The 144,179-nt window shown below is 38.3% G+C and overlaps 1 protein-coding gene across 1 annotated transcript; it reads left to right on the top strand.

Annotated features, from left to right (window-relative positions):
• Positions 1–42,126: 42,126 nt before the first annotated feature.
• Positions 42,127–117,899, top strand: LOC128864250 (uncharacterized). Its single transcript, XM_054103823.1, has 7 exons — positions 42,127–43,351; positions 50,313–50,548; positions 77,381–78,211; positions 87,862–88,355; positions 105,368–105,540; positions 106,532–106,655; positions 117,631–117,899. The coding sequence occupies exons 1-7, from the start codon at positions 42,657–42,659 to the stop codon at positions 117,757–117,759; spliced, it is 2,682 nt and encodes an 893-aa protein (XP_053959798.1). The 5' UTR covers positions 42,127–42,656; the 3' UTR covers positions 117,760–117,899.
• The last annotated feature ends 26,280 nt before the right edge of the window (positions 117,900–144,179 follow it).

The raw sequence follows: 144,179 nt of genomic DNA, 5'->3' as shown, positions 1-144,179 counted from the left end.
CTAATGCCAATTACTTTTTCAGTGGCTATGTGACTGACTGCATTCCCCAACGTTCCACGTTCTTATTCGCAACGCGCGCGTTGGAAAAAGGCTGCGTCCCGGTATGCACTTGTTGGGTGTACGCTTTGGGCTGTATTAAAATTTACTTCACCGAAGTTCCTACACTACCAAATAGCAACGTCTTTTGATAGCCTAGCCGTCCATCTGCCGCGTGTTTTGTTTCTTCAGCGGTCTTGCCATAGCCTTAGCGTTTCATTCTTTACTTCGCGTGCTACAAGTTTACTTCCTTTTTCTTCCATCCTCTCGCTCTTTAATGCGCACAACTTTCTCCTCTCAAAGGCTAGTAAATCTATAGGTATTGAACCACTTATCACTTGAACAGCTGGCCCTGATACTGTGCGGTTGGTAGACACAACTCTCAGAGCTGCCGTTCGTTGTATCGATGCCAGGGGTTTGCACCTCTGATTTGTCTTTAGCACAATTTGCCAACAGATCAGCTCCGTGTAAGAGAACGGTGAGCCTCCCTCTCGTGAGAGTCAGGAGGACCTTATCGAGACTACAACGCACAGTGGTCATCTGTGGCGTCGGAGCTTTTCCGACTATTTCAGGCCCGGCATTAGATGCTCTGATTAGTCTACCACCACTTGATGCTTTCATGAAAGGAGAGGCCTTGAAGTCCGACTGTAGGCTGAAAAACAATAGGAATTGGTGCGGCCCTGTGCGGCATTGGACAACAGAGTAGGTATGGTCCTCGATCCAACCATCTACACAGAGTTTTTCGGAGGTCGAGCAGATTTAACGAAAATTAAAAAGGGATCCCGAGTGTAGTACAGTTAGTCTTGGGTCCAGTCATATGCCTAGGTACTTTATAGCCTTTTTTGTGGTTAACGTATTGGAGCAAATTTGCGTGCTAATTTCTAACGGGACATGCTTCTTGGTTAGAAGTATTAGCTTCGCTTTCTCTGTGGCTAATTTGAGACCACGTGAATATAACCTCGTTTTGAGTCCGCATCACGACTTGGTTAAGTTTTCTACGAGCTTCTTCAAAGCTTCAAACACTCAAAAGTTTTGGCGAAAGGTAATGCTCCAGAGTAACTTGTGTGATACGCCTCTGAGGAGGTCACACATCCGAAAATATTTTCTTTACATCCAATTAAAAAAAAGCATTTTTCTAAATTTGTGTTTTTGTTTAAATTCAAAATCCTACGGTTCGTAATAATTCTCATTTTGCAATGGAAGCACCTGAAGTATCTGTGTGTGTCTTATTATTTCATAAGGGTGACAGATTTTTGAAAAAGTACGAAAGGGGTAATGTTAAACTGCGGCGCACAGAATTTAGGTCAGTTCAAAATCAGAGAAAAAGGAGGAAAATTCCACCAGTTAACTCACGCAATGTTGAACCAAAGGGCATAAATGTAAAACATAAAAACTTAGCAACTAAACGCAATTCATGCTTCTTCATGCATTTTTGAAACCAAAAACACATTCACTACTGTTTTCAAGTAACAGCAAAAAACCTGTGTTCACAAACCCCAAAGTAGGCAGATCCGCTTTTCTTATTGTTGCTGAGTGTTGCAACATACTGATAAAAAGGCGCGAAGAGAAAAGTACAGCAAAAACTAACTTCTTCTCGACTTCCTACATTTCTGCACTCGACCCGACGCTTTTCACACATCTTGCCTTTCATAACACTTTCCTTTCATAAGCGTAATTCAATTTAGTGCACCGGCGGATGGAGGTGCAAGATGCGGCGTCCAAAAGCGCCTGAGTATGCCTGCCACATGCAACTGCCCATGCATATTTTTAGAGAACGAGCTTATGTGTCTGGCCGCGGGGCGTATGCGGAAATATGGACAGCAGGAAAAGGGGCGCCGTCAAGAGGGCGTTGTATAAGTGCGGTTTAAGTTTAGCAAGTGTGTGCTCTACCTACTTTGCTTAGGGCACAACGCCTGCAGGCCGTTGCACGAACATATGGTGAAGCACGTGCTCCAACATGCTAATGAAAGCTTATGAAAAATGTAAACAAAATCAACAATGAGGCGCGAATGCAAGCACAGATGCCGAAAGAAGCAACTAACGGAAGCGGCAGGTTTGGAGATGGCGAGGATACAGCGTGAAAACATTGCAACGCGCAAAGTGAGAAGAAGCAGAAAAGCCGGCTACACAAAACATAGCATTTTATCCGCGCAGACGCAGAGCTAAGAGAGAAGCCTAGAGAGAGAGAAAGTCACTGGAAAATTAGTGCGCTCCTTACCAGCGCGAATGCTATAAAAGCGTGAAGAGCTGCTGTTCAATCAGCAGTAGACCATTTGGCGCGCGTGTTGATAGTTTCGGAGAGGCGAGAGAGAAAAGCGCTAAGCAGCGTCCAGTGAAACGCAACAATTGTCAGTGTCAATAAGGATACTAAATATTTTGTGAGAAAAAATTAACTGAAATACAATAACATAAATATGTACGTAGGTAAATGGTGTATTTACTCAATTGCGGTTGCATGCCGGTCGTGTGATTGTCTGGGAATTCGGGCAACAAACCGCAAAGGAGATATGCGTTCAAAGCGTTTAAGGCGTCCGACCATTTAGTTTGATATTTTTTAAGGCAATTTTTTGTCATACGCAATTCGTGTATTTCAACGCTCTTACATTGAAACTCTATACAAATGCACGCCGCTTTGTGCATGGAGTGGTAATTTTGCGGTTAATTACAATTAATTTGTGTGGCAGTGAAGTAAAAAGGCACAGCCAGTAAGCGCACGCAGAATTTGCAACTTGTGCGAATGTTTCAGTTAACTGTGCATATGTATGTGTATCATACCGGGCCTTGTGATTGCATAAAATTTAATTTTGATTGCGGTCCGTAAACACCATTTAGAAGCGTGAAACTCATTTGAGGATAAAATAAAACATTAAAAAAAAAATTCGAAAATTTGACTTTCTCTGCTGAAAAAATGTGACTTTATGAGAAAAGTGTGGTTTAAAAAAAGCAGCTACTGCAAGTGCTCATGAGCGATATATGAAACAGTAAAAATATACCAGTTGTGAAAGTTTGTTGTTGTTTTGTGTGCATGCAACTTGAAGCCTCCAAAACGTTTATTCGATTGCAATAGAATTCTAATGACTTATTGCGTATACGTTTGGGAATACCAGCCAGTTTGTTTGGACCCGCTAGATGGTGTTGAGGCGGAGATGTTCCGAAAAGTCGTATTAAAAGTCCTCAAATCATATTCGGAATGCAGGGAAATCCCGCATAACCAATCAGGCACACCGGCGTAGTGTGTTCGCCGGGTTAAGGGAGATGCCGCTGATGGGGGGGGGGGGGGGGCACAAGTTTTGTGCACCAGCAGATACAGACGTCCAGCACTCATGACAGCGTTATGGCGGTCTTCCATTAAATTTGGGCGTCTAATGTTATCTTCGCCAAGCGTTCGTGTTTGACGGTCTGCGGACGTGGTCTCTCCGTGCCTTGCTTCGAGTTCGGACGCATATCGTTATTTCGGTTTTTCGGTCGTACTTGGCTTTTTTTTTCCTTGTCCACTCTTCTCGGGAGCATAGGACCACGGCAAGACTCAGTCTTGCGTTGGTTTCTTTAATCACTTTTTTTTCGGTCCTATTTGGTGTATCCAGCTATTGTGCGTAGGGTTTGCATTTCAACCGTTGCCATGTCTTTTTTCGTTACAGCCGTGCCCGCCCTTGTTTCCGCAGGACAAGTGGGCATAGATTCTTACTTTGCTTTTGGTCGTCGTTTACTTTTTTCTCCATACAGAAGTTTTCAGGCCGCCGGAAAGCGTTGCTGCTTTGTTTGCCACTTGCTTTACTTCTATCCTTACATCTCGATTGTTGGTAATTCTTGAGCCGGAATAGCTAAATTCAAGGGCCTACTCTATCGGCTTGTTGCTGACTACCAATTTACAACTTATGGGTACTTTGAACATAATCAAACATTTGGTATTTTTCAGCACATATTTACATACTGTACACTTCGGCAGCTACAGCCTACTTTGAATGAAACAATTTTGTAATGATTGATTGTATAAACATCGATTGTTTTCATTCTTAGTGTTCATTTCCAAAATGACTCCCGATATTTTTGAAGTGTTGAAAAGCTACAAAGTAATTTTTGGCAAATCGTTTCAAATATGCAACAAGGTTTAACGCCTCATCATAAGATGTTATAGGCTCACTTATTGCTTCATTCGATTCTTCTCTTGCATTATTCATGTCCATAAATTCGCTTTGTTACTCAAATTCAATTTCTTCAATGCAAATTTTTTGATTAACTTGGTGAAAACCCTCAAAGTCATTCACCAAATCGGGCCCGTCCTAAAAATTAGCATAGCTTGCTGGTGGAATGTCTTCTTCGGCATCAAAATAGGCGAAACTTATCAATTTCCAATTTGTATCAAAATGGTTTCAAAAATAGCGTCCGTGTCCGGTTTTTGGCATGATATTTCTAGCCCCCATTCGGCTAGTGCACGACTACCATTCGGAAGAGCGTAGGTTCGAATATCTGCACATGAAACAGCAAAGTGATAGAAAAATTCGGACAATGGCAAACCTTCGCGTGTATTTCGGGCATGAAAAAGCTTCTCATAAAAAATATCTGTCGTTCGGAGTCGGCTTAAAACTGTAGGTCCCTTATATTATATTAATTTGTATGCCAATCGGTTGAACGGGGCAGAAGTTGCTACTCTGCAGCGCCACCTGGTGGAGAGTAGGATCAATGAGCATATTCTACAAACCTTCTCCGTGGAAAAATACATAATATATATATACCAATTTTTATAATAATCGGTCCAGTAGTTTTTGAGTTCATCGATGACATACAGACAAACACTCATTTTTATATAATATATAGAAGATGTATTTAGGAAATCCAAATATTAATTTTGATAAAATTTTTGGCTGCGACAGGTTCCCCATACACTGCACTTTTAACCTTTTGGAAATATGCCCACTGAAATAGTACTACAATAAAAATACAGTGTTTTTAAACAGTAACAAGAAATCAAGAATTAAAATATTAATGAAATAATGAAAAAAAAACATAATAAAGTGTCAAAGTGATGCGGCCAACGGTGAACTAGCAACAATAATTGTGAACAAAAGTGGTGACACTCGGTCTGCCATAAAAGCACACCTATAAACACATGAAGCGTGTAATTTGCGAAGGCTTAGAGGACTAAAATTCAGCTGAATTTCGGTAAGTAGCAGCAAAAATAATAATTGAAAAGTAAGGAAGTAAAAATAAAAATTCCGCTTGCAAAAGAAAATTTCCAAATTCCAAGTCTTTGAGCGACTCTAGACGCCTTTATTACAGCTTTTTGTTGTTGCTAAATGGAGCTCTACAAATGACATGCATTGCTTATTTTTGTATCTTGCACGAAATAATATCTACACCGAGCAGTGCAGAGGAACCCCCTACGCCCACGCCAGTCAAGGCTAGTTGCCATGCCATATAAACAGTCAAATGTTTTTGTTTTGATTTTGGTAATCGATCTCGTTTCCCACTTTTTCAGCTCTTAAGTACCTTCCACAAAACGCTCATATGTATGTAGATACCTAAGATATGTTAAGTGTCTATGTATTGGGATGTTTCTAGTTATATTCGCTGATTAAACTTCATATTGACTTTTTTTTTTTTACTAAAACAAACAGAAAGCAAGTAAAAGTATTACAACGCGAGTGGATGGATTAAACCCACGCACATAAACACATAAAATGAATAGAATCAATAATCAGGGTGCAAGTGGCAATTCGAAGTACCGGGTGTTTTTTTGTTGCATGAGAATCACAGCATGAGATCGCTAACTATGGCTTGACAGCTGAGAATGACATGCGCTGACATTTCTTTTTAACACGATTTTTCCAATAGGGGATGCCCCTCGTCAGGTAATGGCACGCTTCCGAAGGTATTTCTGCCATTGAAAAGCTCAACATAAGAAAACATCGGTCATTCGGAGGCGGCTTAAAACTGAGGGTCCATCCATTTACCGAAGAACATCAAGACGCACGTCACAAATAGAAGGAGGAGCTGAGCCAAACATTAAGTAAAGGTTATTAAATATAATAAAGAAATCTATTACTTTCTCGATAGATGGGTGTAGTGATCGATATCTCGTAGAGTACCAACCAAACAATTTAAAATTTATGCTCGCTGTCAAAGTAACATTTCATACTAAAAAACTACTTTTGCTGTTTTTTGTTTGTCCCATTCAGTTGTGAGTTACAGGGTGTTAACAATGGAAGTTAACAGAGAAAAAATTCGGTACATTTTCCAGTTTTTCTTTGATAAAAGCGAAATCTCAAGCCAGACCGCTGAAATAGTGAGTGGTGTTTATGGTGCCGAACTTTAACAGTTAATTACGTGCAATTTCAAATTTCGATTCCATTCAAACATTTTTGATGTTAAAGAAACGATAGATAATTTCGCTCACCGAAATAATCGAAGATGTCTGGCATGTTAGTAGTCGTAGCATCGCCCGGGAGCTACCATAAAAGATTTTCAAACCATTTGCACAAAAATACAATATTACGCAAAAATAGTGGATTTCTGAAAATCTGCAGAATTATGTGGCAATACTTTTTCTATAACACGATGTTTCAATGGAGCCTCACCTATAGAATTCAATTTTGTACATTCAAAAGAAAAGTAAATAAAAATACAATAATTCATTGATGAATCGCTTTTCCAAGTGCCCCTTCGGAGACATTTATCAAACTTAACGATGCTCTTAGGTGCAGTTAATCATTTAGTGTTGCCATAGAGGAAGTCCGAAAACAATTAAGGTGGTTTAGAGCGCGAAAATTTAGGGTATCTTCAGGATTTTTTTTTTTTCAATAAAAAAATGAAAAACGATATTTAAATTTGTTAGGCTTTTTATTTAACTTCTTTTACATAGAAAAATGAATTTTTTTTTAATTTTAATTGTTGTCCATTTTGGCTCTTCTATTTTTCTGAAACACAAAAACCAAAAAATTATTAATCAGTATAACTGTAGCTATGCCCCGTATTACAATAAAAAACAACGGTTTTGAATTTGACACTCTAAACCTCGGATTTTTTTCTTCAGTTTTTTAATAAAAAAAAAAACGAAATAATTGAAATAATAATCTGATTCTAGTACGGGCGATAGTCATTGATGTTATGAACAACATATTATATTTAAATTTTAGACGATTCGGTTGAACAGTTTTTTTTTTTGACAGCACCAGGCCTAACAGGGCATTGTCTGATTGGCAGGCACACCAGTAGACTAGGAGCACCCTATAACGACTATTGCAGAAGTTGTAACGACATTGAAGCAGAAGAGACTATAGAACACTTCCTATGCGGGTGCATGGCTCTGGATAGAAGAAGGCTCAATATTTTAGGGAAAAGTTCCGTGAATAACTTGTCAGAAGTAGCCAAAATAAAAATAACAAGCCTTGTTAGATATGTATATTAAAGCCACAGGTTGCTTCAATGAGGACAAAGTGAGGAGAGGGGACAGCCCTGGTGGTGGTATCACAATGGTGATGGATGAGGAGGGTTCCAAATGCCTTCGCACTTATGGTGTAGTCACTAAAACAATCCTTCCTCCTCTTCTGGAGAGACTCCCTTCCCGGAACTACCTTGCATTACTTCGGGAAGGCCCAGAACGGTGTCCATTAAATAGGCCAATATTCAGCCACATCTGGGTCCACCTTATTTGTAACCAGTTTCATGCTATAGGCTCGTCTTCTAATGTCTCTGTGCCATCATACCAGTGGTATGTGTGGCATGCTTTCAGATTCCTCTCACATGGCCGTATAGAGGTTTCTTTGGCATCTGCGGCAAAACAGAAATATCGGAAGGTGTTGCGATAATATTATACCGTCATATGCCATGGTGAGCACATGACTCGACCGTCTGTGATTTGTCGCCAGATCGTAGACAGTCCACCTCCTATCGAGGGCTGATTTGTTTTTCTCTGCGTTTTGTGTTGCCACACCGCGCGTTGCAGTATAAAATTTTTAGAGTAGATAATGCGACCATTGATGCCGCCGCGTGTCTATTGTGACTCTACCTGCTAAAACGGCTGTAGAATCGAAAATACTGGGAATGCCCTTCCAAAAATTTGGTAGTATATTCTTAAAAGGCAGTACTTTCGAAATATCAAAAAAAGGAATCGATTTTTTGAAAATTCTAGACAACTGGGACCCCTTGAATCAGCATCAACTGCTTCTTTGCATGGTGGAATAAGATACCTCACTTAACGTAGAAAGAGCCAAGACTGAGGCCAACTAAAACAGAGACGGCGCAAATCGTGTAGTAAAACTCGCTAACGATATTTGCCATGCTATAAATTAATTGGTTTTAATAGGAATCCATATTTTCTGTTCTACACCTGGCCTTTATATCCTATGATCAAAAAGTAACGGGAAGGTGTTGTTGACTATTTTCTTCGATTGCCAAGGCGTAGTGCACCATGAGTACCTCCCATAGGGTCAGATAGTCAATAAAGAATATTATTTATCAGTTTTGAAGCGTTTGAGCGATGGTGTACGTCGCAAACAGCCAGAAATGTGGGCAAACAATTCTTTGGTTTTGCATGATGATAATGCGCCATCGCACCGAGCCCAAATTGTGCTGGATTATTTGAACAAACATCAAGTAAATACCATCGTGCAAGCACTGTATTCACCTGATATGGCCCCGTGCGACTTCTTTCTTTCTTGTTTACCAAGTTGAAGTTACCACTTCGTGGATGGAGACTTCAGTCGATTAAGGAGATCAAAGAGAATGCGACGAATGAACTGAAGGCCATCCCTTCGTCGGCCTACCAGCAGTGCATGGAGCTCTGGGTTAAACGTTGGCTTATGTGTGTCTTGGTTCAGACGGGTCATATTTTGAGGTTTTGTTTTATTTAAACATTACCGGTACTTTGGGATCATAGGGTACGTTCTGGTTTTCTTGGTTAGTTTTGCTAGTACTACCTCGACTACTACTACTACTACTGGAGTTCATTTCCCCTTCTGGGCCATAGGGCCGCTACGATGTTCCTGTATTTAACTTTGTTCGGCGCCTCTCTGCATATATCGTTCCATGTGTACCGCGCTTCGGCTAGCACCTTTCGATTGCCTTACACAATTTGAATTCGGCTGGCTGCTTTTTGCATTCGTTTTTTTTCTTGTTTTTGTTTAGAGTGTTTAGTTTGTATGTTAGACGCATCCAAGTATTCGCCTAAATGGAGTAATTAACTAATTGAGCGTAATTATATACTCAACCTGTATATGTCAACCTGCTGATAAGAATAAAAGTGTTTCTGCATTAGTTGTTTTTGTCTCTATGGAGACTAGCGCACACTAATTAACGCATTTGTTTCTTGGGCGCCAATAAACCGAAAGAAGTGCCCTGAAGCCGCATAGATTTTGCTATTAATTAAAAGATAGACACTTTGCACACATATAATATACAATTGCCCAAATACACACATAGGTAAAGGTATGGATGTAAGAGTGCACTGTATATGCGTATGTCTGAAGTGATATGTCTTTGTTGCACAATGACTGTCAGTCATTCTCATACACCCACACCCATACGAGCAAGCAAATCAACACTCAAATTATTCCTCAACGACTGACTCTGAGAATTTCGGTAGAGCGCACAAAGATGTAAAATGACGAGATTATAATGGCTGTGCCATAATTTCCAGCAATTCGTAATTATTATACACGACAAGATAATGTTAATAAATTATGTGCGCAGAACTATCAAAAAAAGCAATGCAACGAATGGGAAGAGAAAGGCAGCAAAATGGTATAATAATTGCACAAATTTCGAGGATTCCGTGGAGCTGCATCAAGCAGGCACTCTGTGTCTATGAGCACTCGGCGCGAAATTGGCAAGTAGCGAAATGTCAAAATGTGGAACGGGCAACCAGGCTAAAGGCAAACAAAGTGAAAAAGTCATTAGCTTAATGTGTACACGGGGAATATATACGACTTCAAGGGAAACAGGCAAAAAATATACTGGAAGATGGATGAGTCGCGTTATGTAGGCGCACAAGTGAGGCACTAACAAGCTTTTGAAGGGTGCTTAGTATTTTAGGCAACGGTTTAATTTCACAAGAAACTGGATTTAAACAATGTGAACCTACTTTTATGGCAATTCTCTTTTGTAGTAAGCGTAAAGTTTTTGAAGGCTAGTTTAACTGTGGGGAATTTTTAAACTAAGCCGCATAATCTGGCGTTTGATCTATAACTTGAGTTTACCTGGAAAAGAGAGTTGAAGTTGCACAAAAAAACTGTCAAAAATAAGATATTATTAAATTAATTTCATTGAAATATTTTTTTTTATATTTACTTTTTTTGTTTTTATTTTTTTTTTTTGTCTTATTCTATTTTATTTGAATTCCTATTTTTATCATGCTTAATAATATATCTGAAGAAATAATAATATTTCAGAAGTGTTTTTGTTTGTCAATAATATTTATGAAATATTTTTTTGTCGCATTTTTTATTTAATTTCCCTTTGTCTAATCTCCAATTTTTTAATTTTTTGTAAATTTGTTTTTCCTATTTTAAAGTTTTTTTAAATTTATTTCTTAAAGTTATTAAGATTGTTTTTAAATTTTTTTTTTTAATTTTTTTTCAACTTCTGTTTTAATGTTTTTTTTAATTTTTTTTTTTCTTTTAATTTTTCTATTAATTTTTTTAATACTTGTTTTAATAGCTTTTTAATTTTTCTATACATTTTTTTAATTGTTTTTTTTTTAAATAAAAAAAAAATGTTGAAAAAAAGTTGAAAAAAAAAATTAAAAAGCTATTAAAAAAATGTATAGAAAAATTAAAAAAAAAAAAATTAAAAAAAAAAACAATTTTTTTAATTTTTTTTCAACTTTTTTTTTAATTTTTTGTTTTTAATTATTAATGCTTAGCAATTTATCTTTCATTTTTCGTGTTCACCAAATAACAAATAAATATTTCCACTTTTTCGAATAATTCCTTAATGAACCGCATCTAAGCCTGCATAATCGGGTGTTTGATCTTAGTTTAACTGGAAAAGAGAGTTGAAGTTGCACGAAAAACTGTCAAAAAGAAGATATTTTTAAATTAATTTAATTGAAATGTTTTAATATCAAAATTTAATTTAATTGAAGTATTATATTTTTTAATTCATTTTTTTAGTTTTTATTTTGTCTTATTCTATTTTATTTGAGTTCCTATATTATTTTTGTCATGATTAATAATATATCTGAAAAAAAATAATATTTTTGAAGTATTTGTGTTTGTCAATAATATTTATGAAATATTTTTTTTGTCTCATTTTTTATTTAATTTTACTTTGTCTAATCTCCATTTTTTTTAATTAAAATTTTTTAATTTTTTTTTTAATTTTTTTTTCAACTTTTTTTTAATTTATTTTTATTTTTTTCAACTTTTTTTATTTATTTTAAATTTAAAAAAATTTTTTATTTTTATTTTTTTTCAACTTTTTAAAATTTTTTTAAATAGACAATATATTAATAATATATCCGAGAAAATAAAAATGTTTCTGAAGTACTTTTGTTTGTCAATAATATCTATTAAATTGTTTTTGGTCTCATAGTTTTTTCATTTTACTTTGTCTATTCTTCATTTTTTTTTTTAATATTTTTATTATTAAATTTTTGTTTTAAATTTTTTTTTAATTAAAAAAAATTTTTTTTTCATTTTTCAACTGTTTTAAATTTTTTTTTAATATTTAATGCTTAGCAATTTTTCGTTCTTTTTTCGATTTTTTTGAATTCACCAAATAAAACCTAAATATTCGAATTCTTTCATAATAAACCGCATCTATTGCTTCAGTGGCAGTCCTAACACATTCAGCTACTCCAGAAATCTTTTTAAATAACTCAGACATTTTTAGGGCTTAAAATAGGATTAAAACTGTAAATTAATTGTGCCCATATAATCCTGCAAATACCTAAGCATTTCTTTACTGATTATGTGAGTAGGTAAATAGGCGAACATTCTAGCAAGCAGACTTTCACGCTTTTCTAGCAAATGTATAAATCTCAAATTAAAAGTTTTATTGCCCAATAAATTTAATTTTGCCGAGACGAGTTGTAAGGAATTTAACCTCTGCGCCAAGGCCGGTAATCTACGTATCGCATATATGTATATAGTTACTCGTAGAATATATATGTATGTACATATGTATGTATGTGTACATATGTACACAGTTAAATTTAAACATTTGTTTGTTAAATTCACACAAATACTCATCTTTATACCATCCATATCAAACAAAAGGGCAGTAAAATATTTCAAGCCAAGTGATTTGGTTTTGTTGAGCGCAGAAAAGTCCACCTCGCAGATTTTTGTGACTTTTCATTTTCGCGACTATAGCACAAATGTAAATGTCAATTACTGCAAGAAGGAAAAAATGACACTGGCAGCGCTTATTTGAATGTATGTATGAATATTGCAAGGACCGGCACAATGGAGCATCAGTAGCACAGAGTCCAGCAAAGACATCAGCATTAGCAGTTGTTGTTGTTGGCTAACTAATATTTTTATTTAATTTTCACTTCCCATTACTCTCACATTTTACGCTTCGGTGAAATGACAAAGAGGGGGGTGGTTTATTGTATTCGAAGTTCATTGCTGTTTGCTAGCAAATGGTGCCACACGTCGTATACGTAATCTCGTTGGAGACGAATTCCTTTTTGGTCACGTGATGCTATTCAAACGCTTGAGTAATGTTGTTGGAATAAAAAAAGTTGCACACTATACTTCAATTATAGAGATAATATAGGAGACACGGTCGATTAAATATGGTTTAGGTACGCAATATTAGTTGGAGGAAAAAATAATCAATTATATTTGCGTGAAATTTTAGCGCAAATGGTTTATGGCCGATACTTAACTCCTGAGCATTGCTATGACTACTAATTTGGTCAACTTTGATTATTTCTTCATTTTCTTTAACATCAAAAATGCCTCGACGAAACCTAAATTGCACGCAATCGGACATGGCCCCCATATATGACTAACTGCATAACGTAGATAAAATTTCACTATGTCTGCTCAGAAAAAAATATTTTATTTATAAAAGAAAAGCTTCTTCGAACTAAAATTTTAAAGAAATGTGCTCTCTATTATTCTCTTATTGTTAATAATTAAATGCATGCAGTCCTTAAAACTATTATTGCCTGCTGCTTTATTGCTATTTTCTTCATTATCAACGTAAATTTGGTACGCGTATGTTGGATTTCATTAAAAGTTCAACACCTCTTAAGTGGAATGACTTAGAATCTTAGAATTAGCTTTATTTATATACAGAGGCGAGCATAGTTTTGGCCTAATAGCGCTCCATTTCAAATTAAATTTACTCCTTTTATTTGCCGTTTGACAATTTTCCGTTCCATTTCATTTACTGATGAAAACAAAATTGTGCCTTATTTGATTACACTTTAATTCCCTGTATTCTAAAGGTAGACTCACAAAGCATTTCGTATTATTTTTGGATAATTGAAAGTTCACTATTTAAGTGCGAAACCATTTAGAGGAGGATTTCCACAAATACTTTCTCATGCGTAACATATATGCGCATATGTAGGCATATGCACGCATATGTGCTTGGCTTTCGATTGGATATGAGTGCCAGCGTCTGTGCTACAGACAGGATATAATAATCAGCACAAATATGCCACAAAGCGCCTACAACAACAATATCATCGAAACACAAGATAATGACTATGTTTCCCCAAGGAGGCGTAAATGAGAATCCGAAAGATTTTCGTTTTATTGCTATGCGAGATACCGAACACAAACTCACGCTTACACACATATATGTGTGTGTATGTGTATATATACCCAGTAAACATATTCAGTCGTCGAGGATTCTTCAACTGACATTGATTTCAACAGATTGCAATGATTCTACCAGTGGATCAACCATCGATTCGTCATAAAGAGCCTTTCGCTGCTATTCCAGAAGATTCGTCTGAACAAATAACTCGGATGTTACTTTTTAAGAGCTAATAACCCGACTGAAAGTAAACCCTTTTAGAAACCAAAAGGGTCTTAAGCTATTTGGAAACTCCAAAACATATATTTCTTTATTTTTTTTTGAGTTCTATGAAGAGCCATAAATTTTCTTTCTGTGTTAACCTCGTATCTACAAAATCATAATTTTCAGTAAATCGATAAAAATGTTTAGAGTTACTTAACTTCTATGAAAAGTTATAACTTATTTGATACGCTGCTTATAGTAGATATACGGTTTTTAATTCGAACATGTAGATACGAGAAAAATTGAAACGCTCTGAAAAAAATTGTATAATCATTATGAACATTGTATGTTTTGTTTTATATAACGTAGCACTCCGGAGGAGTGTTTTTCACTAAAAATCTCAATTTCGAAACAAAATGAAGTTACGAGGTTAACACAGAAAGGGGACGATATGGAGTATATTCCCTGCCATATAAGCTCCTTAGAAAAACTATTTGCCGGTCGGAGTCGGCTCAAAACTGTAGGTCCCTCCATTTGTGGAACAACATCAAGACACACACCCCTAATAGGAGGAGGAGCTCCGCAAAACACGCAATAAATCCTTGCTTAACGCTTAAGCATAAAGACACAAATCCATGAAAAGCCTGTAATTGGTCATTTCAGATATATTTTAATCACCGCTAAATCTGCGTCCTAACCGTCTGAAACGAACTGTATAATAAAAGGTGGCTAAGTTTTAAGGGCCGGTATTGATTTTGAATAAAGTACAATTTTTTCAGAAATTATTGTCATTTCTCTTTGTTATATATATATTAAAATACTGGTATGACTCAATTACGAATAAATCAAAATAACGGCCAAATGGCCGCCGCCGTCTCGGCGGCACACCTCCATCCGATGTTCCAAATTTTCGAAAACGCTGAGGCATAATTGAGGTTCTATGCCGTTAATGTGCCGAATTATCTCACCCTTTGGCTCTTGAATTGTAGCAGGCTTATTCATTGTACACCTTTTCTTTCAAATAACCCCAAAGAAAGAAGGGCAACGGTGTCAAATCCCATGATCTTGGCGCCCATTATTGGCGGAGATTATGCGGCCATCAAATTTTTCGCGCAAAAGAGCCATTGTTTCGTTAGCTGTGTGGCAAGTGGCACCGTCATGTTGAAACCACATATCGTCCCCATCCATATCTTCCAATTCGGGCCATAAAAAGTTCGTGATCATCTCACGATAGCGCACATTATTCACAGTAACTGCCTGACCGGTCTCATTTTGGAAAAACTACGGCCCAATGATGCCGCCGGCCCATAAACCGCACCAAACAGTCACTCTTTGTGGGTGCATTGGTTTTTCGGCAATCACTCTTGGATTATCATTCGCCCAAATGCGGCAATTCTGCTTATTGACGAATCCGCGGAGGTGAAAATGTGTCTCATCACTGAAGATGAAGTGCGCGATATGCATTTTGATTTGAACGCCCGTTTTCATAATAAGCCTGAATAACTTTAACACGTTGATTGATTGTGTATCTTTCCACGATTCAAATTCAAGTTTGAAGTTGAAACATGTCAAATGCAATGTAGAAAAAACCTTGACGTTTAGGTGTGGTTTACATTCAACATCGGTCCTTGAAATTTAACTCCCTTTATAAGAAAGGCATTTTAAAGCCTTAACAAATTTGTTATAGTGACCACTAATCTTTATTTATCATGAATTGTTTGCAAAATAAAAAAAATAATAATTAAACCGGGCATTTTTGTTAACATAGACATTTTCATAGAATGGAAAAGGACGTTAATAAATTCTAAATGGTTTTCAAGAAATAATGATGATTTTTCAAACTTTATACTTTTTGAGTAACTCTAAACGTTTTATGGTATGACTTCCTGAGGCCATCCAAAAAATGTGGCAGCTACCATAGTCAAGTGTGCTTGAGCGTGATAACCATTGCGGGGGCCAGTTTCAAAGTTCACTGTAGACCTGGAACATCACTTCTTCTTCTTCTTCTTCTTAGCGTCACAATCCTTGGTGAACCAATATTTCCTTCTCAGCTTCTTGCCATCGTTTTCGATTTACAGCTACTTCCCTCCAACATTGCTCGCGCTTTTTCCTAAGATCATCTTCCACATCTTCTAGCCACATTTTCCTCGGACCTTCCCTTTTTCTATCTCCAATTGGGCGAAGATCTAGTGCCTTTCTTGCTGATCACTCCCTTGGCATTCTAGCCACATGTTCCAGCCATTTAAGTCGTTGAGTCTTAATAAATCTTATTATAGTTTCTTTCTTAACTATGACTTCCAGTTCGGCATTGTGCCTAATGCGATAAGTGCCATCTGCCAGTCTAAGCGGACCATAGATCTTTCGGAGCGCTCTTCTTTCAAAGCACATTAGCTGCTTTGTCTGTACGAAGTCCAAAAGCCAAAATGTGCCAAGAAAATTACAAAATTTATGTCTGCAACAAAGCAAAAATCACATTAGCGGAGCTACTTTGATACAAAATTTTGAAATCTTTGAATTATTTACTACTACACTCCCCATTAATCAAATTAATCAATTATTACATATTAATATTCAAGGTGAATCTATTAAAGGTAGTGCTGGTAAATCAGCTGGTTCGTTTGTTTTCTCTCGCTGTGTCCATGTGGCTGTCAGCACAGAATAAAACAAGGCGAATTAATACGGCAGCACTTTGCCGTGCCAATCAAATGAACAAAACATTGTTGTTGGTCTAGTGCCACCACCTTTAATAAATGCGCCTTGTTAGTATTAAAGTTTTTGAAACAGAAAGAAGACTTTTTACTTTTTATTTCCTTGTTACTTTTTATTTATTTATTTATTTATTTTCATAGGCTATGGCACAAAATCAAGCCAAATGTGGCACCTAAAATAAAAGCTATCGATTGATTTTTCCATATTAAGTAACTAAGTTTAAAATTCTCATGCAATTAGATCTAGATAAAGCGAAATCGAACAGGCTGGAATTGGATAGTGATCATTATTATTATTGATTGGCTGTTTGCGCATTGCGACCTGAAGAGATCTATTGTGCAGCCAAGTAGCCCACACAAACAATTTTAGGCTACTAATAAATCCTAAAACTGCTATAAGCTTAATTCCTACCAGGAGGTTTGGATCTATAGCCCCATTTCCCAGGTAATTTAGTCTGCGTCATGCCACTGCTAGGCAGTCGCATAGATCGTGTTCTGCTGTTTCTTGTGCGTCTTTGCAGAGTCTACAGGAATCGTTTTCTATCGCACCTATCCTTTGCATGTGATAATTAAGTTTACAGTGTCCTCTTAGTAGTTCAGTGTAAAGTTGTTTGTTCTTTCTGCTTAGGTTAAGGACTGCTTCTGCCCTTATCCGTTCTGGATCTATGAGTATTTTCGATTGCCGCATACCCGATTGGGCTCTCCAGTAGTCGATTAGGCCTCGTTGTTCCTGCTCACGTAGAAATGCACTCTTGAAGCTATTATTTACCCAGCAGAAAGTTCAGGACCTATGAAGAGAGTGTTTGCTCTCTTTTTCGCTAAAGCGTCCGCAATTCCATTCCCTTCCCATGTGTAGAGTGTTGAGGATTTTAAAACTTTCCTAGACCAACCTTGATTGGAATGAGAAGCTATTCAGCGATTTTAGAGCTACTTGACTGTCAGAGAGAATGTTAATGTTGGCACCGCGCGAGCCTCTCCGTGGACCTGCGCCTGGAAAATGGAAGAGGTTTTTCCCATTTTTATTGCTTTTTTAAAATGTGGTCCGACAATTCCAGCCCCGACACTACAGTCCTCTATTTTAGACCCATCAGTAAATCATACCTGTGCGCCCTGTTTTAAGGATATTTCATTGTTTCTCCACGATTAGCGGTCACTTATGACCACTTTGAATTTCTTGTAGAATTCTAGTACCCTTTCCTTCTTGTCGTGGACTGTCAGGCACGGAGAGTTCAGGATTGAACCCAGAATTCTTACATGTCCTGTAAGATTGCCTTCTTTGAGATGGAGTAGATTAGGAAGCCTTAGAGTTGCTATTAGATGGCTATATGATAGAGTGGAATAAGTCCATTCCTAAATCCGCTGTGAGGCAAGTTCGCATTGCTCCCGTTACGCTCAGGCAGACTATTCTCTATACCTTGTTAAGATATTGATTACCTGGATAGTCTCTAAGTGTGCGAGTAATGGCTACATTACTCGGAAATTTAGTCCTAAAGTTTTCCCCATAAAAAGAGTAAACATTGCGAAGACTTTTTTGTTCCAAGTTTGAATCTTAGCCCCTCTAGTATAGAACTTGATAGTCGACGATGCCATTAACAACACTAAAAATAAACGAAAGTGAAAGAACCAGTCTTCTCTTGCCTAGAGATTCTAAAATAATTAGCTTTATCCGAGAATTATAGATTGAAACAGTGGTCTCAAATCGTAGGAAACGTAATGCCAGCTTAAAAAATATTTTTTGGACGAGCTCTATTCTATCTATCGAAATTTGGTCGTAAAGTCTCCAAATGATACAGCGAACTCTAAGTGAGAACAAACAAGAGCCTTAACAGCAATTTATTCCTATAGATATAAGGATCCGAGAACTCAGATGCATTGCGACGAATGAAGCCCGACTGAGTACGATTGTGTGGCCATATTCGCTATGTGCAAAGCTCCACTAAGGGAAATAATGGAAATGGTTGTACGGGTTAGGCTAATGCCTTTATGCACTGCGACCAGATTGATCTATTGTGCGCCCCTCATTACTTAATTATCATTATTTAGTATACCGAGGAAACGAACCAGCTCCTTACCGGGAGTAAGCTGAAGTAAGGCAAAGATGAAAAATATATGCCCACCGACTTCTATATCTGCTTTTTCATTCTTCATTGTTTTGCTCAATACTCTTACGTATATGAAGAGCCTTTTTCAAGACATGGCTTTAAGTTGTTTAAAATCAAACTTGTAAAAACTTAGATCCTTTAAGGTTTCACTACTTTTGTTCAAAAATTGGCTCTTATATATGAAAAATTACGTAATTTAAATGTCCACCATGAACACGTTCACAGGCCGTCATACGAGAATACAAATGTTCAAGGACTCCCTCACACATTATCGCACTGAGTTCTGCAATCTCGAACGGAATGTTATGTTTAAGCTCTTGAATCGTTGGTGGCTTATTCACATAGACCTAGCTTTCTAAAACAAAAAACCCAATGTGATCTACCAGTCCTTCTTCTATCCTCGAAAGGCCCAGTTTCTTGGCATTATTTCATCAACTTTCGAAATTTCGACTCATTTGAATGATTATTTCCACCAAAAAAAAAAAAGAATTTCACGATATGTTGTTCTTAGAGATCAACCACTTTTATAATAAGTTTCAGTAATTTAAATGCATTATTCTATCATTTAAAAAGGGTACATCTGTCTACTTGAAAAATGTCAAAGATGTCAAAAAGTGCAGAAGTTCGACACAGCGGCGGGTGAAGATGGCATACCACCAGAAATAATAACACCCGACCCGCAAATATCAGCGGGCATTCTTCATACCCACATCACCGCCGTCTGGAGCAATGAAAAGCTGCCTCCGTCTTGGACAAAAGCCATCATAGTGAAGCTGCCCAAGAAAGACGACCTGCGTGACTGCGGCAACTGGCAAGGAATAAGCCTACTTAACACCATCTAAAAATTGTAGCTGTGGTCATACAAAGCAGGCTCAAAGATATCAAACGCTCCTTAAGAGACGAGCAAACTGGTTTTCGCCTTCACTGAAGCTGTGTTGACCAAGCCGACACACTTCGGATTATAGTAGAACAATCAGTTGAGTGGCGCTTCCCGCACTACATGCTGTTTGTAGACTTTAGGAAGGCGAGGGACACTATAAAACGGGACACAATATAGCTGACACTGAGTGGGAAGGAAGTTCCCGCCAAGGTAATCCGCCTCATTAAAGCCATCTACGAGAACTCCGAACTAGCGGTAGACAATATCAGATGGTCAGTCAGATGAAGAAGTCAACTGCTAAACAAAGCAAGGGCGGCATTCGGGCAAATGTATGCAGTATGGGGGAGTTCGCAAATCTCCAGGCGCCCTGAACTACGAATATTCGGGTCCTGCGTGAAGTCCGTACGGGTCTTGTTGTACGGAAGCGAAACATGGCCGTCACACAGAGGCTACAATCCTTCATCAACAAATGCCTCCGCATCATCTGAACAATATTCTGGCCAAACACCATCAGTAACGACGCACTGTGCAGATTAACGAACGAGGAACCCATCCTTAGACATATCAAACACAGAAAGTGGCGATGGATAGGTCACACCACCAGATAGCATCACGAGAATGGCACTGAACTGGAACCCGGAAGGGAACAGAGGTCCCAGTCGGTCGAAAAACACTTGGAGAAGGTCGATGTTGCGCGAACTGGCAGTTGTGCCGACATCTCATGGGACGGTGCAAAAAGAACAACACAGAACCATGAACTATGGAAGAGTCTTGTCGCGGCCTTACGCTCCCGAGAGGAATGAACAGGGGGAAAAAAATTGTTCACTGCTGACATCTCGGCATCACTTTTGAAAAACCCTTTATTTTACTTCAACGGCAAGCAGCGCATGCCGTGTATTTGCTTGTCGAATTATAAAAAAGGTAGAGAGGCAATGATAGACATCGGAATGCACTTCTGCCGTTTCTCATAAAAGCAATCTGCCGGTACAATCCGGAGGTGGTATAAAAATGTAGGTACCTTCGTTTTTGAAACGAAATCAAGCCGCACACCACAAACTAGTGGAAAAGCTTGGTCAACCCACTGACAAAAGATCTACAAATATTTTATGTGTCGAAAACCAATAGATATGTCAAGCAATAATGCTTTGCTTGAGCGAAGCAATGGTGGTACACTTAGCACTAGGAAGAGTACTTATTAGATAAACACCTATTGAGTTATGGAAAGTAAAAGCATAGAAAGCTATGAAAATCGAAATGTAACAGAAGTAGACTATGAAAACTAAAGCTTCTGATAAACTCTTTTTCCTAAGTGCAAGTTTTGCTGATTGAAAGAAGAGTGCGGCGAGTTAACGAAGCGAAGTGCGGAATAGTGCAGCCACATTTTTTGATATTTTTAAAGAGCTCAAGCTTAGATCGTTGCTAGTTCAGAAGAACCTAAGATTTAATCGAAGAACAAATGATTGAAAAATCCAAATATTCCCTGCTATTTCTTGGCAAGTATGCAGCTGAGACCAACGAAATGTTGGCTGGGTAAAAATCTCTAATTTAGGAGCTTAGCGACAAACACATAAATATTTTGGGAAACAAATACTTACACACACACACAAACATTCTTATATTGAAGCAGATCTCAAAGCTTTTCGTAAATACCACAAATACTTAAGGTACAAATTACATACTTTAAATCCCTTAAGCGCATGTGTGTGTGTGTTTTTTATATTTAAGGGCGCAGTCACATGGCCTGAGCGCACCGACAGTAATAAACTCTTAGCGCGCACATTCAATGCCTTGTATGTATGTATGTATGTATGTAGTTACAACAACAGGTTGTGCCGAACGGCCTAAAGCACATCGACTGCGAATCACACAGACATCCTTTTGGGAAATATTTAAGGGGCTTGTTTGTGCCAGTTATGGCGATTATGTAAAATGTTGTAGAAGTTATTTAATAAAATGTTATCTTTGCGCTGAAGAGATGAAAAAAGGTGTAGGCGGTTGGGACTGAGCTCAAAAAACCGCTACATGCGCCCTGACCTGCGTGGGGTGAATGCCCATTCGGCACTACAAATTTCAATTTACCGCGATTTACATAAAACACACTTATAAATTTGCCCCAAAACTTAAATTTTACAACATTTACGCACAGTTGACTTAATAAATTTCCGAAAACCCGAAATATGTCAAAGACAGCGACAACTACGCTTACCTCTATCCACTTACCGGCGAATCTGTTTTGCCATAATTTTCACGATGGTGACAAATTTTTGTCCATTTGCGCGATTGCTTTCTATTTTGGGTTGAATTTCGTTGGCATAATAAGCAGATAAAATAAATACGATTCTCACAAGGATATCCTTCATGGTTAAGAGGCAGTAGCGAAGAAAAAAGAACGGATGCCGAGTTCACTGCCTTCTACCTTCTACCAAATTACTAGCTGATGCAAAATACAGACCCACATGCATACAGACGTACACTGTGGAAACGGAAAAGTGCTTTTTGCTCATTTATCTTTTAAGACAGATTCGACTGCTTTTTATGCTTATAAATTGGGACCATCGGCAGGAGCCGCCGCAGCAGATACGAAATTAAACAGGAAGGGCAACTTATCCGATTGACTGGAAGAAAAAGTCAAATTCAATGCAGCTGCTTAAAGTTCTGTGTGCACGAAAATGCCATTGAGGCATTGGGAGCGTCAGCTCTGACGCCACTATGGCGCTGTCAGTGGCTGTGGCCGTTACTTGAAAAGAGAATACCAAAATGCGGGTCAATATGGAAATGAAGTGCTCAGCTTTCGCCATTACGCTTCCTTTTCTACTGCTTTCTCCACACACACACATTTTACTACTTCACCGATTTGCTCATATTTGGTTTTTATTTCTCGAACGGGTACCCATTGTTGCTTGAGCAAACCGTAAAAATTTTGGGAACATATTTTTGCATACATTTGGAATGCTGGCTCTTACGAAGCCAACCGTGTGTGTGCAGAGAAATGTCTATAGCTATATGATATAATAACATACGAGATGTGTTCAAAAAGTATTGCGAATTTTGAATTTTCGCAGGTTACGTATATTCGAATTTCGATTCTTTTGTGGCGATATGTTGGTACTCATATCTCTCATATCGCGCCGACGAGTTCGGCCATTTTGCATGTTTAGTTAATTGTTGACAGCTGATTTGCTTGCACGTGTTTCGGCTCGTCTTCGATTTGTACCTATTCAAAAAGATGGATCAAAGAACCTATATCAAATTTTGTGTGAAAAACGAAATTAAGTGCGCGGATGCATTCCAAATGTTGACTCAGTGCGGTGTCATACGGAGAATCTACTTTGGACCAAAGCAACGTTTTTCGGTGGTACAAAATGTTCGCAGAAGGCTGAGAAGATGTGAACGACGAAAAGCGTGCCGGCGTGCCGGATGCCCGAGCACTTCAACAACAGACGAAAAAATTGATGAAGTGAAGAAAATAGTATTGGCCAATCGTCGAATCACCGTTAGAGAAGTTGCTGAGAACCTAGACATATCGATTGGCTCGCGCTCTTCGATTTTTTCAATGATTTGGGCATGAGACGAGTCGCCACAAAATTCCTTCCAAAACTGCTCAGTTTTGACCAAAAGCAGCATCGCATGAACATAGCTAATAAGATGTTGGACTCTGTCCGCGACGACCCAAATTTGCTCCAGCGGGTCATAACTGGTGACGAGTCGTGGGTTTATGGTTATGACGTGGAAACCAAAGCTCTATCATCTCAATGGAAGCTGCCGCACGAACCAAGACTGCAAAAAAACGCGCCAAGTTCGGTCGAATGTAAAAGCTTTGCTTACCGTTTTCTTCGATTGCAGAGGCGTTGTGCATCATGAGTTCTTGCCACAGGGGATATTACCTCCAAGTTATGCGCAATTTGCGCAAAGCAATCCGCCAGAAATGCCCGGATTTGGGGAAGAACAAAAATTGGCTATTGCATCACGATAACGCCCAACGCCCCTGCTCACACATCGTTGCTTGTGCGCGACTTTTTGGCCAAAAACTACACACTAATGGTGCCACAGCCACGGTATTCCCCAGATCTGGCCCCCTGAGACTTTTTCTTGTTCCCGAAACTGAAGAGGCCCATGAAAGGACGACGCTACGCTGCGATTGACAAGATAAGGACGGCATCGAAGGAGGAGCTGAAGAAGATAAAAAAAATTATTTTTTGAAGTGCTTCGAAGATTGGATTCGTGCATAATATCTCATAGGGATTACTTTGAAGGGGAGAAAATAGATATTAATGAATAAATAAATGATTTTTGAAAAAACACAAAGTTCGCGATACGTTTTGAACACACCTCGTACATACATACATACATACATACGAGCTCACATCTACATTTATGCTAGATATTCCAAATTTGTGTCGCTTTGACTTTGAAGTGATTGATTTTTATGTTTTCCTCTGTCTGTTTAGTAACAACATTTGAATGGTCGAAAAACAAATTTCATAGAATTCAAACGATGTCACAAACATTCACGACACGCAACAAATTGGAATGGTAAAAACATGCAGACACACATATGCAAGTATGTATGTATTTGCAAGCTTAAAAAGAAAAAACAAGCAAAAAGCCATAAATTTTGATTTAAAATTTCGTTTTCGTTTCGAATTTAAAATTTCCATTTTACGGTGCTTTGGTTACTGTTACCGTTACTTCTCGCTCGCATCATACAAAAAACAAACACAAACACGAGCTGTGTATTAACTGAAAATGCTTAAAAATATAAAAACGCACATCCGCAAACAAATATCAACTTTTGCATTCATTTGTGCGTCACTAATGCGCCACAAAGCGCGCACTCAAATACTTGCAACGCAGGAAGAAATTATTTTAGGCTCAACGGCATTGCGTTCCACCCGCCGCCGATAGCCGGCTTGCTTATGCACATACACACACATACATATACACAAATAAAAACTAAAAGTGTAACAGGTGTAATCCGCGCATTTCCCCTTCCCCATCCGACGCGTTCTCTTGAGCGGTTAGTGTGCCACACTATGCATTTGCTGCCCCACCTTCCATCAAGTATATGGGCGTATGAGTCGCAAATGACGGTTGCCACACTACTGCTACGCCCCCAACCCGCGCACCTGATCTAAATGCTGCCTTAAATTAATGTGTGCAGCAACAGTAGCAACGCGTTAACAACAGCTACACAAAAGCGAAAAAGAAAAACAAACAACATCCCACTACACAGTTCATAGACAGCAAATCCACTTCACTTTCGATAGTCGCACGGAAATTGTGGCGCGAATGGGTTGCTACGGTGCTATTGCCGCCACTTGCGCGCTTAATTAGTGGCATCGCATTTGCCCATATTGCTGACACACACACACACATACACAAATCGGATACATGGCTGAGTATATTCCCCTGCACTAGTGATGACTATCATCCAGCAAGTAAAATTTGTCGTACAGGCAATGCGCAACTAACTGCATATGTGTGGGTAGATGAGTTGGTGAGCGGTAAGTGACAAGAGGTGTATGGCGCTGACACTTTAAATCGCTGCATATTTGCCTCATTAAGAAGTCGGCCAACATTTGTTCTCATAGCGTCTGCTCATTTCAAGCGAACCTGCGATGTTGCTGGTTTGAATATCTGTCGGTGGTAACCGAAACTAAATCTGCTGGAATTAAATTCGAAATCGTGCTCGCTGTGCCTATGACAGAGCTTTCTGATGCGAACTGGACTTGGTGCACATTTTTAATGAAGTGCGCTTTCTATAAAAGCGGGAAAGTAATAATGTACACATATGTGTGTATGTAGGTATGTATGTATGTATGTATGTATGTATGTATGTATGTATGTATGTCTGGATGTGTGGATGTGTCGATGCATGGATCTATGGATGTATAGATGTGTGAAAAGGTATGTCACGATAATGCAATTCAAGCTGTGTATCTTGGCCATTCACCATTTCAGCGATAGATGAAAGTAGTGGAGTAGATAAAGAGACGAAAGAGATGCAAATGAGTCAATCTTATTTTTTATATTATTATCTGAGTGATACGATCTTCATGCGTTCGGTTTTGTGCTAACGATTGGCATAACATAACACCTTTCAATGTATTCATTAAAATCGAGTGGAGAGGGTTAAAAAAATGTGTGTGTGTTTCGCACTACATTCAGTCAATTTCTCAGACCCGAAACCGTCATACGAATCCCACTGTCGTTTGATTAGTCTCTTTCCATTAAATGACAGAGGTATTTTTCAGGCAGTATAATTTATCCTTGATCTCATTAATGGCAAAATTGAATGCTCGGACCTTCTAGAAAGAATAAAGTTTAATGTTTCTTGTAGAAATTTTCGCCGTTGCAAAATTTTTCGCGTTGGTTTTCGTAGGACATTATAAAGGGTGGTTAAGTCTCAAGGGCCAGTTTTGATTTTGAATAAAATACAATTTTTTTAAGAAATTGAAATGTTATAAATTTTTATTTACATTCCATAAAGATTACACCTAGTATAAAAGTAATCAGTAATTTTCATTTCACAAATTGAAGTAACTTAAACAATATTGACAACTAAGTCTTGAGGTTTCTTTCTTTTTAATCTTCTTTTTATAGTTGCTTCATCGCTTAGTACGGAAGCTTCTGCGTTAATGTGTTTTTTTAACTTTTCAGCATGCTTAACTGCACAGAGATTGGCTGTATCTGAGACGGTTTTTAAGTTTAAATCCTTGTGCAGATCTTCATTACGCACGTAACAGGGAGCTTTAACGATTCCCCTGATTACTCTATTTTGGAGGCGCTGTATAATGTCGACGTTGGTCTTTGCCGTACATCCCCATAATTGAAGACCATAGGTCCACACCGGCTTTGGCACTTGGTTGTAAATGAGGAGTTTATTTTGAGTTGATAGCTCAGAGTTTCTGCCAATTAGCCATTGGAGTTTTTGCGCCTTTAGATTCAGTTCAGCAGCTTTGATTTTCACGTGCTCTTTCCACTTGAGCTTTACATCTAAAGTCATGCCTAGATACTTTGCACTATTAGCCTTTGGCACTATTGCTGACAAAATATGAACTGGTTTGTATATAATTTTTTTATTAGTAAAATCCACGTGAACTGATTTGGTTTCATTTAGCTTTATGTTCCAATTTTCAGTCCATGTGACTACTTCGTCAATGGACTTCTGCAGTTTCTGGATGGATTCGTTTTCAGTTGATCCAACAACTAAGATGCATGTATCGTCAGCGAATGTAGCTACTTTGCACATTTTCGGTACTGGCAGGTCTGCGGTATAGAGTAGGTACTGTACTGGGCCGAGTATGCTGCCTTGTGGTACTCCGGCCAATATTTGTTTTATTTCCGAATACGCCTGCTTTTGCTTTACTCTAAAGTACCTATTTGTTATATACGAATCCAAAATGTCAGTGAACTGCAACGTAAGAAGGGCTTTTAATTTACAAAGTAGTCCTTCGTGCCATACATTATCAAATGCCTGGGCAACGTCAAGGAATATTGCTGAGCAGACTTTATTACTCTCTAGCGCGTATTCTATTCTAAGTGTTATCCTGGGTATTTGTTCGACGGTAGAGTGTTTTTCCCGGAAGCCAAACTGATGTGAGGGTATGATGTTTCTACATGCAATTATAGATTTTAAGCGTTTGGAGAACAGCTTTTCGAATAGTTTACCCATTACTGGAAGCAGAGCGATTGCCCGGTAAGATGACACTTCATTCGGATTTTTGTCTGGTTTAGGTATCATTACTATTTGGGATACTTTCCATTGGAATGGTATATATTTCCAATCTAGGCATGCATTCATTATAAAAGTCAATTTCATTAGCGCCTTAGTTGATATATTTCTCAAAACTTCGGCGGTTATTAAGTCGAACCCTGGACTCTTCCTTAATTTTAAATTGGAAATTTCGGTAGCAACTTCATCTATACTGAAATGCTTTATTTTAACGAACTCTTGTACAGTTGATGGCGGAGTGAAATTTATTGTTTTTCGGTGCGGTTGAAAGATTTTCTGCAGGTGGTTGGCAAATACGTCAGCTTTTTCTGCATCGCTTTTAGCCCAAATGTGAATACCATTTTGCTGTTTTATTGGCGGATTATGTTGAATTGGTCGTTTGACATACGTCATCGCTTTCCAAAGCGAGAAATCACCTGTTTTTTCTGCTGATAAGTTTTTCAGAGTGTTTTTTATGATATTGTTTTTATGCTCCTGTATTTTTTCTCTGAGCAATTTTGTTAATCTGTTTAGTTCAGTTTTCTTGGAGGGCACCCTTGTTGATTGCCACTTTGTTCTTACTTTTCTTTTTTCTCCTAATATTTGTAATATTTCTTGTGGATATCTTTGTTGATGGTTATCTCGTGTTTGTTTACTTGCTGGTATGCTTATCCAAGCTGCTTTCTGAATATGTGTTGTAAGTTTAATTGTTTCGTCTTCAATACCTTCTTCGTTGGTAATTATGTCGGTATTTTCCATACACGTATCGAGTTTATACTTGAAAAAATTCCAGTCGGTCATTTTATTTGAGAGTACGGGACTTCGTTCGTTAAATTTTGATTTGCCACTAAGATACATAAAAATAGGTGAATGGTCTGAGTTCAGGTCTACTCCATTTTCTACTTGGATGATATGGTTTGGTATTTGTTTGACTACAAAGAAATCTATAACATCGGGGATTTTGTTAGGGTCTGAAGGCCAGTAGGTTGGACTTCCGGTTGAGATAATTTGGCAGCCAAGTTGTTTTGCCGCTTTCCATAGTTCACGACCTTTAGTTGTTGTTAGGCGAGAACCCCAGCTTACATGTTTCGCGTTGAAACCTCCACCAATTATGTATCTCCCATTGTAGTTTTCAAGAAGTTTTTTATTGTCTTCTGACTTTAGGTTATGCCTAGGTGGACTGTATATCGCTATTACTGTTAAATCAGATTCAGATAGTTTTATACATACCGCTACTGCTTGGAACTCTGTTAATCTTATTTTTTCATCCTCGAAGTGATGTATGGATGTCTTTATAGTAATGGCGCTGCCACCTCTTGCATTTTCTAGGGGATGATTTGAGCAGTACATATTGTAACCTTGAAATGTAATATACATTTGCTTAGTTAGGTGTGTTTCGGATATAAGGCAAATATTAATTTTTTCCTTGTGCAGCAGTAGTTCTAACTCATTGTGGTGCTGTATAATACCATTTGCATTCCAAGCCATTATTTTGACATTTTTCATGCTTTTCATGTCATACATTTGCTGTTTTCTCTATATTGGTAATTCGACTAAGCAAAAGTTGATTATAAGATGTTTGTTCATCCAATTTCTTCAGAATTTGAGCCAAGATATCTTCCTTTATTGGTGCAAGTTTATTCTCGGCCTCGGCGGCACACCTCCATCCGATGGTCCAAATTTTCGATGACGCTGAGGAATAATTGAGGTTCTATGCCGTTAATGTGCCGAATTATCTCATCCTTTAGCTGTTGAATTGTTGCTGGCTTATCGACGTACACCTTTTCTTTCAAATAACCCGATAGCCCAAATGCGGCAATTCTGCTTATTGACGAATCCACTGAGGGGAAAATGTGACTCATCTCTGAAGATGATTTTCTTCACGAAGTGCGCGATATGCATTTTTATTTGAACGCTCGTTTTCATAATAAGCCTGAGTAACTTTACCGCGTTACTCGATTGTGTATCTTTCCATGGATCAAATTGAGTTAGTCTGAAATTGAAAAAAGGCCATTGAAATCCAGAAAAAAATTTGACATTTAGGTGTGACCTTAATTATCTCTCAACATTTTTGGATTTGGACCTTTCTAGGGCCAAACAAGTATTTCAAATGCAAATAAGTATGTAAAAATCAAAATAATACCTTGTATATATATGCCCATAATTATGAAAGTGGTCTAAATTAAAATTTCAAAAAAATGAGCTTAACACTTATCCACATCCACATTCTCTTAAATTATATGTATTTAGTGTAATTTTCACGATATCGTCCAAAATGAACCTTTAGATAGTGGATGTAATTTCAACGTTATACGGAATTCATTTGGTGTTAATTATGAAAGTGGTCTAAGTCAAAAACTTAAATAGCGCGTGACCCTCCTCGATGCATTTCTGAGCTACATAGTAGGCTGGTTAAATAAAAGATAACAAATGCAAAAATCCAAACATGCAATAATGAGGGCGAAAATTTACATCTTAGAGAAAGTCGTGAGGTACATTTACAAAATGCCGAATAAGGGTGTGTTCGAGCCGCTAAATAATTACTGCAATATTGCAGCCCTATTACTTTACTGATGCTACGTAGCTGATACTCAGCTGATACTGTGCAGCAATACTGCAGTGTTTATTTTTTCGTCGAACGTGTTGCTTAAAAAAATGGCGATTTTAACTTATTTTACAGCAGATGAGATGATGGAAAGGAGTCGTGATAATTTTTTAATAAACATGGACAAAAACAGGAGGAGAAGACATATGATAAAAGGCTTATTGTTTAACCATTGTTCCAAACAAAGAAAAGTGAGGAAAATGAAAAACTTTTTTAAAATTATTGCACTATACCCTGAAGATATCTTTTTTACCCATTTTCGCATGACTCGACACACATTTCTTGTAAATAATCAATTTGGATTATATAAATATATGCATTTGGTATAATCGAATTATTTTATTTAGAAGTTAGTGAGGCTCTAGGCCCTTTCTGCCACAGCTGACACCACGTCTTCGTTGGAGCAGTTTATCTATCTCACTAATTTATCTAGAACTTCTCTGAGCTCCATCATTCTGGACACTTTTTCCTTTTCAATTTGGAGTTTTTCTTTTGCCAGCGTCATAACGTCGTTATGCCTCCCCTCTTCCTCTACAGCCTATTTTTTCAAAAGCTCCAGTAACTCGGTTGCTGGTATTTTACGTTTTTTATTACGAGATGGAGGAGAAATGGAATGTCTACTGCCATAAGCTTCGTCGAATTCAGTAAAAAATTCCCAAGTTTCGGCATCTCGTCCTGTACACTTGCTTCTCTTTTTAATTATTTAGTAGGTTGCGACCATATTTAAAAATTTCCTCTGTAATTGAGCTCTTGTAGGGTTGAGATCTGGAGCACCAGTTTCCATGTCATCCAGAACTTTGCCCCAAAGAACAGATTTCTTTTTCCTCTCACTTACAAACTCATCTTCCAGATCCAATCGACACCTGACCAACAACTTGGTTTCAGTCACGCTTAGTTTTATGCTAAAAAGAAATAATAAACAAATGTAGAACACAAAAATAACATATTTTGCAAAATTGACTTACTTTTCTTCCTCCATCTCAATTGCGCAATGAAAATGTTTATGTTGCGTATGATTTGCTAGTGATGAGCAACAGCTTGGCAACATTTTGTTTAACGAACGCGTGACGTTGCCAGTTTTGCCGAATTTTTTCCATCGAACGCGATGTTCTGTCCTAAAAAGCAACACTGCCGCAATATTCACAGCTCGAACACACCCAGAGCTACGAACTGTTTTGCAGAGGACCAGAAAAATGCCAAAGAATATTCCAGCGAATCTATGAATCCTCATTTGATTAACAAAAAGCACCTCCGTGCCCTAAACTGTCTGTTTCGTTAGTCTATTATAAGCGAAATATGTACGTTTATAACTCGGGCTTCCAAAATTTCCATAATGACAATGAACGACAATGTCAAGACGTATGGATAGGATAAAACTACAACATGAAGAGGTGCACAAGAAGGAGAAACCCCAGGTTTGTCCATTCCTCGTCGTTCTTTGGAATAAGGCATTCCACAAACGTCATTACACCGTATTTTGCATAAATATTTGGGTCTGAAGGCTTATAAAGTCCCGTTAACACAAGTACTCAAACCGGCCGATAATCAACAACGTCGTGTCTTTGCTGATTGGGTCGTTGAAATGCATGAAAATTATCCGAAATTCCATTGAAAAATCATCTTGATTGATGAAACCCATTTTCAACTCGGTGGCTTCATCAACAAGCAAAATTGTCCGATCTGGGGCTCAGAAAATCCAAAAGCTATTGTTGAAAAGCCTTTCTATCTTCAACATGTGACTGTTTGGTGCGGTTTATGGTCCGGCGGAGGACCTGGACCTTACTTTTATGAAAATGAGGCTGGAGCAACAGTTACGGAGAATGGATTGTGCTATCGAGAGATGATTAACGATTTGTTATGGCCGGAATTGCATGGTATTGATCTGGACAACGTTTATTTTCAACAAGACGGCGCTACGTGCCACACAAGCAACGAAACCATTGATCTTTTAGCAAAATAGCAAATATTATTGGAAAACTTTTAATAACCCTGAGCGTTATTATGAATTATTAGAAAAGCGTCGAAGGAAAAGAAGGAATGTCGCAGCCGGAATTTATATCGACGAAGTCACTAGAAGAATCCATATAAAAAAAGTAAAAAATATTGCGGGCGAACCTGTATCTTGGCTGAAAATTCAATGGATGCGTTTCCTGAAAAATGAACCTACTGAAATGTTCTACAAAACTTCATTAGATGATTCTAGATTCCACGTTTTGGATCGTTCACTTAAAAGAGGAAGACCAAAAATATATGAAAATTTAAATTTTTTCCCCTTATACACCCCCCCTAGACCAATAATGGAAGAGAAAAGTAAAGATATTATGCGTTTACCACCATAGGTACATCCCTCCAGTTTATCATTTTTAGAATCTTAAAAACTATCATACAAAAAATGATAAACATGGACAATTTTTTAAAATATACAATAATTAATAAATGTTCTTGAATTATTTTATTAAAATTATTGTTTCAAATAAAACTCATAGTTCCTTATTGCCCTAAGTCATACATTTAATTAATTTTGAAAATGGTCTAAGTCAATTAGAGCTTTAAAAACAACATTTTCGTATAAAATTCGTGAAAAATTTCATATCCATTGTTGACTTCTTCGTCCGTCTGTTAAGGGCGATGGGATTTATAGTTATTTTTGCGATTAAAGAGTTTGGGTGTGACTGCAATCGTGTGTTGCGAGATGTGGCAAACCTTTTTTTTTCTTCAGCTATTGTGAGAAATTTGAGAGCGCGATGTATTTGGGCATTTGTGATGTAATATGGTGCGTTTGTAATCGTTCTCAGAGATTTTAACTGGAATCTTTGGAGTATTTCGCTGTGAGAGTTAGCTGCAGTGCCCAGAGTTGTATGCCATAGATCCATATTGGTTTTAAGATAGCTGAGTAGAGTAAGAGCTTGCTTTTGGGGGAAACATGAGATTTTCAATTAAGTAACCAGTATGGGTGTCGGAGCTTAATTCCAAGTATCAGGCGTTTGGTGAAAATATGCGTTTTTCATGTAAGCTTGCTGTCGAGGATATTTTGTAACATTATTTTGGTGAATGATTACATTATTGAATTTAACGGGTAGGCAGGTGTTTCGTTTGAGCGTAAAGGTAAATTGATCAGATTTCGTCTCGTTACCTTTTATTTTCCAGTCTTTCAGCCATTGAGCTATTTCATCAAGTCATCTCTTGAGTTTGAGGGAAGCCACTTCGGGGTGGGAGTAGTGGATGCTATCTGCAAAAGTTTCATTTGTAAAGCATGTAAAGTGTTCGGCCATTTATACTGCCTTGGGTTGCGCCAGCTAAACTTTCATAGAGTTCAGACTGTTCTTAGTTTTGTTTAACAAAAAAATGCCGGTCTTTGAAGCAGGACTTGATAAAATCACGCCATGCCAAACGTGGACGAAGGCGCGAGATATGTCGAGAAATGCGACGTGCAATACTTCTTCTGCTTGAAAGCTTTCTGAATACTATTTACGAGTCTGTGTATTTGTTCGATGATACCATTTGTTCTCTTAAGCCGAATTGGAGATTTGTGATGGGCATCATTCTTTTGCGAAAAGCAATGGGCAAAAAGCTGATGAATTGATAAGATTCCGCTCTTTCAGCGCTTTTCCTTGATTTAAGGATCATTTTTATTTGTGCAACTTTCCATTGGTGAGGAACAAGACCAGTAAGTACGATGGCATTATAAATAAGTAAATACGTGAGAAAAATTGCTTCAAAAAATTAATCAGCTAAACATTAACGACATTTGGTTCCAAGAATATGGCTCAACTTGCCACTCAACGCGCTTAACAATCGATATATTTCCATTTTTAAGCCACCATTGATGCCATACGGCGAAAGTGGACTGATCAAATGGATCATATAACTCGTAGTCGCGGCGGATATATGCCAAAAATTATATTCCAAAAATAAATGCCATGAAATCATCTACCAGATTATAATAAAAAAATTCATTCCACCAACATTTTTGTTTTGCATTTTCATTTTAAGTTCTAAAGCTCTTAAAAAAATACCCAATATTATAAGTGTCTTAGAATTACTCACGGGCGTACCAACATGAAAACGAATACCCACACAAGGCTTTTCTCAACCTGTTGAGCCTGAAAGTTTTCGAACTTAGCATATTTTATTTACCAGGATTTCCATAGTTTGCTGCTTAACAGATGAGGCGGAGGAAAGTTGGCTAAATACTTGAAGTTAGTGGAGGCAAAAAGTCACTCGTCGCTGCGCGATTGCACCGATTCCTTAATTGCAATTTAGCTTTTGTTTCACAGCTTAATAGCCGGGAGTGTCACACCCCGCATACCAACAACGGCTTGCCGCACAACCCGTATTCATACGCGTATGTGTCATCCATGCATATAACTAAAGTAGTGCAACACTATCGTTACTCGAAGCTCGGCAGTTAAGCTGCAGTCTTTCAGGCTAAAACGGTTTGATTGGCTTCAGTGGGAAGTTATTGCATTGCATTCAGGCAGGTACTTTCATTCACCTTCACAGGCCTCCACAGTGATGAATTGAAAATAGGAACGAAATACTCACTGTGGAGAGGGTACAACACTACATCACCGGCAGGTATCTACCAGTCTGCCAATTGTGAGGTAAAAATGGCCCAAACTCAATGCTACTTCAAGGCTCTGTCGTATTTCCTAGTGCACCATGGGAAAGCACTAAAAATACTTACAAAACAAGTATAACGGGCAAAATCGCATTACACTCACAAAATTCGTGATTTTCTGGCATATCGCTCCCAAAACAATCACTGCAGCTCTTCAAAACTGTCATTGTTGTGCTGTTGTTGCTCAGATTGGGCAATAGGTAAGCCGGTTGATGATTGCCAAACGTCGATTGGCATTGGTGTTATTCGTGTTGTTGTGGCCTAAATATCAAATGAATGCAATCATTTTCTGTGTCGCCAACTCTTGAGTGTGTGTGTGCGTGTGTATGGGCGGGTGGGTGTTGTGCAATTGTATGAGTATATGATCTACTGCCACTCCATTTGCCGTACTCTTTATGCCCTTTTGAGTGAGAGTGGGTATGTGGGTCTGTGGGTCTGTGGGTCTGGTTGTAGTGGTAAGAGTCCTCTGCAGGATTAAATCAATTCTGTATAATGTCAATTGACATTTTGGTTTTCATTAGTATGTGTGTATATATGCATGTATGTGCAGTTGATTGTTTGCCAGTTTCATTGTCTGCGGCAATGTGATATGTGTGCCTCGAAGTGTTTGTAGGTGTGTGTGCATATTTGTATTTGTATTGGTATTTGATTGCGGTTAAACACTGTGGGTACTTCAGTGGCACTTTGCTGCTTCACAAACCTCTTCACCCGCAATAAAGTCACAATTTGTTAAGTATTTTGAATTTTCTGAGCTTTCCTTGCAGTGGCCATCAGATGGTTTTCTTGCTACTGGATTTTACTACACTTCACTTCTCCGCCTCGACCTGACTAACTTTTAGACTTAAACTGCAGTTGTTAACATTTTGTGTGCATTTTTATTGCTGCCACAATTTCGGTTGAACGCCAACTGCCGGCCACAGTTGGCCGCTTTTTCGGCGTATTTTCTTCATTGCTTTTGTAGTTTTATAGTTCTCGCTTTCAACTCCTTTCCCGTTTTTCGTCGTGAATGGATATTTAGTTGCAGTCCTTGACCAAGTCAGAAATCAACGCCGGCAAGTAAAATAATTTTATTTGAAGACCTCATTTTACGGTTACTTTTCTTGGCTTCCCTGCAACAGCAACGACGTACATAAGTTGAGACTGTTTTTGCATTTGAGCGCTTCTTTGCACTTGGTGGGCCACGAAATTGCCGTGCAATGGGAGAATAAAAGAAAGAAGAAGTACTGGTTGCATAGTGACGCCTTTTAATAGCGAGCCATTTTGCTGCTTCCCTTCCTATTGTTTGTTATGAATTTTTTAAAAGCTTTTCCTTAACAAAATGAAACGAATTCAGGAAGGAAGGAAGAAATGTAGCGAAGCGGAGCTATTAAAATTGTTTTCGCTTACGCACTCGCATTGAGATTGCATGAGCAGGAAGGGGTGTAGCAACGGCAATGCAAGTGGTCATATTTATTTAGTTAGATGTAACATATGTATGCTAGGCCAAAAAATACCACAAGCAAACCATCCAATTTCCATACAAGATCGGTCGCTGAATCTGAAAATCCATTTACTTCTTTTCTATAACGTCACTTTGCCGAATAACGGTTTTAAATTAAACAGCAAAAAAACGTCTAAATAATGGAGAATATAAAGGTTTTCCAATAAGAGGTGTTATTCCCGTAAAATATCAATGGATTCGTTGCTTGTGTGGCACGTAGCGTCGTCTTGTTGAATGTAAACGTTGTCCAGATCAATACCATCCAATTCTGGCCATAAAAAATTGTTAATCATCTCTCGATAGCGCAATCCATGCACCGTAACTGTTGCTCCAGCTCCATAAACCGCACCAAACAGTCTCACGTTGAGGATAGAGAGGCCTTTCAACAATAACTCTTGGATTTTCTCAACCGCAGATCCGACACTCATCACTCAAGATGATTTTTCGATGGAGTTTCGGATCATTTTCATGCATTTCAACAACCCAAACAGCAAAGACTCGACGTTGTTGATGATCGGCCGGCTTGAATTCTTGTGTTAAATGGACTTTGTAAGCCTTAAGACCAAAATCTTTATGCAAAATAAAGTGTAATGACGTTTGTGGAATTCCTATGTGCGACGTGCAGGGGTGTTGTTCTTCTCATCACTAACCTGTCCCAACAGCTCGAATTTTTTCACCAACTTCTGTATTGCGGTCCGACAAGGTGGTTCACGATCACCCAAAAATGTTCGAGTTTTACGAACCGTCTCTGCCAAATTTTCACCATTTTTATAGTGAATTTTAATAATTTCAATGCGTTGTTTAAGCGTGTATCGTTCCATTTTTATCCGGGCAGTCCATAAGTTCGCGCGTTTTTTAAAGGTGGTTTTAAAATTAATAAAAAGGATGTTTAAGGTATTTGTTAATCAATAATATAATTTCCTTCATTATTTACAATGTCTTCCCAACGTTTAGACAAATTCTTAATTCTCTGCTCAAAAAATTGTTTGTCCTTGAAGCCAAAATACGCTTCGATATCCCTTTTTATAGCTTCTTTTGAGGAGTAGTTCTTGTTACTCATATGGGATTGAAGTCCACGGAAAAGGTGATAATCACAAGGTGCAATATACGGAGAGTATGGTGGATGCGGCATTAGCTTCCTTCCGAGCTCGTTCAGCTTGCCTCATGTTTGCCTTGCGGTATGAGGTCTTGCGTTGTCATGGTGAAACAAAACTTTGCGTCTATTCACTAAAGACGGCCGATTTTTGTTAAATGCCCCATTCAGGTTTGATAGCTTATGGCAATAATAATCAGCAGTTATCGTTTGGTTTGGGTGTAGAAGTTCATAATAAACAATACCAGCCATATCCCACCAAATAGACAGTAGAACCTTCCTGGGGTGAAGGCCATCTCTAGGGGTCGGTTCTGGTGTTGCATCTTTATCTAACCATTGGCGTTTGCGAACAGGATTATTGTGAAGAACGCATTTTTCATCACCAGTATCGATTCGGTTCAAAAAACTTTCATTTTCAAGTCGTTGCAGCAGCTGAGAACACACATTCGCTCTCTGCTGAAGGTTGGCGACGGAAAGTATATGCGGAACCCATTTTCTCAGCTTTGAAACCTTTCCCAACTGAACCAGGTGCCTGTGAACTGTTCCATGCGATAAATTTAACCTCTGAGCTATCATATTGACTGTCAAATTTGGCTCAGCATCCACGAGTTTGAGCAAGGCGTCGGAGTTAAGGAATTCAGGACGACCAGCGCGCGGGGCATCCTTCACGTCGCAGTTACCACTTGAAAACCATTTTGAAAACCACTTTTGCGCAGTTCCTAGACTCACGGTATCTTCTCCATGAACAGTGTTTATTTTTGCAGCAGCGGTTGTGGCATTTTTACCACTTTTACCTGTGCTTCTATCCGCGATTAAAATCACTTGTTGAATGCACAATCTATCAGAGAAAATATAAATGGTTCTGTTATATTCCGCAAATAATTATTTGTATGCAAAAATCGTGCAAAAGTGAAATTATGGGTAAAATGGCGTAGTTTCTACTTGCTTTTCAAAAAACACCACAAAAAGTAGTCTAGCGGAGTTTGATCGCCTGGTACTGGTAGCCAGTCCATATTTGAGCTTACACCCTTTTCGGGTGTTTGGCCGAGCTCCTCCTCCTATTTGTGGTGTGCGTCTTGACACTTTTTCCACAAATGGAGGGACCGACAGTTTTGAGCCGATACCGAGCAACAAATGGTTATTATTATGATTTTGTTTTTTTTTTTTGAGGCGCAAAAATACACTCGGGGGTTTGCTATTGCCTGCCGAGGGGCGACCGCTATTAGAAAAAATGTTTTCTTCATTTTGGTGTTTCACCGAGATTCGAACCAACGTACTCCGAATTCCGAATGGTAGTCACGCACCAACCCATTCAGCTACGGCGACCGAATGTCATCATTGCATTAAATTAATCAACCGGAAAGCTGAGATCAGAATAATGCAATGTTTCCACTTGTTATGCGACTTATGGCTCTATCCAATTTAAAGATCGTCACGTCTATTCCTTCAAGCCCAGGCCACAAAAAGCCCTCAATAGCGATGCCATTGAAAGTAACAGCTCTTTGAATTTCATCTACGAAGAAAAACGAGCCAATTTTTGTAGCAGCCCAAAAGCTACACCAAACAGCACATTTCAGTTGATGTAATGGTTTTTCGGAAAATACTCAACAAATCGATCTAGTGTGAAGGTGGTATCTGGTCACGTACTCATTTTTTATAGATATTTTTTAGGAATTTTGTTTTTTTAAGAAAATAAAATGAGATCGTTTTGATTTTATAGCATGTTAAAACAAAAACAATTTTTCTTTTTTTGACATATTTTTTTGTAGTAGTGTGGCACCAAAGTGAGCGTCTTAAAAAAAGATAGGTGGCTTGTCAAGAGGGCTTAGGCTCTTCAGGACATCTGAAACGAAAAAGTTAAACTGATTATTATTCTGTAGGCTTGCCATTCTGGTATTCTCAAAAGTCCGCCATTTTGTTATTTTTCAAAAAAAATTTCCCATTGTGGCATCTAAAAAATATCTATAAAAAAATAGTATTTGCCCATACTACTACCTGAAATGAGCTTCACCACTAAAGATGATTTTGCGTGAAAAACCGGCATCATTTTCAAAAGCAAATTCTCGAAATAGGTGCGTTGACACCGATCTGCTAGCTTTAATACTTTTGTTAATTGGATTTTCTAAAGATGCAAAAGCAAATCCTTATGTAAAATCTGCCAAACAGTCGATTCATTAATGTCTAATTGTTGAGATCGGCGAGATACTAATATTGAAGGTTGTTCAGCAACACTTTGCGCTACGGCAGCAATATTCTCAACAGAACGTCCAGTTTTTGGTTTTTCAGTCTTCTTTCTATTCTCGATAGAACCAGTTTCCAGAAACTTTTTCTCCAACCTTATAATTGTCGACTCATTCGGACGATGATTTCCAACAAAAAATCACAAATTTTGCGTTATTTCGTTCTTAAAGAGCGGCCACTTTCAGCGTAAGTTTTAATATTTTTCTATCGGGTACAGGTTTCTATTGAGTAATTGTACGAATTTTTCCTTTTTTTTTAAGGCGCATTGATCTTATTGAGATTTCCATATCTTTTGATGCCTGCATTTTTTCGCCTTCGTTTCAGTGGAGTCAGCAACATTGAGCCAGTGCAGTACTTCGCAGATTTTAATGTATTCGAGTCTTATTGTAAGCTAAGTATGGAGAGAAAAATGTTAACTTTAATTATTAAAAAATTTAGCTAAAAGCAGCCAACCTGCTTTTATGTTTTCTGAGGGTGTGTCTCTATATATTGTTGCCTATTTGCTCTCGGGTAGTTGCCATGGTCGATCAAATTGAGGTAATAACAAGCCTCTTCTTATCGCCAAGCGTCAGCAAAGGGGCGAATAGATGAAGCAGCTGGTATAAATGAACATTTCTTGGCAACGCGGGAATAGTGCTGCCTAAAATTTCTTTTGTTTGTAAAATTGTGAGTTATACCAGTTTTATGAGGTATAATCGAACTCGCTAGCGGCGAGGTTGCTGGTTTCACATGCAAATTTTTCGTCAAGTGAGCCGAGTAGAGAAGTAACGAATAGAAGAGGCCTAATCATTGTTAGGCGGCCGCCGTAGGCGAATGGGTGCGTGACTACGCTTCGGAGTATGAAGGTTCGAATCTCCGTGCATAAAATACTAAAGGTAAGGAAATTGTGCTTTTCCGACTAACAGCACAAGAGTCGACGGCGACATAAACATTCTATTATTAAGCCTACCCCACAAGCCAACACAAAAATAACCAGATTGTACGGGATTTTTCAGTAGGTGCCTTTATAACGACGGTTCTAAAATGACTAGTGGAGTAGACGCTAGTATATACTGTCCAGAGCTGGCCCCACGAAGTCGTATAAGCTTCCAGGCTACTGCAGTGTATTCCAGGCTGAGGTGTTCACAGCAGAAAGACAGCAGACCTAACCTGTGTTACTACTGGGATCAACTCCATAGTTAACTTTTACATAGATAGTCAGGCAACCATTATAGTAGTTATAATAAGACCATCGCAGTCGTACTCCATTTGTACTTTCACTGGCATGAAGAGATTGAAAAACTATGATAGACCAGTAGCAGCGTCAACTTATGAGGTATGAATCGCGGACAGCGAGGAATGCAGGAAATGTAGGGAGCAGGGCTCAAAGAACACTGAAAAGCATCTCCTTTGCGGATGTACTGTGTTACTGAAAAGACGCTTACAATTATTGATGGCACCACAGTTTGACCGATTGGAAGGCATCTCCCTACATTTCCGGCATCTCCACCACTGGGACGCCTTCCACTCCGTCAAACTGTGGTACCCTGAGTAATTCTAAGAGTATTTTGAATGAAAGTGTCTCCCTAAATTCACAATAGAAACAGGCACCATGCGGGTGACCTATTTCAAAACGCATAACTAATGAATTCCATCTGGTATCGCTATGGATCGAATCTGGCTTTGCGTGACTGCAAAGCAACTTGGTCAACCTATTCTAACCCATACTGACAAACACACAGATGATTCACGCCCTGAAGGCCAACCTTTGCATTCTTCATTAAAATAAACTCCATTTATACGAAGATGTAATGAAAAAGTGCGCCGGCCAAAGCGGAGCCTGTGCGGTGATATGACGGAAATTATATTCTCCCAAAAATAACATTAAACTCAAAATAAAGTAAGGAAAACAAAACAATTGTGGCAATACCACTTAAACTTAACCACTTAAGCTTTATTTGATTTCTAAGTTCGGGCAAGACTAATGAGAATCCCTGTAGTCAGCTGAGTACAAATTGACTTTTTCTCCGTCATCAAGTAACCAGTTAGAAGTAAGTAAAAACATTAAAAGAAATAATTGGCGCGTACCCTTCTGTTAGGTGTTTGGCCGAGCTCCTACTCCTCTTTGTGGTGTGCGTCTTGATGTTGTTTCACAAATAGAGGGGCCTACAGTTTTAAGCCGATTCCGAAAGGCAGATATTTTTTATGAGGACAGAAATCCAATTGGAGGGTTGCCATTGCCTGCCGAGGGGCTACCGCTATTAGAAAAACTTTGGTGTTTCACGCACGGAGACGCGGACCTACGTACTCTGAATGGTAGTCTTGTACCAACACATTAGGCTACGGCGGCCGCTGTAAGTAGTGACAAAAAGCAGTGACAATTAGTTCAGAAATACTCCATTCAAAGTAAGCAGAATTCCCTACCGTGATCGGATTACTCCACACCTCATAATAATTTTTAGCATTTGTAGATTTATATATTTGGCTCAAATTTAAAAGTGAAATTTTTTCTTACATCACAACTCTCGTTACCCTACATCGAAACTTGTTAAGCTACATAAAAATATGTGCTTGATAGGAAGTGTGAAGAACCGAAACCAAAGCATCCATCAACACCCCATTGGTCGCAATGCTTCCTTTATGACTTCTTCGATTTAACGTGACATATTTTGTGTTCTTCCTCAAATTATTTTCTCACATTTATAATCATAACATCTTCTTTCTTTACAGATTTAGAGTGACAGCAGCAGAGGCTGAGCTCTTTCAATCTGCAGTGCCAAACCACTTGAAAAAGCAACAACACGAAACTCTGGAGAGCACTTTAAAAACAGCCAAAAAAATGGATTATGAAAATCAAACGTGACTTTTGCCCTGAAACCGAAATGCAAAGAATCCGGTAACTCGGTTTGTACAGCACACAAAGGTGGTCCAACACACTTACAGACAGCACAGTTGGCAAAAATCAACTAAAGCCTAGTGTTTTGCACATCACTTAACTGCAGCAACCCAGCCCCCAGTGCTCCCTTCACTCCTACATTTCCGTTTCTCGTTTGAAGCGCATAACAAGCGGAGTTTTTTTGTGTTGGCTAAAATACGGCAACAGCAACACTTTAAACAGCCTCTCGAAGTGTAAGTCTTGGCCATCTCAAAAACTTTACATCAACAACAAAGCGGAAAACACAAGAACAGCAAAAGTACAGCACTACAGAGCACACAAAACTCTAGCAAAAACGGAAAACTCGCAAGCAAGCAGGCCGTGCATAGAAAGGCGACAAAAATGTGCGTCAGCAGGCAGCCGTGGATGCTGCTTGTCGTCTGTGCTTTGCTATGCCCCGCGCTGCTCTTTTCGGGCACACACTCGACGCCCATTGCAGCAAGACGTGGCCGCGAGCCGACGCCCTGCGCCCACGACACCATCGCCGAACTCATCAGAAAGAGTCCGGTTATACTAAAGGCTCTGGGTGCACACATTTTCTCGGACGACGCCCACACCGTTGAATTACTGGATGGCACAGTCAGAGGAGACGCTGTCAGTGACGCACTGAAATGGCAGAATGCGCAAAATAATTTCTTCGCATCAGCAACACTTCACACAGCCGCTGGACCTAAGGCAGTCACCGACTCAGCACAACAACGGCAGCTGCAGCAAAGGCAAAAGTCGTTGACAACTCCAGAATGGCGGCGCAGTCACACCGTCACAGCTGCTTCGGGGGCGAGAGTAGCGACAACGAAAGCGGTAAACTCGGCCCGAGCGCTGGACCAGTCCATTTTAATAACATTAACACCGGAAACGATATACAAAGGCGCGTCACTCTTGAAAATGACACCCGGAGTGGAAAATTCTGCACGCGAAGGTAGCGGTGGAGCAGGCAGCAATGGACGAGGCGAAGGCGGCGGCATAGGATGCAATGGCAACTATGGCACTGGATGCGGCGGCAGTGCAACGGCCGAGTCTGCATGTCAGTACGAAGGGTAGGTTAAACTAAATGTTGAAATCAATGCGCTTTTGTGCAGGACTGCCTGATTGGCGGACGGGAAACTGGCAGCTGGCATAGTTGACAAGGTGTACACACACACACACACACACGTGCAATGCAGAAAAGTGATAATTTAATTTAAAAGAGGTTAACAATTTGCAAACTTCTCCAACTATGAGTGGCCGGCTAGCGTACACGCATGCTTTCGCACCTATACACACACACATAGACGTGCACGTAGGTGTATGCATTTTTTATGTTGCAAGCTACAAGTGCAATTAAAAATCACTCTTCCGTTGCTACCTCAGCTGAGCATACGAATGCTACATACCCACACACCACACCCACCCCATGGACGCACCAGCCACTTCATATTTCAACACTTCGACATAATTAATTGCGAGAAAGGGAAATGACCATTGAAGTGCCTTTTTTGCCTATTTTCCACAATCAACATTTACAAATTAACCATAAAACATCGCATTTCCTGCAAATGAGCCGATAATTTGTCGGAATTCGAGCATATTCATCCGTACATTCAAATGCACGTACGTAATTGCCACTGCCCACCAGTGGGGATGTGTGGACACGCTTACCCAACAGGGAAAGTGTTGTCTAGGGCAATTCCATTTTGCATTTCACAGCTCAGTAATTCAGTTAGAAAGTGATCTGATTTATTTGGCGGCCTCGAAAGGGTTTGCACTACCATATTGACCGTTTTGGTCTTGCCCCGCAAATGGCTCAGATGTTATTCGAATTCAGCGCCTGAATCTTTGCTGAAGTGCCAGACTTAAAGAGATGGTTTTTCGGTCGAATTAGACGTTCAAGTTAAGCTGACTAATGCCAGCTGACGTCCAATTGGAGCCACTTGATGGGATGACCATTTTGGTGTACTTGTACGCGAACAATCCATTTGTTAAGCAGTTCGGTATTGAGTTGTTGAGGCTAGTGAAAAAGGACGTTTTTAGACTGAGTCACAGCAGCAATTCGCTCATACAAAGCAAGCAGCTTTGCAAAAATCAAATGTTGTGCAAGCTTAAAGTATTCCGCTTGGTATGACTGGAAAGGTACGGGTACTGACTGGAAGTTTGGATTCTGGCCGAGAAAAATGTTTTGTACGTATATACAATAAGTAGGTATATCTTTTGAACTCAAAAGATGTTTGTATTTGGATTATCCTGTACAAAAGACTTTGTCTTTCTGTACTCGCGTGAAAGGTTATGCTTTAGGTGAAGGCAATCAATAGGTATAACATACTAAAAAAGAAATCTTGACAATTTTACAGTTACCAATTTTTTACCCAGTGATTGTTTATATAGAAATAGGCATTGCTTAGATATATAATTTTATTTCTGTATTTATTAAAAACGATAGCAACGCAGGCCTTACAATCTTCTAAGGTCACAGAGAATTGAAAATAAATGTGACAAATATATTTACGGGTCTACATAAGGTGCATTTCATAATCATAAGACACCCCTATTTTTTCAAAGTATTTTAATTCAAAGGTTTTAGAGGAACATAAAATTTAGAACTTTTTTAGTATATAACATTTTTTTTAGCAAAAACGTATTTCCAGGCGTTTCAAAATGATAAGACACTGTTTAATTAAAGTGATCGTTTAACAAAAGGACACTTTTGCGAATTTTTTTTCTGTCATCTAGAATATTTTAGTATTTTATGGAAGCACCATTTGCTTTAGCGACACAAACTAACCTTTTTTCATCGATTCTGCTAACTTTTTAAGTAAATTCCCATCTAGAGAAGCCCATTCTGCCTTAATTGCCGCTTTAAGCTCGCATAAACTTCACTGACTAATATACCCCAAAAGTTTTCTATTGGGCTTAGATTCGGAGAATACGTCGGCCAGTCCATAGTTTCTGTGGAACAATCGGTCAAATACTGCCTTGTGTCCCTGCTTACGTGGATTCGGGCGTTGTCTGACTACAAAACGAAGGGCACTTCCCGATTATTCTGAATAAAAGGAAGGGGACTATTTTTCAAAACGATTTTGTATTCTCCACTATTCATTCGCGATGATGTAAACTGTATATCAAGAGTTGCTTTCGATGTCAATGCATCTCAAACCACAACAGAACCTTCTCCGAAGTTGCGCTTGGAAAATAAGAGGGGAACCTTGCGCAAATATCTCCAATAATTTAAAAAACCATCGGCTCCATCAAGGTTCCATTTTTTTTATCCCAAAATATAACCTTTTTAAAAAATAATATAAAATTGGGCAACATTAAAAATATTCCAAATATCTCACTGTGTCCCAGTTGATGTCTAGGTGTTTTTCTGCAAACTGAAGACGCGCCAGCTCGTGCCGTGGCAAAAGATGAGGTCCTTTTCTTATTTTTGATAATTTTAAATGATTGCAACTCTGTAATGAGCGCCGAGCTGTTGTTTTTGAAACCTTATTTGGAACAACAGCGGCCAAGTTGGCGCAAGACTTAGTCGAGTTAGAAGTTTTTCTTATGATTGCTCGCTGTTCTCGACTTGATAGTGATGATTTTCTTACAACCGGCTTAAAAATGTTGTAATTCTTAGTACTCCGTAAAAAATTCCGGATAACACAACGACTTCTGCCTGCTTTTTTCCAATTAATTTGATTGACAAGCCTGAATCTTTGTAGGCCAAAATTTTTCACGCTTCTCTTGTGATGATATTGAACCCCTCGGGTTTCGGTTACGTTAAATTGAGTGAAATTATAATTAAAGTCATCCAAAACAACAATTAGCACCTTCTACCTCTTTAGAAGCTTATTTTCAATTAGTGTCTTATTATAATGAAACGCCGAAAAGACCAGCAAAAGTGCAGTGTCTTGGAAAAAGATAACGGTTCTACAAAATAAAGTTAGCTTTCGCACCAGAAACAATTGATGGAAGTCCTAAGACTAAAAAAAAATAAATAATTGGCGCGTACACCTCTGTTAGGTGTTTGGCCGAGCTCCTCCTCCTATTTGTGGTGTGCGTCTTGATGTTGTTCCACAAATGGAGGGACCTACAGTTTCAAGCCGACTCCGAACGGCAGATATTTTTATGAGGAGCTTTTTCATGGCAGAAATACACTCGGAGGTTTGCCATTGCCTGCCGAGGGGCGACCGCTATTAGAAAAATGTTTTTATTAATTTTGCCTTCACCGAGATTCGAACCAACGACCTCTCTGTGAATTCCGAATGGTAATCACGCACCAACCCATTCGGCTACGGCGGCCGCCAAGTCTTGAGACTATAACCGTTAAAATGACGCTAAATAAAAGCGAACCTATGGTAGTTCAAAAATTTTATACCAAAGGTGAAGCGCACCTTAAAAATGTACTTATACTTATAGTAGTATGCTTAGACGATGGAGAATAATGAAGAAGCACCTATCGCGGTATAGTTACTTTGACCACAGCGAATTTTACAATATCAGTTGAATTTTATGACGTTTCAGTAGTCCAATTGGTAACCAGTGTGACTAAATTACCATTTTCGTAACTTGACTTAGCATTCATTTTGGTCTAAGCCCTCGGAGTTTTAGTTCTTTCTTCCTGATATTTAGCCTAGCTTCTTCTAAAATATAAATTTTCTATGTAAAATATAATTTTTTTTTTCAATTAGTTCAGTAATTAACTCAGTTCTATTTAACTTTACTCTTTTGTCATCTGATCACATTTTCAGCGCTTGCGATTATTGTTAGTGTTGATTATTATTCGTCTGTTATTTGTGTGTAAAATGTTTTCGCTTATTTACATTTTTTCCGAGAAGAACAAACTTGGAAAAAATGTAAATTCTTCTCCTTCGAGCAGTCAACTCTCTCTCTCGCAAGTGCAGTGTTGCCTAGTTTTGAATATAAAAATGCACTAAAATGTCCATTCAAAGAAAAGGAAATACCAAATTTTTATTGAATTAATTAACGAACTTTGTGGGTGGGGCAAATTGTCTTTACGGTGTGTGTTTTTTTAATAAATTTGTTATATATATATATATTCCAGGTATCTGGTGGTACCTAGGAGGAACAAGTTAAAGCTACATTTATTCAACGCAAGAAATTTGATTTGCTGCCATGAATGGCCTGCTTGAAGCGCTACTGTTTCAATTAATCGTCTCCATTTGTTGGATGGTCTTCCGCGCCTGCAACTCCCCTTGTGAGCATCAGTCTAAGGCTGCTAATGTTATAAGAATTTCTTTAAAAAAACGACCGAAAAAACTTTTTTGTTATATTTAAGGCTATCTAACAATATAACGTGCTCCTGTTTCAAGAAGGTTGTTGTTGTTGTTAAAGCAGTATAAGCATTCCCCGTGCATATACGAGGAATGCTGCTGAAGTGAGATTCCTTGGCCGGATATAAATCCGGGTCGTTCCGGTTACGTAGAACCGACTGTCGTGGGAACGGTTTCAAAAAGGTCGTTATGGCTTCTTCAGTAATATCAATAATTTTTATTTATTTTTACTATGAATATACCTCTAGTTTAACGTATTCAGTAAGTTCCAATACTCTTGAATAATTTTAAAATAAGCCAAAATTAGATCTACACTTTCAAAATATCAAATTTTATAAGAGTCAACAAATTTTCTATAGCACTGAAATCATCTCAGCGTAAGCTTTAAATGCAAGAGCGGCTTTTTTAACCTTTTTTTAAGTATGATTTTTTTTTAACTTAGAGTTTTGGTAGCTTCAAATTAAAAAAAGAAACAAACACCAAACTCAAAAATGTTCGCATTTTGGGTATAAAAAAGCACTAAATTTATTTCGAAGAGCAAAGGGTTGGCAACACTGCACAGCTAGACTAGTGTGACGTCACGTACTCTCTGATGGATTCAATCTTGTTTCTACCATTCGTGGTATGTGTATATACAAGTTTGACTCTAAATTAGATGATAGACTTATAATTTCGTTCGTTTTAAAAAACAGGATATTTCTGTAAGATTTTCACCATCTACTTTAAAAGGAAGGCAAGTGGGTTAAATATTCTTGAATATTATATTAGTTTTCTTAGATCACTCAAGTTCGCACTCATTTAAATATATTTTATATTAAAAACGGCTTTTGAATTACAGTAGCGACAGCAACGACGGGGTGATTGGACTGGGTTAGTGCTGGTGAGTTATTTTTGTATGGCCTAGTCTTAAGCGCTCGAATTCCGAGAAATATAATATAACCACTTAATTGTAGAAAACACATTTTTTTTTTAAAACATCACCTTCGAGTATTACAAAATAATAGTAGCACATTAAATGCGGAAAAAATATTTGTACACTAAATTTACGAAACAATTTTGAGGCGGTGAAAAAACACGACTACATAACTTATTTTTGCTAAAAATTTTCAATTAACTACTTTTTTTGTATGCATAAAAATGGTTGCACCTAATCTGAAGTTGGCATAATTTTTGTATGGAACTAAAATTTTAAAACGGCGTGACAAGAAATACCGAAGGAGTGGCAACTCCTAAAACACTCAGGCGAAAAACTCCATTGCATTCGAAGCTCTGGAAAGTAAAAGTAAAGGAGAGAAGTGACAGAGATAGGATAGAATAGAGATAAAGAAAGCTAATGAGTGTTTTCCAGATTCTTTGGGAAACCTCAAAATATCCCCCAGTTTGAGAGAACGAATATTACGCAATCTCATGACATCGTAACCCAAATTCGTAGCGTTGCTCTAGCAAATTCAGAACACTCACAGGCAAATCGGGTACTCCATGATCCCAATGGTGATCAAATGCTTACTCCATGAGTTGTGCCCTATAATAATATCGAGCGTCAACCGAACATCTTTTCTACCAAGTTTTAGTAGAAAGTTCTGCAGCTTTCAGTTCCGGTTTGTCGCAAAACACTTTGCAGTTCTGCAACGTTCCAGACCGGACCATTGCTCTTTATGTAAATCGCACGTATTATCGCTGATACAATTCATGATTCCTGAAGAACTGATTCCGATTATTGGCTCTGGTCCCTGTGGGGTAACCGCTGATTCGAAATTGATCAAGTCGTCGGCAATTTCATTTCCTTTATTTTTTTTTTGTATAAAAACGTTGCTTATTTGCCTTTGTGTTAAGTTGTGAGTGCGAAGTATCAGTGGAACTGCACCAACCAAGCGCCTCTCGTCGTTCCTGCAGGGCATATAGTAAATACAAAAAAGTATGCACACATGCATACACCTTCACATGCACTTACACATATAAATCGCATTATGTGAAAAAAATCAAAAATGCCGGATGCGTACCTGAATACTGTGTTACATTGTTTTTCAAGTGCAATGAATTAATTACAAGTAATCAACTTAATTAATCGTGCGCTCTTGGCTCACTTTTTGTGTGTGTGTGTGCGTGTGTTTACATAAATCTCATTAATCCACATATTTAAAGTTCCGGCGTGCGCCACGAATTTACCAAAAGTCTCCATTTATTTATGTCTCCGACATTTTGCATTTTAATTACAATTGAGAGAAAAAATTATGCTAAAAAACTGGCAAAATATTTAACTTTATTTTTTATAAATTTTGGTTTCAATTTGGAATAATTTTAATTTTCGTCTCCATCCTTTAGATTTCACTTGAGTTATATTGGATTACCTGGTATTGTGCCTGTTTCAAAATACATTTCAAATCAAATACAACTGGCAAAATATTTAACTTTATTTTTTATAAATTTTGGTTTCAATTTGGAATATTTTTAATTTTCGTCTCCATCCTTTAGATTTCACTTGAGTTATATTGGATTACCTGGTATTGTGCCTGTTTCAAAATACATTTCAAATCTATTTGTAGTTGCTAAGTTATTAAAAATGTATGCAGATCCAAATATACCAACAACAATTAAAATTCCTCTGCCGCATTTCAGCGGCTAATCGAATATATTTTTAATTGCTTCATTTACGTTTATCTTAGTTAACAAAAATATCGTTTTTCACATTTTCTTGCATCACATAAAAATGGGCAATGTACAACAACAACACTCAATTAAAAACCAGCAGCCAGCTGAATGCAACACTGCAACCTTTGTCATGCTTCGATGAAAACCTTTTGAAAATCCTACCAACGGAATTAATTATTTTTGGCAAATTGATAACTGTGCAACAACAACCAGAACAACAACAGCAGCTACCAGGTGAATTGCACGCAACACAACAAATGGACTTTTTATCAATTAGCATAAATGGTTTGCACCGCTGGAGTCCACAATTTGAAAATCACATCTGGAAACATTTGGGTGAGTGCGTGAAAATACAACAGAATCAATTAAGCCACGTATGTAATTGTGTGTGAAAAAAATTTACAAAAAATAGCATTACACATTCTGTCAAAAAAGTACCTGGAATTGGTCAGTAAAATACATTTTTAAATTGTGGTACATATCGGACGTGATTTACTAATCGCTCTGCATTTTTACTATACCTAAGTTATTTTGATATAATATGAAACGACATTGTTGTGTTAATATCAGAAATTATAAGACAGTGACTTTAAGCTGTACTTGTTATAGTCTGAACTAATTTCAAAATATTATAAATAAAAAAACAAGATAAATATGCCGAGTTGATCGTCCTCAACCGGGAGTGCAGTGTGCGTAATGTCAAGAGTTCTTTCACCTTGACTGTGTTGGTTTAATTCAGGCAGATGTGGATTTCTTGCTCTCATCTGAGAAACCGTATCTTTGCAAGGCCTGCTCTGCTGATAGACGCTCTTCTATTAGGTATCAAACTTTATCAGTACTTTCGGCCGAAACAAAAAATAAAGTACATGATGACACAAATGTGCACCACAATAAGCAACAAATTACATTGCTTGTTGTTGTTAAAGCAATAGCTGCGCTTAGAACAGTCGCATACTATGTGCTGCGCATTGGATGGACTCAGTATTCCAACACTGAAAGGTGTGACACTTGGTCTTTCCAACGAAGTTAAATATCTAGGAGTAATCTAGGATAAGAAGCTGACTTGGGAGACACACGTTTCACTGAAGGTGAATCGTGCATTGAAGATTTTTCAGCAATGCCGTAGAGCCTTTGGCAAAACCTGGGGTCTGAAACCTATCCAATCATCACTTACGCTTCTGTGGTCTGGTGGCGACGGAGCATGGTTAAGTCCACAATCCGGGAACTATACAGGCTGCAAAGAAGTGTGTGTTTATGCATCACGGGTGCCATGAGTACAACCTCTGGTGATGCCCTAAATGCTATGCTTCATTTGCTCCCCCTGGATCTTAAGATACAACAGAAAGCAATAAAAGCAATGTGTAGACTCCATAAATATGGTTTCTGGCACGAAGATGGAACTTCGGGACACAGAGAAATCTTTAAGTTGCTGTCGGAGCAGTATCCTCTGTTTTTGGCACCTAAAGATGACTTGATACCCACAGGATACCCCATTTGGAAGGAAATTTGATGTCAGATTGCGTGAGCAGTGGAGCAATCCAGAATGCATGCAGGGAGGTTTAACGGATATTTTCTTTACCGATGGGTCCAAGAATGAAATAGGGTCTGGAGCCGGATGGTACTTAAACGATAGTAATAAGTATCACTATGCTAAGGGGGAAATGGCAACTGTTTACCAAACAGAAGTTTTTGCCATCCTAAAAGTAGCCGAATGGATAATCGAGAGGAGATGGAGCGGGAAACAGATTGGAGTCTTCAGTGACAGTCAGGCTGCATTGAAGGCCCTGGAGAAGTTTAATTCTGTCGCAAGACAAAACAGGCTTGTACTTATATGGGTTCTGGGACACTCCGGTGTTCAAGGAAACAAAATTGCCGACGAATTGGCCAACCGTGGAACAGCGGTGCCCCCACAGGGGCCAGAGCCAATAATCGGAATCAGTACTGGCGGAATCAAGAACTGGATCAGCGATTATGTAGGCAATCTACATAAAGAGCGATGGTCCGGTCTGCAGAACTGCAAAGTGTTTTGCGACAAGTCCGAACAGAAAATTGTCAAACTTTCTACTAAAACTTAGAAGGAAAGATATTCGGTTGATGGTCGGCATCATTACAGGACACCACCCGTGGGGTCAGCATATGACCACCATTGGAATCATCGAGAACCCGGTATGCCTGTCATGCTTGGAGGAGGCGGATAGCACTGAGCACTTTATCTGTGAGTGTCCTTCCTTTGCTAGAGCAAGGCTACGAGTATTGGGTTCCGATGTCATGAGAATGAGTAATATTCGAAAACTGGAGGATATTTACAGATTTGAGAAAGAATCTGGAAAATTCTCACAGGACTAACTACTTTTGCCTCTGTCTCTATTCTTTCCTATCTCTTTCTCTGATACTTTTCTCCTTCCCTCCTTGACTATCTACCCCCTTTCCAAAGCTTTAAATACAATGGGCTCTTTAGCCTGAGTGTTTTAGGAGCCACCAAATCTCCTGGTGCTCCTTGGCTCGACCTTTTCAAATTCAATTCATGTGCTGTGCATGCTCTGCATGAAAAAAAAAACAAATATAGTGGAATCCGTTTATAATGACATCGAAGGGAATCGACAAACACGTCATAATAAGTGGACGTCATACAAAGCATTTTGTGAAAAAAAACATTTTTGCGTAAATATGTATGTATGCATTTTAATAGAAAAACATAATATGTAACTAATGAAATCAAAATTGCAGGTTTATTACTTACACATTATACACATACAAGTGGATTTTTTAATGAATATAATCTGTAATTTTTGTCTGCTTTTGGTTTTTCATTTTATTGTAAAAATAGTCTCTAATACTATTGTGTATAGAAGACATCAACATGATCAAATTATCGTTTTCAATATCGCTGTTAACAAACCGGGATAATAATTCTGCAGCTTTTAATGCCTCTTCTGCGGTAGGTAATGGTTCTTCCTCGTCACTTTCAAGTTGTTCCTTAGCATTAACGTTTTGTACTATATTGTCATCGGTGGATTCTTCGGATGTGAGGAGAGCGCTACCGATGCCCACATAATCTTTCCACATTGCTGGTGCTACTAAAGAATCTGGATTTAGATTTCGTGACCAAAAAGATACAGGGACATCATCTTCTTCATCAAATTCATATTCTGATATTTGATTAGGTAAACTGTCGTGTCTTTCAATGAATCCAGCATGTCTGAAACAGTTGTGAATGGTACTTTGTGACATTTTATTCTAGGCATCATTAACCATCGGAATTGCATCTAGCATCGTGATTTTTGTAGACGGGTTGTTGTCATTTAGAGCACAAGGTTTTTTCTAAAATTCGTTTTGAGTGCTTGTATTATTCCCTGATCCATTGGCTGTAGTACTGATGTTGTATTCGGTGGAAGGAAAGCAAGTGTTATAGACTTTAAATCAGTAACATTTGGATGTGCCGGGCAATTATCAACCAGCAATAAAAATCTTCTTCTTCTTCTTCACCAGATCACGATCCCAATCTCGAAACCATTTTTCAAAAAGTTCTGATGTCATCCAAGCTTTACGATTATTAGCATAGTCGACAGGTAATGATTTGACCCCTTTAAACTAACTGGGTTTTTGTGACTTTCCAATAATGAGCAAATTCTTTTTTTTTTGTGCCACTCAATTAGCTACTACCTTGACAGTTATTCTATCTTTCAATAATTTGCCTCCACTACAATTCTCATCTTTAAATTTTAATGTTTTGTCCGGCATTAATTTGTAAAACAGTCCAGTTTCATCAGCATTAAATATCTCATCATCAGAAAACTGTCCTCGTAGATTCGGGCACTCAGTTTGGGTGCGTAGAATTCGGATGTCAGTACGCACGGTGCAGAAATGGAGCGTATTGTTTACAAGCTCATAATTGTCAGATGTGCAATTTTTGTATTATTTATTTAGTGTGTTACAGCCGCCATAGCCGAGTTGTTTGGTGTGTGACTATCATTCGAGAGTGCGTAGGTTCGAATCGCCGTTTTTTCTAATGTCGGTCGATCCTCGGCAGGCAATAGCAAACCTTCGAGTGTATTTCTGTTATGGAAAATCTCCTCATAAAAAAATATCTGGCGTTCGGAATCGGCTTAAAACTGTATGTCCTTCCATTTATGGAACAACAACTAGACCAAACATCCAAAACAAGTGTAAGCGCTAATTAGATTAGAGGTTGGATAGAAAATTGTGAAAATTTTATTGCATTATTATAAGATTATTTAATATGGAAGCTTATACGGGGAAATCTGCATATGCATTTTCGGCCGCTGAGCGTACGAAAACATTTAGTGAAAAAAAGGAAGCAATTAATCACAATAAAAAGGCAAAACTGCTCAAAATAATAATACACGACCCGATAGAACCCTCTGATCAGAAAGTACCGCGAATGTTTAAATAAAACAAAATAGCGTTAAATTTCAGGCAAATTTATTTCGTCTCCTTCAAAATATGACCCGTCTGAAACAGCAAACATTTGCCAACGTTTAACCCAGTCCTCTATGCACCCCTGAATGACTAAGGGATGGTCTTCAGCTCTCTCGTTGCATTCTCTTTGATCTCCTCCATCGACAGAAATCTCCTTCCACGAAGTGTTAACTTCAACTTGGGAAACAAAAATAAGACGCACGGGGCCATATCAGCTGAGTACGGTGCTTGCACGATGGTATTTACTTGGTGTTTGGTCAAATAATCCAGCACCATTTGGGCTCGGTGCGATGGCGCGTTATCATCATGCAAAATCCAAGAATTGTTTGCCAACATTTCTGCGACGCACAGCATCTCTCAAAGGCTTCAAAATGGATAAATAATATTCTTTATTGACTGTCTGGCCCGATGGAAGGTACTCGTGGTGTACTACGCCTTGGCAATCGAAAGAAAACTGTGAACATCACCTTCCCGGTACTTTTTGATCGTAGGGTATGTCATTTACTGCTAATCGAAGTAAAAAATAGCGCGAAAAATTGAATCCAAACATAGAAGAAATTTTATGTAACATCGCGTGGACAAAAACTTTTATAAACAGAAAATTCTATAAAAATATTTATAATTTAATTTACGATGTGTGCTCGAAGCAATATCAAGTCTCATCCCGTAGATATTTAATAGATATCACCACTTTAAACGTTTGGACACTAACCGGCTGAGTTAGTGCGAAGCTCATTTTTCGAGGATGAAATGGGTCTAATGTCGAATTACACTGTGGAACAAATTCAGGTTAGCAAAAATTAGGTCCATTCTGAGAGTGGCGGGTGAAAATAGAGGCGAAATTAGAAGACCCGTATCGCGCCGTTTTTTTATGTTAGTTCGAATTTTTTTTTAATCGGCCTTCGAAGTTTGCAGTCAAATGGCGATTTTCAGTATATTGTTTCATAAGTACCACAAAAATTTTCGAAATCAATTTTTTCAAAAATTGTAATTGTTGCACAGGTCTCTAGCAATAATTTGGCTTTTACAGATTGAAAAAATATTAATTAGTCGACGAGTTATAGCCAAAAAACCATATAAACAAGTTTGGTCCGATTTCGAACTTCGAAGGCCGATTAAAAAAAAATTCGAACTAACATAAAAAAACGGCGCGATACGGTCTTCTAATTTCGCCTCTATTTTCACCCACCACTCTCAGAATTTTTTTTTTTTTTTTTATTTTATTTTCCCTTTATTTTATACATCTGTCCATTGACATTAAGTACGTTGTTTAACAATTTGCCCAGGATTTACATACATCGCTTAATGACCAGTGCCAAAGCGATAAAATTTAAAAATAAACGAAATAATACTATATACAATTAAATAATATTCAATACAAGTTTTACTCTACATAATTACAATTTTACAAAACTTTAACAGCAATTTAACCCCTTTGCACATTTATTATTTTCTAGCATTCATTAAGTCGCTTGGTCGAGTTCTCTTTAAGCGTCTTTCAGTGTTTTTTCCCCTTTCCAGAAGTTTGTTGATTTCTGCATTATTGTGTTCCTGTATTTTTTCAAAGTGGCTTCTTGCTATTTTTTTGGTCTCTTCGTCTACTGTTGCTATATTAAAAGTCCTGTGGATGTCATCATTTTTCGCGTGCCTGTCAGACATGGTCAAAATTCGAAGAATCTTCGATTGCTGTCGTTGAATTTTTACTGAGTTAGACTTTTTAGCCGTTCCCCACACCTGTAGTACATATAGCCAGATTGGTTTAATCATGGCTTTGTACAATAATAGCTTGTTCTGTATAGTAAGTCTGGATTTTGTGCTGACTAACCAATGAAGTTGTCGAAGTTTTTCCTTTATTTGTTTAACCTTTTGCTTTATGTGGTGATTCCAATTTAGTTTCGAGTCCAAATGTATTCCAAGGTATTTAGTAGTTGGTTTAATTGTAATTGCTTTGCCATTTATTTTTATTGGAACTGCAGTAAATTTTGTTTTGGTAGTAAATATAACCTGTACGGTTTTGTCTTCATTTATTTTTAGGCACCAATTATCGAACCATTCCTTAACTGCGTTTGTGTATCGCTGCAGTTTTTCAGTAGCGATAGTTAAGCTTTTATCCGATGCCAGTAGTATTGTACCGTCTGCGAACGTAGCAATTGATGAATTAGTTTCGTCAGGAGGTGGTATGTCTGCGGTGAATAAAACATATAGTAGAGGTCCAAGAACGCTTCCTTGCGGAACTCCAGCAGTTATTTGATGAATATCTGAACATTGATTGTCATATTTAATATAGAAACTTCGGTTAGTTAGGTAGCTTTTTATGATAAGATAGTAGTCAAAAGGAATCATTATTTTTATTTTGTGGAGTAAGCCTTTGTGTCACACTTTGTCAAACGCTTTAGCTACGTCTAAAAATACTGCCGCTCAATAACAATTGTTTTCAAAGTCTGATTGGATTTTATTTGTAATTCTGTGGATCTGTTGGATAGTCGAATGTTTTTTTCTAAATCCAAATTGATGATCCGGTATTATACGTTTTTTCTCCAGAAATTGGGTTAGTCCATCATGCAGTAATTTTTCAGCAATTTTAGATATTGTCGGTAGTAAGCTTATTGGTCTATAAGATGATACGGTAGTTGGATCTTTACCCGGTTTTGGCAATGCAATAATCTCTGCCACTTTCCAGAGTTTCGGAAAATATTGCAAGCGAAACATGGCATTGAAAACGTTTCGCAAAAATATATATGCCTTGGTTGGTAGCTCCACTAATGCTTTTCCTGTTATCAAGTCATATCCGGGTGCTTTTTTATGTTTTAGTCCTTTTTTGATGCAAGCTATTATTTCGTGTGTATTCGTCCTTTTTATTTTTGTAAAGTCATAATGATACAATAGTTGTTTTGGTTGTCAATTTTCTTTTCTTCGTCATTTGATAGAACCTCTTCAAAGTATTTTGCTAAAGTTTTCGCTTTTTCCTCTTTTGTAACGGCCCATGAATTGTCATCTTTCTTTAGTGGTTTTTGATGTTTTATTTGGGTTTTTAATGTTTTGGTACATTTCCAAAGAGAGTAGTTTGTATCTTTGTTGGGAGCCAGGTTCTTCAAATAGTTTTCGATTTCTTTGTTATTTCTTTTGTTTAAAGTATCCTTAAGAATTTTTGTGGCTAAGTTTAGTTTTCTCTTGTCGTCAGGTGATCTAGTTTTTTGCCATCTTTTTCTTAACTTTCGTTTTTCAATAATTTGCTTCTTCATAGAAATGTCAGTTACTGCAGAATTAGTTCTATTTTCTTGCTTTGGTGCCGATCTGATCCCTGCTTCTAGTACTACGTCATTGAAATGGATAATGGCACGTTCAATGTCAAGTTGCGTTTTTAATATCACATTTGGTATAAGTTGTTCGTCAATATGGTGGCGGAATTTTTCCCAGTTGGTTCTGTCATTAAATATGCGAAAAGATGTATCTATAGATTTTATATAACTTACATATTCAAGTAATATCGGCGAGTGGTCAGAAGAAAGTTCATAGCACGACTGAATTGTCAATTGGTTATGGCTTATGTTTTTGGTTATGCAGAAATCGATCAAGTCTGGAATTTTCTTTACGTCAGTTGGCCAATAGGTAGGTTCTCCGGTACTTATAAATCTGCAATTGTTTTTGTTAATTGCGTTAATTAGAATACGGCCCTTTTTGTTGGTGAGTCTTGAGCCCCAGTCAATGTGTTTTGCATTGAGATCTCCAGCTGCAATAAATCTATTGTTAAGCGTTCTTATGTCTTTGTCATATTCATCTGAGTTTATTATATGTCTAGGTGGACAGTAAATGGAAGAAATAGATACTGGTCCATTTTTGTCATATATTTGCAATGTCGTGGATTGAAGATGAGGCGTCGAATATTGGAGTTGTTCTATGTGAGTTATGCTTGATTTAATAATTATAGCTGTCCCTCCATGGGCTCTTCCATCAGGATGGTTTGTCACATACATTTTATAATTAGGAAATTTCAGAAAACTTTTGTCAGTAAAATGTGTTTCTGCAATCAATGCTATGTCAATTTCTTTGTCAGCTAAAAATTGTTTTAGTTCTAAATAGTGCTGTATTAGTCCATTTGCATTCCAAATTAGAATTTAAATTTTTTCACTTTTGTCCATTCATATTCTTTAAAAGCATTGTAATTATATTCATCATATTTGTCATCTGGTTGACTAGGGATTTTACCATGTCTTTAAGCTCTTCGATATCATTGTTTTTTTCAGAATGGATCTAATTTTTGCTAACCTGAATTTGTTGCACAGTGTTATTCGGATTCAGTCGAAAGACAAGTCACGCACCCCGTGACTAACAGCGAGCACACCAACAACGAACTAAGTGCTAGTGCTGCTTGGCTATGAGAGTGAATGTGTACCGTCGTGAGAGTAAACAACCAATCAACTGTTAGTTACGGCTACATATCCTTGGGAAAGCGTTACAGTGATCCAATAGACTGAACTTGAGCTTAATTAGGAGCTTGGCGTGAATACTCTTACACCCGTCTTTCCGTGCAACTTCGAGCCATCTATAAACATATTTGCTCAGTTCTGTCTACCAATTCAGCGCCCCTCACTCCTTTATTGAGGGAATATGAGTGAAAAAAGTGCCACAACCGTTCACAGCTTATAATTCTGAGAATAAATCTATAAGGTCGGTTCCGATGCCCAGGCTTACAAAAAATGGGTTTAACTGTTTTATCAAAATATTTTCGACCACCCACTACGACAAATTGGTACTCACATGCATATTCTTAAATGGTGTCAGACAAATCATCTCCTGCCTTTTGCGGTGCATTGTTCGATTTTGCCCCACAAATGACTTAAACTTTTGCGGCACCTCTGATTGGCAGATGGTTTTTCATGAGTTTTATGGCAGAAATACACACGTGGGTGTGTCCCTTTATATTAATGGAGTCCTGTTTATAGGACATACAATTTGCAGCTTTCATATTTGTTTCCTCTTAAATTTTCTTTTCTAATTTTTGTCCGTTAGTCTAACGTTGTCGTAGAAAAATTGCACTGCAGAAACTGCAAGATTTGACGCTACGAGTATATTCAGTGAATGCTGCTCTACGAATTTCGAATGTACGTTCGGAGCTTTTCGAATTGTATGATTACAATTTCTGTGATAGAGCTGAATGAAATTTTATGCAGTTACACAAATAGCCAATACCTGTCTTATGGTGAAAAGTGGTAGGTTTGGGAAAAGGGGTGTATCACTACCCATATATACTGAAACCTTCATATAGCTTTTCTTTTGACCCGTCTATGCGGAAATACTGAAATTTCATACAGTTACATAAATTACGAACGCCGTACCTAAAGCAAAAGTATTAGGTATGGATCCATACAAAAGTATGGATCGCTACCAGAGTTTGAAAAAAAAAAATTGTCACTTTTTATTGCATTGCATAGTTCAATTGGAATTCTGTGACACCTACTACTTACAGTGAGATTGGTATTGGCCGAATTTTCGACTTTGATCTTAAATGTGCTACCAACGTTAAACACTTGGCACTTTTCTTCGACCTAAATATGAGTTTTTCCACTCATACCAATTACTTCGTTCCTAAATCTTATTCCAATATTGTTTTTGTCCAACCGTTTATTCATTTCACACCCGTACACCCTAAGAGCCGGTTTTGCAGTGCTTGTTGAACTTTGTTTATCATTGAAACTAAGTTCAAACTCAGCACGCAGTTTTTCTGTACAATTTAAAGGTAGCAAAGACTTTAGTTATGGGGTTATGGGTAGTCAGAGGCACAAAATAATGATGATTTTCAATAACTTTTTTTGCTAGTCAGTTGGTTTATTTCGTTTATTTCAAGTCTAAGACGTAATTATTATTTTTAAAGACCACTTAGATCTAATATTAGCTTAAATTTCTACAGATAATTATTAAATAAATTAGAAAAAAGAGTTTAGAAATTTATTAAATTCATTCTTTGAAACCGAAAAGTCAAGCGGAAAAGAACATATTGAAGTAAAGTATTATCAATGTTGTAAGATGACTTGAAAATATTTTGAGTTTTAACGATGGTGGCATGAAAACATTTCTTAATATTTAGAGAGATGCCAGATGGCCGAAAATATTTTCAAATCATCAGCATACAAAAGAAAGTTGGCAAATGAAAAGCAGGCACTAATATCATTAATAAATATAACGAAGAGAAGAGCACCTAAAATATTGCCTTGTGGCACCCCTGAGGATGCAATGAAAGGTTCCGAACATTCACCCTCAAACATTACAACATATCGTCTATCGGATAAATAAGATTTCAACCATTGAAAGAAAATAGAATGAAAACCAAGCAAGGCTAATTTTCGTAATAGAATTTTATGAGAAACTCTATCAAATGTTTTGAAAAGTCAATGTAAGCACCAAGTCGAAGCCAAACCAAAAGTTCCAAAGCAATATTCACCAAAAAGTATACAAAAATAAAAACATAGCATTAATACATCATGTTCCGACTTGACTTTAGCAAAATTTCAAAAAAAAAAAATTTATAATTGTAAAAGTTATCGCTGTTTTGTGTGGAGCTCGTTTCTCCAAAAGTCCTGTGCGGTGATCATCACAAGTCCTTAGAGATTCAACTAAAATCAATCGGACAAGAGAAATTAGTTTTATTAATACATAATCTTGTGCCTGATCGCTTTTTTTTTTCAAAATTTACAATATGGCAGCCTTAGGAATTATTTTTCAGATTTTCGAAAAAAATTGAATTGTTTAAAAAAAATCGAAATAGTTCAAAAAATAAAAATCCTTCGATCAGGCACGGGTTTTTTATGTTTTTAAAAAGCAGTATAAATTTTATTGAAAACTACCAACCGGTTTTAAGTTACAGTGATCACCAGTTCAAAAAAAAGTAATAGTTTTGTGAAAAACCTAAATAAAGTTTTGCTATCGATTTATGTAGAGTTATACAAAGTATTTAATTACTTACACTGTGTCATCTATTCCTGGGCCATATAATAGTTCTTCAGCCGTCATAGCAGCTACTTGCTCTCGAACGCTCCGGAGCGCCCGATGGCCCTTTGTTAGCTGTTGAAGCTGTTTAAGACGAAAAGTCTTTGTCGGACTCAATTTCGTTTCATTTTTCACACAATATTTTTTAAGATATTATACTTTAAGAAAATGTAAAAAAAATCGATTTTTTTGAAAATTCTGACTACCCCTAACCCCTTAAGCGGCTAGTCAGGCTAAGTGAAACTATCGGCTGTTTGCTGTCAAGGTAGTAATTATAAGTTTGGTGCATTTTCTTTAAATTGTTTGCGTATTTTGTATAATATAAAAATAATATTATATTATAGATTCCCAGTGGGTCACATGGCTACTAACATAAACACGTATGGTAACTTGTGCGAAGGCAATCCAGCTCTAGAATGCTTTAACAAAAAACATAGCATGGCATTGCATACATACATTCATACACATACATCTGTATGTGTGTCTATTAAATGGTGAATTTCCCGCATTAAACGCCACACTGACCGGCAGCTATTTGCTAATAAATATTAATTGATTAACTTTTGTTTTTCAAACTTAAATATAAATTTCGTGTTATCCCTTTTTCCATTCCATTTAATAGAAACTAATTAAATATTTTTGCTTTTACTGTATTCGTATCAGTAATAAACGAAATGGTTAATCCATTCGATTCCATTTCATTCGACAAAAACGGATTTTTATTTGTCATTTGCATCAATCATTTACAGTAATCATTTTAACAAAAGCTTTGTTAGGTTAAAATATCAGTGCATAGCATTGAAAAAAGGACAAAATACTAAGTTGTCCAAAAAGTTTTGCGGTTTGAAATGCACTTTATTATTCAGTATAATAATTCCAACCCTGAACTGAGAATCTGGGAGGTTTTCAAAATACGCTTCTACAGCTGTTATGATCTCATCAGTTGATGAAAAACGCTTTCCACGCATGAATTTGTGTCGGTCTTGAAACAAATGGAAGTCACTAGGGGCCAAATCTGGTGAATTTGGTGAATGCCTCATCAATTCAAACTTTAATTCATGGATTTTAGCCAGTGTCAAAATGCCCTTGTGCAAAATGTCGGTGCATTGTTCTAATAAAAAAGATTTTTTTGCTTTTGCAAACTGGGTATTTTTTCACGAATTTTTTCTTCAGCTGGTCTAAAATATTGAATTTAATGCCTTAGCAGTTTGCAAGTAATCCACAAACAGAATTCCTTTCCCATCCCAAAAGCTGATGCTAACATCTTCTTGGTGGATTTCTGGAAACGAACTCGTTTCGGAACCGAAGAACCAGGTTTATACCACTCTTTAGCCACTTGTTTTGATTCAGGATCATGGTGATAGACCCAAGTCTCATACATAGTGTTGCATCGACGCACCACTTTATCCTTTCGAAAACGCTTTAAAGGGGGAGCCATCTTTAGGAGCTTCAAAAAATCAATTTTTTCGTGGATTTTTTGCGAAAGAAAGAAATATTCGATTGAAACCAAACTCTCAGGTTTTATTGTTACATATTTGAACAGTCTTCTCAAATTTCTTCATTAAAATATATGTCATGTTATGCCCGGTACAAGCATTTTGCCGAGGCGCCTCGAGTGTGCATGTGTCGTGCGGCGGGAAAGATGCAGGTCGCAATTTTCATCAGAAACCAAAAACCCCAAAAAAAATGTTATTTTAGTATAGTATAGCTTCTAGTTAAACCAAGAAATCTAAACAAAAAGTGAGAAATGCAAAAATGTGTCGCTAATGAAAAAAAAAATAATTTTTTTGGAAAAACACATTCACTTTAGATTGTTTAAAAAGTGGGTTAATCATAACTTTCTTAAGGTTTTTTAGGTTCAACTAGAAGAGAATTTAATTCCGAATACAATCAATTTATCCCGTTTCGATAAGACGTTTAACTTTTCCCCTATTTTCCCGCCAATTAGGGTAAATCGTAAAAATAAAGAAACCGAGAAATCGCACTACGAGCGATCCGGACGCTCGTATACCTGCTCGACGCTTGCTCACAATTTCTTCTGTAACTCCGAAAATATTTTGAATTTGCTTCTAAAATTTTGAGGACACATGCTTTGATAGTTTGGGTCGACATTTATGAAAAAAAAAATCGATTTTTTGATGCCTCTAAAGCAGGATCCCCCTTAAGTGTTGCGGAGAAAGTCGCATTCGAATGTATTTTTGTTCTGAAACCCAATACTTCAGTCAAAATATTGCTTGCACACGCAGAGTTTCCTCCATTTTCACATAATGACCCTACTTCAAGCACTGCATCCGACCGAACTGAAATTCCCCTGCTCAACTTCTGTGGCTTTATTTCGAGCTTGAGCCTTCACGTGTGGCTCGGCTATCGGTACAGGAATGTGACTTAAGTCTGACGTTTCTTGACTTAATTCGCGTGAAAGGTTAAAATAAATAGCAAACTTTGTTAACCTCTGCGATAATTTGTTATTTTTGTTAAACTTTTCTGAAAACAAATACCCAAAAAATGCTTTCAACCAGAATAATGGAACTCGTAATGGCCTGCCCTCCTATCCCACAAGGACGTGTTTGGATTTGCCTATGCAGCACCTATACATAAATACATTTCGCATGCATTACACTTAGTTTTCAGTTGGGTGTTTGCATTACAGTTACATGCGCAGAGATTTACAAATTAAAATCAATTTAGTTTGTGCGTAATTCGTATGTAATAACGCATGTCGATATCTCTCTGTATTTACTGATTTGCACGTCATGGCTTTGCTTTTCGCTAAATGTTTACAACTGAATGCGTTGGCAAATTTCGTTTACAACCCATTTACCCAAATTTGGCAAGAAGGGATTTAATCAAATAATTTACATACATACATACATACCAACCTACATATATATGTGTACTAAAGAGGTGTAGAAGTTTGCAAATTGGGGCCAAATGTATTTTAGTGGAAGAGTTTTATGAGCAATGAGATGAGAGGTATTTAAGCCATGAATTGTGTCCTATTTGTGGTGGTGCACTCTTGTTTACAAATGGAGGATTCCAAGTATGCCGCTTTCAGCCGCAATAAAGTTATCTATGAGACGATTTTCCATGTCAGAAACACAGCCGCTCACTCTTGGAAAAATATTACGGATTTATTGTGCCCATAGCAAGAATAGATGCCGGAACCCACTGCCGGAACATCACAACTATATTTTACATAATCATTTATCATATTTTTTTAATAGACGACAAAAGATTTTCCTTTCCAAGAACTGAGAAAGGGCCACAAGGAATTTTTGTTTTTTTTTAGTTAAGAAACAGGCTTCAGACGGTTCAACGTAAGGCGCTTTTATGTATCAGCCGCGCTCTTAGAACCACACCCTCTGATGCTCTGAATACTCTTTTCAGAAGCAGGAACCAGGTAACACTGCTGTTCGGCTTGCCGCAATTAATCAATGGCGCAATTCCGCAATACCATTCGGAATTCACAGAGAGAACGTCGGTTTGAATCTCGGTGAAATACCAAAATTAAGAAAAACATTTTTCTAATAGCGGTCGCCCCTCGGCAGGTAATGGCAAACCTCCGAGTGTATTTCTGCCATGAAAAAGTTGCTAATAAAAATATCTGCCGTTCGGAGTCGGCTTGCAACTGTAGGTCCCTCCATTTGTGGAACAACATCAAGACGCACGCCACAAATAGGAGGAGGAGCTCGGCCAAACACCCAAAAAGGGTGTAAGCGCCAAATTATATATATATATGTAATTGGCTAACAACTCGGTCATAACACTCGGTCTAGATTTAACCAATCCTCTTTGATTGAACCATATTTTAATAGGTTATTTAATACTAGAATTGCAGCTAGACGCGTGCGGGTTGACAATAAATCTAATCGAAAAATGCTTGCGGTTCTTTACTGATGGCTCAAAGCTTGACGATAAGGTTGGCCTTGGCGTCTACTGTAGGAAGCCAAAAGTAATTGTTTCGGCTCGTGTTCTTAATCACTGTAATGTATTTCAGGCTAAAACTCTAGCCTTTAATGAGGAATGAGGCAAAAATGTGACTACTTTTAGAGAAGTCCCTAGGTGGAGTTGTCACAAATCTCTTTCTTGCTCGCAAATGCCGATATTTAATTTTTTATTCATTTTTTATTCATTCATGAATTTTAATTTAAAATTCATTTCCCATCGCAGATGAAGAGCTCCAACTTCCCCGAGAGTCCCGCGTAACCTTGGCACAACTAAGTTCTGGATACTATAGCAGGTTAAACCTCTACTTATCCAGAATCGACCCAGACATACTAAACATATGCCCGGCATGTGAAGGCACCCCGCCCGGAACTAACCATCATTTCACATGCCTCATCAAACCCACTCATCTAACACCTCTCTCCCTTTGGACCCAACCTGTCGAAACAGCAAGTTTCCTGGGCCTACCATTAGATGCGTTAGACGAAGACGACCGGTGATTACACTACACTGAGTTACTGCTACAACAACAACAACAACTCTTGGTACGGAGCTTGTAGGCATATCCTTCTCCACCTGCAAACTGCGTGGTACTAGTAGCATTGTTATTTCAGTTAATACGAGGTGAGTTGGTAGTCTTACATGAAGCGGTAAAAAACGAATTTGGCCACAATTGGACGCCGAGCGCTCAAAGGCGCTACTCAATCGGTCAAGGAAAAACGTCTCTATGCTAGTTGCTTTGATCACAGGCCACTGTCTCTTGGGTCGACACGCCCAAACGATTGAACGTACCTCATTTTACCTAAACCGAGTGGCATGCCTCGCGGAACAGTGACAGAGAAGATCATCGTGCTTGAATGATATTGATGATCTTAGGGAAAGAAGAGTCAGCCAGATCAATGGGTTTGCACGTAAAACAAAATGATTTGATGAGGAATTGCTGGTAAACTGCCACTTTGGTATCACAAAGGATCGGCAACGGCCTCAGTGAATGGGTTTAGAGACCGACTGCCACTTCTACCTTCTTCTTCTTAATTGGCGCGATAACCGCTTACGCGATTTTGGCCGATTTTAGCAAAGCGCACCAGTCGTTTCTTTCTCGTGCTAACAGGCGCCAGTTGGAAACACCAAGTGAAGTCAAGTGAAGTCCTTCTCCACCTGATCTTTTCAACGCAGAAGAGGCATTCCTGTTCCACTGCTACCACTAGCTGGTACCGCATCGAATACTTTCAGAGCCGGAGCGTTTGTATCCATTCGGACGACATGACCCAGCCAGCGTAGCCGTGGGTCTTTATTCGCTGTGCTATGTCTATGTCGTCGTAAAACTCATATAGTGCATCGTTCCATCGCCTGCGATACTCGCCGTCGCCAACGTGCAAAGGTCCAAAAATCTTACCCAGAATCTTTCTTTCAAACACTCAGCGTTTTTAATTGTTTATATGCGATAAAAATTTATATATTCAAAATTTTGTAGTTACTTTTCCAATATCCAGAAGAGATATATTGTTCGCTTTCTTTATTTATTATAAAAAACAAAAAAAAAAATTAGCAGCGAAGATTAATTTAGAAATTTGTTAATAATGAAAAAGTGATCCGAAAACATTACACTTACACAGCAATCAAACTTAAATCCCACATTTAAATTGATGCTATCGGAAATTTAATAGGATGCCCATTTAGCATATTATCTACATATTACTTACACATACGTTTGTAGGCATACATCCCGAGCATTCATCAAGTTGCCTTCCTTCTCATTCGTACCCCAGCCATGAGGGTTAAGCAGATATGTCAACTTATAGATTGCTTGAGGTGCAGTTGTGTGTGTGTGCGTGTATGCTGGTATATATGTATGCATGGGTGCGAATGTTTGTGTATTCGCGCATATTCGAAAAATGGAAAATCTCCATGCAAGCCTTGTGGTTTTTAGTGTCAACTTGCTATCGATTTTATTTACTTGTTTACTTCACACTCATCAATGCGCACACATTCGCGGACTCTCCCGCCCATTCTAGTGCATCAGCTCAGCTGGCTTTGATAGATGCGTATCTCAAACGTTGTCATTGCCGCTGTGGCATGGTTGACAAACAGCAATGGAATAGTAAAAGCACTCGTAAAGTTGCTGTTGGCAACAATACCACCGCGTAATGCAAAAAACGGACAGGGAAAATAGACGAGTGAAAATGATGGGAAAACAAAGTGGATGGAAATTCCTACATGCAAAAAAGCTGAAGTGGCTGAATTTGCAGAAAAAAGCAAAGCGGTAGCAGTGGCAACCATAAAACGCAAACCTGATGCGAAAAATTCTACGAAGGGGATCGAAAACGCACGCAGTCTCTTACAAAACTCTATGTTTTTATTTTTAAGTAAACGTACGAGTAGTAGGCGTCTGAGGTGACCCTGTCAGACGATTGGTGAGAATGCGTTAACCCCGTTGGGGCATTCGGATTAAGACCCTAACTTCTCTGTCAATACAAAGAGTCATATTTGCGATGAGTGTTTGTTTTACTGTGAGATTTGCCAACTCAACATCATCTGTTCGAAAGTTTATGGAAAAGCGTTGTAAACAGTTAGTTCCATTAATACATTTGAAATGGGCGATTGTAGTTCCTTCCAGTAATTTGCGAGGCGTTAAGAAATTAATTTTATTATTATTCTTTGCGCATCATCGTCAGCATGGTAATATCAACAACCTGGTCCCGGAACAGTTTTCGCAAACAGCACAAAATTTGTTTCGTAGGGATTTACGCTCAAAAAAGTTGAGTTTTTGCTCATCGGCCTTGTTTAGTGTCCAAGTCACACTGGCGTATATCCTATGATCAGAAAGTACCGAGAATGTTTAAATAAAACAAAACAGAGTTAAATTTCAGGCAAATTTTTTTCGTCTCTTTAAAACTATGACCCGTCTGAAGCAACACACACATAAGCCAACGTTTAATCCAGACCCCCATGCACCCCTGATAAGCCGACGAAGGGATGGCCTTCAGCTCATTCGTCGCATTCTCTTTGATCTCCTCTATCGACTGAAATCTCCTTCCACGAAGTGGTAACTTCAACTTGGGAAACAAAAATAAGTCACACGGGGCCATATCAGGTGAATACGGTGCTTGCACGATGGTATTTACTAGGTGTTTGGTCAAATAATCCAGCACATTGTTATTTTTGACAGACTTCTAAGAATACGACGCTTTAAGTGTCTTTATAATGCAAAGCAGCTTCGGTTCGCGGCAAGTATTCTGTGATCGATTTCAGTCTTCATGTCGTTTTTATTGTCGATGTAGACACCGAAATATATGAATTCTTGTACAATTTCGAAAATGTATATTAGTTTCCTATTTTAAGATTCTGGCTGCAATTCGGCACTGCTTGTCCTTGTGGTGATGACACCATTGCCTTCGTCTTGTCTGTATTAAGTGATAATCCCATTCAGTTCACCGCTCTATCAATTTTTGTAAAGGCTTCTTTAAGGTCATCAAGAGATGTCGCTGTATTGTCCAAATCATCCGCATAAGCCAGGATTTGTACCGGTTTGAAGCACTTTCGTCTACGGTTACGCCACTTTCCCTTATTACTTTTTCAAGCGCGAGATTAAACAGCAGGCATGAACGACCATCAACTTGTCTGAGGCCATTTCTTGTTGTGGATTCCGATGATAGCGAATTTCCAATTTTGACGATGCTTTTATATGTAGGTGCGCAACTAAGGTCAATAGATGCCGCCAGCAGTGGGTGCTAGTCGATTCTAACATAACCTAGACGTCATAAACTAAGCTAAGACATATGATAAACAAACTGCGTGTGTCGAACATTAGTGATTTTGTCTTGGTATCATCTACTTTTGGTTTTGTGTAAATGTATGATTTTGTGCCAAATAATCGTCATTTGCGGGAAGTGTTGATATTCCTCTTTCATTCGAAAAAACGGCGGCTGAAGCGCATCGAGAGCTACAAAAAGTTTATGGAGATGCTGCTTTAAGTGACACAACGTGCCGAGATTGGTTCCGTTGCTTCAAAGACGGTGATTTTAATGTTGACGACCGGCCGCGTGAAGGAAGGCCAAAAATCTTCGAAGACGCTGAATTGGAGGCATCGCTCAATGAGGATCCGTTATGAGTTAAAATTAAGGGATGTTGAACGTCGTTTTTTCGCAAGCCAACAACTGCTCCAGCGGCAAAAAAGGAAGAGTTTCCTTCATCGCATCGTAACGGGTGATGAAAAATGGATTCATTACAGCAATCCAAAGAAAAGAAAGTCATGGGGACTGCCCAGTCATGCTTCTACTTCATCGCCTCGGCCGAATATTCATGTTGCGAAGGTTATGCTATGTATTTGGTGGCACCAAGTTGGTGTTATTTATTATGAACTGTTAAAACCAAGCGAAACCATCACTGGGGTATCGACTTCAATTGATGCCTGCGCGAGAAGCGGTGGCAATACGCGGAGACGCATGAAAAAGTGATTATACAGTATGACAACGCTCGGCCTTACGTTGACAAACCCGTTAAAACCTACCTAGAAACACTAAAACGGGAAATCCTACCCCACCCGCCATATTCTCCAGATATTGTTCCGATCGATGGCACATGGACTAGCTGACCAGCAGTTCCATTCATATGAAGACATCAAAAAATGGCTTGATCCGTGGATAGCTTCAAAATATGAACAGTTTTACCGCGACGGTATACGATCTACCAAAAAGATGGGAAAAAGTAGTAGCCCGCGATGGGCAATACTTTCAATAATTCACTTGTAACCATTTTTTCAGAATAAAGTTTTATTTTTATCCCAAAAACAGTGAGAACATAGTTGCGCATCTAATAAGGGGGGGCGACCGCTTGCTGTTTCATGCAAAAAGATTCGAACCTACGCACTCCCGAATGGTAGTCACACACCAAGCCATTCGGCTACGATGGTCGCCGTTAGACAATATGTTAGAGAATATTCTATAGCAAATATTAGGGCGTGTTATCAGTCCATAGATTATTCCAACTTCCCTTTGTTCTCTCATACAAGCTTTTTTCTTTTTTTCTTTCTTTTGCCCAATAAGGACGATTTTATGAACTCCTCTTTTAACAGTGTTTTATTTTGACAGCTGTCAAAGTTCGCATCTGACAGAAGACCTATAATTTGTTAAAATGAGTATAGCGAAGTGAATAATCGGATAAAAATAACTAAAATCCAATCGAAAAATTTTTGGCAACTGGTTCGGCCAATAAAGCCTGGAATAAAATATTCTATTGGCCAATTTTTACCAGACGTTAAAACACCAACATTCATCCCGGCCGTTCATTGGAAAATATTTCTGCTGTAAGGGAAACCATCAAAACTCCTTTTTTGTTTTTTTTTTTGGTGGTGCCTTCGCACGATACAGTACCCGTCGCTACTACGTGTGTGGTGATTTCACTAAAAATATCCCCTCCACACCGGGACTGCTTCCGCATTGCTTCGAGGTAGAGGGACAAGACGGCCAAGACGGCGTCCTAAGAAGGACATTTACTCAGCCTGCGTCCATGGTTGCCTATTTTGAGAAACCTATGCACTTCAGCATAAGTTTTCATATTACGCCTCTTTTTTTGGATAATATCCTCCACGAAATTTGCGATGGCATTCCATTTTTCTTCATCTATCATCATTTTCTCGATTATTTCTCAGGTGTAAATACACCAATAGCTCGTTGCAGAGCTGTTCTCTCTATGTTCCACCTCTCGCATTTAAAAAAGGTGCGCTCCGCATCATCATATTCAGTATGCAATTTGGTAGGCTCACTTTTCCCATTCGCCACAAATACTTGCGAAAGGACCCATGTCCGGACAAAAACTGTGCAACGGGTAATAGTTAACCTCACCGTGCTTCCTTTTTACCAACTTTTTTAGATCGGGTATTAGTCTCGCTGTCCATCTACCGTACCGTTCAGAGTTCCATCTTGCCTGCCAAAGTGTGAGCGTTTGAATTCAATATCGGAGAAGCGTGGTAGCAGCATTACTGAGATTTTTGCCTCCCATCTCCGTTTTCGGTCTTGTGCTATATCTATAGGGATGATTCCGCTGATAACTAACACCGCTGCTTCAGATACTGTTCTGTAGGAAGAAGCCACTCTGAGAGCGCAGGTGCGTTGTACAGATTGCAGAGTTTTCCGCCGGCATTGCACTCTTAGCGCATCTGCCCATATTTCGCATCCGTATAAGAGAATGGAGTTTGTCGTGTCCATTAAAAGTTTTCGCTTGTTCTGCGTTGGACCTCCAAGGTTTACCATGAGCTTACTTAACATGCCACTTACTTTGGCAGCTCTTGTAGCAGCATGACTTATGTGCGCCCAGTAAATTAGCCTTGCGTCTAATTGCACTCCTAAGTATTTGACCACTCTTTTTGTCCATAAAGTGGCATGGAGTACTTTTATATCTACTTTTAATGGCATACGTCTGTTGGTTAGAAGGATTAGCTCTGTTTTCTCTGTGGCCAGCTTTAATCCATGGTTTAATAGCCGAGTCTAAACTCGGATCATCACCTGATTTACCTTCCTTTTGGCTTCGTCAGTGTTTCGAGCGATTATTACAGCTGCAATGCCAGCTGCGTATCCCACTAAACGTAACTTCGTAATTTCATTCAAGGGAAACCGGATGTTTTGTTGAAATACAAAAACATTTTTCAGACGAAGCTCATTTCCGCCTTAGCCCATATGCAGGATGCAGGTGCATTGTTGATTGTGATTTAGATATTCAGTTGTCAACAACATTTGCTTAATCTAATGTTGATGTTGCGGAAATTCTGCAACAATTTGGCCGTCAAGGTCGCTCGATTTTATGCGTTTGGACTATTCGCTGTCATAGAATGACGTGAATTAACCAAAAGTAATTGAAATTTTTACTGCTAATAGGACTATGAATAAGTTCGTTACGGTTTTACAACAGATGGCGTAACTTGATTATTATTCCATCGATCCACATTTCCAAACATTCATTGGAGAGCTACTGTCGTAAGGCACAAACGTCAGTATAAGTTTTTTATTTGAAGCGTAAACAACAATATTTTTACCACACTTGAAAATGTCGAATTTCGTGCCAAATAATGTGTTTTTGCGGGGAATTCTTCTTCATTATTTTAATATGAAGAAAAAAGCAGCCGAAAGTCATCGTATCTTGGTGGAAGTTTATGGTGAGCATGCTCTATCTGAGCGAACGTGCCAGAAGTGGTTTGCACGCTTTAAAAGTGGTGATTTTGGCTTGGAAGACGAAGAACGCGAGGGTGCGCCGCCAAAGTTCATGGATACCGAATTGGAGGAATTGCTCGATCAAGATCCGGCTCAAACGCAAGAAGAGGTTGCAAAAACTTTGGGAGTTGATCAATCAACCATTTCCAAACGTTTAAAAGCCATGGGAATGATCCGAAAGGTAGGCCATTGGGTGCCGTATGAATTGAAGCCAAGAGACGTTGAACGCCGTTTTATGGCATGCGAACAACTGCTTCAACGGCACAAAAGAAAGGGTTTTTTGCATCGAATTGTGACTGGCGATGAAAAGTGGGTCCATTACGACAATCCAAAACGTCGGGCAACGTATGGACACCCTGGCCATGCTTCAACATCGACGTCGGCGCAGAATATTCATGGCCTGAAGGTTATGCTGTGTATCTGGTGGGACCAGCTGGGTGTTGTGTATTATGAGCTACTGAAACCGAATGAAACGATTACGGGGGATGTCTACCGACGACAATTGATGCGTTTGAGCCGAGCACTGCGAGAAAAACGGCCGCAATACGCCGATAGACACGACAAAGTTATTTTGCAACATGACAATGCTCGGCCACATGTTGCACAAGTGGTCAAAACATACTTAGAAACGCTCAAATGGGATGTCCTACCCCACCCGCCGTATAGTCCAGACCTTGCGCCATCCGATTACTATCTCTTCCGATCGATGCAACATGGCCTGGCTGACCAGCACTTCCGTAATTACGATGAAGTCAAAAAATGGATCGATTCGTGGATTGCGGCAAAACCGACCGAATTTTTCACAAAGGGAATCCGTGAATTGCCAGAAAGATGGGAAAAAGTAGTAGTAAGCGATGGACAATATTTTGAATATTAAATTTGTAACCATTTTACGTCAATAAAGTTTCAAATTTCGAAAAAAAACCGCACGAACTTATTCATAGTCCTATTAACATTTGAAACAAATGAATCCTAAATTAAACGAAAATTTCAGCACAAGATTAGGAAAAATACTTCTCAGTTATCACTCATAAATTATAGACTTTCACATAAATTAATAAGGTATTTCGAATGTTGAATTGCACAGACCTTTCGTAAGCCCAAATGATCAGTTAGAATGCGACAAATCGATGTTTGGGAGATATTCAACTCCGATTCCATGAATTGCAACGCTGATATCCATTTAAGCCCCTATAGATGAAGGGTTTGGAATAATCACAATAGAACTACACACTTTACTTTATCATATTACTCGTACAAATAAAAATGAATAATGATTAGCATTTGGAAAAAAAATATGAAAAACTTGCCATCCGTATTCTTAGCTATTTTTGGCCTAAATGTTGCTGCTAAAATTCGCATTGACTTTCGCTTTTCTTTTCCACGCACATAAACATAAAAAGTTCAGATATCTTTGTTTGATATTTGTATGTTCGTGTATAGGATTATTTTATTGTCTGCGACAGAGTCTCAGTAGTTTTCTTTTACAGCGGCGATAATTCGTTGTTTTGTTCTCTTTCGTTGTTTTTGTCCTCTCGCTCCACATTTTGTGCGTTACTCTTTTGGCTTGCACAGGGCGACATGCATCAATGAACTTGCACATCTATGCCAATATATGTACATACATTTATGTACAAACGAGTGTGTAAGTGAAGCAGCTTACTAAAGGAATTTCCGGCATAAATGATGAGCGTGGAATTTATGAGGCAAACGACTTCACTATTTGAAATTCTTATGATCCCCTCCTCCGCCAATATTAGATGAACATACATGCATGCATACGTATAATATATGGTATTTAAGTATTGGCATCAGAGAAAGGATAGGATTTGAGTGAGCCTGGCAGTAAGGCTTGAATAGAATTGTGGCGCAAGGCGGAAGATATTCGAAAAAAATTTAAGTTGAAAAATTGGAAACTATTCAGAAGTATTTCTCTACAGATGCTTAGTATTTAAATAGAGTTTTCAAAAGGGGGTTACTAGGCGGTTAAAATAAGGTTATTATTCTATGTTTTATTTATGTCTTACAAATTTCTTGTCATTGTAGCCATTCTTTATGAGAGTAGAATTTTTAACTTTCACTTTTGTAAAATATAACCAAAAGCAATGGAAAAATAAAAAAAAAATTTCGTTCATTTTCCTCTTCATACACATGACACAATGCAACACACAATTTCATATAATAAATAAATAAAATAACTAATCTTGAAAATTGTTTATAAAATTAGAGATTACGAAAAGGAAAATAATATAATATCAGGTCAGTCCATAAGCTCGTGCGTTTTTTAAAGGTGGTTTTAAAATTAATAAAAAGATGTTTAAAGTATTTCGAAGTAATCAATAATATATTTTCCTTCATTATTTACTATGTCTTCCCAACGTTTAGACAAATTTTTAATTCCCTGCTCAAAAAATTTGTTGTCCTTGGAGCCAAAATACGCTTCGGTATCCCTTTTTATAGCTTCTTTTGAGGAGTAGTTCTTGTTACTCATATGGGATTGAAGTCCACGGAAAAGGTGATAATCACAAGGTCAAGTGCCTCATTCAGGTTTGATAGCTAATGGGAATGATAATCAGCAGTTATCGTCTGGTTTGGTTCCAGAAGTTCATAATAAACAATACCGCCATATTGCTTACCCATTTACCTATTGCAGGATCAGCTTTCCTAATAAAAAGTGCCAGTTCTACTACTTGAATGTTCGCCTTATCAAACGCAGTCTCAATGTTCCGGTCCATAAAAGCACAGAAGGTTATTTCCTTTAAGTCAAAGACCTCTCCTACATATTCTACGAGCAATAGCGTGCAGTGGTGTGACTGTGGACTTCCCGTTTTGGTATGCAAATTGCAGCTTATAGAGAGGGGTTATCAAAATAACCTTGTCCATGATTTTCAACATGAAAGATGTTAGAATATTTGGTCTATGGGATTTGCGAGATTCAGAAGGTTATTACCTCACTTTGGTGGGAATAATACCTTAACCTCCCGCCAAATCTTAGAAACAAAACCCAAAGTAAGACTTGATCTTAGGTCCTTTTAGAATCCTGTGATATATGTGATTAAGGAAAGAGCGCTTAGTGTTCTCGTTACTAAATAAGCCTCTTCATAAGAAGTTAACTGGTCGTTAATCTAATTTTTAGTTCATTTTCAGAAAAGTTGGCCAGCGAGAGTTGGTACTTCAGTATTGATATTTTTCTCGTCTTCATAATTTATGAAGACTTGAGAAATTAAGACAGTCGCCACGTCAACTTGAACTGAGCAATTGCCGATAGTGGAAGCTCATTCTCTGCGGTATAACCGTCCAATCGTCCTTAGGGAAGTTTGTCTTCTTAAAATCGGCTTTGCCTAAACAATCTTTCACTGCCTGTGGACTCACTTACTCCCACGCTTTGTGAATTAAATAAACAACATCTAACAAATTCACTGTTTTTGACCACTTCAAGGCAGAGTTTGTAAGCTGCCGCTTATGAGAGAGCTAAATTATCTTTGGTGAGAGAAAAAAGTGTCCGCGAGAGCTGTCCGCTTATGAGAGAACTAAAATATCTTTGGTGAGGGAAAAAAGTGTTCGCTTATGGGAGAGGTCCGCTCAAAGAGGTGACCGTTATGAGAGAGTGCACTGTATATTTAATCCAGATAAAGCCACATTTTTACAGTTTTGCTTTTGAAACAAAAATTATTTAGCGTAAGCATTTTTTGTATTTATGTAAAGATTTATTTAAGATGGCTTAGAATAATTTCAGATATGGTTTTTGTCTAAAAATCTGGAAATTTCAACAAAAAATATATATATATTGTATAATATGTATAACAGTAAACTTCTAGGTGATATAAAATGAAAAATTTACTGATACGAATATTTGGTAAAATGCCCTTCTTCTTATTATCCATAACCTATCACAACAATGCTATGAGAACAGAGATATTATTTTTTGTTTTTTGACTTCTAAATTGCCACTCCTATCTACACACATACATATAAATATAAATACAACACAGTATATTTGTAGTACATATGAATAAATCAGCCTGCTTTATGAGGCTTTAAAAAGTTTAAGATTTTAATGGTCCACTCGAATTGCGACACAGAAGAAAATAAAAAAAAACGAACTACCTGTCTCTCATTTCCGGTTCACGTGCGACACATGATGGTGACAACGATGACGATGACGATTCCGCAACCATCAACAACAACACCCATCCCATTCATCCCACCGAAACGCCATCCACTTTTGCTGGCAATGACGGCGCCATTGATGATGGATGATGAATGCTGAATGCTGAACGAACAACTTACTGCGCTGTGGCATCCACCTGACGTCCCACCGACTGCTGCTTCTGTCACAATTACCGTTACGCACATGGCACATAAATTGATGGCAACATATTGCAACATGCCGCACGCGTTGGCGCACACAAACGCACCGTCGTTACTGAAAATTACAAAAACAACAACAATGCGAACGAAAAACATTTCTGCTCCAATTACAATGGCAATTGACAACAACACAATCAACTTGAAATTGTGTAACCATCATAAACTGCCACCACCGGCGGCTGTCTAACGGACTCGGCGCGAATTGATGGGCTGCACGCTGCAGGTTGGGACGATTGGAGTGATTTTACGCTCTGCAGCGTTACATGCGGCAAAGGTGTGCAACAACGCTTCCGACGCTGCCTGCTCGATAATCCAATGGTGAATTTCAACATGCAGCTCAACTTGAATGCGGTCGCTGATGATGAAGATGACGAAGATGTGGTTGATGACGATACGTTGAGCAGTGCAGGCTTTGATGATACCCAACCCCTGGCTAATGCATTAGCACACACCGATAGAATGGACTTTGTTGCTACGCCAATGAATGGCAAAAACGAGTATCAGCAACAGCAAAAGACCGAAATTGACAAAGAGAACAGCAGCAACAACTCACAACAGCTTAACAGAAATGCGGCTACGACGGACAATTCCGCAATTGTCGAACCCATTTCAGGCACCACTGCTACCGTAGCCGAGTCAGTAGCATCCAACGAGTACATTGACTACAAGATTAATACGCCACATAAATCCAATTTGAGGAAAACACTAGCAACGCGCACAGTTACGACGGCAGCGGCAATTGTTGGCAAAAAAGTGGAAACCAATAAAGCAGATGACCGAGTTGATGATTCCAAAAGTGAAAATAGCAATGACAACAACGAACTGATGCGCACATTCGAAGGTAATCTCAGAGTAAATGAGGACACTTTCTTTGGCAGTGGCAATGTGAAATTCGGCAAAGCGACCACCAAGGACAAAGAAGATCATCATGCACAGTCAGGGGAGACAACGCGACGTCAGCACAAGCGCCGAAAACCAACGAAAAACTATTCAACCTTGTTCTGCGAAGGCTACAACATTGAGCAGCGCAATTGCAACACATTCGAGTGCAGTGGTAAGCCAGCGCTTTAGTATATTGTTGTATTTGGATATGTAGTTCTATATAGAAATTAATGTGAATTTTTATTTTGTACAAATGTATGTACGAGTATACGGATTATGTTCGTCAGTGACCTTGAATAGAGTGAGACAATTAATTTGGTAAATATTTTTCCTAACTCAAATTCAGTCTGCGGTTTGCCTGGTGGAAATTATAATGCGAGCAGATGATGACTTTGAAAAGATGATATATTTGGCATACAAACGCATTTTCCTGCCATGCATTTCGTGAATACCCAACTTGTTACGTGATTAAGGTTCAAAATACTCAAGCATCCTTAGAAACTTCGAGTTCATCCCTCTGTCATCGGATCGTTTAGTCCAACCGGAACCTTCTCCACTTATATTCGGTCAAGGAAAGAGTGGACGGAGGGCTACACTTGAGGGCAGGGCCTGGTGAACTTGTTCACGGATGGATCGAAGTTGCAAGGAAAGGTTGGCGGTGGAGTCTTTTGCGAGGAGCTCCCCATCAGACTCAAATTCAGATTACCGGACCACTGCAGTGTGTTCCAGGCATCGCACCAACTCAGCGAGCGCTGGGCAAGTACACAAACGTGTAAGGTCGCGAAATCTTTCTGGCCGCGTGTGGACCGGAGGCGCTCGGGCGAGCTTCTGAGGCTGACAAAATATCAGCTCTCGAATATCGTGGGCTCTCTCACAAGACACAATGCGCGAGGAATGCATGCTGTGAGACTTGGAATCACCTCAAGTCCTTTTTGCGCTGGATGTATGAAGGATGAGGTGGAATCACCTCAGCACCTTCTGCTTAGCTGCCCTGCTCTAGCGGGGCTAAGATCCAGGCATCTTGACTTCTACTTCTTTGCCACGCCTGCTGATATATATTAGCTGGCGCTGACATTAAAAATCTGACGAATTTCATCAGCAGCATAAAGCGGTTGACGCAAACATAGTCATCGCTCGTAATCCGCACTCTCCAAACCATCCCAGCACCACTTCTCCCCGCCCTCTCCCTGCATCGGTTTTTCTCTCTCATCTCATCCCCTTCATAATGATATCACAAAGGACGAATCTTTCTTCGTCCAAGTGTGCCCATTCCCTATGCAACCATGCCAACCTAACCTAAGGTTCAAAATAGTGGATCTCTATTGAGCCGATTCCCAACAGTATTTTTATTTAATCTATAAAGGAGTACGAATATTTTTACTGGAGCAATCTCGTCGCCAAACTGCATTTTTTTACTTTTCATAAAATAATACCGTCTTTTTCCGAAAATATATTAACACTGTTTTACTGTCTTTTTTGGTCCAAAATACACGCTAGGGCTTATTTTCAGGGGAGGGCAAAACTAAAAATATATTTTTATTTAATATTTATTTTGCACAGAATACAGAAATTTAAATTTATTCAATTACAGTCATGCCACCTTCTTCTGGAACATCGTCATAAATAAAATTCTGAATTATATTCTGATTTTCTACCAAGCCCATTTCCTGTTGAAACATTGATCCGAATCTCTCTTGTCTTGCGACATAGCGATCGTTAAATGAATACTTCTTCTCTAAGTAGCCTGTTTGTAGTGCATAGGAAACATCACTATCAGTTATTTTGCCCTACGAATTTTGTACCCAATTCACAACTTCTTATAAGCCTGGTTTTAGAAAATCACCTCGACGATTTCTCACCATTCTGTTTTCACTGATTTTATTCATTGATTTCCATCCGCAAATGAGCCTTGAATCGCTTGTTTATTGCAATGTCAAGTGCCTGGAGGTAACCAGTTACTCCTGCCGGAATCATTATTTGATTAATCTTCCGCTCAGCAAGAAACTTTTTTATGTCTTTAGCGCGGTGAGTGCTGGCTGAATGACAAACTAGCCTTTTCTGACCCCTCAACAGTGGTGGCAGCATAAAATCAGCCCACTTTCTTATAACTGCTTGGGTGCAGCAGGCTTTTTCACTTTCAATGAAAAATTCCTGTAACACGTGGAATCTGTGCTTTTTGTACCTTTAGTGATTAAAAATGGCGTTACTTTCTTGCCATCTAGACGAATCGCGAAAAAAAAACAGGCAACGCGTGCACTATCATAACCGGTAGAAGGAACGTAAATTGACGAAGAAGTCTTGTGGTGAACTATCGTTTGAGCTCCTTGTCCTAGAAATAGCACCGTCTCATCCATAGCAATCAAGTTGGAAAGTTGGTATTTCAAAAAATCGATGCCATCAACAAAAAGCTTAGACGCAAGTGCACGCTTAAAAACTTCATTGTCTTCCACCTTAAACAATGTTTTTGATCTCCTTAGAGGCAGTTCATATCGTTTAAGGAAGTTGCCCAACCAGTGTGACGATGTTTTAAATTCTTCTGTGGGTATAACAAATTTAATTGCTGTTTCAAGGGCAAATTTTTGAATATCAGTCCTCCGCACAACCAAAGCCATTGCTCTGCTGCTTGCAATCCATTCCCAAATGCAATCTTCTAAGTCAGAAAAAAACGATTGCCGACCTGATCCAAGTCTGCGTTTTTTCTTATTTCCTTGGTCCACCAGTTGACACAGGTAATCGTAGTCTGCACGCCATTTACGAACCATACGTAGATCCAGCGTCTTCTCTTTACAGAATACTGCAAAATGGAGTCTTCCACGATTCCCTTTTTGTGCTCGTCGGAATAGCTCTTTCGTTTTGTACTCATTTTAACTGGGGTTACAAATTCTTCTTTAAATAAGATTATTTTTTAAATAAAATTAAGTATGAGGAAATAATCAGACTTACAAGACTGAAATGAATGATTATTTTCGGAAAAAGACGGTAGGGACTTTTCCAAGATTCATTCAAATATACTGCAACTAAGCGATGTCGCTTGAAGTAATGATAATGAAGACAATATCAGCTCGTCAAGAATGAATTTTGTAGAAAAAGGAAAAGTTATTTTATAAATGATGCATGCTGGGTATATGTCGCCACTGAGTCCGGCGCACAGTTGAAAATTTTATAGATCTAGGTAGGTAGGTAGGTTGGTTGTCGCAATGGCACACTTAGACCTTTCGTAGGTCCATTGTGATACCACTGGAACTTATCCTTACCCTATGGGCTTCTTTTCAAGCCATCCGGTAGCTTTGATAAACGAGCAAAGCTTCGTTAGTTTTAAAGGGTTTTCCAATAACAGGCATTACAGGTGAATGGCTTGCGCTACCGAGAGATGATTAACGATTTTTACGGCCGAAATTGGATGATATTGATCTGGAAAACGTTTATTTTCAACGATACAGCGCTACATGGTACACAAGCAATGAAACCATTGATATTTTACGGGAAAAGTTTCCGGACCGTGTTATCTCTCGACGAGGTGATCGCAATTGGCCACCGAGATCTTATGACTTAACACCTTGTGTCTTTTTTCTTTGGAGCCACGTGAAAGAGAAGGTCTACGTCAACAGCCCAGGGTCGATTCAAACCCTCAAAGAAGGAATTCGTTAGACTATCGAGGACATAGGGCAGCCACTTTGCAATTCGGTTATGGAATATTTCATAAAAGGATATTGTCCCGTAAGCGCGGCCGCGGTGGACATTTGCCTGATGTTATTTTTCACTATGAACGGCATACCACCCCTATATCTCTTCTGCAAATACTTAGCGGCCTGCTCCGTGGTAAGGCTCAAAGCGAGCTCACAATGGAAGACTGTCACACATGGACATTCAACCATCTTAGACTCCTACACGGATATACCCAGTGACTGTGATTATCACCCTCCCATTCTCTGCTTCGAAAGGAATGTCCTAATGAAAATCCCTTCTAGACTGGAATGGTTTGAAGAAGATCCAAGGAGATCCTAAAATGGATACCGGTGTAGGATCAGGGTTATTTTGCGAAGAGCTTTCTATTAGTGAATCCTTTAAACTACCGGATCACAGTAGTGTTTTTCAAGCGGAAATAAACGCTATTCATGAAGCCTTAAAATGTAGTGTTTTTCAAGCGGAAATAAACGCTAGTCATGAAGCCTTAAAATGGCTAAAAATAAACAGAATATCAAAAACGGATATCTCCATTCTATCAGACAGCCAAGCTGCCCTACGAGCCCTGGATGCATTCCAAACAATATCAAGGAGTGTCTTACTTTGTCGCCAATCTCTAAATGAGATGGCTAAACAATATCGTATAATCTTGTGCTGGGTTCCAGGCCACAGAGATATACCAGGGAACTGTAGGGCAGACCAACTTACAAGAGAAGGTATCTGTTTGCCAGTCATAAGTAATTTTATGGAGATACCTCTCGAAACTTGTAAGCTTCTCATTAAGGACGCATTAATCAGGTTTGCAAATCAAAGATGGATTAGCGTTAACACCTGTGAAATTGCTAGGCAAACATGGCCAAGGCTAAATTTACGTCTGTCCAAGAGTATTATAAAACTGAATAGACTTCAAATCAGGACCTCACAGGACATTGTCTCAAAGGAAATCATGCATGATTTCTGTCGTAGCTGCAGGAATGAGGAGGAGTTGGAAACAATTCAACACCTTTTTTGCACATGCCCAGCTCTAGCCAGAAGCAGGAACCGATTTTTAAAATCCTACTTCTTAACGAATATAGATAATCTATACATTTTAGGTATCAACAACCTTTTAAAAAAAGCTCAGGATGGTTTAATATGGAGAGGGAAATGTAGCTCAGTCCCCGTGGTTCACAACGGACCCATTTCGTGGTGTAAGTGGCATCGTTGTCTCTATGTGCGATGCAGCTGCCAAACCTAACCTAACCTAACGGCATACCTTCCTCTTTATTATGAAATAAACATCCAATGATTTATAAATAAATAGTATTTTTCTTTGAATATCAAAATAACAACTCTTATTAAAAACCCTATAGATGCGCTATGTCCGCTACATCAACTAAAAATGCCGTATAAAGAGTACAGAGCCTCCTCATAGCTAAGCTTTCACACTCACATAAAAGGTGTCTGACTCTTTCCTCTTCTTCTGTATTAAGGCAGCTTCTACAGAAATCGAAGTACGAGAGTTCTAACCTTCTAGCGTGGCTGCCTAATAAACAATGACCAGTTAATACCCCTATCATTTTTCTTATAGCTTCTCTGCTAAAACTTAACAAGCTTTTTGATCGACCGCTGTTCAATTTCGGCCATGTCTGTCCCGGACATGGTCTCTTAGTTCGCATGTTAGGACGTTTTGCCAACTTTTATTTGCTTATTGATGGTTTCTCTACCTATAAGTGGCTTACAAGTGGCTTTTTTGGCAGTGACTTCCACCGGAAATGCACTGCAATGATCAGGTAGGCGAAATGATTGGCTTACTCCGAGTTTTTCGGAGTAAACCCCTCCACGTACTGTGTTGTCTAGTTTTGAGCTATCTGTAAAGGTTTTAATATCATTTTCTCTAACAACAAACCCGTTATAGATCAAACTAGAATTGACTTATAAAATCTACATATAAATCATTGTCTCATACGGTCAATCATTACAATAAAAGAAAACATTGTCGATATACACCTTTCAAAATGAGGTTATTCCTGCTAGATCTATCGAACCTCTCACTGCGCGATGTCTCGAATCGAACATAAATACTAGGTGCAGTGAAAAGATCTCAACATTTTTTCTCTTTATTTAGGAAATGAAGATGGAGAATTATAATTCTCTTTACGCTAATGGCTAGAAGCAATTTTCTGTATAATCTACAAATCCTGGCAAATGACTCAAGTACTCACAAGCCGGTCCGACATGACGATTTTCATGATTTGATCAGCACTTTCGACGAAAGGTTGAAATTTGGAGTCAACGCCTTGAAATGGAAATTTGAATAGGTCGAGTCAAGGAGTCAACGCCTGTCAAAGAACTTTTATTTAAGCGCACTGTTACCTAAAGACATCTAGAGGAGAGCTTTCAGAACGTTTTACCTCAGCTAATATTTTTCGTGTGAAGTTATGTTTTAGGAAGTTGTCTAGACGAGGAAGAGGAAGAGAAGATCCCGCACCTTCTGTGCCACTGTCCTGCTCTATGCAGACGTAGAGGGTGCCGTTTTCGGTTGACAATCCTTTAATGATTTAACGCATTTGTGGGCAGACATAATGAGCCAACATCCATCGATATCGGTTTCCATCGACCGTTTCGTTTTCTCGGTAAAAATGTGGCCCAAAGATGGTTTTGGTGCAAATGCCGGCCCAAACAGTTACTTTCCGGTCATACAATGACGTTCCATGGATCTCTTGTGGATTCTCAGTTCCCCCAATGTGGCAATTTTGTTTATTCATGCTGCCAGGGAGGTTAAAATGTGCCTCGTCAGTCATTAAAATTTTCTTCCCAAAATTAGGTTCAGTGTCAACCATTCGAGCGACTGTTTGGCCGTATTTCAAGCGACGCGAATGGTCTGTCGGCGATATTCTTTGTATCAATTGCACTTTATACGGAAACATATTTAAATCATCCTTTAAAATGCGCCGCATTGTGGTTTCACTGACACACTGTTGGCTCCTGGGCAACGCTCTCCCTCACTGCTTCAACAAGTTCATTGGAACGTCTTGGTCGTTGATGAACGGCATATTGACAATCTCCTACTGTCCCGTGTTAGAAAAAATTTCGACACCAAACGACGAATAGTATTGTCAGACGGTGCCTGTTTACCGCATCATACTTTTTGCGATATGTGCGTTGAGTTAGGACAATAGAACGACTATATTCGATGTAGGTATAGCGATGAAAGAATTGAAAACGGAAAAACTAGTCTTATAAAGCGACAGTCGCTCTTGCTTGGAAGCTATCCAGAATGAAAGCAAACCTAATCCCTCAATTGCATCAATTCATCAGCACCTGCACCTTCTTCGCCAGGGACACAAAATTGACTTTTACTGGGTCAAATAACATGTCGATATTGAAGGAAACGAGCGCGCAGATGAGCAGGTAAAAGAAGCTGCAAATCAAGGCGTCGAGTACTGGCGAGTAATGGCAGCAGGTGTATGCCGACGATACCACTGGCTGGGTTTTTCAGCAAGGGCGGGTAGATGTTGAAATGGAATAAAACAAACTGTATGTGAGTTATTGACAAAATTATTTTTTTATTTGAAAGGCGCATATATGCCATTAAGTGTGGAATATGACATCATTCAAATGCCCGCCTCGGCTTCTTACGGTGGAACGGATCCGAGTGGTCCAATTTTCAATAACTCTTCCGTATAGATCCGGCTGAATTTGAGCGATGGCTGTGTTATGTTCACCTTTAGAGCATCGGTCGATTATGATTTATTTGCATAGACCTGAGACTTCAAGAAACCCCACAGGAAAAAGTCTAGCGGGGTCAAATCGCGTGTCCTTGGTGGCCAATTCACATCACCCCTGCGAGAGATAACCTTACCCTCAAATCGTTCATGCAAAATGTCAATCGTGGCGTTTGCTGTGTGGCACGTAGCGCCGTCCTGCTGGAACCACATGTCGTCTAGGTCCATATGGATCAATATGGGCCATAAGAAATTGGTTAGCATCGTTGTGTAGCGCTCGCTGTTGACGGTGACCGCCTCACCAACGTCGTTTTCAAAAAAGTACGGACCAATGACGCCGCCGGCCCAAAATCCACACCAAACGGTAACTTTTTGAGGATGCATTATCACCTGGTGAACCCCGTGTGGATTGGTGTCGTCCCATATACGGCAATTTTGTTTGTTAACACAGCCATTCATCCAAAAATTCGCCTCGTCACTAAAGTTGATTTTTCGCCCAAAACTGGGGTTCTCTTCCAAACGATTCGAAGCTCAGTCAGCGAATAAATGGCGTTGTCTACGGTCATCAACTTTGAGCTCCTGGGTCAGTTGGATCTTGTACGGGTGTAGGCCCAAGTCCCGGCGCAAAATTCGCCAAGTTGAAGTCTGCGAAAGGCCAAGTTCTTGTGCACGGCGAGGAATAGACTGCCTCGGGTTCTGCTGTACACTTTCACGGACCGCGACAATGTTCTCGGCTGATCTTGCGTTCCTTAAACGTACGGGTGTTGGCTGATTGTTTTTTACTGACCCGGTCGTCTCAAATTTGGCCACCAAACGTTGAAGAGTCGACTTTGAAGGGCCACCACGTCTACCGTTATGTCCATTTTGATAATAAAGTTTTATTATTTGAACGTGCTGTTCAATCGTGTAACTTGCCATGATGATTTGGCATAAACAACTGAATAATAAAAAACAGATTTAACAGATGTCACCAAAACAAAATGGCTGCCACAGGGCGCCAAAATCGACCGCGCCAATTGTAAACCCCTTTATATCGACAACTCTTTGGGATATCATTCGAATCGACAGGGACTCGAAGCATTCGGTGCGCAATATGATATTCCAGCATTTAATATTAAGCAAATTTCAAAGTATCTTGGTTTGATAACATCATTCAATGATTTTGTAAAAAAATTATCGATAATCTAAAAAACTTCAATACTTCAGACATTCCTACCTCATGACTTAATCATAATAGTAATATAGATAGTAGATAGAATAACTAATAAACTGCTTGTATCCAATCGCAGGCATTTTATTTCAGTTGGCTTTGTTAAACTATAAAATATGTAATCGGAAATATTTGTAATCTATCTGAATGTCATACTGCACACATATATGTATACAAATATTTGCACTAAAATACAAATTAATTGAAATAATAAACTACTCGAAAAGCAGTAAGCGCGTAGAGCCCAAGGAAAACAACTTGACCTAACCTAACCGAACCTATGTTTTAGGAAATAAAAATATAAAATAAATGTTTCCTTAAGCTAATTGAAAAGATTTGAATGTATTCCATATATTTTATGGTTTTCCTAAAGCATATTTGGTGGTTCATAGTTGACTAATTTACTCTGCTGGCTGCAAAAAACAAAATATAAAAATTAATTTATTTCCTTTTTCGTTTTCGTTCTATTCATATATCTGCTACGGGTCAAGGCATCTACATCGAAGTTTCCACGAATCGCCCAGTAGTGACTCTTGTACTATTTACGATGAGAATGAAGAATAAAATGGTCAGTGAAAAGTATTTAGCAGTCTTCATTTCCACAATTCCATTAGTTACTTCATTTCAGTTGATTAACTGGGAGTAGCCGGCGAGGGCGGGGAATAGAAAGCCCTATAAAAACAGTTTATCAATGAAAGTACAAACCAAAGCAAGAAATACTTTTGCATACCTACACATGCACGAGTGTACTCTATCTAGGGCAAGAGCATAAAGAAAAAATACTGAGCTCTGGCATCGTCTCGTTGAAATTTAATTCCCGCAAGACAAACCTTGTTCGACAACAACAATCCTCGGCTGCCAATCGCTTTCACAGTCAACATAGCGGAAATTAATATGCTCCATTCACTGGCATTCCCTGCTCTGCATGCATATGTGCCCATTCAGAACTTCTGACTTTTGAAAGAGTTGCAACATTTTTCTATCTCCCAACTCAATCAAGAGACAATGCAAACTAACGATTGGACGTTTTACATGCTGCTCAAGAATACATACACAAACAAACCTGCATACAAACGGCAGGACAAGTTCTTGTTCCTTCACATTGTGTTCTTTTTTTTAATTTTTGCTGCTTCTTTCATTTGCATTTGCGTTTTGTTTTTTTCTTTCTTCAAAAATATTTGACTAAAATTTCTACCCGTCTATGCTCTCCATATATTTCAGATGACATAAGTGACTTATTAAAATTTTACAAAAAGTTCTCCACGCCAGAGGATGTTGCAAGCCCCGCTACAGTAGCTATGCAATCGTCACCGGTAATGCCGCTTGCAGTTGATAGCCACACAACAGCAACTGTTACGGTGGAAACGGTCATGCTAGGCACAGCCGTGACAGCATCATCGGCAGGAGCACTAATGACAGCTGACTTGGCTGGCAATGCGGCAACAACTGGCGCCACATCAGCTGTTGGCAACAGCACCGGCTCTGGGTCAGGCGCTACTATCAGTGACAGTGCCAGAGCCAGAGCTTTATTTGATGCAGATGCAGCATCTGATGTTGGCAGCTTTCTCAGTGTCAGTACGGCGAATGCAAATGCTGCTGCCAGCTCAGCGGCTGTTGTCAACACACCACCGTCAACGACACCAGCTAACATGGGCTACATTCGCAGTTGGCGGAATCCGCTGAATTTCACGATAATGCTGACGTTGCGAGTTCGAGTAAGTAGCGATACTTAGGTGTAATGCATTGATAATAAAAGAGGAAAGAGCAAATAGGTGGTTAATAAGTGATCTGCTTATATGTATATATGTATGGGCATATGTAGGTATGTGTGCAAATAAGTGCTATTCACAAATTTCTGCTAATTACATATTAGAACTACCCAAGACCGACCGTGCTTTAAAAGTTCAACGTAATATTTTGGCCGCGTATAGCTGGATAAGAAGTATTGTAGGTACAAGGTGGCGCAAAATTAATCATCCAACTTTGCTTTTGAATAATTTTTTTACTGCATAAAAAAATTTTCGATTGCTGGAAATCTTTATTTGACCTTTACTTGTTTGCTTGTATACTGCAGCTGTGTAGTTCTAAAGTGTCAAACATGACTGACGTACGCCGCCATTTTCAAAAATTATAAATTTTTCCATAAGCCGATTATTTTTGCCCCACCTTGTGCAAACATCTCGAGAAAGCACAGAAAACAGTCGCTAATACGAGGGGTGCCTTTTATATTTCGGGATTTGGCAACCCTGGTGTTGCAATCTGGCAACTGACAGCTGTATCGCAAAGTTTGACATTTTTTGGCTTTTACGTACTCAGAACGTTTTGAAATACCAGCGCTATTTGTGCTGTTTACAGTAACTTAAAAGATTCATCTCGGTCTAAAAATGGTATTAAATCGTGAACATTTTCGTGCGATTATTTTTTACAACTTTCGACGTGGATTAACTCAGCAACATTGCATGGATGAACTTAATTCATTTTTTGGCGATGAAGCTCCATCAAGGACCAGTGTTTATCGATGGTATGGTGAATTCAATCGTGGTCGTAGTTCACTCCAAGACGAATTTCGTGAAGGTCGTCCAAAATCAGTTGTTGTTCCGAAAACCACTGATGCTGTGCGCGAACAAGATCGTCATGTGACCTATCGTGAGATTGAGTCAATCTTAGGCATTAGTGGGACCAGCATACATTCAATATTGCATAAACATTTGGCTGTCAAAAAAATTTGTTCGCGTTGGATCTCACACAATTTGTCAATCGCTCAAAAAAAGGCTCGTGTCGATTGGTCGAAGGAAATGCTCAAAAAATACGATCGCGGGGCTTCGAAACACGTCTATGACATCGTGACAGGTGATGAATCATGGATTTACGCGTATGAGCCCGAAAGTAAACAGCAGTCGACTGTATGGGTGTTTCAAGATGAGCCAAATCCAACAAAAGTTGCTCCCGCACGAAGCACTTCCAAGCAAATGGTCGCCTGTTTTTTCGGAAAAACTGGACATGTCGCAACCGTACCACTAGAACAACGTAGAACAGTAAATTCTGAGTGGTACACAACCATTTGTTTGCCAGTTGTCTTCCGAGAAATTAGGAAAACCAATCGCAAAAGACGGATCACTCTTCACCAGCATAATGCGAGCTCTCACACATCGGCTCAAACAACTGCATTTTTGAGCACCCAAAACATCGAATTAATGGGTCATCCGCCGTATAGTCCTGACTTGGCACCGAATGACTTCTTTTTATTCCCGTACGTAAAAAACAAACTGAGAGATCAACGTTTTTCGACAGCTGAAGAAGCGGTTGCGGCATTCAGAATGCATTTTTTGGAGGTACCCCATTCAGAGTGGCAAAAGTGCTTCAACAATTGGTTCAAACGCATGCAAAAGTGTATAGATCTTCATGGAGAATATTTTGAAAAACAATAAAGTGATTTTCGATGATTAAAATTTGTTTTTGTTCTCTTATCCCGACATATAAAAGGCACCCCTCGTATAGCAAAAGCATACATGATTTGTTGCACTTTGAAAATTAATTATTTAATTTTTCATAACATTTTTTACTTATAGAGTGTGCCTTTTATACTCGTAGGTGGAAGTATTTTATTTCTAAAAAAATCCTTCCAAATGTGAATTGGCGCATTCTGTGCATAATTTTCAGCGTACATACCATTCATATTTTGGGACTTTGTTTATAAGCCGAGAAAGTGTATTGCTATGTAGACATGGAAACTCTATATGTATGTATGTAATACTTAGGCACTCTAAAAAAAAATTATATTATAACTTGGGGAAATTATTTTTCCACTGTGATATACTAGACCTCTTCTTTTCGACAAGACTTAGCAAGTGGCGAATAGATGAAGCAACTGGTACAAATGAACATATGTATGTCGGCAACGCTGGAAGAGAACTGCCTTAAATTATATGTGTTGGTAAGGCGTCTAATGAGCTATAGCCATACTCGCTAGCGGCGAATCTTACTCGATAACTTTGTTGTTGCTTTCACATGCAAATTATTCAAGTTAATCGAGCATAGAGATAACGAGCGGGGAAATTGCGAATAGAAGTGGCCAACTATATCGGTGCAATGAATACTACAGCCATACTGTATTTCCTTACTCAAGTCTTGTTGCTACTATATCTACTTGTTACTTTGTTCTTATCCTCTATGCAAATTGCGTCGTTCATAATCAATTTGATTAATGATCACCTTGCAGAGCACACAGCAGCCTTAGATTTTGCGTATTGAGTTGTTCTCAATCCACGTTGTTGCATTGTTGCTGAGAACGAAGCGAGAGCCAAAAGTATGGTCCCTGCTGTACTGATTTGAAAAATGCAGTGGGAGTGTGCATATGTACGTGTGGAACAAAGGAAATAAAAGGAAAGTATGAGAATTGGGGGGAAAAGCAGGATTGTGTCAGTCAATTCAGTTGCAATTTGAATGAAAAACAATACACAGTGATTCGGGCGGCTTACTACGTTTTCTAGCGAACAATGGAAGTACACTCATCCCTCGAGTTCGTTCTGGGAAAAATCGTGCAAAGCGAATCCGTGTCAAACGAGACAATGTTCCTGAAATGAACCTGAAAACCGTGTAAATCGATCTAAAGAAGGCAAAGAAAAGTCGAAGATATGTTCATTATAATCGTGTAAAATGAGATAAGGATTGTTTGAATTTCGATTCAATTTAGATGTGAAAATTAAAAAAATTAAAAATGTTTTAAAAATTAACAATATTCTGTAGAAATAAAAACATTAAAATAATTGAAACATAAATAACTTTCATAACAAATACAACTAGAAAATTTTGCGCTCATAGTAATTCCCTTTTTTCGTAGGTAGCCATTCGCTTTTTTGTACTGACAGTAGTCCCCTCATTCATTTCATATTCTTTTGCTGCGAATGATGAGTCTTGTCCAGATTTTAGTTTGAATAGAATTAAATTTCTTGATTGTTTTCCTTTCCGTGGGTTTTCTTTTTATTCACATTATAGGGCTCTAATAAAGTTGAATTCAAGGCGAATCTATTAAACGTGGTTTATGTAAATCGACTGATTTGTTTTTTTCTCTCGCTGTGTTCATGTGGCTGTCAGCACAGAATAAAACACATACCTTCTTTTTCGAACAAAGCTTTGCAAATATTATATGTTGCTCTGTTTGCCAATAGATTCGAGTTGCATACTCACACGGTTGCCTTACCTTACCATAGCCCTCCAAAGCTCGGCATATTTGCACCTCACGTTTGGCCCTATGTGCATTGTAGTGCTGCTAATGACTGATTTTATTTCTCTTATTTTCATAAAAAAGTTGCACTCTGAGGGGAAGCCCCTATTATATTAGATAAATATTTATATTGGATATTTAATGTTGCATGCCCACAGTGTGCGTCGAGCTTGAGATAAACCGCGTGTACTCCAAATTTTTCAATAAAACCCAATTTCCATTTAATCGTCAAGATGATTGTAAAATTCGTCAAATAGTAAACTGAAAGTTTTCAACTTCCATTCCTGAAAAACTGGAGGGTTGTATGGTAGTAAACACATAACACGTCTTATAATTCGATTTAACAGGCTGCACGCACGAAAAAATGTGTCGTTACCTTGCTCATTTGTCGTTACCTTGCTCATTAGTGTTACCTTGCTCATTTGTCGTTACCTTGCTCATTGCCGTTACCTTGAATGAACTGCAAGCGAAAGCGCGGAACGAACGACAAAGCAAACAAAGCAAACGAACGGCAACGTTCGACATCTTGCTCTCTCCTACTTAAGTGAGCGTATATATGTATGTATATGCGCATATGTACATATATAAATTCACGTATTTGTATTTGCATATGCCTTCTTATTGATTATTATTAATTTGATTTACTTGAAGAATTTAAAATAAAACCAAGTTTCTTAATAATACCTGTTGTTTTAATGTTATAATTATTAATTTTTTTATTATATATGAAGGAAAAAATGTATGGTAATATTTACCACATACCTTATAAGATATATTCTATACTAATATATGTATATAAACATGCATATACATATACAATTTCGCGCAATTTGCAAAAAGAACAAATCTATATGTAAAGATGCATGCAAATCATATGGACATATCAAATATACGAATCTATTCCGTACGCAAGCAAATGTAAGCTAATGTGATTGAACTGCAAGCGAGAGCGCGGAACGAACGACAAAGAGCACAATCGGCCCCCGCGTTCGGCAACGTTCGACATCTGGCTCTGTCCTACTTGAGTGAGCATATATATGTATGTATATGCGCATTTGTATATAAATTCACATACTTGTATTTGCATATGCCTTCTTCCTATGTGCATGGTAATGAACCATTTCTCTGTTGAGAATAGGACGATGATAGAAAAAGTAGGAAATGAAAGGGAGTGTTTCGAGTGTAAAGTGTCTTGAAAAAGGCAAATCGATGATGGTGCCTCTTAGTGTTGTTGACTTATTAACGTCTGATGCGAAATTGAAAATATGTTTCATGAATTTGATAAATGTTTCGTAATTTTTCACGTTTGTGTAAATGTAACTTGACCTATTCTATTGCAATTCCATTTACCTCCTCCTCTATACCTATACAAAATATCTATCAAACAAATAAAATTAAAATTTTGTTTTGAAAATTGCAACCATTCCATCAATATTTTCTTATGACGTTGTCGCGTTAAACTATCGTCAGTAAACCGACTTTACAGACAATCTCTTTTTTATTTTCATTCTATCAACACAAACTCACGGTTATTTAGAGTAATTTTCATCAATGTCGTCCGTGTCCGTTATTATTTGATTACCATTTATCGGCTTATAATGTAGTTCAGAAACGCGTCAAAGACGACCACGCCCCATTTGCAAGTTCTTCTTCTTCTTAAAAGGCGCGATAACCACTTACGCGATTTTGGTCGAGTTCAACAAAGCGCGCCAGACGTTTCTTTCTCGTGCTAACCGGCGCCAGTTGGACACACCAAGTGAAGCCAACTCCTTCTCCACCTGATCTTTCCAACGCAGAGGAGGCCTTCCTCTTCCTCTGCTACCATCAGCTGATACCGCATCAAATACTTTCAGAGGGGGAGCGTTTGTATCCATTCGGACGACATGACCCAGCCAACGTAGGCGCTGGATCTCTATCAGAGAACTGCACCGGTTGAGTGTAAAACATTCATACGCTTCGCTTGAACAAAAAAACAGGCCTTTGCGTTCAAACGATCGAACTTGTTCAAATAAGTTATTGTCATTGTTTATTTCAGCTCAATCAAATCATGTGCTGCGTTTTAGGTCTCCGATGTTATCACCACTCGTCTTCATAGCAGCCGTTTCGGGTATTTGCTCGTTCGGCTGTACATTCATTCTTTTGAGCAAGAATAAAAGGTCTATAGAGCCAAATGAGCCGGTTTGAACGCGTATGATCCCGCATGAGTTTTTGCATTAACGATAGCAAAGTAAAATCAAAATTTTTAAGCAAAAACACTATATTTTCATATTTAATTTTTTCGTAAAACTTATAATAATCATTTGACATTATTTTACAACGGCTGAAACCAACTAATCCTTTCAAATACGAAACGCAATTTACAGCGTACATTGTACGCCAACGCTCATTTGCTCGAACATGTGCTATTTCCAATAATGACAATTACTTCTTTGAACAAGTTTGGTCGTTTGAACGCAAAGGCCGATGCTAATTTCATTCAATGCTGCTTTTTGTTCAATGATTAGATTTGAGCCGAAGACATTAGATCATACGTGTTGACTGAGCTGAACTACGCGTTCGCCTGAATGAGCTGACTGCACTTGACCAAATATTTTGGTTCAATTTACTGAATGTGAGCAAGAAATTTAGCGTATGAACAACTCAAGAAAACAGTGAGCCATGCAGGTCTCTGATCTTTATTCGCTGCGCTATGTCTATGTCGTCGTAAAGCTCATACAGCTCATCGTTCCATCGCCTGCGATATTCGCCGTTGCCAACGTGCAAAGGTCCAAAAATCTTACGCAGAATCTTTCTCTCTAACACTCCAAGCGTCGTTTCATCGGATGTTGTCATCGTCCACGCTTCTGCGCCATACGTTAATACGGGCTTGATGAGAGCCTTATAGAGCCATTTGCAAGTTATGTTCCTTTAATTTCTTAAAATTTCTGACGTGGACTACTTTCATAATTAACATGAAATGAACTCCATATAATGTTGGAATTAGTGAAATTAGTTGTCGGGGAAGTTAGCTACACCATGACTCAGTTCCACGGATACTTCCCGAAATACCAATACCGCATTGGTAAGGTAAGTGACACCATGTAAATATACTGTGAAGCACCGTGCGATGACGTCGAACACACGTTTTTTAGTTGCGATAGATGGCTCGTTGAAAGAGATGCGCTGAGGGTGCAGATTGGCGTCATCGCGCCGACCAAAGTGATCGGCAAGATGTTTGAACGCGAGGAATGCGCTTAAAGGATACGTTGAAGGCATATTACGGGGGGAAAAGATAGACCACGACGCAGTACAAAAACAAAGCGAAGCTTCACAGACAGAGACATGAGAAGACGAAGCTATAGCATAAAGCTGACTGCAAGACTGGTGGACCCAGACGTGGATGAATAGAATTGGACGTCGCTCTAAGCTCTCCCGAAGTAATGTAGTAAAGTAAGAAAGTAGTCCCGGGAAGTGAGTTTCCCTGTATGAGATGGAGGGATTGTTTTAGTGCCCTCACCTCTCGACGCGGTAGATGCCAAGACATCTGAACCCCAGAAAAAAGAAATTTGCAAATTATAATCACCCTCGAATGGTTTATTTTTTACTATATCGTAAAACTTACATTGAATAAATTTAGTTTAAAATAATTTGGTGTGAAATAACTGATAAATTCATTTTTTTTTTTTTAATTTTTTCTTAAACCATTTTCGTAATTACGGGCACAAATGTGAAAAGCATCAAAATTGCAAAATTTTAAATTTAAAAATATAAAAGGTCGTAAAAAGAACTTTACTTTTAAAGCCGTATACTTCATTTAACTTCATGTAATAGTGGTATTAATCGGTGGTATGAGAGTAATACAGTTACAATAAAATGCGCATTAACACTCGTACCTAGCCACATAGGCATTAGCATGAACCTATGCACATAACAATGTTTTAGTACTGCCATTATCGACTGCATATCTGTTGTACGGTTTGAAATGCTATAAGCAAAGCCCCAAACTGTGTTTTGCTTTCCAAATCGATTTCGGATCAAAAGAACTACCAATATTTGTACTCAGATATTTGTTTGCTTAATTGGGCCAAGCTTTCCTGCACGTTCGAAAGTTAAACAAAAGTAATGTCTAAATTAAGAAAATAAGAAGTAAACGCAAAAGGAAACCTAAGTAGAATTCATCGAATAAGAACAAAAAACTTGTCACAAAGAGAGGAAAGAAAATTTCATAGGAATTGATTTGCTCAAATTTAACTTACCACAAGCATGTCCGTTGACCCGAGTTTCTAAAATGTTACATCAGTGTATGTATGTGCGTATGTATGTGTGGCTGTGTATATGAATGAATACATGCACTCAGTGTCTAAATGAAATGCATAGAAATGTGATACCCAGACATGCAAATTTATATGCTTATGTATTGACGCGTCCCTGCTTCCGAATTGGGAAATTTCTAGTTGATTGGGAGTTACGACTAGTACGTGCGCCTTATCCTTGCCAAACAAGTAGTTGAGCACTATTCATTTGGTGATGTCCGAAGTCCTTAAATGAAAATTTCTTTTTAAATGAAAGTGTGTAAAAAGTGTGGTTTTATTTATAACTAGTTGTACCCGGCGCCCGTTACTACGCCAACAACTAAAATAAATTTAAGAAAAATAACTTTAAAGAAAAATCAGTACCTACACAAATATTTTCCATCTGGTGCGTAGACGAATAAATCAAAAGGTTTTCCGACACGTGAGCAAGCCACATAGAGCTGTCCATGTGAAAAGCATGGATTCTCCAAATTTAATCCACACACTTGTAACGATTGTTGTTGTTGTTGTTGTAGCAGCATAAACATTTCCCATTCATATATGGGGAATGCTGCTGAAGTGACAGTCCTTGGCCGGATATAAACCCGGGTCGTTTCGGTAACGTAGAACCGACTGTCGTGGGAACGTGTAACGATTGTCCTTGTGCTTTGTTTATACTCGTAGTCATTGCGAAAGCGAGTCGCACCGGCAACTGTAAACGTTTGAATTCAAATGGCATATCTGCCGGGATCATTGCGATACGTGGCAACAGTACGTCTTCACCTTTGAATTTTCCAGTCATAGTTGCCTCGATAACACTGTTCATCATTTTCTTGACTGAGAGTCTGGTTCTGTTGCAAAGTCGTGGTGGACTTATGTTTTGAAGAAGAATGATGAGTAAGCCAATTTTCAATGTATGTAGTTGACAACCTCGTCTTGATTCTCCACAGTAGCCATGCTGAATGGTGAAGTTGATGGTATTGACATCAATGTTTTTGGCTGGTAATATAGCACGCGTACTAAGCCACTAATGGTTTTTGTAGTTTTGTGCAATGCTTGGGAAAACTTTTTGCACCAATTCGTCGATGCATCCCTTTGTAGTTGTACACGCATGTTAGTTTTCAAAGTCAATTTCTGTAAATGATGCCATAGAACTGATGATTTATGGCATTCATTAAGTTCATCAGCGGGTGTTGAACGTGGTATAATGGGCAGTGTTTGTCGAAAATCACCAGACAATAAAATGAGATCGCCACCGAAGATCCGTCTGTTTCCTCTCAAATCTCGCAGTGTATGGTCAAGCGCTTCCAATGCTTTCTTGTGAGACATTGTACATTCATCCCATATGATAATTTGACACGTTTGGAGTACTTTCCCGATTCCAGAGTTTCTGCTGATGTTGCATGTTGGTGCTTCAGTGTTTTGCGGCAGCTTCAATGCTAAATACGCTGTTCGGCCACCATCCAAAAGAGTTGCCGCAATTCCAAATGATGCAATAGCCAGTGCAATATTATTTTGTGATTGTATGGTTGTCAAAATTAGTGAAAGAAGAAAAGTCTTGCCCGTACCACCGAGCGCATCTATGAAAAACAGTCCACCGCTTTGTTCTTTGATTGCACGCATAATTCTGTCAAACGCAACGCGTTGTTCTGGAAGCAACTGCGGAAGATTTGTTCTAACGAATGTCCCCAGTTCGTCAGAATCATAGGGTCTTTCTCGTTGCAAATCACGATCGAAAAGGTTGTTCCATTCCCAGTTGCACCAATGCCTTGTTAGCGATTCTCAAACATATGTCCTCAATCAAAATCTATGTTACATCTATGAGCATGTCATATTCGTTCCCTCTGTGTAAAAATACATGGTCATACTAACTTTTATAACAATCGGTTGAACGGGGCAGAAGTTGCTACTCTGCAGCGCCACCTGGCGGCGAGTGGCATCAATTAACATATTATACAAACCATATACGTAGAGAAATACATATACAGGTATCCCTCGTATAACGCGATAGTTACGTTCCAGAGGAATTGCGCGTTATGTAATTCCGCGTTATCTAAAGCATAGTTTTCATATAAATTTGGGGGTTATGTTCCAATAGGTTTTTTTTTTTAATAAAATACATACAAAATAACAGATGCACATATATTTCTACTCAATACTAAAGTTCAGACTTTCTTATACAATTAAAAACACAAGATATGAATAATAATATTGTACATATGTACATACATATTTCAAAATTCAAAAAACAAAATTTAAATAATTATGTGCACATTAAACAATTTAAAAACAAACTAGAACAAATTAAAGGTTTATTAAAAACTTTATTGTTATTCTTCAAACTTCATATAGAGTAGAATGGGGTAAGATAGGTCATTTTTTTTTGGAGCGCTCTTGCGCTCTTAGTGTTACCAGATTTTATAATTATGTATTTTCCCCTTCGCGTTATATAAGCCTAAATTGCGCGTTGTACTGAAACCTAATTTTTCCAAATCGCGTTATATCGAAACCGCGTTGTATAAGACCGCGTTATACAAGGGATACCTGTATATAATATACCAATTTTTATAATAATCGGTCCAGTAGTTTTTGAGTTCATCGATGACATACAGATAAACATTCATTTTTATATATTAAGACTAAATATCATATAACAACAACAAATAGCAAAATATGAATATTCTTCATGTAGACCCTCACCCTTTTTCAGCTCGATGTCATTTTTGTACTTTCAGACTAGTTAATATTTAATGAAGTATACCAAGTTGCGGCCGCCGTAGCCGAATGGGTTGGTGCGTGACTACCATTCGCAATTCACAGAGAGGTCGTTGGTTCAAATCTCGGTTAAACACCAAAATTAAAAAAACATTTTTCTAATAGCGGTCGCCCCTCGGCAGGCAATGGCAAACATCCGAGTGTATTTCTGCGATGAAAAAGCTCTTCACAAAAAATATCTGCCGTTGGGAGTCGGCTTGAAACTGTAGGTCCCTCCATTTGTGGAACAACATCAAGACGCACGCCACAAATAGGAGAAGGAGTTCGGCCAAACACCCAAAAAGGGTGTACGCGCCATTTATATATATATATAAGTTGATTTAGATTATTATTATTGTTATTACAAACATTTTATTATTGTCATCACAATTCGTTGGTATCATTTTTTTTAGTATGTCTGAGTCTATCTTTATTCGTGATAATGCATCGGCATTTGTGTTTATTTTGCCTTGCTTGTGATCTTGTGATACACTGGGGGCTTCTAACCGATGCTTGCTGCTGGAGTAATTTTACAACTTCAATTGTTGGCTGCTTGAATCTTACTGAATTTTATTCAAATTTTATTTTGACACTAGCCCTTTCAGATTTGCTTAAAACTAGAAGTACAATAAATGCTTGCTTAATTCTAAGAATACAATATTGTTTTCTTAATTCTAGGAACTTAGTTGCAGCTGCACTTGCAGCCGTCATTGCTTAACTCTAATGTAAACCAATATAGCGTGGGAGTCAACTGTTGACTGCATGGGAGTCATGTGTTAACTTATATATACCAAGTTTAACCCTTTCAATACGGATTTTTTTAAGGGGAAAAAATATTTAACCATGAAAAGTTATTACTAGTGATCTAAATAGTATGTCCTCTTGTATAAATAAAGAAATTATTTCTAGGAATTGAGAAAATGTCCTGGGAAAACATTGTCCCACCCGTAATGAACACTTTCCACTTACTGACCTAGCACGTGCATTGGGACGTATGTGTCCCGTCAGTATTGAAAGGGTTAAGGCAATTTATTCCTCGTAGGCTACTTATTCAGCTAAAAATGTGATTTATGTAGGGTATACTTGTATGCATGCAAAACTTGTTAGGTACCTTCGTATTGTTTTTATACCTTCGTTTCTAGATAATCTTAAGAGTAAAAAACTTTAAAATTTGTTTAACTCTGCTGTTATATCAGAAGCACACGATTTCTTTGCTAACTTAGCACTTACTTACTTACTTATATGGCCTGATCAAAGATCACAACCCATTACCGTGTTAGGGCCGATTGTAACAAATCTCGTCAGGCGTCTCTGCTTTGCACGCGCCTTCATCAATTTATTACACCAACCGATGATAGGGTTCCCTCATCTTGATCCTTCCGTGGGAGGCATGGTCTTTCCCTTACCTAACTTACCAAACGAACAGCTTCTTTGCTGGAGCTTCTGCATCCATGCGCTCGACGTGGCCCAGCGCAAACGCTGAATATTAATGCGCTTCACTATGTCCACCTCGTCGTAGTGTTCATACAGCTCGTGGCTCATTTGGCGGTAGTAGTTATCGCCAACAAGAAGAGGACCGAAGACTTTCCGAAGAATCTTTCTCAGGAATACCCCAAGAGCTGCTGCATCAGTCTACGACACGAGCCATGCTTCAGCGCCATAGAGTAGCACGGGCAAGATGAACGTCGTGTAGAGTATTAATTTTGTCGACCGAGAGAGGTCTCTGCTACGCATTTGCTTACTGAGACCATAGTAACACCCATAAGCAATCGTGATTCGTCGGTTTATCTCCAGGCTGGCATTGTTTGTTGTAGTGACGGCGGTGCTAAGATATATAAATTCTTTGACAATTTCAACAGTATAGTTGTCCGTTGAAATGCTGGATACAAAACGCCGCTTATCTTTCCTAGTGGTTAGTATGTACTTTGTCTTGCCCTCTTTAACTGCTACACCCACTCCATTTGACTCATTTTCGGCAGCGGAAAATACAAAATACAGCGGTAACATCTCGCTTGCAGTTCCCTATGATGTCAATGTCAGCAGCATATGCAAGGAGCTGGACACTTTTAATAAAAATATTGCCATTTCGATGAATACTGGCTCTCCGCAGTATCTCTTCCATGAGTAAGTTGAAGAGGTCGCACGATAGTGGATCGCCTTGTCTGAAACCTCGCTCGGTATTGAAAAGTTCGTCGAGGTCTTTACCTACCTTGGCAGAGCTGTACGTGTTGCTCAATGCCATTTTGCAAAGTCGAATCAGTTTTGCGAGAATACCGAGCTCAGACATTGTTGCATATGGGCAATCCCTTATCGGGCTATCGAAAACAGCCTTATAATCGATAAAGAGATGATGAGTTATGTCGTTATCTTTTTCATCAGTAAGCTGGCATATGGTTTTAGTCTTAGGAACTTAGCACTAAGAGATATTAAATATGAATTTAGCACTTAGAGATATTGAATGTGAACCACACCTAAACGTCAACGACACCGTTGGACTTCTTTCTTTGGGGTTATTTGAAAGAAAAGGTATACGACGATAAGGCAGCAACAATTCAGGAGCTAAAGGGTGAGATAACGGCATAGAACCTCAATTATGCCTTAGCGTCATAGAAAATTTGGACCATCGGATGGAGGGGTGCCGCCGAGGCCGTGGGGGCCATTTGACCGATATTTTAATTCATACGTAATTGAATCGTATCAATATTATCATAATAAAGAGAAGTGACAATAATTTCTTAAAAAAATTGTATTTTATTCAAAATCAACACCGGCCCTTGAAACTTATCCACCCTTTGTTATAAATATCTTAAATGGCTGTGATTGTATTGTGCGTACTGAAGTTTCAGTTATTTTTGTATTTTATAATGTAACTTTTGAACCAGAATTCTTTGAATTAAAAGTGAAGAAAAGTGTGCCTTCAACATATCAATGTTATAGTCGTCCGTTCTTCTAGTTATAAGCACCCATTGTATATATATATAATTATCTTTTTAAAATAAAGAACAAAAGTAGAACTAGTCGTGTATGTAAATATATTTTTCGCAGTTTATGTATATCTGCTCGCATTTTTGCAAACCCATCAGCATAAGTCAGCTGCGTTTCTTCCAGTTTCCTTGTGACCACTTAGTGTTGGCAATTGTCCAATTCTCCAAAAGAAAAATAACTACTGGTTGTCAATGTGTACATACATATGGATATACATATACTTCAATCTATATATACACTGGTGGCAACTCTCAAGAATTCCATTTTAAATTTTTTCAATTTTCATACTTCCTTCTAAGTAGAACAAAGTATAGCAAAAATCTGTGTCCTGCGAAAAGGTAACTTCTCCGCTCTTATTAAGAAAGTAGGGAAAGACAAAGAAAAAATCAGTGTTAGAAAATTTTAAGCACACGTTCCCACGACAGTCGGTTCTACGTTACCGGAACGATCCGGATTTATATCCAGCCAGGGACTGCTATTACAGCAGCATTCCCTCTACATGTATGGGAAATGTTTCTGCTGCAACTAATTTTAAGTTTATCCTGAACCGATTAAAAATTGTAAGGAATTAAATAGGAATAAACAAGCTTGGCAGGCTGAGAGAAGCAGCAGATGTACAAAATTGATGCTGCCTGTCATGTCCGATCGAGTGTCGCAGTTCCTCCTGTCCCTAAGCAGAGGGGACTGATGACGGGACACTTTCTATGGGCAAAGCACATGGAAAAGGTAGGCATCACAGGCAGTGCACTCTGCCCAGTAGCGGACCACTTTCTTTGCGTCGTCTGCCCCGTCTTCCCTCGAATCATGCTTGAGATCTATGGTATTGATGTGTTAAGAAGCGACCATCTTGGCGCCTTGGCAGCACAGAAGATCTACTCAGATTTCTTCGGGGGTCAAGTAGATTTAAAGAAAATTAAAAGGGAATCCGAGTGCAATACAATGGACTTAATTGTGTCTTAGTGCTGTACTTGCTAGTTGTCCCGACAAAAAACCAAAAAAAATATATATCGAAACCAAGCAAACAAAGCCAGCGAGCATTGGGCCAGCACCTCAATATTTAGATTTCCACCACTCAAAATAATTTTTTTTATCTAGTAAAGAAGTTAAGAAAAAAAATATATATATTATTAATTTGTATTAAACTTGTAAATATACTTATAGAACTTTCTTGTGGTCCAATTCTATTCGCTTAGAAAAAAATATTACTAACAACCTGCAAGGAGATATTTAGAAGAGTTGTATACTCGCGTATGAAGTTTTGTAACCCATTGAATTTTGGAACAACAAAGTGCAAGTTTAAAGTTGCCTAAAAATCGTGCGGAGTTTTTATATTTTTTTTCTGGCGGCCTTGTGCATTTCCTTCATTTAAAAAATTATGGAGCGTTCGTTATTTGGAAGAGAATGCATAACAGCGTCAAGAAACAAACTTATGAAACATCAGCGTGAATTTTTTTCCTACTTTAAACCGACACTTTCTTTTGCCAATGCAATTTCTAAAAATTCTGATTTGAAGGTGTGAAATTTTCATGAAATAATAAATAAATAATGAAAATTTGGGAATATGACATACGTACTTTTCCTGCATTTCCGAGGTAACGCAGTCTAAAATCTCGAGACTTTATAGAGCATGTATTTTTGTTATTGTTAGTTGTACGGTGAAAATGTTACCTTTGTCCATGAACTTTAATATATTCATATGAGGAAAGAAAAGGAAAGACAAAGGAAAAGGAAAACATTTGCCCAACATATGGTTTAGCCAAAAGAAAAAAAGGAAATATTTTGAACACTTTTTGTTTGATCACTTATCTTTTATGAATACTGCATACATCCTCCTATTGGACACCGGTGTAGGATAAGGGTTATATTGCGAAGAGCTTTTTATCAGTGAATCCTTTAAACTACCGGGTGACTGTAGTGTTTTTCAAGTGCAAATAAACGCTATTCCTGAAGTTTTAGGGTGGTTAGAGATAAACAGAATATCATCAACAGATATCTGCATTCTATCAGATGGCCAATCTGCCCTATGGGCCCTGAATGTACTCCCAATAACATCGAGGAGTGTCTTACATTATCGCCAGTCTCTTAATGAGATGACCAACAATATCGTGTTATCTTATGCTGGGTTCCAGGCCACAGAGATATACCAAGGAACTGTAGGGCTGACCAACTTGTAAGAGAAGGTACCGGTATGCCAGACATAAGTTATTTTATGGGGGTACCTCTCGCAAACTTGTAAGCTTCTTATTATGAACGCACTAATCAGTTCTGCCAATCAAAGATGGGTTAGTGCCAATACCTGTGAAATAGGCAAACATGGCCAAAGCTAAATCTACGTCTATCCAAGAATATTATAAAATGGAGTATATTTCAAATTAGGACCTTAGTAGGGGCTCTCACAGGACATTGTCTCACAGGGAATCACGCAAGAAGATTAGGCGTTTACCTGCATGATTTCTGACGTAGCTGCAGGAATGAGGAAGAGTTGGAAACAATTCAATACCTTTTTCACACATGCCCGGCTCTAGTCAGAAGCTGGAATCGATATTTAAGATCCTACTTCTTAATGAATATCGATAATCTATACACTTTAGGTATCGGCAACCTTTTACGCTTCGTCAAAAGCTCAGGATGGTTCAATATGTAAAGGGAAATGTAGCCTAGCCCCTGCGGCTCATTTCGTTGTCTAAGTGGCATCGCTGTCTCTATATTCATGTGGCTGCCAAAGCTAACTTATGCCTCCTGTACTTTCTTTACCAAGCATAGGGAATTTATAAAATATTTCGTTGTTATTCTGTCGGAAAAATGTGTTTGTTTTCAAAAAATTTTATTCTAATATTAAAAGAGCTGTTGCTCATAAAAATATTGGCAAAGTTAGAATATCAATTTTATTTCAGCAATTTTGATAATACACAGAGACAAAAATTTATGAAAGCTATAAATTTAAAGTACACTTGAGAGCGAATAGATGTACGAATTTAAATGTCCCTTTTGCGCACTAAATGAATACAAACATACGCATGCCCATATTTATATATTGCTTTTAGAGTGTTCATATAAATGAAAACACAAAAAAAAAAAACAAAAAAATAATAAAAACCACGCCAAGGCGTCAATGCGTCAACATGTGAAGTACAGCACGAGAACTGCACCGGCAGCTGTCACCAACAGTCACACCAAATAGTGCACGTATTGACACATACAAAACAAAAATAAAAAATAAAAAAGGTATTTATGCATGCACACATACATATGCATAAAAATATATATATATATATACATACACACACACATGCATACGTATGTATGCACGCAATTTACATCGACTCTTTCGCTGGCCGTTTATTATTTTTGTTGATTTTCCGTAAATATTTTCTTTATGATATTGTAATTTCATATATACAAATATTTTTGATCGTTTCACGCACCCACACCCGACCCTGAATACAACCCGTGTATGTGTATGTGTATGCGTTGCTCCGCACGGCCCGCACAGAATGACAGCAAAACCGCAACGACGATTTTCTCGATACGCAACGCCACACACAATTTGTATCTGGAATCATGCAAGGACGGCTTGCGATTGTATCTGGAACGAGACAACACCACAGAAATGCTGCCATTGAAATTTAATTTATACGATTACCGTTGGCATCAAGTGGCCATCAGGTGAGTTGCGAATCGAAAGTGAATGAGTGCTAGAGCAGGCCATTTCTTTTTGCTTGTGTGTTTTTCTTTTCTTTTTTCTTTTTTTGTTTTTGTTTTTGTGTATGGCAGTTGCAAAGGATAGCGCCAGCTGAATAAAGAACGTGTCTGGCGCTTTTCAATACGTACACCAGCACTACCGCATGAGCACAATGCGGAATAATGCAACCCAGCAGTAATGCAAGAATGCATAAAGGAGCTCTGAATTATCACTTAATAATTGCTTGTCAATATACTTGTTGATTGAAGAATTTTTGAAATTGTTCTATATACTTGAGTGCCTGCAATTTCAATGTTTAAGCCTGCGATTCCTCTTCGCTTATATGTAAATATGAGTGGGCACGTGTGTGTGCGTGCACTTGGTTGGCAGCGCTTTGTGTGGCATACTTCAAGGCGCGTGTGTGTAAAGTATCATAAAATTATGGTGCTTTCTCCTCAGATGACAAGCTACGTATGTTTGTACGTACATATATTCTGGCCATTTTGTGTCTTCCACTCGAAGTGTACAGTGCAACTAGCAGTGGATGGGGCCAGGCCACAACTAGTGCTTGCAAAAATGTACCGTCCAAAAAGTGCTACAGTGTAATTGCAAGCCCATAAGCCACACACACGCCTCACACGTACCGGCATATCCTCGGCGCGCTCTGCCCACATTTAGTGACACTGATGCAGCGAATGCACGCACTGAACCTTTAACTTTTTTATTGTTCCGCTTTATTATTTGGCTTTCAATATTGTTGCTTTACTGTTGCGCAAATTGACCTCTTTCGCGTTGTATCACAGTAACGCATGCATTTTCTTAACCGCTCAGTTATGTATTTTATGTTCGCATTTATGTATGTATGTGGAGCATCCATCCTGATGCATTTAAATGTTTTATGCACTTTTAAATTAATTTTATCTCTTTCCCGTTGCATTTTCACACTTTTCACGCGCGCACGCCATGGAATTGCAGCATACAAAATGGAGATTTCATTTCCATTTACGTCGATTGTTCCTGGACAAATAGTTTTGTCGTGTCGAAGCGGCTGTACACGCTGCCACTAAATGCTGATGTGGAAATTGGACGTGGTTTTAAAGTGAGTATTCCCAAAACGCATGCCGCACGAAGGCAGGCGGCGACAATTGGTTGACTGTGTCGAATTGTGCTGTCAACAGCATTTCATGGTTTTTAGTTTAAAATTTATTACACTATTCTGGCCAAGTGTTATTTCGGGGAAATTTATGTTTTTAATATATTTTAGATAAAAATAATTTAGAACAAGGAGTATGACAGGGAATTTAGTATTGAGTATAATAAAGCGATACACCACACGAAAAAATTATAAAACCAACTAAATCTCGTATATTTGTATTATCACTTTAGGGCCAAGAATTTCAAATTCACTTTTTCTGTTTGGTTTTGTAAGACAAAGTCTTGTGGTAGTACATCTTCTTATAATTCTAGAATACGAGGATGGTATACCGGAGAATACCTATGAAATGAGACTTTTTTCAATTTCAAACGTTTATTAACAAAAAAATGGTTACAAATTTAATCTTCAAAATAACAGCCATCGCCAGCGACACATTTTTCTCATCTCTCAGGCAATTTGTGGATGCCGCGCCAAAAAAATTGGCCGTCTTTGGCCGCAAACCAATCATCGAGCCATTCTTTGGCTTCTTCGTGAGAATTGAAGCGCTGCTCGGAAATCGGAAAGTGCGTGGCCCATCGATGCAAACAAATGATAATCGGAAGGCGCCAAGTCTGGTGAGTCTGCTGCATGCACCAGCGGTTCCGAATCGTACGTCTCCACCAATTCCCGGGACGCTCTTGTTCGATGTGGCGGTGCATGTGGCGGTGCATTGTCATCAAAAAAAAATTACTTTGTGACGCCGATCGGCATATTTTGGGCGTTTTCGGTATATAGCGCTGTTCAAGTCAGCCAACTGTCGTTGGTAGTGTGCATCGTCAACTGTTTCACCTGGTTTTAATAGCTCGTACCAAATCATACTACGCTGATCCCAGAAGACACACAGCATTACCTTGCGTCGGAAGCGATTTGGTTTGGCCGTTGTTTCTGGCTTGTGGCCGGGCGAACCATACGATCATTTACGCTTGAGATTCAAGGTAACGATTCGATGCAAGAAAGACTTCCTTTTGAACCGGGAGAGCAGCATTTCACCAGTGGTTTTTCGGTTATCTTGCTGCCTTTCAGTCAGTTCATGCGGCACCCATTTTCCGACCTTTAAAATCATGCCCATGTCTTTCAAGCGTTCGGAAATGGTTTTTTGGGTCACTACCAACTGCTCTGCCATCATTTCTTGCGTTTGACCATCGTCTTCATCCAACAATGATTGCAATTCGGCGTCCTCAAACTTTTTCGGTGGCCGGCCACGGTCCTCGTTCTCCACGCTAAAATCACCACTTCGGAATATTTCAAACCACCTGAAGCGCTGTGCTCTACTTAGAGCATGTCCACCATAAGCTTCTATAAGCATTTGATGAGCTTGAGAAGCGTTTTTCTTCGATTGATAGCAGAAAATTATCGATGTCCGCAAATCGTAGTTTGAAGGCACGAACATTTTCGACATTTTTAAGAGCGACAAAAATGCATTGTTGTATGAAACGTAACAAACAATGAACTGAATATTGTTGACAGATGACAGACGAAAAAAACAAGAAATTTGGGAAGGTTTAAAAATACTCCTAGCGACATCTACGGACTAATAGCTGAAAGTCTCATTTCATAGGTATCTATCGTACATAAAAATGCTACTTAAAATAAAAAAAAAAAAACTTAAAAGGTTAGAAGTAATTAGAAATTTCAATTTTAAAACACCTTGCTTGTTTTTTAAGCTTTATTGTATCATAGTTGGACATCTGTTATTCCACTGAACATTGAGACTAACTTCTGGCATACGCCATTTGAAACAAACAATTGAATTAAAAATTATTTTTATTTGGTACTTCAGTCGATTGGTTGCATATTAAAAATACATACTCAATAGATCATTGTCTTCGATTTTTCGTAGAGTAGAGCGAATGTCCCAATTAAAGTTTAGGACGGTGCTTATATCGATTTCTTTCAACTTGATTCGATTGATCAACTGTTGCTCGTTTCGTGCCTCCCAGCCTTTTTCGTGCACAATCCGCTTGAGAACTGCCCAGGGGGACTGCGCGTTTGGGGGATTGTCCTTTTTTGGCACAAATTGTATTTTTAGCTCGGTTAACCAATCCAATGTTTTTTTTTTTTTTGCATAATGGCAGCTTGCAAAGTCTGACCAAAACATAATTACGTCGATTTTGTGATATTTATCGATGAATTTCTTCAGTTTTGGCAAGCATTGACCGATATAAACCTCAGCATTGATCGCTTTGGCTTTGTTTTTGCGCATCAAAGGTTATGAAACACCCTTCGAAGAAATGGCCACCTACACTAGCACCTTCAGCTCAAATTTTGATTTGCTGGCATATTTAACCTCGTTTGGTGTTGTTTCGATGTTGTCAGTGTACAAAACCGTCGTTGCCACTCAATTCGTGATGAAAAAATGTGAAGTACGATTCATAATCCAAAATTATGCATTTTTTATTCGCAAAGTGTTCCCGACGAAGTGCACGCCAGCAAATTGGTATTTTTTCGAGTTGTTTCGCTGTATATTTTGGTGCTAGCTTACGTTTACGATAAATTATATTGTTTTTCTTCATTACTATAGTATAAGACGGACTATTATTTTGTAATTGAATGAGGATGTAAAGCATTTTACATTAACTCCAATAAATTGCACATATTTGTGCCTGATTTTCATACATTTAAATCTACAAATAATGCACGCACTCGGACAAGTTAACTCCTCACCCGTCAGCAATTGTGTTCGTATATTTTTAATATTTGAAATACTACACCAAACTTGGTAAATGCACACATTCAACATTATCATTTCGTTGTTAGTGTCTATATAATATTTAAAATACACAGAGCCGGGCCAAATCTATGCCTGCCTTCCACATTAACTATTTGAAAATTGGAAAATTTGCTTCATTTGATAGGAGCAAAGATCTCAGGGAAAATGTAACGATTATTTGAAATTTTTGGAAAGTCTACAATACCCGCATAACAGTAATTAGTTAAAATGCAAAGCATCTAAGATTAATACAGGAGCAACGTATGAATTTTGAATATTTATTTATTTATTTGATTTCAAACTGACTACTAACATTAGGGAATAATGAAAATACCTATATACATAATTAAATTACAAACTTACAATTAACTAAACTAAATAATAGAGTTCAGTAGTACTGAAAATTCTTTCTTTGAAACTGAGAAGCTCGGAAGTTAGAATTGGAGATCTCATTAGAATCATGAAACGCACTTTCAATAGGAGCATTGCAAGCATAGTTTAATAACTAAGTAATTGCGGATTTTTTTAGAAAATCAAAGACAATTTTTTCATTGAACAAAATAACTTTATTCTGTAATGTATTGCCAATTTCGATCAATGACGTTTTGCAAAAAACTGAATCAGGTACGATTTGACATCATCATCAGTATTGAAATTGTTACCATTCAAGGAGTCTTCTTAACATAAAAAAAAAGTAATCAGATGGTGCAAGGTCAGAACTAAATGGTGGATATAGAAAAACATCCCAACCAAGCTCCAATAATTTTTGCCGAGTGTCGAAAGATGTGTGTGGCCTTGCATTGTCATGATGGAATACAATACCTTTTCGATTTGTCAATTCGGACCGCTTTTCTTCAACTGCATTGTTTAATTTCGTTAGTTGTTCAATGTAGACATCAGAATTGATTGTTCGTTTGGGTGGTAAGAGTTCAAAGTAGACAACTCCTTTGTAATCCCACCAAACTGATAACAAAACCTTCTTTTGATGAATATCAGCTTTTGATGTTGTTTGAGTTGGTTCACCTGGCCTGCTCCACGATCTTTTCCGCTTGATATTGTTGTAAACAATCCATTTTTCATTGCCAGTTATCAGTAGTTTTAAAAATGGATCATTTTCATTGCGTTTCTTTAGCAAATCGTAGCTGTTATGCGCTGAATGCGTTTCTTTCAGTTCGTGAGGAATCCAAGTATCGAGTTGTTTTAATCAACAATTTTATGTCGTTCTTTATAGTGAAAATTGTAACTTTTTGTTCAAACGTGCACCATTTCGCGAAAAAACAAAATATCGAAAAAATCCTACGTACGTCTCTTTCTGTTGTTATATAGAAACTAAAAAAAATTTTATTTTTTGATCAAGGACAAAAATTAAGGAGTTTACGTCTTCGGCAATAGACCCACTAGAAAAAAAGGCGCCTTAGGAGAACTGCTGGACAGCGGCCATTTTGAAATTAATTCAGACGAAAAATTTTGTATTTGTACCATGAAAGCTATATTATTAAACCTATTTCACAGATTTTCGATTGATTCCTTTGTTGAGTCAAAATAAATTCATAAAATATGCCCATTTTTTGCGCTCTAGACCAGCTTCCCCCCTTAAGTAATTTTCAAAGAATGTTTTGTGACACATGAAGCTTCTCTGCAATCTCACGTGTTGTACTGTGACGATCCGAATCGATTATTGCTTTGATTAGGGCGTCATGAACTTCCACTGGACGACCTGAACGTTTATCATCTTTGAGTGAAAAATCACTAGAACGAAATTTGGCAAACCAATTTTGACACTGCCGTTCTTTTAAGGCTTCGTCACCATAAACAGCACATAACTTTTTATGAGCTTGCGATGCAGTTTTCCCTTTGCGGAAATAAAAAAGCGAAATATGACGAACATTTTACTTTTGATTTTCCATTTTTCAACGAACGCCAACCAACGAAAACTGCGCAACCGATCAAAAAACTTATATTACTGATTGATAGCTGCATTGCCAACTATCAAACAACAAAATGTGTTTTACATTGGTACTAAGTCCGCAAACCTAAAAATTCAACTGAAGCCATCTATGAGTGAAATCCGCAATTACTTAGTTGCCAACCCAAGAGATAGAAAGGAAGAGCGTTACAAAGAATTCTGTGAGATGCAAGAAAATGAATATTTTGAAACAGAAATGAGCAATTAATACCACCCTTAATAACATCGAAAACAAACGAGGGAACAAGAATCGATCTTCTACTTGCTAAAAACTTCAAGTTGATCAAAAACAAACGGGATGTGCAAGATGGAATAGGATCAGAAACCTTTCCTGATCTTAGTGAACATTTTAGAGACACATGCGATCCTGTCGACTAAAAAGGTGCGGTGTGGTCTTCAATTTCTGCATGTACGGAACGGTAAAATTTGAACCTTTCCGTCGTGCAAAGTCTGAGACAGAATTCCTTTTTGACAAGATGTTATTAATGTGACTATTAAATGAAAAACGGCTGTGAAAAATTGTCTCATTGTCTTGGAGTACAATATTTTATTTGCTATAAGAACTATGAAAGGCAATAGGTATTTCAGAAAAGTGAAAAGATACCATTTTTTGTTATTTAAAGAAAGTTGAGATTTTTGACACCACATAACAAATTTGCCAGCTGTGTTATTTTTTTTTTTAAATATTGAGAGAAATGAGAACCCATTGTAAATCCATTGCTTCACGGGCTGTATGGATGTATGGCAAGTACCGCCGTCTGTTTGAATTGTTGAAATCAAATGTTGTGTAGATTAAGGGCTTCAATATCAGGTATTCGGCATTAAAAGTCGTTTATCATGGCGCGATAGCGTTCGCCAGTCACTGTTACATTGACGCCAGCCTCGTATATGAAGAAATATGGACTGATGATTCCTCCAGCCCGTAGAACGCACCAAATGGTTGGTTGTTTCCAATGGATGTAATGGCTTTTCTTGCATAGCGTCGGGTTGCTCTTCGGCCCAAATATGGCAATTTTTCTTATTGACTTAGTTTTTAAGCCAAAAACGCCGGACGGTTACGTACATCATAAATTGGCCTGAAGATGCGATGAACACTTTTCCCAAAGTATCGATTTTAGTAACAAATTTGTCCGATTTGTAAACTATGTTCGGGCATAGTCCTTGTCATGATGAAATGTCGATGAATACTGAAAAAAGTATGTATTTAGTTTGCCTTGTTTGATGGGTAGCTCTTCAGAAGGGCTACAACACCACTAAATTGGAGAGAACGCAGAGAACTGGATGTGTGGGCAACACTGGGGCATGTAGAACATGTCCCACCGCTGCCCTCAACATCATTCTGCACGTACTTCCCGTGGATCTTCAACTTAAATCCATTGCTGCTTAGAGCGCTATTAGGTTGAAGGAGATTGGCTTCTGGAGGCACGGATATAGGTATCTCTGTTTTCACTGACGGATCCAAGATGAAATCTGGAGTGGGAGCGCTAGTTTTCTCTAAATCAGCCAATATTTCAGGCTTCTTTAAACCGCCGGAAACGAGCAGCGTTTTTCAAGCAGGATCTAGGCCACCCTGCAAGCAATCAAAATGCTTAGGGATCGCTGTTGGCAGGGAGACATTAATATTTCTTCCGATAGACAAGCTGCGCTCAAGGCCCTGTAGTTGCAGTTTTGCGCCTTTCTTCTGGTGAACTCCTGTAAGGAGGAACTCAAACGTCTCGAACGTGCAGGAAACATTTCCCTTAACAGGGTTCCTAGGCACAGGAATATAGAGGGAAATTAAATTGACAGAACCGGTTTCAGTTGCCCCATTACAGACATCCGTGTTCCCTTGACCGTTGCTAAAGGGAAACTGCACAATTTGTTTCTCAAAAAGCGCAATGCAGTTCTGTCTCATCGGCTCTGGCGGCTAGGTACTTGAGATTCCTTAGTGTGCCCTTTAGGGATGTCTTGAGGAAATTCTCCAGCCTAGATGCCTTTTCTCTCCTCCACTACATCAACAGCTCTGGATGACTGTAGATGGTTTCTTTTCCCTAAATTTTTCAAAATCAAAACGGCACGTAAGTACTACTTGTAGTGTACCTGGAGTGCTCTTGCCACCTAACCTACCGACCTACCTACCTGACAAGTATTCACACGTGATCTGTCAAAAAACCTCTATTGGAAAAGGTACCTCCAATCAATGGCAAATAACACCTTTCTAAGACTTGGCTCACTTCGATTTGTTGCGATGCCTAAGTGTTATAATTAAAACATATACTATAGGTATTTCGTGTCAAATTACGGAAACCACGCACACATTTAACAAAATTATTGCTTTTGTGGTTGTTTGCATTAAGGGATTAGGGGTACACAGAGGTGCGAAAAAATGATTATTTGCAAAATTTTTTTTTTGCTAGTCAGTTGCTTTATTTTACAAAAATAAAAAGATAGCATTAACACATCATTTTTCGACTTGACTCTAGCAAATTTTCAAAAAAAGAAATTAATAGTCGTAAAAATTATCAATGTTTGTGAGGAGCCCATTTCTCCAGAAGTTCCTTACGGTGGTCATCACAAGTCTTTGGAGATTCATCTAAAATCAATCGGACAAGAGAAATTAGTTTAATTAATGCATAATATGGCGGACTCCGGAAATAATTTTCAGATTTACGAAAAAAACCGGCAATTAATTCTTTAAAAAAAACTTTATTTAAGAAAAAAAATCCTTCGATCAGGCACGAGTTGTTTATGTTTTTCAAAAGCAGTATAAATTTTATTGAAATCTAACAAGCGGGTTTTAAATTACAGTGATCACGAGTTCAAAAAACAAAGTTTTGAGAAAAACGCATTTAAAATTTTGCTATTTGCTCCGGAGCGCCATAAGCGCCCTTTGTTAATTGTTAAATAGCTCGAAAAGTATTTATCGGATTAACTTCAAATTTTCACATACTATTTTTAAGCTTTTATACATAAAGAAAATGCAAAAAAATCCTTTTTTTTTAATTCTGACAACCTCTAACCACTTAAAAATAAAATGCTAGGCAACCATAAAACAATCGGATCGCAAAAAGAAAAATGTTCCGCAGTTCCATCTGATAAAAAAAAATTAAATGATAAATATGATACTTATAAGAACTTAATTACACCCTATGTTCTGAAAGTACCGAGAATGTTTATCTAATTCAAAATAGGACCCGTCTGAAGCAGCACACATGTGCCAACGTTTAGCCCAGTCCTCCACGCACTCCTGGTAGGCCGACGAAGGGATAGTCTTCAGCTCCATCGTCGCTCTTTGATCGCCTCTATCGACTGAAATCTGCTCCCACGAAATGGTAACTTCAACTTGGGAAACAAAAAGAAGTCGCACGGGGCTATATCAGGTGAATACGGTGCTTGCACGATGGTATTTACTTGGTGTTTGGTCAAATAATCCAGCTCAATTTGGGCTCGGTGCGATGGCGCGTTATCATCATGCAAAATCCAAGAATTGTTTGCCGTTTATGACGTGCAGTATGTCTCAAACGCTTTAAAATGGATAAATAGTGGCAGATGTGTATCTTTACGTCCTACAAACATAAAGAAAAAATATTGACCCACGTGTGCGGTTCGTTTAAGGGGTTTTATACCTTGTGAGCTCGAAAAAATGGACGATTGTCATAATTTTTTTTTTTTAATATCTTTTAGAACTTGTACTCACATGAGGCATATATCATACTGAAGGGTAACTCTCGAAGAATAGATTTTGGCGTTTTTATTTCAAAAAATTTTATTATTTATCATTGATATCGCCCCTCCCCCGAAACGCCGTTTTTTAGAAGAGGCTTGAGGTGATTACGGTAGCTCATGATTAGCTCAACTGAAATCAAAAAAATTAAATGCTTATTGTAGAAAAATGTTTTTTAGTGAATCTGAACGGTTTATTTACCCAAAAAAAATTTTCTCGATATGAAAACCGCTTTGCACCAAACAAACGATTTTTGAGGGGTTGAAAAATTAAAAAAAAAATTAATTCCAGCGAACTATGCAAATATTTCGTCCCCTTAGTATAACAAAAGCCTATGTGCTTAAAGGCTATTATTTTTTTTATTGAATTTTTGGATTCTCCATCGTCGATTTTATATGTGGTCAAAATTTTGTCAAATTCTAGTTCCACAAAGTGGGTCAAAACGTCAGTCAAAAAATAATAAACATTTACAGACATAACGAGATTTGAGTGAGAGCTACTTTAGACAAAAAGTTTGAAATTCATTTTCTCAAAACATCAAAAAACTTATAGGCTATTTTAATACTAAGGGGACGATTTATAAAAAGTGAACCGTACAGATTCACAAGGTGGTTACTTGGAATAATTAAAACAAAGTTTATGCAAATCGGTTAAATAGTTTTTGATAACTAATGATCAACGTGGCGGTAATTTTCAAAAAACGCGACTTCGAGATAATCGCGTCTAAAGTTTTGCGTGCACTTCTCGTTCCAAGAAAGGTCGCGCGCTTCCACGGTGTGTAACTTTCGTTCTAGTGCTCCGATCTTTATGATTTTTTGAATTTATATTTTTAAGATGATGTACTTTTAGAATATGCCATAAAAAAAGTTTCGATTTTTTAGTCCAACACAAGGTATATAACCCCTTAAATTAAACATTCTCGCTACTTTCTGATCATAGGGTATATTAACATGTGAAATTGGGGAACTAGGGGAATTCAAAAATTATTTAATGGCAAAAGAATTTATTTATATTCGAATATTTTTAAAAGCAATTTTTTTTAGACCAGTTGTGGCTTTATTAGTTGAAATATTTTAAGCTATCTCCATCATATTTGTGCCCCACATTATTTGCATATCCTGATAGTTTGCATAAATAATTCGGAATTTATAATTTTATTTATCAGGTCAGTCCATAAGTTCGTGCGTATTTTACCCATAATTTCACTTTTGTACGATTTTTGATACAAAGTGGTAAAAATTCAACAACTGCTGCTGTAGAAATAAACACTGTTCACCGCAAGGATACCGTGAGTGTAAGGACTGCGCTAAAAAGGTTTTCAAAATTCCGAAGTGGTAACTGCGACGTGGAGGATGCCCGCGCGCTGGTCGTCCTGAACTCTTTAACTCCGACGCCTCGCTCGAACTCGTGGAAGCTGACCCAAATTTGACAGTCGATATGACTGCTCAGAGGTTAAATTCATAGCATGGAACAGTTCACAGGCACCTGGTTCAGTTGGGAAAGGTTTCAATGGTGGGAAAATGGGTTCCGCATAGACTTTCCGTCGCCAACCTTCAGCAGAGAGTGAATGTGTGTTCTCAGCTGCTACAACGGCTTGAAAATGAAAGTTTTTTGAACCATATCGTTAATGGTGATGAAAAATGGGTCCTTCACAATAATCCTGTTCGCAAACGCTAATGGTTAGATAAAGATGCAACACAAAAACCGCCCCTAGAGATGGCCTTCACCCCAGGAAGATTCTCCTGTCTATTTGGTGCGATATGGCCGGTGTTGTTTATTATGAACTTCTGCAACCAAACCAGACAATAACTGCTGCTTATTATTCTCATTAACTATGACACCTGATGGAGGCACTTAAAAAAAATCGACCGTCTTTAGTGAATAGACGCAAAGTTTTGTTTCACTATGACAACGCAAGACCTCATACCGTAAGGCAAACATTAGGCAAGCTGAACGAGCTCGGATGGGAGCTAATACCGCAACCCCCATACTCTCCGGATATTGCACCTTGTGATTATCACCTTTTCCGTGGACTTCAATCCCATATGAGTAACAAGAACTACTCCTCAAAAGAAGCTATAAAAAGGGATATCGAAGCGTATTTTGGCTCCAAGGACAAACAATTTTTTGAGCAGAGAATTAAGAATTTGCCTAAACGTTGGGAAGACATTGTAAATAATGAAGGAAAATATATTATTGATTAATGAATACTTTAAACATCTTTTTTATTAATTTTAAAACCACCTTTAAAAACGCACGAACTTATGGACTGACCTGATATAAATTAATGCGCGGTTTTGGTTGGTATTTTTTTTTCTATTTACTTTTTGTTTTTGTTTTGTTTTTAATTAACTTAAAATAAGATATATTTTCGCTAACAATTTGCCTTTTTTCATGGTTATTCACATATTCGAGACCACAATATTTGACCACTTCAAACGTTTCTCTTCCCATTATTTTTTATTTTAATTCTTTATTTTATTAATAATAATCACAAAAGGGTGAGCTGCAACAACTGCTGGTACTGCCCGACAACCAGGAACGACAGCAATGCTCCAGCAAGCGGACATCCATAAACGAGGTGAAACGGTACATTATCGACACCTTCATCGATGATTACGGTAATTAATTAGCGACAAACAGATAATTGAACTGCAATCAAAAAACCAGACACAGCAACAAAAAAATAAAAAAAATTAAATAACACTAACACTAACACATTCATATACGAATATACAATTATTTATGTAATTAAATAATAAAGCAAGAAGTAAGTAAAAAAACAAAAACGTTTCAAGTATGAAATTAAATGAGTATTTATATATAATAAATTAAGAGGATCTGTGCGTCGACATGAACGTAATTTAGATTTAATATTGTGATTTATGTGTGTCCTAAATTTGCATAAAAAAACACTATTGTAGTTGAAAGCATTTGTTATACAAAATTAGATCAATACAGAATAGCATTAAAGATAGTCATATTGAATGTGCAGAGAAGTAAAAATAAAAATTAAAAAAATATTACAGAAAGTAAAAAATGAAAACGTGAAAACGATCGAAGTCTTAACACAAACTTTGACATAAAACAATAACTATAAATAAATTATATTAGCTGTAAGTAATTATTTCAAATTATATACACCTAAAGTAACTGAAGCATACGTGCAAGTGGCTTGGACAGTCAAAAGATGAGTATCGTCGATCAAATGCGTTTTCAGTTTTTTAGTGATCCTGAGTGCAAGTAAAATAAATCACTTCAATAGTCCTTTTGCAATTACACTTCATAGTTGGGTCTTTCATTGCAGCTTCCGTTCAGTTTCATGCACGTCCCTAAGAATGCAGCAACTTTCAATTTGGTTAATATTTCATTCACCGAGCAGATCGCTGCAACTCTCAAAGGGCATATGAAATGTGAAATTTAAAATGTGCTCACCGTACAGCCTACCCAAGCATGATAGATTACCAAGTTTGCTATTTAGCTATGGTGAAGAAGCCAAATTGTGAGCGGAACTTTGGCTGTCACGTCACTTGCGGATTCGGAGAGCCGAACTCTGCATCATTACTTCATATGTATGTTATTCACACACTCGTCCAACCAATCGTTGTTCAGACGGCAACGAAGTGTGATTGGTTAATTTTTTCGTACATCACTAACACAAGCTAAATTTTGTTAAACACATCCCAGGTGACATCAGCCTAACAGCTGATTCTGTAATTCGCTCAGAGCCGAATAACAGTCTGCTAAATAGCACACCTCTACAAATCCTTTCACCATGCATACTACGTGCGTGCAGTGCCCTACAAATATCAACCAGCTCGGCTCAAAAGAGCGAGCCACTTTGAAAAAATGTATGTAGATGAAATCAGTACAGAAGAAAAGTTTAAGCTTTGGTCAGATATTCTTGAAACTTTTTAATCGAGGGCTTCCGAAATCGCTGATTACGATATAGGTTTTCAAGATGCGAAATGGAGGATCCAATATACATTTGATCATTTTATTCCTGTATCGATCATAGAGACTCAATGGAACATAGGCTCCAATATGGCGGAAGATTTCTTCCGAATTTATTTTTCTTCCGGAATTAATTTTTTCAAAGTAAAAAATAAGGCACAATAATACGATATTAAGAATCAATTAACTTTTGCTCGATATGACCACATTTTGCCTCGACTATGGCCTTGAGATGGTCCAGAAACGAATCGCAAGCAGCAGAATGTTGCTCGCAGGTATTTTGGCCCACTCGCGGACAATGGATGTTTTCAGCGCCTCGAGACTGATGAATCTTTTAGATCGGACTTTGCTCTCCAAAATGGCTCAAACAGAATAATCCATCGGATTCGCGTCTGGTGAATTTGAGAGCCATTGTGTGGACGTTATGAAGTTCGGAACGTTGTTTTTTAGACATTCTTGGTTCACACGAGCTTTTTGAGATGGTGTCGTGTCTTGTTGAAACGTCCATGGTATGCCACCGAAATCTTTATCTGTCCACGGCTCCAAAGCAACCTCCAGAATACTTTCTCGAAAATATTTCACATTTACCTTGACGCCAGACTCCATGAAAACGATTGGAGAGTGCCCCATCTGCGGTTACAGCGGCCCAACCATTACCTGCGGTGAGAGCTGCCTCGTGGTGGTCAATCGGTGACTCCAATTCTCGTATGAACGGTCGGTCAAATAAACTCTATCGTTTTGGGAGTTTACGAAGTGCTCAATTAGGAAAATTTTCTCGTCAGAAAATAAAATATTCGGAATTCGACCGCTTTCGGCCAAGCGAAGCCACTTCTTCGCTCTCTCAAGTCTAAATTGATGCTGCTCAGACATTTTGAGTTCTTTCGCCATTTGATTGGCACTTCATCGGGGATTTTGCTCAAGTCGCTTCTTCACTTTTTGAACCATTTCACGTGACGTTGCAGTCTTTTGATGACGACCTCTATGACGTTTCCCAATGCTACCAGTACCATTGTGACGAGTAATGGTGCGATAAACAAAAACTTTATTTACTTCAAGGGGATCGAGCTCACGAACAATCACTAGTTGTGGTTTTCCAGCCAAATGTAGTGCAAATGTTTCGAGCAACTAACAATGATAAATTTTTTTCATTAAAAAATGTTGTATGCACTTATTTTTTGTCACCCTGTAATTATGGATGATGAAGAACCATCAATGGTATCACTAGTTGACATCAGCGGTGTTAGTTTTTCTGACTTTGTTCAAGTGGATGAAGATGTTGCTGTCTCAGGATATCACTAACCGATGGCAAAAATTTATCTGTGACAGATACGAATGAAAAGAGCAACGATGAAGATGAAGACGATACATCAGAACCTTTGGCAGAGGTGTCAGTTAAGGTAGCAAGAGCCTCATTCGATAACTTACTTTGTCTACAAAACGAAACTAATGAAACAGAATATCAAGCACTTTTTCTCCTTAAAAAAACTATTGAAAAGTCTGAGCAGCCGCAATGTGTTGCGAAGCACATCCGTATAAATGAGTTCTTTGCACAGATTAATTAATTCACATTATGAATATGTAAAACATTAGCAGTTAAATATAAAAAACTTGGAAATTCGAAGTTTTATTTATTTTTCTCAAAACTTTCGCGCCATTTAATAGTTCCAACACTCGATAACTCATAATATTTGAAGAGTCCCTTGAACTTCGAATTAACGAGAGTCGACTGTATGTAGAATTTTGAAACCATGCCATCACATTGAGCGGCTCCAGCGATGCGCGGGTAAGGAGTTTAAATCCCATGATAATGAATTCTTAACTTTAGCAGACATTTTCTCGATCTAGTTTTCGCACGGCAGGTCCCTTTTGACTGTCCAAGGCAGGTATAGTACATGAACAGTGCACGCATAAGTGCATAAATACATGGGTGCGTATGTGTGTGTGTAAGTTGGCAAGTCTTTACGCTGTCAAACTAAAGTTTTCAAGTTTATTTCTTGATTATCACTCATTTAAGCCTCTTTGTCAACAGCACAAAATCAGTATTTTCATAAAATATTAAAGTAAAAGCAACCTCCATTAGGTATTTAAGCTATTCTTTGCACGAAATACTCTCCGGCTTGTCTAAAAATGATTAAAACATGTCTGTGTTTAATTTTCCTTGGCCATTGTTTTCTGCGAAAGCCGCTTAGATATTGGTTGCATTTAACTACGCATTCCACTGTTTCGCTTTCTTGCTCGTAGATAAATACTCACTAATAGTTGAGCTGCCTGCTGCTTAGCTTTTATGGTGGATCAAGTTGGTTTGCTTTCCTCCCAGTTGGCCGGCTTTGTCGACCGACTTTGCTGAAACAAAAGCGGCATTTGTCAACAATAAGCATAATTATAACGAACAAAAGAATACAAAGTAGTGTACAATAATTGCCAATACTGCAATACAATAAGTAAAGAAATTAGAAATGGGAAATGAAAAATCGCATACTTACATACATTGAAAATGGATAGGGCAGTATAATTAATGATATACATACCTACGGCCATATATATATATATATATATACATACATAAAACTATAAGTAAGTATTTGCATAGAATGGAAATACTAAGTAAGAAAATTTATCTAATAAAAAGCGAAAAGTATTCGGACTGAAAATAATCCAAATCTGCTTCATCTGTTGAAAGGAGTGAATATTCTACTTTTGGTTTAGTTTTGAAAGCTAAATAAAGCAAAATGCAGTAACAAATTTTTAGGTAAGTAAATATTGTTGTTGTTATTATACAATACCATCTACTAATCTGCACTTCAATTAGCCCATACCGCAGAAAATATTATGCACCTAAATTCTAAAGTGAAATTCTGCGTAAGCTGCTGCTAATTTTAAACTTCCATTTCTGCAGTATGTTAACACATGGGCTGAAAAGTCCCTGACCTAACACATTAACGGCACTATTTTTTTTTTTAATTCACCCTTTTGTCCAGTTAGTACTAACCTTAAGTATTGGAATTTGGAGTGACAGTCAAGCTGCACTGAAAGCCCTTGCCAACCCACGCTGCTCTTCGAAGTTAGTCGGCGAATGTAGAACAAAACTGAACAGTGTTGCCACACACAACAAAGTTAGTCTTATTTGGGTGTCCGGATATTGTGGTATAACATGGAACGAGTTAGCTGATAAATAGGCTAATGAAGGCTCTGCAAGTATGCCACTAGGCCCTGAACCCTTTCTAGGTGTCAATTCCGCATCGATTCCACTATGGATTGACGACTTCATGAGGTTTACCCATAGAGGACGTTGGTCTGGGTTGAACTCGTGCAAAGTAGCCAAGTGTTTTGTGAAAGAACCAAACAGGAAAATAGCGACCTTTCTCGTAAAACTCAGCAGAAATCACCTGAGAGTACTGGTGGGTGTAATCACAGGCCACAACGTCTGTGGTCAGCATATAGCTGCCATGGCGGTCGTAGACAGCCCGATATGCCTATCCTGTCTTGAGAATGAGAACACTGCAGAACATTTTCTCTGTAGCTGTCCGGCGTTTTCCACAATTAGACTTAGGATGTTGGGTTGCGATATACTGAGTATGGATAAAGTTCATACTCTTCCTCTTCCGCTCTTCCGGATCTTTAAGATTCATCAATGAGTGCAGAAGATTTGTGGAAGAGCGACCTCAAACTAATTTATCCGTCTTTCTACCAACTGTTTATCTTTCCTATCTCTATTCTTTCTACTGAAATCTATCCGGATGTAGTAGTACAATGGCCTCTTGACTGAGTGCTTAGACTTGTCCAACCCCCTACAAATCTAATCTAATCTAACTAACCTTACAAAGACAGCTGTGGAAATTCCATGATATGCTATTATTAGCTCCTGAGGTATTGCGCTAAGAGAGACGCTACTTTTGTTATTTTCAAAACAATGGATCCAAAAGAGTTTCGTGTTTTAATTTTACGCTGCTTCTTGATGGGAAAAACACCGTTAAAAAGAAGCAATGGCTTGAGTGTTATGGGGACTCCGCTCCATCAGACATAACAATAAATGCTTAACGGACTTAAAAAGTGGTCGTAGAGTCACCGGTGATGCACAACGCAGTGGATGTCAAAATAAAGCGGTAACACCAGAAAACATAAAAAAAATCCACAAAATCGTTTTGAATGATCGAAAAGGGAAGTTGAGTGAGTTAGCTGGCTTCGTAGAGATGTCAAAAGAATGAACTGTTTTATATTGCACGAACATTTGACTATGAGAAAGCTCTGTTGAAAGTGGGTGCCGCGTATGCTCACTGTTGACCAAAAACAAGAACGTGTTGATGACTCTAAGAAGTGTTTGGTCATGGCAAAACTGCATGAATCGAACTTCGAATTGCTCACAATTACAAATTACGTTGTTGAACAAAAGTAATATTGAATAAAAAAAAACGTGATTTCTTTGTTAGGCTAGGGACTTTTCAGTCCATGAGCTACTATCTAGCGAAATTCAGAAATATGGCTTAAGAAAATATATATTTTTTGTATGTCAGTGAGTGTGGACGTGTTTTTGTTTTTGTTTTTTTTTTGTTTTTTTGCTACACAGTTTTCGTGCTTAGTAAGCTTATAATTTAACAGTTAATAATTTGAAAATTCTCGTGTATAAGACAGTGACTCTTTTTCAAAAATAAATAGCTATTTCAAAAATTTCAAATGCACTGTTTATGTGGACTAAAGTTTGATAGCAACCCAGCTAAAACACAATGTGCCCGGTGCAGTGAACCTTTTCATTTAAGCTGTGCGGCCATTTCTGCTGCTGATGTGGATTTCCTAATCAGCTCTAAATCACAATCAAAAATTCTTTTGCATAAATTGTGCTGCTATCCGTCGGCGATCTATCCGCTCTCCTCCTCCGCCTGCTCCTAACAAATACGCCCGCATCTGCAAATTTGAGTGCGAAGATCTCACCGCAACAACAAGTGCCAAAACCAGTCCCAGAGTGTAAATCTGAAATCAGCCTGCAAAGAGTTCTGACAGAAATCGCTCCTCTTTGATCCGAGAATGCTCGTGCCATGGATGCAATTAGTTCCCTTCAAGCCGAAAAGCAGTTATAGCTCTCAAAAATATCTGAATTGTGCGTTGACATTAAAGAAATGCGAAAACATGAAACTGATGTTGTCTTCTCTGCCCTTGTGCAACTGAGAGCTGAGGTGAAAACCTGCGTGTTTGTGCTCTTGCTTGTGAGTGTCAAGCAAAATTGCGAAACCAAAGCAAAAATGCGAAAACCAAAGCAAAGGGACGAGAGCCTCTATTATCAATGCCTGCTAGTTCGACAACTGTAAACTCGCCTACACAACCTACTGTTGATGCTGTCGTTAATTATTCTCACTCAGTTGATGTAATTGCTCGGATCGCTCACAAGCTGCTGCGCTGACAGAATCGACTGAGCAGCGTAATACGAATGTTAATATGCAAGAGCGGTCAACTGCGCATGGTAAACTAGCCATCCCTACTTATGCAGATGTACTCGGTGCTGACATTGTTAATGCTGCTACTGCTATTACGATCGCTTTGCGCTCTTCTTCTGGTGCGAACTTTGCAAACACCTCTAACACAGCTGTCAAGAGAGTATTTTTACATTTGCAGTTAAACAAATTTTCTTTTAGATTTATATCCGGGCTTTGGACTGGTGTATGCAATACTTCACTGCAATAAAAAGTAGCCGCATTCTAACTATATAAGCTTTATGCTTTGGTTCGTTCTCCTGGTAGAATTTAAACTGATGTTGATGTTGTCAACAATGAAGCCAAATTTTGTGGCATTATTTGCCAAATGCCGCTGCAAAATATTCAAATGTTATTGTGCACCCATCTGCTAGGGTAATCTTTCCAAATAGGCAGGATTGGACCGAGGGGAAAATCTGCACCGAAGCTTGCATCTCAGTCTTCACTGGCGGTTCCAAAATGGAATCGGGAGTCGAAGCAGGGGTTTTCTCTAAATCAGCCAATTTATCTATCTCCTTTAAACTGCCGAACACTGCTAGTGTTTTTCAAGCAGAAGTCTTTGCGATCCCGCAGGCATGCAATGCTTAGGGAACGGTGGAGCGAGGGAGATATTAACATTTTCTCCGATAGACAAGCCGCGATTAAGGCTCTGACGACGCCATGGTGCAGAACGAAATTAGTTAACTCCTGTAAAAAGGAGATCAAATCTCTTTCTCTGATCTGGGTTCCAGGACATAGGAACATAAAAGGAAATTAAATTGCTGATGAGTATGCCAAAAAGGGGATTGAATTGGCCTCAGCGACCTCCTACCCGGGCATCGGTGTTCCCTCGACAGTTGTTAAAGGGAAACTGCACAAATTATTTATCAGGAAAGCGCAGAAAAGATGGAGCTCCATTTCTTCATGTGCTATTTCGAAAACCCTTTGGCCCCAGTACAATATACGGAGGACTCAGAAGGTCTTTTGGACTCCTCGTCATTCAATTTCCAAACTCGTAGCTGTGTTTACCGGTCACTGGATGATCGGCACACACGCGGAAAAGCTAGGGTTACCATTTAACCCCCATTGCAGAAGCCGTGGTGACCTTTCAGAGAAGGAGACTGTAGAGCATTTTCTCTGTAAATGTCCGGGTTTGGCAGCTAGAAGACTAAGATCACTGGGCGCTCCTTTCTTCGACAGCCTTGAGCAGTGCACCAACCCTAATACAATTAATCTTCTCTGGCTGGCTGTAGATATCTGCCTGTTGGAGGTCTCATAATGGTATCAAAACGGCGCTTTAGTGCTACTTGAGGAGTGCCAGACCGGCACTTCAACCATTTCACCTACCTACTTATAATTAAATAGACCAACTAAATCACGTCAAACCATGTCTGTTTTCCGTTTGCGTTCTTTATAATTAACGTACGATTTGATATTTTGATCAACAAATCACTCTTACGTTCACTTTATGACTAATTGATGACTAACGCGTGTTTAACAACGCAGTGAAATAACGGTATATTAAGTTATCATAGCAAACTATGTCGAAAACTATTATGTAAAACCACTTTCTTGGCAGCTGAGAGATGCATTTGTTTTGTTTTTGCTTGCTTTTGGTAAATTCAAAAGGTTTATATATAGTTACGAAAGGCTCTTACGGTTGAAGGGGTCTCTAAATTCCATAAAAAGTGTACATATTTTAGTATGTCAACACATTTTCTTCACAAACTGTATATGTAGATAGGTATTAAAATTTTGATTTTCTCCCAAACTAGTCAGAGCTGAGAATTTTCGCCTCAGCATAATTACGAGTAAGTTTTCCGATGACTCTCCATCATTTAGGGGGATGCCCTAAATTCGTTCTAATTTAGAATTTACTAACGCAAAGCGGTAAGCCACGCGTACACATCAATGTATCATACGCTTTCTCCTTTCCATGGTGAGACACATAATTACCAATTCATCAACGTGGCCATCACTTAATATTAATTAACATAAGCTGGTTCCACCACCTATTGCATGTCTGTCCTCTTATTTCACTTTTGCTGCAAACAGACACACCAAATGCCAAAATTTCAATTAGTCACTTATACAACATGAAGTTCTGAAGACGCAGCCACTGAACTTTGATGCTTTCAGAGAAAACCACGAATGTAGCAGGAGGACAACAACTATATCGGCAGTGGAATTTCGATACATTCTTCAGTACTACCACGACCAAAGTGAAGACGTGGTACTGGTAGCTAAAAAAGTGTACTGATTGATGAGTCCACTATGGTACCGAAAGCAACACTAAAACGATTCCGTTCTGGTGATATGGAAGTTGAAGTGGTAGCGGCAGGTTAATGATATACCCTGCCAGAAAACAAATGGAATAACGAAACCAACGCACGGCTGAGTCCTGTCCTGAGGCCCTATGCTCTCGAGTGGAATGAACAAGAAAAAAAATATATATACATATATGGAAGTTGAAGATGAGTCTGGTAGTCGGTCTGGTAGGTCCAACATCGAAAATTTCGAAAAAATTGTGGAAATCGCGGAGTCGCACCAGCATGTGAGTCCAGGAACAAAAACTTCGCCCACACGAATTGATGCCAAATAACTTGACGCCAGTGATTATCTGATGTAAGGTAACGATGTGGCCATATTTTTTGAAGCCGGTGCTAAATGGGTCACATACAAAAACAAAAAACGAAAAATTTTATAATAAAACCAATGTGAACCGGCCACAACGATTTTGTTGCTGTTTTATAAACCATTTTCAGAAATTTTTGAGAAATAAAATGAGAAGTGGCGGCCTTTGTCCGGATCTAAGTCCCGGTCGTTCTGATAACATAGAGCCGACTGTTGAGGGAACGGCTACCCAAGATGGTCTCCGAATTTCGTTTAAAGGTGTTTAATGTGATTAAAATTGGACGATAAACTGCTTCACCAGCGCAAATACTTAACTCGGATCTTCAGCCTCAATAACTGGCTATATTGAAGTAGGTCATTTATCAGCACCGGCCAGAATTGGGAAAAAAGAAGATTGTTGTGCACGTCAAGATGATGGTAAACTGCGCACCAGAAACAGGTATTTGAATGCATTGAAGCATAGAAAAAAAAATATTTTTTTCTTTTATGAAAGGAAGTATAAAAAATAAAAAAAAACACACAAACATTTAGAAAACGAGCTTTTTTGATACACAGACAGTTTGCAGATGTTAATGCGGAAATTAAAGTCAGGCTGCTTGCTAAACTGATTGGGCTTTGCAAAAAAACTACAGTCTGTGTCAGAAGAAAAGAACCTGCTTTTTGCTGCGTAATAGTCCCACTCAAGGGCTACGATTCATGATTTAAAGCAACTCTTGCGTAAATCTTGCAAAATCTAGTCCTGTTTGTCGAGGAGCTACGCAGAGAAGCTGGTTCAAAGCACAAAGAAGATGCCAGGCTATACTCGACAACTATGGCGACTGCACGCCTTATTGAGTAATTGCGACTCGTATTTTGGTACATACAGGGTTGCCAATATTCGACGGACCCATCTGGCAACCCTGTATCTATTGACAGAGACGGCAGATCGCTTAATGATATACCGCGTTGGAAGCGTCAGTCTAAGCTGATTTTTACCATACCATGGAACAGTACACGCCACGCGAGCGCTCCCAAATTGTTGAAATTTACATTCAACAAAAGAAGTCAATCGTGAAAACTCAACGTGCGTATAAAAAATTAAATAATGTGAAAAATGCGCCTTCTAAGAACACCATTAAATGTTTGTACGAAAGGTTTTCGACTGGTGTTGCTCTTTCTAATCCAAAGAGGCCAAATCAAAACCGACCAAGGCATCGCCAAGGACCTCCCAAAATCGCCGTTCTCAGCAGATGGGCATTGCTCGGACAACTTTACAACGAATTATTCTCATTGATTTGCATTTATTCCCGTATAAGATTCAATTGACGCAAAGATTGTTGCCTGCGGACAAGCCTCGTCGATTGGAATGGGCCCAAAGAGTCATCGAAATCCGTCGGGTCCGTCGAATATGGGCAACCCTGTACTTTCGTGTAAAAAAAATTTTAAATATATATCTTTTATACTTCATGAATAATCGCGGTTCCTTTTTTCTGACACAGACTGTATGTCTTAACACTAGTAAGTGCGAAGTTTTCCAAGTACGTGAATCACCTTTTCTCAACTCATTATCTTTCAAATATAACTCTTGCCTCTATTATTCTCACCAACTTAGCCAACTTCCTTTTTTGCGACGCTATGCTAGTGATTTCAGAGATCCATACACCCGAGAAATCTAATGAAATGCGATGAAATTCCCTCGAAGTTGGAGTAAGCCTCCGCCAACTGGAATACAATGTATCCTCACATTTTCTTAGAATTGAAAGAGTGCAACGAGTGTACGTTTTGCTCTTCTACCTTTATACTTTGACAGTCCTTTGCCATCCTACAGTGCCAGGTGCATGCTCAATTTTCTATCGCTTGAGATCCGACGACTGTTCAAAGCTTAATGTTTATTTACGATATAATAACCGGCACCATGGACTGCTCAGATCTACTCGGCTAAAAAAGTTTCAATGTTTCTAATAGACTAATTCGCTCTTATAATCCATTTTATTGTGAAGTTCTCAGATCGAATTACCTTAATTTCGCCCTTCTTACAAGAGGACTTGAAGAGTTTAATCGGCTTTCTAGAACTTTTGATTTTCAATTTGCGATGTAAAAGGCCTCTGTTGAAGTCACTCATTGAGTCTTATTAGTTGTCAAAAAGAGAACGTAGGTTCCAATCTCGGTGAAACACCAAAATTAAGAAAAACATTTTTCTAATAGCGGTCGCCTCTCGGCAGGCAATGGCAAACCTCCGAGTGTATTTCTGCCATGAAAAAGCTTCTCATAAAAATATCTGCCGTTCGGAGTCGGCTTGAAACTGTAGGTCCCTCCATTTGTGGAACACCATCAAGGCGCACACCACAAATACGAGGAGGAGCTCGGCCAAACACCCAAAAAAGGGGTACGCGTACATATGTATATATATAGTTGTCAAATAAACTATCTGAACTGATATTAGTTTTTGTTGTGGAACTGTTTAAATGTCTTCAATAAGGTTGTTAGCATCGACTTAAATTAAGAAATAAAGGAAAGTAAAGAAATAAGCTTTATTTGATGTTTGTCATATTTGAGGTCGCATTTCATGAATGGTGCGTTTAATGTTAGTTTCCAAGGCTGGGAGCGCTAGCTGTTGCCTATTTCGGTTTGGTACAAAAGGAACTGCAAACGAGGGTACTCTCCATAGTTGGTAATGGTAATGGTAATTGTTCTACGGGTTAGGTTAAGGCCTTTGTGTACTGCGACCAGATTGATCTATTGTGCGCCCCTAATTACTTAATTCTAATTATTTAGTATACCGAGGAATCGAACTAGCTCCATAGGAGGGAGCAATTGTAGGTCTTCCTCCTCTAGTAGGTACGAGCCCAGGATTCAGTGTGCCCTCCTCACAGTTAGTGATTAAGTGTTCCATGGACTTCTCTTCATCATAGCAGAACCTGCATGGTCTTGTACTAGACAATCCTATTGTGTTAAAGTGTTTATTACAGGTAAATTGACCTGTAAGTGCTATACAGAGTAATCTGAGGCACTTTTTATCTAGGGTTAGAGCAGATTTTGCTCTGTTGGCATTGAAGTTCAAAGACTTTTTGAACTGATTATGGCCGTTTGTGCCGTTCCAGTGTTCTCTGATTTAGTTTGGATCAATTTTTTTGGTTTTCTGCCTTCTCGTGTGCCTCATGTCCTAGTATCCAAATCAGTGCGACCTGATTATAAGTGGCCAGTTTATTGAATGCATTGTTACGCTTTTTTTTTGTTAGGACTTTTGACTTTAATGCGAAGTTATAGCTTTGAAAACCGATTGGCTGTCCGAAGGTATTTCAATTTTTACTTTCTCGAACCTTCTTTTGGATATAATTTCCTCTGTTTCCATTATAGCGAAGAGCTCCGCATGGAAAATTGTGGTACTCTCCACTGTTATGCAGTCATTATGCAAGTGCAATACTGAAGATATTCTCAAACTTGGCTCTTACACCTATTATTGGGTGTTTGGCCGAGCTCATCCTCCTATAGGGTGGGCCATGTAAAATTTGCTTTTTGAATAGGATATAAAAAAAAACTAATCAATATTTTTTCAAACTTTTTTTTATTTTGAAGATTGAACATTGCCATTTATGAATGAAAAATTATATCGTTCAAATGACTGCCACGACTGGCTCTACAGTAGACCATTCGATCAACCCCATTTTTAAGCACATTTTCGATTATTTGGGCTCCAATTTCATGAATGGCAACTTCGATTTCGTGTTTTAAAGCATCAATCGTCTCTGGATGGTTCGCATAGTATTTGTCCTTAACGGCTCCCCACAAAATATAGTCCAACGGGATTAAATCACAGCTCCGAGGCGGCCAATTGATATCGGAATTCAAAAACGGTAGCCAAAAGTTCGAGTGTAACTTTGGCAGTGTGACAAGTTGCACCGTCCTGTTGAAACCAAATGTCGTCCATGTCATCCTATTCAATTTTTGGAAACAAAAACTCGTTGAGCATGTCACGGTAATGCTCGCCATTTACTGTAACCGCGGAAGAAGACTCACCACTTTGGAAATAGGTTTTCAATATTTCCTAATTTTGTTCAAGCGTATAGCGTCCCATTTCGTAAATGTCAAACCTTTAAGTAAATTATGAACACATTTGACATATCATTTGTGTTACCATTCTCAAAAAAATAGGTGGTTCAAAAAGCAAACGCTATATGGCCCACCCAGTATTTGTTGTGGGCGTCTTGATGTTCTCCCACAAATGGAGGTGCCTATAGCTTTAAGCTGACTCCAAAGGGTAAAGAGTTTTTTATAAGAGGCTTTTACATGATAGAAATCCCCTCTGAAGTTTGCCATTGCCTACCAAGAGGCGACCGCTATTAGGGAAATCGTTTTCTATCATCTTTCCTGAAAAGTTCCTTCTATAAATCGATGCTTTTGCAGGCAATATGACATGGGACATCCACCTGCTTCAATCATGTACGCCTACATAGACACGCCATTCTATTCGACTTTCAAGAGTTTCCTTCAACAGTTTTTCTTATTTCCAAAGGAACAGTGCCAGTGGCAAGTCTCAAGAAGGGAACATCACTTGATTGCCAAACCTCTTTATGGCCATTTTTCACCGCCCACTTATTTCATGTTATTTATAAATTTCCACAATTTGCTCTACATTTTTATTTAAATACATCCTTGCATACTCGTACACATTTTGTTTGTATTTTTAAGGTATTTCTGTTTGTTTTGCCCAGCGGCATGAATTGCTTAACGCGAATCTTAATGGCGTGCCATTATTTAGTGACTACCGACAAATGCTCAGGCGTCGAGCTTGCATGTAAACATCATTTCAAACACCTTCCAGCGAAAGCAGAATTTATTTAATTTATTCATTTGTGCATGCCAGATAAGAAAAATGATTACGCTGGCGCATCAATACACAGAAAGAGCAACAAGAGCACTCGCCCAAATTTTAGAATAAGCCGCATCTTTTTCGCTTGCGTACACTTCAAGTGCGAAACAATGTGGGCCTCATCCTACGCAGATGATGTGGAGTTCAACGTATTTGTATTTGAATGCAGAGGAATTGATAGTGTACTGGTGGCCAGTTTAGCGTACTCGTGGCCAAGTTCGAGCAACTCGATTGTTGGTAACTAAATTTAAGGCAGATGGTATCACCAGGTAGCCATCCTCAGTTGGTAGGCCTGGCGGTTGTCACGCGGTAGTTGTGCACCGACTGTTATCGTGTTAGTGGCAGGCTAGCACAGCAGCTACTCCGCAGATGGCAGGAAGTTCATCGCCGTGTTTGGCGTAGCATCACCATACGAATTCGCCACCTACCACAACTGGTTGGTGCTACAAGTTGCTGATGCCTGCATAATAACCAAGAGAAAGAACTTATTTTGCTATACATTTGTTTAGCCCTTCGGCAGCCGACTCAGCTATTGTGCTGATAATCGCTTCTCTTCGTCACCTTACAAGTTCTAACTCGTGTAGCGACAAAGTTATGCTGCAGCTCAAAATTGCTCACGGCGTCGGAAGGTAAAACGGAAAACACTCATCTGCGGCTTGTAATCGTGCAGGAAATTATGGCACTTTGTTTCCGTAGATGAATGAACGAATGGATGAAAAGACTTTAAAGAAAATTTAAATTGACTATGAGGTGAATATGAAAGGGCGCAATATGAAAAAGGCATACGAGTAGCTTTAAGCTGCGACATTTTTCTATAACTACAGGTCACACAGCCTTTGAATTTGCTATGCATGATTAAATATGTAAAAATTTGAACGTTTAAGGTTGGTAGCAATACGCTTTGTGCGGAGCTCAACAATACAGCTACGAGTAGCTCGCAGATGCCAGCACTGACGCCAGCACTGATGCCAATTGGTCCGTCACACAGCTTTGTTTCCCCTTTTTATGCTCTAATTTACGGCCACCCTTAACCCAACCAGCCCCAGATGTCAATTGCGTTTTTGCTTGTTAAATAATCTCTTTGTATATCTGCCGGCTTATCGAAGTTAATCGAGCTTCTGCACCTGTGACCGGTACAGCTCGGATGCGGCTTTGTTCTTTTGATGGCAGCAATCGCTGTGCATCTAATAAATTTTTATAGGAATGAGCAGATCTCTCCTCTTTGCCATTTCCGCTCACTACACATCGCCATGAACTTTGGCTGTTTGTCAGTTTTATTGTTGCCGGGCCTATTTTTATCAACTTTCATGCATTCCTTTTGTATGTCACTCATGGGGCTTACAACCTCAATTTTTCAGGCTGCTCTGAACGTGGAGGGCTATTAAGTCGGCAGAAATTGTTTGTTTTCCTTTTGTCCTTAACTCTGTGTTGGTTGTATAGCGAAGCTTCTGCGCCTATTAGTGGTGTGCGTTTCGAAACAGAGGGACCTACAGCTTTTGTGCCGCCTCCGAATGGAAAGTTGTTCCTTATGAGGAGCCTTTTCAAGGCAGAAATACACATATAAGTTTACCATTGCCTGCCGAGAAGAAAAATATCCTAAAATTTTGGTGTTTCGTGAGCGCGGCAAGTTTCGAGCTCGGCTACTACCTACTGGTAGTCACGCACAAAGCCATTCGGCCATGGCGGCAATAACAGAGCAGAATATTTGTTGTCTAAAAAAAAAACCAGCAAAACATAAAAATTCATTGTTTTCATTTCTTTTCGTTTAAGTGCTACACATTTTTCTCTTTATTATTAAAGTCGATTATGTTTTTTTTTTTTGTGAAAAAGAGTTTTATTGTACTCTTAATTTTAATGCTCTTTGTTGCTGCAATGGATATTTTTGCGATGTCAGTACCGTTTTCATACAAATTAACATCTTGATCCTTTGTCAAATCACTCGAGCGTGGCAGTAGTCGTACATGGCCGCGCATCCTTACGGCACATACATTAATACACATACACACCCACGGATGGCCAAGCACGAAATCATCCATTCCTGCACTCACTCATTGGCATGCTTAGGGAGCACAGGGCGATACGCATGCAATGAAACCTACGATTACAGATAGCAATGAATTCAGTGGATGTGGAGCACATAGAAGCACGTTCGGACTCGTGCACTTATATATATATATACATATAGATGTGTGTATATATATATATAGATAAATAAGGAAAAAGAGCAGCAGGGACACAATTATAAGTATACATACATGCATATATACATATACTTATACATACACACAAGTGACAAAAGTTTATACATACATTTGTATTCGGTGCATTGTCCTTTGTCCTTGCGGTGCTGAATTGCATGCCCCATCACAAGAATTTCCCGTTAATACGGCGAACTGCTCCCATCCATATACAATCCCGTTGCTCTAGCTTTGTACCTCCATTGTTGCTACTTTAGTCATAAACATTGAAGCCATTTGTTGTTACTTCGAAATGTGCAGCGAATGCTTTCAAGTTTAAAGTAATCCAGTGCAATAATGGCTAAAGTAGTTTTTTTATTTTCGAAATAGGGGCAAAGTTCTGGTATGAGCTTTTCTTTGAATTTATGAATCACAAAGACTTACAATCGGAAATTATTCGGAAAAAGATCCCTTTGTTATGCCTCTCCACAACCTTTTCATGTTTGCGTAACAAATAGTGGTATTTAAAACCTAAATTAACGGTAAATTATTTTATATAAATACTAGGCGTTATTTGTTATTGCAACGGCATTAAAAATTTACCATACCACAGATCCCCCAATTGTTAAAGTGTCAGTTCTTGGCCGTAGTTAAGTCCAAGTCATTCCCATAGCGTAGAAGCGATGATTGCTCAAGATACTATCGACTGACCACGTTTCTAACGAAGAAGTGCTGCGAAGAGTTCACGGCGACAGACAACTAATCAAGCGCATCAAACGGCGAAAAACTTTATATTTGGGGCATATTCTACGAAACCCGAAATATGAACTGTTGCAACTCATATTGCAGGGCAACATTGAAGGAAGAAGAGGTATCGGGCGTAAGCAGTTTTCTTGGTTGAGGAACATAAGGCAGCGGACCGATACACAATGTGTGGGTCCCCTCTTGGAAGCTGCTAGAGACCGCGAATTATTTACAAATACAGCGCACGCTCGATAATGTGAACTAATTCAAAGCAAGGCAGTTCAAGTTAACAAAAGTGTTCACGTTTTGGAATGCCAAAAAGACTAAGTAAATATGTATGTATTTTCACATTTGAATTCACATTTTATTCTTGTTTTCGTTACATATTAATTGAAAATTAAGTCATACGATGCTTTTATTTAAAAAAAAATCAGTCATCTTTTTTTGTATCTTCTGTTTTTCTAAAACTTCAAGCACAGCTTACTACCTTAACCGTCTTAGCACACTCATATCATTTTGATCGACGTCTTCATGACCAGCCCATATTAACGCCTTGTTGAAAATTTCAACCGCTTCAGTCGGCTTAATTTTCTCCAGTTGCTTTGATACGCTGTCATCATCGGATTCGTCCTCTTGTTGATGATCGTCCTCTGCATTGCCCTCCTCGATATCTTCGTTCCATTCATGAATGGCTGGTAACGTGAGTTCAGTCTGAAATGTTTAATAAAAAAAAGAGGTTGTCTGTAAAGTCGGTTTACTGACGATAGTTTAACGTGATAACGTCATAAGAAAATACTGATTGAATGGTTGCATTTTTCAAAAGAAAATTTTAATTTTATTTGTTTGATAGATATTTTGTATGGATATAGAGAATGAGTTAACATTAACATAACATAATATACTTTAACATAACATAACATAACATAACATAACATAACATAATATAACATAACATAACATAACATAACATAACATAACATAACATAACACAACACAACACAACATAACATAACATAACATTACATTACATAACATAACATAACATAACAAATTACCCCGTATTAAAGCACTTATCAACAGCTTTCATTTGATACCCATATTGTACATACACAACCAAAGGTTACCCGGGTCCACGTTTTGACCTATATCTCGAGACCCCAGTCACGGAGCGGCATGAAAAATACTCTGTACTAAAGCATTCACCAACAGCTTTCATTTGATACCCATATTGTACATACACGTCCAAAGGTTACCCGGGTCCACGTTTTGACCTATATCTCGAGACCCTATCTACCAATAGGTATTCAAACTATACGGAAATCATCTTCAATACCTACTTAACAATGTGTGTAAGTTTGGTTTAATTCGGTTCAAAGACACGGCGGGTCCACGTTTTGGCATATATTTCGCGACCCTAGTCATCAATAGGTATGAAAATTACCCCGTATTAAAGCACTTATCAACAGCTTTCATTTGATATCCATATTGTACAAACACATTCTAGGGTCCACGTTTTGGTCTCTATCTCGAGACCCTAGTCACGGAGCGGCATGAAAAATACTCTGGACTAAAGCATTCACCAACAGCTTCCATTTGATACCCATATTGTGCATACACATCCGAAGGTTACCCGGGTCCACGTTTTGACCTATATCTCGAGCCCTATTTCCAAAATAAAATATAATCCATGTTACTCGTGGAGGATGTAGCTTTCGAATGGTGAAAGAATTTTTAAAATCGGTCCAGTAGTTTTGAGCCTCTTCATTACAAACAAACAAAGTTTTGCTCTTTATAATATTAGTATAGACAACATATCTTATAAGGTATATGGTAAATATTACCATACATTTTTTCCTTCATATATAATAAAAAAATTAATAATAATAACATTAAAACAACAGGTATTATTAACAAACTTGGTTTTATTTTAAATTCTTCAAGTGAATCAAATTAATAATAATCAATAAGAAGGCATATGCAAATACAAATACGTGAATTTATATATGTACATATGCGCATATACATACATATATACGCTCACTTAAGTAGGAGAGAGCAAGATGTCGAACGTTGCCGTTCGTTTGCTTTGTTTGCTTTGTCGTTCGTTCCGTGCTTTCGCTTGCAGTTCATTCAATGCAATGAGCAAGGTAACGACAAATGAGCAAGGTAACGGCAATGAGCAAGGTAACTACATATGAGCAAGGTAACACTAATGAGCAAGGTAACACTAATGAGCAAGGTAACACTAATGAGCAAGGTAACACTAATGAGCAAGGTAACACTAGTGAGCAAGGTAACGACACATTTTTTCGTGCGTGCAGCATGTTAAATCGAATTATAAGACGTTATCACGTCAAAAAGTTTTTCAATACCCACATACATATCTTTGAGCATATCTACGAACACGAACGAACCTTACGATTTAAACTACTAAGGAGATCGACGATGTTGCTCATCAAGGTGCGAAGTTCAGCTTCCCATTTTTCTTTTAACCTGCCAATGGAACATTATCTTCGGGATCATCATTGTTTACCGCAAAATTTAAAATACTGTTCCAGCACTTAGCTAATGTTGCTTCACCAACACGAAACCAAGCCGCATCCAAAAGATGTATAGCTGTTTTTAAGTTAATTTTCTTCAACGACTCGAGCAAATCAGACTTTGTCGCTGCTATTGAACCTGGAAGGCTGTTTCTGTAATGTAACTTAGTGATTTTTATTGCATTCTGATCCACCGGTTGAATGAGGGGAGTAACGTTTGGTGGCATAAACAATACCGAAATTTGCCCATTCTCCGTTGTCAATTCAGGTTCATTCGGGTGAGAAGGAGCGTTGTCGATTAGAAGGAGAGCTTTAATTGGTAAGGCTTTCTCCTTTAAAAACGATGTAACCTTAAAAATCGGACAAAACTTAAAAGGAATATTCATCTGTGGAACAAATGATTCATGAAGCCATTGCTTGAAAATAGCCGACGTCATCCAGGCGGATTTCGAGCTCTTATAGTCGGACACTGAAAGTTTTTAAATTAGCGTAAATTCTTCGCCTTCCCAATTACCAAAAGCTCAAGCTTGTCGGATCCAGTGACGTTTGAACAGCATAAAAATGTGATTCACTGCTTCTCGGGCTTTACCCCTGGGGCTCTCTTCTCCCAACTTGACGCGTACGATTTCTCACTTGCCTTTTCGCTTTAATGTTACAAATTGTTGATTTAGCAACATTATATTGCTTTGCTAAAATCGTCACAGAAGAGCCTTTTTTTAAAAAGAGAATTTTAGCCTTTTGTTTTAATGTCAACCAAACGGGTTTTTTAGAACTCATTTTCACCAGAAAACATAAGACGAAGCACTCTTTGCAAAACCAAAACCGCGATTGAAATATTTTACTCCTTACATGCAATTACGAATAAAATGCCTAGTTTATAATTAGGGGATTCCCCAATTTCAGAATTACTTGAGATCAATGTAAACTACATTCAAATAATTGTAACGTTTATGGTTCATGTTGTTGAGCTTTTTGGGTTTGTTCACGTTTTAGAGTAGTCTATGCGCAAAAATGTCTGTTCACGTTTATTGGTGTTCACGCTTTAGAGCGTTCACGTTATCGAGCGTGCGCTGTACAGTTCAAAATATCAATTAAAAAAAATGTAAAGAAAGACAAAAAATTGTATTACTTTTAAATTGTATAATCGCTTACATTCGATTATATATATATTAGGGCGGGTCGATTTAAAAATCGCTCATTGCTCTGTGAAAATCGTATTCTAGGGATCAAAATAAGAAACTTTGCCGAAGGATCCATACCTCTAAAACGAATTCTGATGTCCCCCAATTTGGGTCGAACGAAAAATCCCTCTTTGACCCATTTAGAGTGCTCCAATCGAGTCCAAATGTATGACCGACCCCTCCTAACTTTGGACGGCCGATCCACCCATGCCAGCGGCACACCCCCTGGAACTCCCCTGGGGGCTTCCCCATACAATCATTTCAAAATATCACCATTTTTGGCCTTTACATGAGAAAATAAACTAAAAAGTTCGACCCAAATTGGGGGACATCAGAATTCGTTTTAGAGGTATGATTCCTTCGGCAAAGTTTCTTATTTTGATCCCTGGAATATGATTTTCACAGAGCAGTGGGCGATTTTTTTGCCTCCCCACAAATCGACTCGGCCTAATATATATAATTGGCGCTTTTTCATGGCAAAAATACACTCGGAGGTTTGCCATTGCCTGCCGAGGGGCGACCGCTATTAGAAAAATGTTTTCCTTAACTTTGTTCTTTCAACGAGATTCGAACCGCCGTTCTCTCTGTGAATTCCGAATGGTAGTCACGCACCAACCCATTCGGCTAAGGCGGCCGTAATGCGGTTGATGCTAGGTATTAATTCGAAGTAACTCGCAGTGGCCCATGCAATGACTGGATCATCTGCCAGAGCAGTTGTTTTGCCTTTCATTGATAGAAAAAAATTAAGCTTATGTAGACTAGGCAGCTTTCACTTCTTGCACCGGCTGTGCACTCAACTTATGCACGCCTGCACATACTTACAGGGTCCGGCACTCAAAGTGTAACCAAATAAAAACGGCACAAATTTAGTTTGGAAAATTATTGTACTTTTATTCAATTCAAAGTAAAAAATCTGTGCAAATAATATAAAATTAACAACCAAATTACTTTTGCTCGATATGACCACCTTTTGCCTTAACTATGGCCTTGAAACGGTCCATCAATGAATCGCAAGCTGCCCGAATGTGACTTGCAGGTATTTTGGCCCACATGCGGACAGTGGCTTTATTCAGCGCCTCGAGGCTGGTGAATCTTTTAATTCGGACTTTGCTCTGCAAAATGGCTCAAAGAGAATAATCCATCAGACTCGCGTCTGGTGAATTTGAGAGCCATTATGTGGATGTTATGAAGTTCGGAACGTTGTGTTTTAGCCATTCTTGGTTCACTCGAGCTTTGTGAGGCGGTGCGAAGTCCTGTTAAAACGTCCATGGTCTGCCACCGAAATATTTGTCTGCCCACGACTTCAAAGCAACCTCCAGAATACTTTTCCGATAATATTTCGCATTTAACTTGACGCCAGGCTCGATTAAAACGATTGGAAAGCACCCATCTGCGGTAACAGCGGCCCAAACCATTACCTGTGCGGGTGCTGCCTCCTGATGGCGAGTTTACGAATTGCTCAATTTGAAAAATTTTCTCGTCAGAACACAGAATGTTCAGAAATTGACCGCTTTCGGCCAAACGCAGCAACTCTTTTGCTTTCTCTAGTCTGACTTGTTGCTGCTTTGGTGTGAAGTCATGCGCCTTTTGTAAGGCTTGACTTTGAGATAATTTTTCAGTATGTGGCGGATGCCACGGTCAGATATTTTCAGTTATTTCGCCATTTGATAGACACGTCATCGGGGATTTCGCTCAAGTCGTTTCTTCACTTTTTGAACCATTTCACGTGACGTTGCAATCTTTTGATGACCATCTCCATGACGTTTCGCGATGCTGCCAGAATCGTTGTAACGAGTAATGGTGCGATAAACAAAAACTTTATTTACTTTAAGGGGGGAAACCGGTTTAGGAGGCCAAAATTTTGGTGTTTTTCGAGAATTTTTTGAATAAAGAAGGAATAATCAGAAATCGTTTAAGTTTAGAGGATATTTTATCAATATTTTTAGGTACGCTTTTAAATTTTTTTGAAGCTATCTGCGTGGGAGATAGTGGCGCTAGAGCGTGCTGTCTATGGACGATCGCCATCCGAGTGACTTGCTGGTGGGAATTCCTGAAGTTGCAATTTTTCTCTGAAATCAACAGCAATTTTGTTTTATTAACAACATATTTCCTAAGAATATGAACCTAATTGTGTTAAAAAAATATTGAGAATTGCATGCTTTTGAGGCGCAATAACACAAAGAATTCTTTTTTATACCATATTTTTTCATCTGTTTTGCTTAAAAAAGAGGTTGTCTGTAAGTCGGTTTACTGACGATAGTTTAACGTGAAAACGTTATAAGAAAATATTGATGGAATGGTTGCATTTTTCAAAAGAAAATTTTGATTTTATTTGTTTGATAGATATTTTGTATGGATATAGAGAAGGAGGTAAATGGAATCGTAATGCAATTGATTATTTACTCAAACGTGAAAAATGACGAAACATTTGAGCCCTTGATTTTGAAAGTCGACTAAGTCAAAATTTCTAAAAATCGAGTTTATCAGCTACTTGCTATCTAATCCTAATGAACTAACATAATCTGAAGAGATTAGCAGTATGCCATGAAAATTAACTCGTAAAATTGAGTGTATTTTTTGGTTGTTAAACAAAATACGGAAACTGTTCATTTTGATAGTCGACTAAGTCAGTTCGTTGAGAAATTTTGGAAAATAAATAATAATTTTGTAATGCCTTCAGATAACGATTCAGGTATGATCAAGTAATCATTTAAATGTAAAAACGTACTATTTATAGTTAATTGTAGACATTGTACTGCGAAGAAGTTTAAGTAATGCTCCCAAGAAATGGAAACGAATAAGAGCAATATCGCCTTCAGATGAATCAACTGATACTGTGAAAGTGAATTCGGAACCCCTACAAATGGAAGAAATCAACATGAAATCAAGAAAGAGGAGCCGAAATCAACTTAATTATGCACAAAATATAAGAAAAATGAAGAGAAATAGTGGAGAGGAATATGAAACAAAAAAGTCTAAGCTTGTGAGTGGTAAACTTTTCGAACATAAAGATTGCCGTTGTTCCAAACAATGTATAAATGCAATTGGATATGAAGATAGGAAAGCAAATTTTGATTTTTTTTGAAAATTAGCAAGTTTGGAAAAACAGAATTTGTTTCTGCACGGTTTGGTTCGAAAACTATCAATAAAGCAAAGACGACCCAGAAATGAAGAAGGATATATGAGAAAATGTAGTTATAAGTATCATATAAATTTGCGGAATTCAGAAGTTTCCATTTGTAGAACTTTTTTTTTGGATACTTTTAAAATATCTTACGCAAGATTAAACGGTGCCTTAAATGCCAAATCACCTGGAATGGATTTACGTGCCAAAATGCTTGGTTCATCTAGAAAAATAGATGAAGATAAAATTAAAGTGGTACGAGAACATATTCTGAGTTTTCCAGCATGTGAGAGCCATTACACGAGATCACATCACACTTCAGGTCGAAAGTATTTAAGTGCTGACTTAGATATCCAAAAAATGTATGAGCTGTATGTGAAAAAATGTGATGAAAATAATATATCACGTGTGAAGGAGTGGACTTACAGGAAAATTTTCAATACGGAGTTCAACTTAAATTTACATACTCCTCGTAAAGACACTTGCCAAAAGTGTGATTCACTAAAACTAAAAATAGAAGCATCCAGTAACGAAGACGAGAAGTTGCATCTTATGGAAATTCGTGATTCACATCTTATCAGTGCCGAACAGGCCAGAAAAAGTTTAACAGATGACATACAAAAAGCAAAAGATAACCCGAGTGAATATTACGGTTTCACATTTGATCTACAGAAAGCACTTACGTATCCAAAACTTTCTGTTTCGGTAGCTTATTATAAGCGCAACATGTATTTATACAATACAATTTGGGGTTTCATAATTTCCACAATGAAAATGCTAAAATGTATGTATGGGATGAAACAATCGCTTCAAGAGTATCACAGGAAGTTGCGTCCTGCATCTTAAAGCACATTCAGGACATTACCACTCAAAAGCACGTCATAGCTTACAGTGATGCCTGCACAGGACAAAATCGTAACATCAATATAGCTTTAGTTTGGTTAAAAATTGTACAGTCATCTGATATCAATGTTGAAATTTTTGATCATAAATTTATGGTATCCGGCCATTTTTTTTTGCCAAATGATCGCGATTTTGGTATGATAGAAACTAAAATTAAAAAATCGAATTATTTATACATACCTGAGCGTTATTATAATTTAATAGAAGTATGTAAAAAAATCCATTTTTGATGGTACAAATGGCTCAGAAAAATTTCATTTCGACAAAACAATTAAAAGATTCAACGAATAATAGAAAGAAAAACACCAATGGAGAAGCTGTGTCTTGGCTAAAAATTCAATGGATCAGATTTCTAAAAAATTCTCCATATAAGATGTTTTATAAAACTTCCTTAGATGACAATTCCGAATTCAAAATATTAGACCTCTCACCTAAAATAGGAAGACCTAAAATATACAAAAATATTGATTTGCCTCCATTGTACACAACTATTATTCACAAACTCTTTACTTCCCTAAATATGTATTAACAATTAATTTACTTTGTTACAATGAAATGAGTTTGAATAAAATGTTAATTACTAATAAAAATGTTTCCTTGGAATAAGTCATTTATAAAGCATTCTGTTAATTTTGAAAGTCGACTAAGTCATTTGCAACCTTTCAAAAGCACATATCCAGTTAAAAATGGTTATAAATTTCACAACCATAATAAATTCTTGTTTGTTGGCACTACTTTACTGTCGAAAAATCATTTTCCATAGTGCAAAAATATTTTTTAATCCTATGTGAATTTATATACAAATGCGCATATACATACATATATATGCTCACTCAAGTAGGAGAGAGCCAGATGTCGAACGCTGCTGAATGCGGGGGCCGATTGTGCTCTTTGTCGTTCATTCCGCGCTTTCGCTTGCAGTTCATTCAAGGTAACGGCGATTGAGCAAGATAACGACACATTTCTTCGTGCGTCCAGCCGGCTAAATCGAATTATAAGACGTAATCACGTCAAAAAACATATTTTAAATAATAATATAGTCCCAGAATTAGCTGTATATAGATTAGGATTGAATAAAGAAAAAATCCCGAACAATTTTAGAAAGATTCGTCGATAACTTTTTAAGCTAGAACGCCCACCAGTTGAAAAAAAGTAGTTTCGAGAAAAACGTCGTTCTAACTAACGCGCGCTACGGTGCGGAACCGACGGGCAGTCACTTAAGTGCTCATAGAATCAGGAATAATGCGAATTTCGCTTTAAAAGTTTTACCACATATTTTTGAGTAGTTATACTAACGATTTATGCAATAAAAAAAGACGATTTTTTTTTATCGCTCTAAACCGGTTTCCCGCCTTAAGGTGCTCGAGCTAACGAACAATCGCTGGTTGTGATTTTCGAGTCAAATATAATGCAATCACATTATTACGTTTGAAATCTTTTACTGCTTCCGCGCGCTTGTAAACAATATTCTGGACTGTCATTTAGCCAACTAACAGACAGCT

This window comes from Anastrepha ludens, chromosome 2 (assembly GCF_028408465.1).
Source record: "Anastrepha ludens isolate Willacy chromosome 2, idAnaLude1.1, whole genome shotgun sequence".
Lineage (NCBI taxonomy): Eukaryota > Metazoa > Arthropoda > Insecta > Diptera > Tephritidae > Anastrepha > Anastrepha ludens.
The sequence above is the reverse complement of the archived record's forward strand: the minus strand, read 5'-3'. Positions and strand labels throughout refer to the sequence as shown.

Coding starts and splice junctions, on each gene's coding strand:
- LOC128864250 (XM_054103823.1), top strand. CDS start 42,657: ATGTGCGTCAGCAGGCAGCCGTGGATGCTGCTTGTCGTCTGTGCTTTG. Junction 43,352..50,312: donor TCTGCATGTCAGTACGAAGG/GTAGGTTAAACT, acceptor AAAAACCAGCAG/CCAGCTGAATGCAACACTGC. Junction 106,656..117,630: donor AAATTGGACGTGGTTTTAAA/GTGAGTATTCCC, acceptor TAATCACAAAAG/GGTGAGCTGCAACAACTGCT.